This window comes from Alnus glutinosa, chromosome 12 (assembly GCF_958979055.1).
Source record: "Alnus glutinosa chromosome 12, dhAlnGlut1.1, whole genome shotgun sequence".
Lineage (NCBI taxonomy): Eukaryota > Viridiplantae > Streptophyta > Magnoliopsida > Fagales > Betulaceae > Alnus > Alnus glutinosa.
The window spans coordinates 20,214,398-20,357,929 of NC_084897.1; the positions used below are offsets into that span (position 1 = coordinate 20,214,398).

Genomic DNA, 143,532 nt, shown 5'->3' on the forward strand with positions numbered 1-143,532 from the left:
AACCCTTTAATTTTGTATTGAATTTGGGTCGAGTTCGTAGTTTACGTAAAAAAATTACCTTTCATTTTGTCGCCTGTCAACTTCGAGTCATGTCGAATTATATGTATAAGACTATATAGGTTAACCTTAATTCGACTCCTCAAGACTTCAGCCCTAATCTTTTAATTTCGTGTTGGGTTCGTGTCAAATTCGCAGGTTGTATAAAAAATTGACAGCCCTACTCTTAGGTTCATCTGGGCAAAAGTTGTTCTTCTAGCCCAATTGCCAACAATTTGGTGACTCTCTACACGAGTCAGAAAAGGAAAAAAAATTGCTCTCGTCTGGTTGGAGAACAAGAATCTCACCTCGCTTTGTCATTATTGATCCATGGCAAAACCAAACCACTTATAGCAGTCGATAGCCTCCTCAGGCTCAGTCAACCAACATGCTCCTTCAACCATCTTTTGCTTATTGTTATTAAAGGCCCATCTCTACTCACCGTTGCCGCCGCCTACAATCTCAAAAAAGAAAAAAACTTCTTTTCAAATTCAAGCTTTTAGAATATTTCACCTTGAGTTTGAGAAGGAATGTTAAAGTATATTTGGTTACCCTACATTTAAGGATTGGAGGAAGATTTGGTTAAATTAAATTACCCTAAATAAATGGCTTTGATTACATTATGTTTTCCTAAATATTATTCCCTGTCAAAACATGTTTTCATCTATAGGTCACAAACAATGTTATTTTTTATTTTATTATTTTCTTTTGTTCTTTCGATGTTATATTTCATAATGATATTTTTAAACTGCAGTTGTTATCTAAATCGCATTCTACCCATTCTTATTGAGTAAAATTTATTTTTTGTTAAATACAATAGCCTTTTAATTCTATAGAGATGCTTCTTTTACTAGGGACCGACTCTTATACCTTTTGTTAAATATGGAACTGTAGTCACTAAAATGAAATTACCCCTACAACCTTTGGAATGTTTGCTTTCATTTAATGTATTTTGGCCTTTTGATAAGCTCTTCACATATTCATACAAACTCCAACCTTTCAAGTTTTTTCTTTTTTTTTTTTTTTTTTTTTTTTTTTTTTTTTTTTTTATGCAAGTTACGTATTAATTAAATAATAACTTTCTTGGAAGCTCATAACCCAACCCATGAGACAATATTGCTTCATTTTTTTTTTAATTTTTTTTCTTTCCCAAAAGAAGAAGAAGGCCACTTAACTTATGACAAGGCCGAAGGAGGACTATATATATATATATATAGTGTCTTTTCATAAATGAATAGTATAACTATTGCATTTAAATATTCAAATTTACATATTTATTAGGGTGTTTTGATGTAATATATCATGACTAGGGGATCATCTCTTTCACTTGTCCAATTGAAACTAATATAGTTCTTACCAATACACATGTTTTGCTATAAACCAGAAGTTAACATAAAAAAATATTAGAATCTTGAAATTTTCGCAAAAAGATATTACTTACCCCAAAAGGCACTTCACTTGAAAGCAGTCATAGTTCCAAAAGTCACATTAACAACACTTATTTGAAGTAAATTAATTTAAGAATGAATCTAGCTATTTCGTACAAAATATAAGGGCTAAGCCTTAATAATCCTTGCTTTTATACATCAAACTAAAAATTTAGAAAGCGGAAGAAAATCCTTGGCTTGCAAATATATTAGAAAACTTTTGCCAGTGATGATAGAGTTGCTTATCCTTATTCTCCTAAGAGTGCAAGCTAATGGCCTTGCCCATATCTCTTTCCACCCCTCTTCGCCTCTCACTCTGCTTCCTCATGTTTCTAAACTTGATAAAGTTCAAACTAATGACCTTGCCACTACCACTTTTGGTCCCTCTCCTATGCCCATCATGTATCCTCACTTCTCTGAACATGATGCAGTTCAAGGAAAAAAACATACATGCATTGAAAATGCAATTAAAGTTTGTAAAGAACCATGGCCACTTCACCGCTTGTCTCGACATCACTTGAAAAATGTTATAGCTTGTAGTTTTTTTCTTCATGGATTATGTTGGAGGAAACAAAGTGGGGAAAGGACGATGGGTTTTAAGAATATAGGGTGCATAAGAACTTGCCTAGATCGTCATCTAATCGATTTGGAGACCTGTTTCAAACAATGTTACACAAGTCATTTCTAGAAGCACTCGAATGTCGCCTATACACAGAATCCCAAGTGTAAAGTCTGGTAAAGATTTCTTAACTACAATATTCTCTTTCTCTCTTTCCATCCATTTTTTGGTTGCCAAATTGATTGCCTCCAGTGCAAAGATGGAAGCCATGTTGCGGTTTGTTTCTTAGAATGATTATCAATCTTCAAATACCACAACAGAAGACCATTCAAATTTTATATATTTCTTTGACATCAATCGAAGGTTTATTATAGACTTCACCCTTTAAAAAATATATTTGAGACCTCCTCCTCTCCCTTTTCCTTTCTACTTTCTGCTCTTACCCTCTCCCTCCCATTCTGATTTTTTATTTTGTTTGTAGGTGTTATTTTTTCTCCGACCAGATCAGCAATTTTGGCCTCTCCGTTATGCATCCATCTATCTACCTCTATGATGTGACGTTCATCTCCTTCCTAGCCATTGCTTATGATTGCTGCTTGTATTTTTGCTTTGAATAAAAGTTTTATTCTCTTTAGATTTGCTCTTATGGGCGATCTATGAAATGAAAGTTAGTTAGGTGTGAGGGTATATCTCTCACGGCATGAATAGTTCGGTGTGAGGGGTTATCTCTAACGCCGGTTTAAATAAAATTTTCTAGGATATTTGGTTACCATTGTCTTAGATTTAGTCTGCTTGGGACAGATCTGCTCTTTAACTATTTTTGTACATGGATTAACGGAAGATAAAAGTCATAGATAACACTTTATTGTAAGAATTTTGTTTGTATCTATGACTATGTAACTTCAAATCATGTGGCTATGATTTTGCAGAGTTTAATGCTTTGTGATGTAAGAACTTTATGCTTGTGATCTTTGATCAACGAAATAATCAGATCTTTTGTTCAAAAAATATAAAATAGGTTTATTATGTATTATTTATTTTCATTCATTACAAAAGGTTGAACATTGTTTATTCTACATGAATCCTAAATCGTACTAAAGGTTGATTTCTATACATATTTTTTTAAAATTATAATATCAAAGTGGTTGGATATGTACTATAGTGAATTATAGCAATATAATTTTATCTTATTATGCATGATAGTAATTATAATCATAGAAGTCACTTCTTTGGTATTCTACTAATATTTTTATAGGGGAAAATATAAAAAAGCCTCATGAACTAACCACCGATTTTAGAATGGTCTCCTGAATTTTCAAGTGTACTAATGTGACCCATCAAATTACCAAAGTGTGCAAAAAAAAAAAAGCCACTTTCGTAGAAATATTCCTATAATACCCCTATTTTTTTTTTTTTTTTAAAAACTATCATTTTTTTTTTTAAAAAAAAAAAAACAAAAGAAGAAAAAGATAAATGCAAAATCAATCATTGCAATTGGCCAAAATTACAAATCGCTCATTGCGGAGTAAAAAATAATTCACAAGTCTTCAAGGTAGGCAAAAAATAACAATTTTTAGTCATTATAGTTAAATTCTGTAAAAATACTTAACGGATTCTGGTAGTGTTAACGTTAATACCAATAAAATGATGACATGTGTTATAAGAGTATTATAGGAATATTTTGACAAAAATGACTTTTTTGGCACACTTAGATATTTTGATGGGTTACATTGGTGCACTTAAAAATTTAGAAGGTTATTCTAAAATCGACTGTTAGTTCATGCAGCTTTTTTTATATTTTTTCCATTTTTATAACATAAGTATAACCTAATATCTACAATATCGTGAACTCTGTTCCCAAAAATTGTATTTGTTTTTGTTTACCCGACCTTTCTATAAAAGATGTGTTAGAGAATTCATTTTATCTCTACCTCTTCCATCAAATGCTAGTTCACCTCACCCTTAATCAATAAATAGATCATTTCCACTTAATTGTTTTTAGTTTCCCACTAGTTTTCTTTCACAAGATTTTTCTTGCTCCTTATTGACATCAACGCTGGTCCTTGGAGTATAACAATTTATGTGTTTGTCTTACATCCTAATTATGATTCAACTATTTGGCTTTTGATAATTTTACATACTAAAGTGAAAAAGTTTAGTTTTCTCGCCAAACTTAAATGAGAAGGAAAGCATGCAAGTCACATAAACCATATAGTCCAACATCCTCAAGCAGCTTTTGCATCAACATATCAGATTTTGAAATGACAAAAAGAAAGAAAAATAAAATAGATCTAACAGTTGATGTGGTAGGGTAAGATGATGATTACTTGATGGCTTTGTCTATTAAGTGGACATACCTAGTGGTAGCATAAGCATAATAAGCTTTTATCTTCTTCTTTCTTCTTCTTTTTCCTCGTAATTTGCGCATTAAATAAGGATGTTGTTGTAACGCCTTCAAAATTAGATAATTGTAGTAACTTAACTTTAAGAGTTACTGGCAATTCTTCCAAATCAATTAATTGGTAATTGACTGATGGAATTACCCATAAACTTATCAGATTAAAGGTATGCGGAAAGCGAAAATCATGGTATGGGATTATTAAGTTTAATCATCTATTCACGTATCATCAATTACAGACTTAGAGCTTGCAATATCATTCTAGAATAAGCCTAAAATCAATCAAATCTGCTACTGTGAGCTATTCGCTTGGCGTATTAATCCCAATGATTTTTTTGCTCTAAATACTGGCAATCTGTTAAATCGTAAACACCGAGGTATTTGATAGGAAAATAAAAATAACTACGTAAGTCTTCGACTTAATAAATAAATCGTTACAAAAACAGGATACGAAACAAGCCTTAAGTAACATTTAATTATTCTTGAACTATTTATTTGGGTTTTCACAAATGATGTGTGTTGCCTCGTTATTACGCCAAATATAAGGTAGTTTATTTTGAAGAATTGATGACATATAATTTCGATAACAAACATTAATATTTTAATAGAAGAAAACATGCTATAGATATATATAAATTAGGTCGTAACTGTTTTTCATATGGTCTACTGAGGATATTAACTCATTCCCAGCAGCGTTAGGCTGTCCCAAGGGACCTGTAATACAACATTGGTGCTCCGAATATTGTACAAATATTGTTATATACTAGTAGCCCGACTAATGGAACCTCGGGTGGCCCATACTACTAGCAAAGCCTTAACTGTGACCCCTATTCGTAAATGGGGCGTCGGTTTTCAAAAAAACTATTAGACCCAAGCTAGGCCCACCATAAAATCAAAGTAACCTCTGTAACGATATGGTCAAGCTCGTATAGTAAGCCCTGACCGTCCTACCGCATGTACTGGTGTACCATGTTATACGATATAATTTAATATTGTTCATTTATTGCTATCATAAAATAAGTAATGCTCGTTTGAAAGCTTTTATAAAATTAGTAGGCTCATAACATATTGTAATTTCATGACTTATCACATGTTAATATTAATTACAATTAATTTTACTAGATAATTGTAATTGCACTTTAGTTAATATTTTTGAATTAATCAATTAATCCCTTAGAAAATTATTATTTTGATATTTAATTCCTCCATAAAATATTCTATAAATGAATTAAAGTTAATTAAATTGTCACTTTAATTCACCACCTCTTATCATTTAGTATTCAATTTAATCACATATTATTCCCTTACATGTGAAATCTGGGGCACCGATATTTTTTAAGGCTTAGTATCCATATAGATCATTGGGATTGATGTTTTAAAGTCTTATCAAATGAAATGCCTAGTTCAATTATTGACTGCGAACATTATTTTTTTAGATTCCAAGGTTTATGGTCTAAAATTTTATGGGTAATAATCTCATTACTCTTACCATAAACCATATTCAATGCAATCTATGAACCATTTATGTGCACATGATAAATAATAATTATAAAGAAAAAGCATGTAAATAGGTTATATACCCAATGCCCACTAAATGTAACAGTCAACTAACAACTTTATTCAATTTCATTCAAAATCTCTTCAAACTAATTTTTGTTTAACACTATCCCTAACAATCTCCCACTTGCCTTCAATTCCTTTTAGGCATGCATACGACACCCATTCTAATTAAGTAGCACTTCAAAAGTCTACTATGGCAAGGTACTGGTGAAAAGGTTTATCAAGATTTTAGGCAATGGAATCTTTTGTCTACAATTTCATCTCCCAAACAAACATTTTCTCTAATAAGATGATATTTGCGTCTTGTCAAGTTGCAACATGCTCATAAACGACAATGGCGGAGTTAGCAATGGAATATTGCTATAAACTCCTACAACTAGTCCCCTAACCATCTAGAGTCAATGCTGATAATAGGCCATCAACGTCGGCTTTGTGTCGACGCTAATAAAATCATAGTCGAAGCTAATAACCATGTTAAAACATGTTTTCATCTAAAGGTCACAAACAATGTTATTTTTTTTTTTCTTCTTTCAATGTTATTTCATAATGATATTTTTAAACTACGGTTTTATCTAAATCGCATTCTACCCATTCTTATTGAGTTAAATTTATTTTTTGTTAAATACAATAGCCTTTTAATTCTATAAAGATGCTTCTTTTACTAGGGACTAACTCTGGTACCTTTTGTTAAAGATGGAACTGTAGTCACTGAAATGAAATTACCCCTACAGCCTTTGGAATGTTTTCTTTCATTTAATGTATTTTGGCCTTTTGATAGGCTCTTCACATATTCATACGAACACCAACCTTTCGAGTTTTGGTGGTTTTTTATGCAAGTTACATATTAATTAAATAATAACTTTCTTGGAAGCTCATAACCCAACCCATCGGACAATATTGCTTCTTATTCTTCTTCTTCTCCCCCCCCCCCCCTTTTTTTTTTTTCAAAAAAAGAAAAAAAGAAAAAAGAAAAAGAAGTAGACCACTTAACTTATGATCTATCTTAGCCTATCAAAAGTTATTATTTTTTTTTTTAAAACAACTTTCCATTTAGATAAACTTTCTACGAAGGAGGCAAGGCCGAAGGAAGACAATTATTCATTTCCATGAAAGTACGTGCTTTCCCGTAGTAACTTTCATCTATACATATATATTTATATATAATGTCTTTTCATAAATGAATAGTATAACTATTGCATTTAAATATTAAAATTTGCATATTTATTAGGGTGTTTTGATGTAATATATCATGATTAGGGGATCGGATCATCTCTTTAACTTGTCCAATTGAAACTAATATAGTTCTTACCAATACACATGTTTTGCTATAAACCAGAAGTTAACATAAAAAAATATTTTAAAAAGAGTCTTGAAATTTCTGCAAAACATATTACTTAACCCAAAAGGCATTTCACTTGAAAACGGTCCTAGTTTCAAAAGTCACAACTATTAACAACACTTATTTGAAGTAAATTAATTTAAGAATAAATCTATTTCATACAATATGTAAGGGTTAAACCTTAATCATCCTTTCTTTTATATATCAAACTAAAAATTTATAAAGTGAAAGAAAATCCATGGCTTGCAAATGTATTAGAAAACTTTTGCTAGCGATGATAGAGTTGCCTATCCTTTTTCTCTTAAAAGTGCAAGCTAATGACCTTACCCATATCTCTTTCCACTCCTCTTCACCTCTCACTTTGCTTCCTCTTGTTTCTAAACTTGATAAAGTTCAAACTAATAACCTTGCCACTACCACTTTTGGTCCCTCTCTGATGCCCATCCTATATCCTCCTCACTCCTCTGAACATGATGAAGTTCAAGGAAAAATACATACATGCATTGCAAATGCAATTAAAGTTTGTAAAGAAACATGGCCACTTTACAGCTTGTCTCACTTGAATAATGTTGTAGCTTGTAGTTTTTTTCTTCATGGAGTATGTTGGAGGAAACAAAGTGGGGGAAGAAAGATGGGTTTTTAGTATATAGGGTGCATAAGAACTTGCCTAGATCATCTAATCGATGTGGAGACTTGTTTCAAAAAATGTTACACAAGTTTTTTCTAGAAGCACTCAAATGTTGCCTATGCACAGAATCCTAACTGTAAAGTCTGGTAAAGATTTCTTAACTACACTCCTCTCTTTCTCTCTCTCTCTCTCCATGCATTTGTTGGTTGCCAAATTGATTGCCCCCAGTGCAAAGATGGAATCCATGTTGCAGTTTGTTTCTTAGAATGATTATCAATCTTCAAATACCACAAAGAAGACATTTCAAATTTTATATATTTCTTTGACATCAATAGAAGGTTTATCATGTATTATTTATTTTCATTCATTACAAAATGTTGAACATTGTTTCTTCTACATGAGATGTGTTAGAGAATTCATTTTATCTCTACCTCTTCTATCAGCTACTAGTATTTCATCTCACCCTTAATCATTAAAAGATCGTTTCACTTAATTGTTTTTGTTTCCCACTTGTTTTCTTTGACAGGATTTTTCTTGCTCTTTATCGACATCAACGCTGGTCCTTGAAGTATAACAATTTATGTGTTTGTCTTACATCCTAATTATGATTCAGCTATTTGGTTTTTGATAATTGACACTAAACCTCCTTCTCGTTACATACTAAAGTGAAAAAATTTAGTTTTCTCTCTAAACTTAAATGAGAAGGAAAACATGCAAGTCACATATCTTGTTCTACCAATTATATAATCCAACATCCTCAAGCAGCTTTTGCATCAATATATTGAATCTTTTTCTTAAACATACGCTACTAGTACTAGATAAAGAAAAATCAGATTTTGAAATGAAAAAAAGAAAAAAGAAATTAGATCTAAAAGTTGATGATTACTTGATGGCTTTTTCTCTAAAGTAGCCATACCTAGTGGTAGCATAAGCATAATAAGCTTTTATCTTCCTTTACTTTTTTTTTTTCCTTATTTTTTTTTTTCTTTTAACGGGGTGGGGCGGGTCCTTGGGGTTTTTAAAAACCCCAACCTACACGGATATATCATTTTTGGACTAGTACTCGCAAAAAATCAACTAAAAACTAGGTTTTTTGGGGCAGGTGGGCTAGTTTTTGCCCACCTCTACCTGTAATATAACACCGGTGCCACAGATATTGTAAGAATACCGTCATATACTAGTAGTCCGACCAAGTTCAACCTCGGGTGGCCTACACTACTAGCAAAGCCTTAACCGTAACCTTCATTTGTAAATGATGCATCGGTCACCAAAAAAATTATTGGATCCAAGGTCCATCATAACATCATAGTAACCTCTATGAACATAGGGTCCAGCTCGTATAGTAAGCCCTGGCCGTTTTACTGCATGTACTAGTGTACCATGTCATACGATGCAATTTAATATTGTTCATTTATTGCCATCATAAAATACAAAAATATTGTTGGAACAAGTGATTCATATTCTCTTGGGCATAGAGAGTAATACAAGAGTACCAGTAATATAGTCAGTTGGCGGAGAGTACCATGGCATTTTGGGGTTTTTCATATCTGTCTGTACATTAGGGTTTTGCTATAAATATGTTATGCGATAACCCTAAATCAGATTTTGAATATAATTGTATTCCTATGGACGTGATGAGGCATAATTTTGGTAACAATTATTGATATTTTAATGTAAAAAATTATATATATATATATATATAGGCGCGCCTGCACACACATTCATTTAATCATAACTATTTTCCATATGGTCTTTCCAAACCCTTATCCCTCTTTAGTAAGGTTGGCGCTGTCCTAAGTGACCTGTAGACAACACCAGTGCCCCATAGAGACATGTAACATTGTGGTGGTCCTGTTGGAGATCGTACTTTTTGTTTACAACAATTTGTCTATGAATAGGGGTTTTTAGAAATTTTGTTATTATTGTTTGAATTGAGAAAAAACTTATGAAAAGTACACATGTTTGAATAAGTCTCAGGCAGCTCTCCTACTAATTAGAGAGCAGGTGGGTCTTATATGAATGCTCTCACATTTTTTGTTCGTACAAAGAAATTGTTGGAGATCTAGATCCATTTGTCTATACTATGGTTTTATAAATCATAATCTTTTATTAATTATGCTTACTTATCTCCAGTAGATGAAGGTCCAAGTCCATTATTACGATACACTAATTTATGTCCATAAGTCCATCTAATCATATGTGCCCTGCGTTTTCTGATGCATGATTTTTATGTATTTTCAAGTTTTTGGACACTCAGATCTTTCTTGCAAATTCTATTCTGATGGGCTAAGCGCCAAAATCTTAAGCCCACAAGTTTGAGTAAAAATTTCATACAATCTATATATAAGATTGACATATGTTCTTTAAATATGTGAGAATCACATTTTTTTTTTTTTTATTAATGCTATTAAAAAACTTGTATTTTTTACATGCCAAGGGACACATGTCAATCTTATATGTGAGTTATATGAAATTTCTTACAAACTAGTTTGTAGAAAATTTTTGTCCTTATTGTTTTGTGTAAAACATGCCACTATGTTAGTGCCAGACGTTAGAATGGATGAAAACTGGTCATGTGCCTTGCATGTGACGAATTTGACCAAAATCTACCAAAAATAACTTAAATTTGACAATTGAAAAACCATATTTTTCCTTTATAATTATTAATAATAATAAATAAAAAAAACCTTACCTAAGAAAAAGAAACGGAAGAAAATGGGGGTGGTTCAGCCAATTTTGGACTTTTTTTTTTCTTTAATCTTTTTTCATGTTGTTCTTCTATTAGATTTTTGGTTTTTTTCACCCTTAAACAATTAATTTTTATTTTAGTTTTTTTTTTTGTTTTATTTGGTTTTGTTTTTGGTTTGGTTTTTTTTTTTTTTTTTTTTTTTTTTTTAATTTATTTACTTATAGAAAAAATGGGGTATTTTAAGATTTTTTTTTATCAAACAGGTCCAGGTACATGAATAGTAATTTAATGTATCTAAATGTCATACTTATTAGTTTGTGGGGTTAAATTGAAAATAGGTATTAGTTCAAGGGATTTAAATATATTTACCCTTTTTTATTTTATGTTTACACAATTATATCTACTTATTTACTTAATCCTACGTTCCTATGGAAACCCATGCATTCTTTAGATTTAACTTTTGCGAGACATTACAAGCATTGGAATGGTTCGACCACCCTTAAAATGACTAGAGGGGGGAGGGCGAACCACCCTAAAAATTTGGGGATGGTTCAACCACCCTCTCTCTCTCTCAATCACTCCAAAACTCCCTTGCCTTCGCAGCACCACTACCACAGCCAAATACCACCGATTGTACCCCACCTTCAAAGGCAAACCCAAAGGTCCTCTCGCTCCTTCTAAAGGCCATCATCTTGACCCTCCTAAGTCCTAACCTTTCTATTCTTCATCTTGCTTGACCACGCCTCTGTCGCCTGGCTCTCCCTCCTCCTCCACTTCTCCTTCTCCTACCATCGCCACATCCAGTCTTCTCTGTCCTCCACTGCCCTATTCTCCCCCTTCCCCCACTGTCCTCAATGCCCTCCCCCACTTTAGATTGAAGAAAAAGCCCCGGAAGAATGACTTAATTTCAATGTTTTAATAAGTTTAGGAGTCTAGTTACTATAAATATATGTTATGGATGACTATAGCCGCAGCTTTTTTATTGTTATTCATTGGTTTTTAATAAGAAACACACTAGAGTGATTTTATATCTATTTTACCTAAACTCCTTGACTTGTTCTTGATTTTGGGAAGAACATATAATATAGTATTGTTTTTGCTTGTCTCCAAGAGGTAGCTTAATTAGCTACATCTCATGAAGCGGAGGTCACTAATTCGAATCCCCCTCACCCTTTTGTGTGGAGTCATGGACATAAAAAAAAAAAAAAAAAAAAAAAAAAAAAAGTATTGTTTTTTGCTTGAACTTCCCCCCACGTTTTTTGATTTGTAAAGCTGCTGAACTTAAAGACCCAAGAGTTGAGAAGGTGGGCCAGGCCTAATAGATGAGGGCTTTCCTCCACTGGGCCATCATTGATGAAAAACAAATGATAAAAAATCAAAACTTCGAAGAATGAGGATTTTTCCTAGACATGAAAGATGCATATGGATCTTCTAAAGGGCTGGAGAGTTTAGATATATGTCAATTTGATCCAGTTGAGGCCCAATACAACTATATATTAAACCCAAATATATAAATAGGGAAAAGAGAAAAAATAGTACTACACTTGTCATTTAGTTTAATATATATGGATAATTGCATTGTTAGTCCATGTGGTTGGTCATAATTATTTTTCACTCCATTTGGTTCAAAAAGTTTATGGGAAGGTCCTCGTGGTAAATAATAATAACAAATCAATCCCTGAACACATTTTCTATCCAAAATTTAACAAATTCCATTAATCAGCCACGTCACATCCAATAGGAAGCCGACACGTGTCTATTACAATAAAAAAAAAAATAAATAAATAAATATATTATTTTTAAAAATAAAAAATAAAAAATAAAAAAATATAAAGAGGTGGCTGCCCGCGGCCACCCCCGGTGGCCTTGGGTGACCTCGCACCACCCCTTGCCACTTGTGGGGGTGGCTGCGGCCTCCCCCAGGAAGGCCACCCTCAGCCACCGGGGGTAGCCACGCGCCACCCCCGGCCACTAGGGTGGCCACACACCACCCCAGAGGTGGCTAAGGGTGGCACGCGGCCACCCCTTTGTTTTATTTTTTATTTTTTTAAAAAAATATTTATATTTTTACTAGATTTTATATTTTTTATTATAATGGACACGTGTCGGTTTTTTATTGGGTGTAAAGTTGCTGACTAACGGAATCTGTTAACTTAGTGGATAAAAAATTGGTCCAGGGAGTGATTCATAATTATTGTTTACCACGAGGACCTCCCATGAATTTTTTGAACCACAGGGAGTGAAAAATAATTATGACCAACCTCAAGGACTAACGGTGCAATTATCCCTAATATATATATATATATATATATAAGCATACATGCACATGGGGCATTCAAATAGTATACTAATTACATAATCAGTTTGGTGTTTGTGTTTAGTTTTGGAGTAGATGAAACGTTTTGATGGTCTACACCAATAATTGAATCTATGGTATTAGCAAAGCAACAAGCTCATATGATGAATATAGTTGAGATGCGGGTTTTGAAGGTACATAAATTTCTTATAAAAAAAATTATGTGTTATTTAACATGTGATGTGTCAATTTCTAAAGACCGTGAGTTTGTAGGAAATTTCTGTGCGTTTTGAAATAGACAAGGGCATTAGAAGAATAAAGGGAATGCTACAATGAACGTGTTACTTGAGGTCTTCAAAAAAATGTTTATGTCATGATTAAACCAAGTATTGGGCCCTACATATATAACATAGGGTAATGCTATTTAATATACTATTATATGATTATCATACAATTTGATAATGTGATAATAAAAATCAGTTCTTAGATCAGCACTTATAAAAAAAAAAAAAAACAAAACAAAAAATTTAAGAAGAGGACTTGTAGTGGCATACTGATCACATGGCTGAGAATGACATCTTGAAGATTGTTTTAGATTCACAGCTGGAAATTCTTTCAAAATCTGAAGTTTCTTGAGAACTTCCTAGCCTTGGACTTCGACAGATTTGCTCTAGACTTTGGAAATCCATTTAAAATGACTAACTATTAGACTAGGACCCTTAATTCAAACGGTCATATACCTTTGATGGCTTGCCTCCAGAGAAAAAATTGAGGGAAATCCTATTACGAAAAAATAAACGACGGAAATTGCTTTCAATGAAAAAATAACTGGAGTTCTCTCTCAATTATCTCATCTTTTAAGTGTAAACTATTTCTTGGGGCCAGCCATCCCAGTTGTGTGGGGGGGTCTTCGGGCCTCTGACTATCTGCTGGTGTTTAACCGCTCAATGCCTGGTGTGGCGTCGGACATTGAGCCGGAGATTAGTTATTGGGTCCTGGCAGGCAGTAAATGTGCTCGGAAGATTCGACTACCACCTTGGTGGGCCAGTTGTTCAATGAACGAGGTACATTGCAGCTATAGGACTTGAGGGATACCTCGTATCAAAAAAAAAAAAAAAAAAAATCATCTCATCTTTACCTTTTTTTTTTTTTTTTTTAACTGGAGGCATGCTAACCTCCGTCTGATATCGGAAACGTTGACCAGAATTCTTCATGTTCAATCTAGGAAAAAAATCAGGTAATTAGGGGAAAAAGTGGACCATATGTGTAATGCATTCTATACTTTTCCAAATTGGAATTAGCTGTGCAAAGTCTTGAAAAATATATCTTTCTTGTTAATATATATGGATTTGGCTTAGGCGCTATAAAAAAAATTTCAGCATAAGTGTTGTAATTTTTTCAATAGTTAAGCCTCGATAGATGTATCGGATGTGCTTGAATCTGCACAGGTTTCTATTACCCTAATATGTATTAATTATCATTTCATATATACTTGGTTTTGTCTTCATTACATTCTGGGATCTTTGTGGAATATTTAGGGCATTTTTCTCAAAGTTTGCACAGCACTGGGGTTAAATGACAGATTGGACACTAGGGTATATGTTAGTTATTTATAAAATATGATTATATGAAGAAGAATAAGGAGTCATGCATCATATTTCTTTGCTACATGCATGCACCAACCCCGAAAAGAAAAATATATAACCCTCTATATAATATAACCAAGAGATTATGAACAATGCATTTCAGAATTAAAATATGTTACACATTTAATGGAGGAATCTGCAGAGCTGGAAATTTGAGCACAGAATCCGCCTAGGACTTCTGAATTAGATGTGGTTGTTGATTTTCTTCTCATTATAATATATTATTTGTCTTCAATCACTTCTATTTTTTTAATTTTAATCCCATTGGCATCCATCTTTCAAGATTCCTTGAAAGCTTTAGAGTAGTTCCAGGCCTATCCCCCCTGAGATTTGTGATTAAATTAGGGGTGTGGAAATTTTATGGTTCTAATTGGGTCATATTTGGATCATTTTCACTAGGGTATATGTTCATGCTTAGGACATCAAATAATATGGATCAAAGAAAATGTCAACTGCCTGTGGTGTTTTGCAGGTTCAGTACCATGTTACTAGCTTCTTGACATCCCAAGTGGATATGGTGGACTGGAATCCCTTACAATTTGAGATCCCGTCCAATTCCCGTTTCCCTTTATAATTGGTCAGAGAAAATGAGGGGGCATGATACCTGCCCGGACAATGGCTCTTTGTCCGAGCAGGAGGCCCACTGCCATGCTTTCTGCTCGAGCAGGGAGCGCTCTCTCACAAGGGTATGCAATTCTCCTGCCTCCTCTTTCTTTGGACAGGAGATTGCAGAAAATCCCCATCCGAATTTGGTTCGCTCAAAAATCTTATACCTATAAAGTAGAAGACACATTCAAATAACATTGCAAATTTCATCCTAGACTGTAAAGAAAGAAAAGAATACATCTAAAAAGGTTCGTTAGAGGGACAGGGCCACAAACCAACAAGGAACAAAGTTAGGTGTTCTGCACTACTGTATGTATCTTGTCCTTCTTTGCTTGCAAATTTAGCTGCAGAGGAGGAGACATCCACCCGAATTTGATACAGTTGACCTTATAAAATACGTCTGTTCATTGAATCTTACAGGTAACACTTGGTTGTAAAATAATCACCTTACCAACGTGGGTTTTTGTCCTAATTTTCAATACCCAAATCCATTGCTATAACTATTGGTGCTCCTCCTTAAAATATGTTGACAAAGTTGTAGGGTTTCTATTGACAAATGGTCGGCGGTCGGTGGCTTTAATTAGTTTTAGTGTATATAGATTGTCCTCACTGGAAGGAAGAACCCCACTATTGTAAACATGACTTCCAAAGTCATTGATTGAATTAGCTCATGGCCTTGATGTAAGAGATACAAAATATTTAATCTTGAGCTGCTATACAAGCCAGGATATTAAGATAATAGCAGTTCAGCTTCCCGATGATACTGTAGTTTTTTTTAAGGCAACTGCAATGACCAATCTTACCCTACTGGTGGAAAAGAAAATATAATTATGAAGTTTTGCGGACTATAATATGTCGGTTTAAACTTTTGAGATAAATTGTTGTCTAACATGATATTAGAGTAAATGTTTTAAATTTGAATCTTGTCTTTGTTATTTACCTCTTATTTCACTTAAATATTTCACGTGTTGTGTTGTGAATAATATAGAGTAACCTCACGTTACTTGAGCTTTTGTGATAAGTGGTAATTTAACACTAGCACTAGTTTCCCTTAATTTTCCTTAAATTTTTAAGGAACCAAAAACTACTTTTTACTTTCTAATTCAAATACAATTCACAATAACTTCCCTTGTCATTTCTATATACTATTTAAATATTCTTTTAAATCAATGCTAAGAGAAAGAAAGAGGAAAGAGAAAGCATTTTTTTTTTAATAAAATAAACATAAGGGAAGCTAAAGTGCTTCCCTAAATATTGGGTAGCACTGTAGCTTTCCCTTAGTCTAAAGAAGGGAAGGAAAATGAAAATGAAATGAAGTTTACGGTATCTAATGCTAATGCTGGAGTAACCTCATGCGACTGAAATACCCTGTTTTGGAATATAATTATAGGGATCGAACAAGAAGTAATATCTGAAAGCATCAGCAGGAGAGTCGCTCTAGGTAGCGTTTTCAAATGCAGTCTTTTCCAAAGAAAATAGAGGCATATTTGCCTTGAATGGGGCAGCCTGAATGACAGAGCAGGTCTCCATTATTGTGCTGGACAATTCTGCACAAACTAATGGGATTTCTAGGTACCATACAAGGTTTATAATCATGAATACATCTGGAGGAATGTTTGACAAGGCTTGCGACCACAACCATAGGCCTTTTCAAGACTGTCCTTTGTTTTTGTAGACGTTGCAGAACAGTTATAGTAAGAATAAGCTTTGCTGTAGTATGGAGACAAAAGAAGAAGGATTTCTTCACATTCTTTATCATTGCTCTTAGAGTGAATATGAAACATGCTCTAGCTCTATAAAGTTCATAGAATCCTTCAGCAACTTAGACAGACTAATAGAAGAAAGAAATTAAAGAAATTTTTTACAAAATCGAAAACCCCATTATGGTCTCTTCCTCAGATAGCTTTACTTGATCTCACTACGTAGGAATTGAACCACCGGCAGCAATAAGTTGTCGCTCAAGCTACAAGCAAACAAGTAGAAAAATGAGGCTAGGAGATAAAGAAGCTGAAATAGCCATATAAGTTCTCTGCAAGATCTTCTCCTTACCTTGAACAGAGTTTCAAGCTTGGTTTTCACAAGAGAATACTCATGCTTTACTTGTTGCAGACATTTAAGACACCTATGCCAAGGCTCTTACTCTATTAGAACACAAATCATTCCCATAAAATTAAATTGCAGTTGACTCTAAGATACGTAGATATAAAACTTACCCTTCAGTATTCAGCTCCTCGCAGTAATTTCTGAAGCCAATGCAGAGTTTTTGAACCCTCTGTGCGCCAATACTGTCATGAAAGAACCCGGTTCCGAATGAAAATCTAGTTGAAGAGTTTCCTTTTTCCTATAGCAGGATTCTTTTGTTTCATTACAAACTGTGGCAAGGTGATACTGTTAATGAGTTTTCCTCCATGTGGGGCAAGAGTGTTGGAACTAACTAGTTCCTTTGTGCCTCATTGATAAACAGTAAGTGAATTATCGCCCAAATGGGCTTTAAACTCTCTTTTTCTGGGATTGTATTCCAGATCTGGATCAACTGATTTTAACTTATTCACCTAATTGGTGTTAGATTACATGATATGGTTCTATAATAGGATAATTACCTTTTAAGAGATTGGTTGTAATCAGATAATTAGTGTGGTAATCAAATCAGAAAAGTGGCTTCTAGCAGTACCAACAATGGGGCATATATATGCTTGGAGCAGGGTAAAGTATATAAACGGTGACAGGAAATAGTTGGAAGCATTGAAGCACCAACTATAGTGATACATGTGTTTCTTCTCATGCTAGACAAAAGTGGCTCTGAAAGTGGAAACAATATGTACCTAGTATGAAACAAGTCTAATCTATCACCCACCTATGCAAGAAAAAAAATACCAACTGCTTTGATCTTGTCTAAGGAGTTAACCAACTGAATAATTGGAAAATGACTTTCATCCAAACAAAAGGAGCCTTGAAGGGTGGGGAAAAAAAACTAAAAATAGGTAAAACCTAGAGTTACCTGGAGCTGCTACCCTTCAACTGGTGAACATGTGCATCCACCTTTTTAAAATCGACAGTTTGCTGTTCCCTAAATAAGATAGAAAATAATAATAAGAAGAAGAAGAAGAAGAAGAAGAACCCATCTACAATAACACAAAACTCTCAACGTAAAACCATACCCAGAAAGAATAAAAAGAAAAAAGAAAAAAATCAACAAGACACAAAAGAGAATTGTTGAAAGATGAAAAGCTTAGTTCTAGCTTAGTCCTTACAGGGCTTTTCCCAGTTCGTTGAGAAGCCTCTCAGAATCCTCAAAGAACAGAGACACAACTTCAACCACAAAATCCGGGTTGCTCTCATCTTGCAGCTGCTGAAGCTGGTTAAACTGCTCATCCAGAATTCCCTTTTCACATAGAAGAACTTATCATAAACAACAAGCCACAGGAGAGAGAGAGAGAGTGAGAGAGAGAGAGAGTAGAAGATAAGAGCATAACAAAGGCAGATAAAATTAATCTATTTTCCTGCTTCTCTGAAATGAGCATAGTTCATGTCGTACTGACCTCATCAAAGAGTGAGGCTGAATAGTCAACTAACTGCTTCTGCAACTGAACCACACCATCCATTGCAACTTCTCAAGTTCTTGCAATCACTTCCAGATCTTAAGGATTCATTTCGTCTTTCTTTCAACCTTTTTCCCCCTTGAAAAGAATAAAACTCTGGAAGAGATGTAATAAGTTTTACTCTCTGAGGAGAAAACGCTCAGATTCCTGCCTCTGGTGACGACTATATATGCATATATACAGCAAATAAAGTCGCACTCTTTTTTCTTTTTTTCTTTTTTCTTTTTTTTTTGTAAGTGCACTCTTTTCACTTGTGTTTCCGTTTTCTTTACTTCTCTCTCAAGTACTCCTTAACCTCTTTTCACTTTAATTACACATTATTCTCTTTTTTCAATTCGAAAATTTTATAAACCAATTTAAATGCATGTCAAGACATTTGTAGAATTTTTATATAAAATATGGAGAGCAAATCGGAAGCAAATAGATCGAAATCCGCTGAATTGCTCTAAAGGCTACATTGTGATCTTATTAATTTGAATTTATATTTACAATATAAAGATTCTATTTATAGGAAAATTGTGATAGGTGAGTGAATACAAATATAGTAATAAGATTTGATTACAATCAAACCTAAAAATAGAAAATATTTTAGTATCAATCTAATATGAAAAATATGTATTCTAACATCTACCTCAAACTCAATAAGGAAGCAAAGAAGAACAAGTGATTTTTTCTTTTTGCCCTTTTCTCTTTTTGGCTAAAGAGATCCTTATAATGAAGGTGGCTTGACATGGCCTGCCAGGGGTGGTCTCGGTCACTCCCCAAATGGCCAGTTTTGGGATGGAAAAATCACCCCTATGGACATTGAGGGTGGTTCGGCCACTGGCCACCCTCAAATGGCCAAATGGAGATGGTCGAAACCACCCTAAAGGTCTTTGGAGGTGGCCGGTCACCTTTATTTTGGCTAAAGGAGTGGCTTCCAACCTTATTTTATTTTCTTTAATATTCTTAATTTTTAAATAATATTAGTAAGCCTCTTGAACAGTTGCCACGTTCTTAAAGGTCAACTTGACGTGTCTCTCCATTAAATTCACGAACCGGAGTACAATGTCGGTATTTAGGCTCAAGACAAAGATCACACGTGTTATTATTTAACCGAGACGGCAATTTGATAATGATCCTTACCACGTCAGCTAAAAAAACAGTAAACCCTTTATTAATTTTATATATCCTCAAGGGACAAGATTTCAATGCTTAGAAGAAAATACCGAGCCTATTGCACACAAAAGGGCCAAACAAAACCCACATTTTCAACGTACCTAATTCTCAGTGTGGAATGGTATGGAAGTACTCGATCGAAGCCATGTCACATCGATCAATATATTTCTGAGATCAATCCTTTGACAGATTTTTCTCCTCTCAAAGATAATGAGTGGAAAAAACATACAGATGCCACACCTAAGCAACAAAGGGTGAAAATCCATAACGTCTTTTTCTGCAAAGATTAAGTTGGTAATGATCGATGTTGTTCAAAGATCATATCCAGTTAGTTTTGGTTTTTTTTACCAACTCCTTTTTTTAACCCTTATCCCTTCACAATTGATCACGCCAATGCTTCCTTCCAACAACCTTTCCAAGATTCTCTATAAAAATAGCTGCTGCTCTTTGTTTTTCTTCTTGTTGTTTAGGGTGCTGTTGACGTTTGATTGGATGATTGGCTTTAAGTCATGAACTCAAAAAAGAGACAACTACTGCGTGATATATATATATATCTGCCCCCACAACCTTACTACTCTTTCGATCATCAACCCATATCGGACCAAATATCCAATCTTCCTTTTTCCCCCGAATTATTACGTGATGTTGGAATCTTTCACCCCACCTACATTAGCGGGCATTTCCAATAATCATTAGCCTCGTTTTAGCTCCAAACAATACTATTAATTATTATTATTATTATTTTTTTTTTGTCACGGTTATCGTACAAAGGTCGTTTTTATGCGGCGGTTATTGTACAAAAGACGTTAATTTCCGTCGTTTTTTATTAAAGGTCGTTTTTAGTAAATGACGCCAATAGGCTCTCTTTTTTTTTTTTTAGTGGGTTAAAATTTTATTTTGTTATATTTAACGGTGTAAATGATGCCACGTTATTTAAAATCTTTTTGTAATTATCACTTGGAAACATACATCTTTTTACTTTTTTTTTTGTTCTTTTTTCCCAACCCACTTAGGAACTTTTGTCAATGTTTAACTTAGTGGGAACCAAAGACTTTGGATAAGCATAATCATGTTTGGGCCCAATGATAGAAAAGAAAAAAAAGAAGCTAATTAAATTTGGTTATTTTTGTACTAAATTCTACAAATATAATTGCTTAATGGTGAAATATATAATTGGCGGGCCCTAGCGTGAATATGAAGCCGTCTGTGTTGTAGCTTTCCTTTGAAATTAAAATGGTTTTTGTTAGTGAAAAGATGTAGACTTTCGGGAAACCTTAAAAAGGATGTTCGGCTTTCTTTCCTGAATTACTTTTGCTTGTAATTGGCCACGGTTTTTAGGGTTCCAATTATAGACGATAAGAGTGAAAAATTGTTGTGGCCCAGAACAGTCATTGTATTATTTGAGCTTGCCTGCCCAACTATACATATAGGGCTGCATGTACAGGCAGATATATATCATCTCAGATCTGGGAAGAAGACGAAGACGAAGATGACACGTCTTCGTCTCATCCGGCGCTTATATTAGAATATTAATTAAATAACTAAATTTGTTATTTTTTTTTTATCAGTTTAAATTTTTGAAATAAGTAATGATTTAACATGCTGTCAGAAAAGATCAATCGGATGTCATTTAACATAGTATCAAAGTCAAAGATTCAGAGTTTGAACCTTAATTATTTCTGTCAATTTACCTCTTATTTCAATTAAATTTTCACATATTGGGTCTCACTTATTATTAATGCTTGATTTTGCCTTCGACATTTTAGAGGGAAAGACCGGATGGAAATGACCTTCGTCAGAAAAGAGTCGGAGGTCATTTCAACAGTGGTGAAAAGCGAAAAAGCTCTTTTTTTCTTCCACCACCTCTTATGCCCACCCCTACCCAACTATTTACTTCCTGAACTGCAAACTTCAATGAATCCTAGTTGAGTTCTAATTAGATTGAAGTAACCAAAATTTGTTATAGTTTGATAATAACTTTCTTCAAAGATTCATGCACAGAAGGAGTGATTTGTTGAATGGATGTTTTTCATATTGGGATATAAGTGTTCTCAAAATGTTAACTCTCAACTTTCAAACAAACAATATAAAAAGCTTCGTGCCTAACTAGACAGGGTGAGCAGGCTGTCCATCCTTATCGAATCCTTTTTTGTCTGGGCCCTTAAGGAGTCCATTTTGATGTTGGTGGATGTTAACCCTCTGCTAATGCCCCCCCACCACCATGGCCAACCCTAAATTAAATGGTGTTGAAGCTACAAACCAAACCCCTAATCCACCATCAAATGTCAAAAAAAAAAAAAAAAATGAGATAGTACCAGACAGAATACAACCAGATCTGCATTTGATTGTAGATCAAAGAGTACCAGCAGCAATTCCTTCAATTTTATGTCCTTCCCTAAATGTAAAAAAAACTGCTAAAAAACTTTTGAATCAGATTCCCTTGTTGTTCCTTAAACTAAGGTCTAAGGAAATATCAAGAGAACCAAAATTTATAGATCTATGGAAGGAAAAGTGGTTCCCTTAATTAACATTATTTTAATATAAAATAATAAATAAAAAACTCTTTTTTCTCTAATTCCTCTAGCATTTATTTGAAATAATATTTAAATGATTTATCTTTTATCTTTCTGTACGTCCTCTAACATTTAATTTAAAGAATATTTAAATGGTATAGGAAAAAGATTAGGAAAGATATTGTGGAATACATTTAAATAGTGAAGGAACAAGTAGTTAATTTAGTTCACTAAATTGAGGAAAAGCTTAAGAGAAGCTACTACTAGTGCACTAATAAGGGATACAAATCAGTGAGAAAGCTTTCAGTCAAACTGGTGGTAGCAACAAGTGAGCAATGCTGCGAGCACATTGATTCCTGTTAATTTTAGTGGCAGTCTTGCTGTCAAAAGAGCTGAAGAGACTATGAGTATCTATCAGAATTCATGGAGGCAATTCTCCAATTGGTGGGTACATGTGCTTTTTGTAGACTAAGAATTATTAAAGCATTTCAAAATTAATATATATATATATATAATGTTTTAAAATGAAGGTATTAAAGAGCATTAAATGAAGATAGTCTACATGGAAAAAAGAAAGGAAGAAAGTGTAGTTACATAATATTTATAAGGTCCAACACTCTTTAAGCATTTAAAGTAATGTTTGGGTGTATGCACTTATGTGTATACTCCAGTACAGTGTGAAGTACCAGACGCACATGCGCGCACGTGTGGCAGTGGCCTGTACAGGGTGCTAATGGGGCACTTGAGGGCGTTCAGAGCGATCTAATCATGAACATTCAATTTTGGATGGTCATGATCATTGGATCTGGTGGTTTGATTTAGACTATAGAATGCTTCTTTGGTAGATCCAGTGGTTGGATTTACTGGACATCACTAAAGTAAACTGTAAAGTCAAATCACCTTTGATCTAACGGTTGAAATTAAATAATAACAATTTAATGATTATGATTAAATAATAATTGATAGTTATTTGATCTGATGGTGACAATTAAGTGTTTGTTGAAATAGCAGTTTGTGACTGTTATTTTAGTAGTTATGGACGGTTGGATTAGCAGTTAATAAATAACTGCTATTCAATACAATACAAAAATAATTGTTGTCCAGTTATTAAAAAAAGATAACAATTTTTCTTTACTCTTTAGTTCTTTTTTCTGATACCTTCTGTATTTAAATTTCAAGCCTCAATCTCTTGCTATAATAGAAAATCTGAGTATTTTGGTTTATTTTTTCGTTTGTGCAAAATGCAATATTTAAACAAACTGAGGATTATGGGTGTAACACTCCGGTCTCATATTACAAAGAAATAAATAACTCATATATATAGAGTGAGTGGTTTATAAAAATACTCATGGGTGCTAAGTCTCACATTACCTAGTCACTAGTTGAAATTGAGCTTTTATAAAGGATTCTACGGAAGCTTCAAATTGACTAGTCATTTTGGGGTGATAGCACATACAGATCTGGCTAGCGCTTTTTCCTAAATTGTTACATTGGACTCCGACCATTTTATTCTGAAGAAATATTTATTGTAACCTCAGTCCCTTTGCATACCTTTTTAGTAGGGACAAATAATTTCTTAAAAAAAGCCATACTATAACACCCTTCGGAGCATCTCATTTTTGTGCTTCCTTTTACCTTTAACTAACAAGAATGACCGATAAAGAATCTCCCAGTCCCCTCAAGGCGAAGGCGCCGACAGTGTAGGGCTAGTGCTGATTTTTACAGCTTCCTTTGCTGCGAGAGAGAGCCTCTACTCTACTACTTAGGTAGGGTCACCACTTAAGAACAACTTGGGCATTTGTTTTACAACTTTGTTGGAACCCATGCTACTATTCAACTGCATGCTTCGAGTAAGACATGCATCCCAAGGCGTACGTAGACGACAAAACCCTGCAGCTAGCCTCGCCGCCTTTATTGGATGCTGCAGCATGCCACTAGCTACCAACTTTCTATGTTCTACAGAGGGGGGCCGGCCGGCCGACATATCTGTAGATCAGCGCAGAGATTTTCAGAAAGAAAGAGAAATGCATGGATTGAGAGAGAAGAATCTGTGAGCCATTTGGGTAATTAAATTCAATCTCTCTGTACGTACGTTGATATAAAGGCCAGGGCACCCAGGTGGGGGCCATTGGCCAAATAATACTACTCCGTAGATTTCAGCCATTAATGTAGATGCCAACTGCCGAGGCATCGCAGAAGAATACAAAGGTCTGGGATATCGGGTATCCACAGCCATGAATGAACAGAGTCCCTCAACAAACTTTGCATGAATGTTCTTTGTCACTACCCACAACAATTGTACATCACAGCCTTCATGTTTTGACGGGTTTTTTATCGGTTCTTACCAAAATTTTGAATAACAAACTACCAAACAAACATGCTTGACCGTACCCCACCCATTTATTTTGTCGGTAGAGGATAAATTTCTCACTAGAAATCATATTTTTATGTCACAATTATTTGATGGAAGTGACAATCCCGACCACCAATCCTTAGATTCAAGACCAACAGAACTCAGATTTTTTTTTATTTTTTTGATGTGGAGGTTTAAACTTACGTAAATAAATAAAAATATAGATACAAAGAATAGTAAAGTAAAAAGCTAAATCATCTGGCCAGCTAGGGGGTGGTATAGAAAATAACATAATAATTTATAAGTAAAACAATTTAATTTCCAAATTAGAATTATCCTCTATTTTCCACATTTTGTTAAATACTACAGATTTCAAAATTGATTCTAATCCCTCTTGGAGTGCAATAAACTCATCAAACTACATCAACAAAGGCCTCCCATATATATATATATATATATATATATATATATATATATATATATATATATATATATATATCTTAGAGTACTCTTAGTGCATGGTTGTAATATATAAAACAAACATATAGATCTCATCAATCTCCATGTTAATCCATTAACAATAATTACACACAAGTACTTCTGCCTCGATCAGTACTCTTATGCATCCTGCACCACCAGAAAGTAGGCCGTGTAAAGCTGCACATGGCTGTGGAGAGACTGGAAGCTGCACGTGCATGGGCTATGGAGAGGCTAGCTGTTGCTCTCAATTCTCAAATGAATAATAAAATGGTCCCCGGCCCTCCACGGTAATTAAGCTATATATGCCCCATTTGATACAAGCTATACATTCACATACATAGAAGCGAATTTCGTGGGGAAACACTTTCGCCAAATCCTGAATCAAAAAACATTTCATAAAGAAAATAGAAGAGATTCACTCACGAGGTACGTACGTACGCACTATGCATCATTCTAACCAAATACTTTTCTTATACAATTTCTTTTAGCTCATTAGTCATTGCTTCTCCAACTAATATTGACTTCAACAATATTGGAGTACGTGACTAGCTCCCACTGAATCTCGACGGGAAACAATTTCGTTTTAAAAATTTTTGACTAAATTTAACAGCAAATCTTAACGGATTAGCTTTTATTAAAACGTTTGAAAACTTGAATACTATAATGTGAGACGTTTGAAAGTTCAATACTGTTTTTTCAAAACGGCCGATACTTCGATACGCTTTTACGAAGTTATCCCTATTTTATTTCATAAAATCCAACTTAGAAGAGCCCCAAATCACCCTTCTATTAAATAGCTATCAAACAACCCAAAAAAAAAAAAAAAAAAAAAAAAAAAAAAAAAAAAAAAAAATCTATTATACAAATCCTGCCCTTCTATTATACCATTAAAAATTCCGCATTCCCGAAATTTTCCTATATTATATTTGATATCACATCTTTTGTTTTTATTTCAAAGCTTCTGTTCTATATCACAGGAGTAATTTTAATGATGAAGAAGCTCAAGAGTCCTCCAAGCAATACACTGTTCCTGCACCACATAAATGAGAGAGAGTTCATCCAAACTAACAAGTTTGGATACAGTCGCTTTGAATAGGTCCGACAAGGAATGCATTTTGTACAGTAATATGCTCTCTTTCATTTTCCTTTATTTCTTTTTTTTTCTTTTTCTTTGAAGAATGAATAATGTTACACAGCATAGAAAGAACTCGTCCACACAAATCATTTGTACTATTGAATTTCAATTTACAACATGTACATGGGATTAGAAGAGATGAAACCAGGCATTTGCAACAGCAACACTTTAATGAGCCAAGATCATTTCATTTGTATCAATCAGTCAGTAGCTATTCAATTGTCGAAAGGAAATAACCTCCATTTTCTCCATTAGAATCTCATCCTCCATTAGGCTGAGCTATGGCCAGTCATTACACAACATTCTGAATGCATCCGTTCAGCACAAATTAGACACAGTAAGGCACAAATCAACCTGTAACAGAAATAATAACATTAATTGGGTAGGGTTCCACCTAATAAAACGTTAAAATGCATGCTATATATGGAGTTTCAGAACCCATTATTGCAGTGCAATTCACAAAGTCATAACCATGTTCACAGAAGCAACATATCTCCGTAAAGTTATAATCCATGTAATAGAAAAGGCAATAATTCAACAAAGGAATGAAACAGAAATGAAATAATATCCAAATAATTCAGATAAGATTTTGAAATAAGCAAGTATATCGTCACATGTATGTTAAAATGCACATAAAAAAACATATCATCTAACTCAAGAAAAATAATATAAAGCCTTGAAATGTTTTGTAAATCTTCCAACAAAAACACCACATTTCTAGACAATTTCGCTTGATCGTATTATGGCATATGGTCCAATACTATATTTAAAGGGGCCGTAAGTTAACCTTCCTGTCTGGTTATAAAATATCTCATAATCCTAATGCTGAGCCAAGGACGCTCCGCCTTATCTAATTATGGATGCCTTAGTAAAAGGCTCCATTTGAAAGTGCTACATGATCCAGATAAAATAATTCCAAATATAGCAGGGTCAAAAGCATATTTGGTCAAATAAATAAAAATTGTTTCAATGCATACCTTCCTCTGAGAAGGCAAATATTCCACCAAGCATGTCATCATTGTCACCATCTTCCTCAGATTTCTCCCTGTCACAGGGACTACTGCTGCTGTCCACATCAGTAACAACTTCAGTTGTATCACGGCAGTCACTCAAAGGCGATGCTTTATGATACCCCTCTTGAAAAAATTGCTCAAAGTCTAGAGAGTCATGTACTAATCCCTCATCAAGAATATTCATACTCAAATCAGAACGGTTGGAGCTTATGTTTGAAGCTTCACTGACCTCACCACTGTTTGATGACTGAACTTCATTTACAATAGTTCTATCAGCAGGAAATGAGTCACTTGTTAAAGTGGACAGACTATTAGTGATATTACTACCCCGAACAAGAGAAACCCCAGTTGTGGGTTGTTCGGCAGAATTTGAAATACTAGTTTTGTTAATAGAGCTTCTATTCAGCAGGGGTGATGAGAAAACCGATCTCCCTTGTTTCTCCATATTATTCTCATTCCGAGATTGGACAATGGATGGATATGATTCCCTGGATAATCCTGAGAAAAAAAGTGCCAGGAAATAAATAAACTAATTAGCAACTCATTTCCAAAGAATCAAAACTTATCACATTCAAAGCCTTATCTTACTACCATCTGAGTTTTCAACTGCACCATGTGATATCAACTTAGAGTGGCAAATATCAGCAACTACTGAGACCTTTTCTTTAGCTGCATGAGAATCAGAAGATGAACTTGAGCATCTTTCCCCAACAATGCTCCTGCACAAAACAATCAAGCAAGTAGGCTTGTGGTAAACATATGTAAGAAAAAATCATTTTGGTGATATTATTTTGATAGATAATCCAGGCATATAGGTGCCTCCACACCTCATACGTGTGAAAGTTGAGAAATTCAGCATATAATATGTGAAATGTGATGTTTTCCAGTTTAATGGGTCCTAAAGCAAGCCTGGAAAGCTGTGAAAAGCTCATCCCCAGAAGAAAGTAGGATACAGGTTGAAGCTTTACAGGGCATGACACTTCTGGACAACATGATTGGAGCGTTGCCTTGATTTTTCATGTTGTTCATAGGCAATATTCAGTTTTCAGAATGGAGCCATCTAAAACATGAAACCACTGGAATCATAACGCAAATTTCAAACTGCGTCAGTTCAGGAGATCTTAATATCTATTCTTTATAATGCAACACACATAAATCACTCAGAATCCAAAGGGAAACAAGATCAACCATGCCAAATTCTACTTAAATAAATTAGATGACCTGGTTCATTCCATGGAATGTCTGAAAACAACAAATTACCGGATGCCTTGTTGAAAATCTGGAGAAGATATATTGAACAAAGATATACTTTAAGCAGTGAGCAAGTTAGTAGCATCTGTTGGCTGAATTACCAACAGAATGCTCAGTAGAGCAGAGATTTTGGTATCCAAATATTATGGTTAGTTTTCCGGGATAAGAAATGAGCAGAAGTTATTTGGAGGTTCGCAAGCCCTCTCAAAGCAACTGGAAAGAAAGAGAAAGAGGGATCTTTGAAGTTGATCTGCTGAACTTTGTTTCTGGGCCTCAAAGTTGGTTGAGTTGAGAATTTGTTTGCAAAGCTTTGGGTGAGAGTTGATTAATTACTCTTCTTTCTTGTTTTCCTTGGAAGAGGCTATATTTGCCTAAGGGTGGTAGGCTCACTTTGATTAAAAGTTCTCTTTCTAACTGGCCCACTTATTTTTTATCCCTCTTCCCCATTCCTATTGGAGTTGCAAACCGTACTAAGAAACTTCAGCGAGATTCCTTGTGGGGTGGAATTGGAGAAAAGTTTAAATTCCATCTAATTAATTGGTCCAAGATTTGTACCCCAATTTCCTACGGTTTGGGGGTTCGAAACTTGCTCTTGTTTAACCGAGCTCTATTGGGAAAGTGGTTATGACGTTATGCCACTACATGCCAAATAAAGAGAAAACAAGAGACCACAACACTGTTAAAGGGAGAAATAATTGCAAAAATATTTCAACAAATCGAGATATTACCTTAAGGCAAAAACACTCTCCTCTCCAAACTCCCATCCCTGACCAGCCTTCCGGCTGAACCACCCTGGGAGGAGGGAAGCATTGTGCGTCCCCCCCTGCCCCCCCTCCCTTTCTTGCCTCTGATGAGGCCTTTATCTGGCTGAAGCTTGCTCTAGCACTAATCTGGATCCACTGTATTTTCTTTCTTTTCTTGTACATCAACAAAGCAATCACCGGCCATCTCCTTCATCCTTTGTGTTTATTGCGAATTGTAGCATGGTTTTTAAATCGAAAATTTAGAATCTAGATTTACGCACCTCCGCCAGTTTTCGCATGCCACGCACCTCTCCACCGTGACTGCCGTTGTCCTCTGCTTCCACCGACACCAGCCGCATCATATTCCAATACCCACTACCCGAAGCGTGGGTTGCACGCGCAAGAAAGTTTTTCTCTTTCACCGGCATGTGCAAGGCCATCTCTCCTCTCCGCCCTCCACCACCTCTGCTGTTGGTGGTTTTCGGTTGTGTGCGGCTCTCACGGGTGGGGAGAGGTCTCCAGAAGCCACGCGCCGACAATGGAGACTCCCATCCTCCTACCCCGTTATCTTTGTTGATTTTATTTTCCTCTATTGTATTTTTGGGCATTTCTATATTTTTGGTTTTTTTGTTGTATATATCCTCTTTGTATTCTCTGTAATGGTTACCCATGGTGTTTGGGTCATTTGGATTCCTTATATATGCCATTTACCACCTTCATTGGTGACCTCAGTTCTTGACATTCGTGCCAAGAATCAATAGGCCCACATCTTCGGAAACATTTCCTGTGTGCAGTTTTGTTCTTGTGTTTATTTTGGGTTGCCCAATCCTAGTTTAATGTAATTTCTTTTCAAGTATCTATAAAAAATAAAAATAAAAAAGAAAAAGAAAAGAGAGAGAGACCACAACACTCAAGCCACCGAACAAAGCAGGAGAAAATGACTAGTGTTTCTCATAATTCTCAACATAAAACACCAGCCTACTTCATCAAAATGGTGCCTGATAAAAGCGTCTACTGTCAATATTTTTTCCCAAGCTGCAGCCCACAGACCTTTCTAGAAACCTTAGCTTTCCAATTGTTCCTCCATCAGAAACCATCTATCGCCAAAGCTCAAAAAACATTATAGAAAAAGGGAACCTCAAATATTTCACTCCGCAACAATTCCAACACGTTCTATCTTTCCCACTTCCTGATGGTAAGCATTAGAATAACAAATCAAAAGGGGAAGCAATATACTCCAATTCCCAGTCCTGAAAGGTTCAAACAATAATAGGATTCCAAAAGCAAGTTGCCTCTCAACCCTACTACCCTACTACAATATTGAAGCATCCTTTTTCTAGTAGAGTTCAAGAAAGGCATCTTTTAAAGCTGAATCCCCACATCCTTATCTAGAAACAGACCCTTCGACCATTGCCTACAGCAAATTCAGCACACCCTGACCAAAAATACACCTACTCCTACTATGCTTCCACAAACCTCTTCCATGCAATTTTCGTACCTCCTTGGTTGTCTAGTGGCCCCAACTAGTCCTTAATTGATACCACTCCAAGTTAAACCTCCACAACCATTTTCCTAAAACTGTTTTATTGAAGTAATTCAACTTCCTAACAGACAAACCCCGAATTTTAACAAGGCTACACAACACATTCTAGTCCACAGGGTGAAATTTATCATCACAAACCCCACCCTTAAAAAGTCCCACTGCAGCTTCTCAGTTCTATTTGAACCATGGATAGGCAAGGTAAAAAGAGAAATAAAATATAATTCTAAAAAAAAAAAAGAGATATAAAATATTTCCAAAGACAGACACAATACTCTTCAAAAGAGTAAGTCTCCTATCCTTCAAAAGATACAATATCTTCCAACCAGCCAATCTTCTCTCCTCTCTCAATTATAGAATTCCAAACCACACGCGCCTTTTAAGTGGATACCAAGGGAGACAAGTGAACCTCCTGAAAGTTTACTCTACACTGCCTCAAAACGCAAGAGGATTCATCTAATAAAACTTAAACTGGTTAGAATCATCACACAATAGAATAGTATCATGAGCAAACAAGAAGTTAAGACATCTTAAACTCTTCCATATGCCTAGGGCTGTAATTGAGCCGAGTCGAGCAGAAATATTGAATATTCAAGCTCTGTTTATTTTATTTTATTTTTGAACATGAGCCAAACTTGGGCTTATCACCGAGCTCGATAATTTGTTTAAGCTTGGGAGCAAACTCAAGCTTGTTCACAAGCTACTTAGTTAACTTATTCATTCTTCATATAATGTAAATATCACAATTGTTTTTTTTTTTTAATTTTTGTAAATCCATACTAATTTGACGAATCATGCCGTAGGTGCCTACATGAGCTTCGGGTAACAACATATGAACTGGTACCATAGGCACTTTGACAGTGAAAGAGACAAAAGAAGCAATCCATAGAAAGATTTGGCACCGCTCACTAAATTCTGCAGTTAATGAAATTTGAAAATCAGTGGTTCCGGTTTGGAGAACATGAACCTAGCAATCGAATAATATGAATTGGAACTGGCATACTATAAAAATAAATAAAAAAATAAAAAAATAAAAATAAAAAATAAAAAATACTTTCATTTCTTGCCAAAATCACACTACCCAACAAATAATCTTGAACAGTTCTCAATTCACATGGTCATAAGCTTTCTCAATGTCCAGCTTGCAAATGACTCTAGAAAGTCTACTCTTTATTTTCTTATCCAGGCAACTGGAAGAAGTCAATACTTGGTCTACTAGTCCAGTATCCAAAATAATCACCATATTATTTCTCCACTATGAGCCTCCAGAAATTGTTTCATTCCAACAATAACTAAAATAACTGCCATTCTCCACCATGTTCTTCTTCCACTACGATTACATGGGCAAACATGCATCAAATTCAAGGGATTGTTTTTAAAGTTCTAGAATCTAGATGCATATAGGGCATGTTTAGATGTCCAAGAGTATTTGCTTCTTAACAAGAATATAACATGCACGTAGCTTTCCTGTAAAAGCCTTATGCATTCTAGCTAGAAATGCTTTAAACTACCAAATATTCTAATCTACTCATGCAAACCAAACAACAAAGGTTCTGTTATTAGTTATTAACTGGAAACAGACTTTCTATGATATAGTAATTGTCCAATGGGATACTTCACATAATAAACTAATGCTTTGGTTTTCAGTAACAATTCATCAAAAGGACCGATACCACATAAGACCAATAAAAACAATAGAGGCCAATACAACACTGATCAAGAGGATGCTATTTAAATGATATGAAAAGGGAATGTGAGTGAAAATTAATATCTGTTTCCTGCTAGAAAAGGAATTAAAAAATAAATTCTTCTATCAACAGCTAATTGTTCAGGTATTATTTTATACATATTTCTAGAAATTAATAACCACTTGAGCACAGATATGCAAAGATAATTACCTGTCATCCCAATCGGACTGAATCCTCAGGAAATGGTCAAAAACGGGCAATAAATCCCTCCGCTTAATTTCAATCTCATGAACAGGAACCTTCTCTAGTTCAATCTCTCCACCAGCATGATTTTCAATGAAACTCTCCTCGTTAGCTCCCAGAGGACTCATCGCATAGAAAGATATCTAAAATAATAATGAAAGGATCATAAAAAATACTTGCCAGCAGTGACGAGAGTGTCTCACAATTAAATCCATAACAAGTACCTTAGATTTTTGCCAGATTGGAATCCTCCCAGAGCTAATCTGCACCTCTGCATTGGAGAGATATAAGTGAGATCGCTCATTGGACTTTGCGAACTCCTTATTTCCAATATCATTATCCTCAAAATCCGAAGTATCCATGACTATCTCTGAAGTTCCTTGTCTGCCAGGAGTAATCCCAGAAATGAATTCCTCTCTTTCTGGCCAATCACTTCTTCGGCAAACATCCCACCATTGAACAGGTTCAACTTTTACTCGCAACTCCTCATCTTGTATCTGCAAAGAAGAACCTTGCCCAGTTCTCGAGGCAGCTTCACTTGGCTCTCCTCCTAGTGATGGGAGTAGTTTATATTGAATTGTGTGGCCACAAGGGGTGTAAACCAATAGGTGCTCCAAAGCATTGGCTTTGAAGTGAGTAGGTAGCAGATCATGAGGCACAGAACTATAAAAAACAGTAGCAACAGCACCAGATGGAATGGAGACCTTTCCTGCTGCAGAAGATGCAGCGTTACTAACTTGGTTGAGCCACCCAGAGTTACTATTTTTTATTCTGCTAACCACAGAGAGGGTAACTGGTGGTGGTGGTGGGGGAGAATAAGATTGCTGGTTTATCATGAAAGATGAAGTGGACCACCATGGTAGAGATATAGCTGGCAAAAGGGTAGGACCATCAACATCAGAGTTCTGTATTTGGAGAACAGTCTCACCACCAAAAGGGGAAAGAGCAAAAATATGGCAAGTGCCCCTGGAAGAAACAATGGCAATCCACTGACTATAGCAACTAAAACAAATGTCTTGTATCACCTGTATAATGAACACAATGGAAAAGAGAACAATCATGAATATATAAAACACAACAGTTTCAGGAGAAGGAGAGGGTATGAACATACAGCTGATGTCATGCCACGGTGGAGCTTGTAAAGGTGCACAAAAGAAGAACCCCAATCAAGGGGTTGACTGAATGATCCGTTTCGTGAGCAGGATGGCATAATCCGGAAAATGTTTATATTGTTCCCATGAATTGAGGCAGTAACTAGAAGTGTCCCACTTGGGTCAAAACACAAAGCAGAGATTGGACTAGTATGGGCCCTAAATTGTGATACAACAGCTCTGGAAAGAAAATCTTTAACAACAACCTGCGATAAATGTTTTACTACATAAGAATATATTCTCAGATTTTAATGGTTGCAGAAGAAGCAAAAAATAAAAAATCCGGCACATCCCTCTAATATTCAGTAATCTCCTAAAGAAATATATATTAATATTCCCACAAACTATTGAGCAAAATTAACTGTCTCAATCGAGCCCTTTTTCAGCTATGGGAAGCTGAACTTAAAAGACCTCATTGCAAAATGAATTATGTAAGACAAAATAAAAATAGTCTAATTTCCATTTTGAAAATGTTGTGCAGCAACTATGAGATTGTGGAAGATTGAATACTAGGGTTCTCAGAATATATAAAAAACTAACCATCCCAGCATTATCAGTTTCTGATGAATGTGATGCAATCCGACCAACTTTCCAGCTGGAGTTTGACGATACAGGAGAATTAGAACTATCAGGTATGAGCTCTTGATAATATTTGGAAAAAGTTTTGTACCCCATGTCGCCCAGATTGATTAATCCAGTAGCTAACTGCTTACTAGATTCCATGGCATATCGAGCCATTGCACTTCCACTGCCAGGTGATGTTGATGGACTGACGCCTGGCGGAGTAAGACTTTGTGGACTAAGGCGGCCTGTGTTTGACAGCAATGGATTGTTGGAGGCATAAGCTAACCACCTGGGGCCCACGGCCATTGGTCCATAGCCAATATTAACCCCAATCATTCCTTGGCCTCCCAATTCAGGGACAGGATAGGTGAGTACACTGAACTTATTCTCAAGAGTGAGAGCATCGAAGCAGTATATCTGCCAGAAAAATAAATATTCAAAGAAAAAATGAGAGACACTAGTAAAGTTTAAATTACTCCATTCATGAGCTTAAATAGAAATTACATAATTTCTGCATCTAAACAATATAGCTTTCCTCCGATAGCTGTCTTTACAAACAACCACTAATTCAGCAACCATCTATCTAATTCCCCAAGTTTGTTGGAGGTACTTAATGAATTATTCCACACGGAAATCTATTGGATGTTAATAATCATTCAATCTGTCAGATTTTGTCGAGGATAAAAGAAATCTACTTCCAATCACAAGCACACTATAAATAAGTTTAAATAGATACTTGAAATAAACCAATGCTTACTTGTGCTGCAAGGCCCACAGCCACTATTTGAGGACTGCATCTAACCATATACACAGTTGACCGGAATCTCAGAACATGAACATAATTGTGAGACCTTAGCGAGTAAAACCGAACAGCTGTAGGAGAGCTAACATTGCTTCCTGTTTGAGGTTCAGTAAAGCCATCTCTGACCAACCCATCTCTCGCACTTTGCATAGGTCCTGAGCTCTTCAATTCATCACACGCAACAACTAAGAGTAAAGGATGTGATGCTCTGAATCCTTCACGACCCTCAGACTTTGCAGGGAGAGGCTGCATCTGTAAAAACGTGACAGGATCATCACGCCTCGAAACAACTTCACTGACATTAGAGGCATCTTCAACGTCAAGGACTTGAAAGCCATTGGAGTAACCGAGTAAGAGAATACGTTTAAAGGCAGAGGGGCCAAGCTCTAATCTGTCAAAGCCAGCCCATAACACCTGTTTTGGAGGGAAAAAAAACAATTAAATCATGCTATTACAAACAATGCATTAGATGATAAAGAGTCTACATGCAAAAAGCAACATGAACCCATGAAAGAAAAATACAAGCAGAAAAGGGAGTCATTATTAACCTATGGAGACATTGAACAAATGGGAGATTAGCTCAATTAAATGACAAAGCCCATTCTGCCCTACCATCATTTTCATTCTGTAAGCATATCACCAGTTGCCAAAGAAGAGACACTAATTCTCTTCTCACTATTCTGTGACTTTCAAAATTTCCATTCTACACCCAAAGCTCACATCTACTTCACACTCTGAGAAATTAAAACCATGACCATCCCAGAATATAGACACACACACAGAGAAAAATAAAATGTCAGCCAGAAAATTTTAAGAGCCCTTCGTCTCTTTGGATATTGAATTTTAGATAGATACATAGATAGAGAGAACGCAATCTATCCATCTAAAAAAATATATCCACATCTCTACATTCGTCACTTTCCCTCACTTTTCTCAGCAGCCAAACACATAAACAAAATCAATTACTGAACCACAAAGCTTCTCAGTTTTCATTTTCCCTCTTTTCCTTTCCTCAGCTTTCTCCGATGCCAAACAGAACTTACACGTATTCCTAACCCCAATTCCAAACAAACTCTGAGAAATTCAAACCACAATAACCACTAAACTCAAGAACAGCAATTACAAAAATCCGATAAATTCAAAAGCGGACCTGGTCTTTGTAGTCCTGGTTATCGCCGGAGATAGAGGCGGCAACGGAGGCGCTGGCTGACCGGACACCGGACGAGGCGGTTTTGATGCAGGAGGATATGAATTTCAGAGAATTAGGGATAAAGCCATTGCCGTTGGCCTTGTTGGCGTGACTCTTCATCAGTCAAATACTCAAGTTTACCTCCCACCGAGGAGTCACCGGAATATCGGGAATGGGCCCCAACGACGAGAGTCGCCCGAGTGTGGAGGATCGAATATAGCATAAGAGTTGGAGAGAGAACGGTGGCGTTTTGGTAGTGGTGGTGGTGGTGGTGGTTGGGTTTGACCTTTACGGAGACGGTTGGTTTCCTTTTTATATGCGAAATCTCTCTCTCTCTCTCTCTCTTTTCCTCCTCTATCTCGCCGCTTCTCTCCGTGTCGCTGTCTTTTTCTTTTTCCCCTTTTAACTCCGTTTTTATTTTCTCTCTTTGAGTTCGGGTTGGGTTGGGTTGGGTCTGTGCTGGGTGTTAATTGCAGTGGAAGCGAAAACTTGTGAAAATGTCAGAGGGATCCTAGGAGGTTTCGTGAAATGTCTATGAGGTCCCTGGGGGGTTTCTTTTTTCCTCTTCTTTTCTTTTCTTTTCTTTCCTTTTATTTTATTTTATTTTATTTTTTTTCAAATCAACCATTAAATTTGTAAGACTCATACGAAAAAAGTGTTCATTAAAGTTAAGTAATAATTTACTAAATGTATTAATTTAGTTGATTATTATGGAAATGGTGTTTAGTTGTAGACTGCCTAAATAGCAACAATATCTTTGGATAATTTTCTTTTTTGGGCACGTCTCTTAAGAGGATTTCTCCTTTGGGTGAGCAATGTCTTTTTGTGGGGATGATGACCAACAACGGTGTGAGCAGGGGTTAATCTGTCTTTTCATCCAATACTTACTCCAAAGCGTATGATTTGGTTACGTCACGACAAGAGATGGGGAATATCAGTATCTTAAACGAGATGCCGAAGCACAAAAGAAATAAATTTTGATACACTTATCCCAAAAATTAAAATTAATTTAATTTAATTTAAAAAATAATAATAAAAAAAAAAATTCTGATTTTGGGCAAGCTCAAGCATTATTTGCCATCGCCACCTTCCAAACAAGATTGATTGAGAGAGATAAAGAGAGACTAATCCAAGATTATTTGATTGGAGGGGAATTTTTATATCCTATGGTTTTTTTTCCATCATATCAACGTAACACAATTTTTTAGATTGGAGCCACTAAGGTTGTCGACTCCATTTTGTTTTTTTCCTCTTTCTGCCTTCTAATCCGCAAGAAAAGTATAATGACTAAAAGTTGGCAATAGAGAATATACCACCTGCTTGTGGGACTTTGCACCCTTTTTTAACATGGTCTTATTACGGTTTTTTACATCAGAATTCATAGCAATTCGAGCCGGTAATGTGAGAAAGTCCAAAGATAAAACCCACTAGTTTAAATAAATTTTGGACTGTCCAATTACTTATTTGGATAAAAGGATCCCATGTGTGTTTTCTCACGTTACCTGCCCCACATTGTTAACAATTCAAGCAAGTGGGCACTAACAACAATTTCCTTGTACCCTCCCTATTACTTCCCTAAACATTAGGAATGCTACCGCACCACTTTAACTTCCATATACATTATTTTCACATAAAATATCTCTCTTCTCTCATCTTTTTGCCTTTCAATAGAAATTGTGTTCGGATTTTGTAAAATAATGTGAGGATAGGTAAAGAACTTGTATTTTATAAAGAAATAATATTTTAATTGTATAGAGAAAGATAAGAGAAGTTATTATGAAGTGTATTTGGATAGAGTAATTTTGTTCCCTAAATTTAGAAAAAATCAAAAAGAATCTGCTGCTAATGCTCTAATTACAGTAAATCCTTATTCGGTCTGTTTTCTATTACCATCCATCACAACATTGTTGCACCCCAGTTACACTTGGATAATGGGCCAGCAAGAGTTTTAGCAAAACACTCAATAGTAGACTTGAAAAGCATGTCTCCATATACAATCTGCACTAGTTAAAAATTTATATTCCATGCAGATTTAACGTTCCTCCTGCAAGTTTCAGCAGACAACCTTACATATATACAGCTTAGAGGAAAAACTAAGTAGGGGGTGCTTTGGAGTCCATTGGAAATAAAGCCATTCTATACTGTTCTACATGGAATTTGAAGCAAGCACGTCTGGGTGTTCAAGTTTTTATTATATTTGAAAAGCAATCAACACAAATTTATGGATATGACTGTCCTTGAGGTTGTCGACAAAAGACATATAGGCCAAAGTTTGTAAGGAAATTTGATGATCACTGATTTGTTTTTGTTTTCAATTCAACTTTTAGTAATGGCTTAAGTCTAAAAGATGAACTAGTGCTTTCAAATGCAATGGAAAACAATATTTATGAATTCATTTCCACTGGACTTCCAAACATTGAAACACCCCCTCTGAGCTGCAAAATCTATAGGAACAGATTTTGTTTTCTCCCTATTCCTTTTAAAAGATCTATACGAACTATTATACCTACTATATACTTAAATATCCTATCTGGTGCTTTCAAGAACTCAAAGCAACCTCCTCGTGCCGTTTGAGATCGCCCAGATACTTAGTTGAGTTGTATTCTTGTGCATCCAAGAGCTCTTCCGAGTATGTTCTTTGGAAAGACCTTCTTTGACATTTTACTTCACAATCCGAGACATATTTATCACCTCTTAGCAGTATCACAACCTGCATTAAACAGAAGAATATTGATCAATATGCTATTTAATAACTGATTTGAGTAACTTTTTTTTTTCCTTTTTGAATTATGGCATCTCCATTGTAGGTAGATCTAGGAGGCCAAAGTTCAAAGAACCAAGGACAAATGACCTCCCTAACTGGACTCACCAATACAACATAGGAGTTTTTTTTTTTGATAAGTAACTCACCAATACAACATAGGAGTTACCAGAGAGAGAGAATGTGAACTCCTTAACATATTTGTTTTCCTTCCCTGTTATATTTCTTTTAAAGGAAAGAATAACCTTAAATATATTCAAGGTCAACGAGGGTACATAAACCAAACCAAGATACTGATTGAATACCATTGAGGCTTTTCTTGTTTTCGGGGCTGAACATAAGCAAGTATAGTACTCCTAAAGGTCTAGTTCTCTCCTCACGGTTAGATTTTAGTGTTGGCAAATTTAGTGTAACTAGGTTTAAGGTTGAGTCGGGATCGAAATGCACTTGAAGTTAATAAAAGCTCGGTTGATCCCTCGGTCTCTGCTCGATCAACTCAGCAAATGCAGCATGTCCCATACAAAACCCCAAGAGGGTCGGTAGATCCGATCATAGGATAGGGAAAATTGCAATTTAGCCTCGAAACCCTAATGACTCGATCGATCGAGACCAGCTGCTGGCAATTTTAATTTAGACCGACTTTGACCTAAAACCATGTTTTTTACACTCAATATAAACATTTCATACCGCGACTTCCATAAAGTCAGAGAGACAGTTTCTCAATTCTCAGTTGTTTTGAAGAGATTTAATATGGCTCTTGAGCTTCAATATATCAAAATCTTTTCCTATTTTATTCTCCTCATACAAACCACAAAAAGCCTACCACCACTAGAGTTCCGGTTTGAAGCAAACGAGGTTCATTCTTAAAGGTGATCCATGTAGAAAAAGGTCAAAGGTTCTAGAGCCACTGCGGTAGGAGGTAATCGGGTCATTTGCTGGGGTTACAAGATTGGGTCTTCAGAGTTGCAAAGGTTTATAAGTAAAATAATCTATAACATAAGTCTTCTATAGTGGATGCCTTTAGGGTTGGCTGTCCCCTGAAGTAGTTTTACTTTTGAAGAGTTTTTCAAAAGGTTTCCTATTCGTTACCAAAATCTTTTTATTTATTTTTTTACTACTTTCTTGGATTTTGGTTTTGATCACTATGGAAATTGGTTTGGTAATTGAGTATTTTACAACTTGCGGTCTAAATCATTAATTTTCACTCTCTTTTGGATGTCATACACAAAATACTTCGTGTGGTTCATTACAATGCTTCTATTTTCAACTAGAGAAATGTATCAACTTTTTGCTTTAGTGATTTCATGTGGTGGTTTTACCCTCTCTATATTAACATTTCATACCACAACTTCCATAAACTCAGAGAGACAGTTTCTCAATTCTCAGTTGTTTTGGAGAGATTTAATATGGCTTTTGAGCTTCAACAAATTAAAATCTTTTCCTATTTTATTCTCCTCATACAAACCATAAAAAGCCTACAGCCACTAGAGTTCCGGTTTGAAGCAAACGAGGTTCATTCGTAAAGGTGATCCATGTAGAAGAAGGTCAAAGGTTCTAGAGCCACTATGGTAGGAGGTGATCGGGTCATTTGCTGGGGTTATAAGATTGGGTCTTTAGAGTTGCAAAGGTTTGTAAGTAGAATAATCTGAAACATAAGTCTTCTATAGTGGATCCCTTTAGGGTTAGCTGTCCCTTGAAGTAGTTTAACTTTTGAAGAGTTTTTCAAAAGATTTCCTATCCGTTACCAAAATCTTGGTATTTATTTTTTTTAGTACTTTCTTGGATTTTGGTTTTAATCACTATGAAAATTGGTTTGGTAATTGAGTGTTTTACAACTTGGGGTCTAAATCATTAATTTTCACTCTCTTTTGGATGTCACACACAAAATACTTCCTGTGGTTCATATGTTTTGTATTGGTGAAGCTTTTTGGACTTTGTAGATTGCCTTTCATTCAGCTTGTTCTCCAATTTGGCCATACAATGTTCCTATTTTCAGCTTTAGTGATTTCATGTGGTGGTGAGCCCTTGAATGCTGTGTCTCACCACCAAAAGTTATCTCATCGTCCCAGATGTGGGAAAGAAAGAAATTTTCATGTGAAATATTGGTTTGCATTTGCAGTGTGTCACAATAGAAGAAGGGGTCACACCTGTCATTTCTCTTGGAAAATTGAAACCGTTCTATTAGTGAAATTCTCAAACTTCTCATGCACTGAGATGGTAATTACCAAACTCAAATGAATCACGGGACTAGGAAGTCTATGAGAAACTGTTTTAAATTCAGTACTTGCCTGATTCATTCGAGGGCGAAGGATAGGAGACTGCTCAATGCACATAGAGGCAGTTAAAACCACACGATCCATTTCTTCTGTATCGTAATTATCACCGAGTGAAGGATCAACAAGCTCCTTAATATCGTTTTTATCAAGCAAAGGCTTTGCCTACAACAGGGAAGAAAATTGGAAAAGTAGCTGCACGCCTGAAATATAGGGACAATAGGCAATGATTTGACCAAATAATGATAAAAAAAGAAGCTTACCCAAATCACAAGGCTTTGCTGCAAATCATCCAAAGCTCGACGCCCAGTTATGAGCTCCAAGAGTAGAACCCCAAAAGAGTAAACATCAGTTTTTTCATCTACTGTGCCATGCATGAAATATTCGGGAGCAAAATATCTGCACTTACAAAATAAGAACATTACAACAGGAGACATATAATAACTCCAAAACCAAAGTTTAGGCTTACAGACCCAAATGTGCCTTCAAATTTTGATACACTGTGGTGAGTCCAGTGTTTGGGTAGCCACTTTGCAAGCCCAAAATCACAAATCTGGATTGAAATGTGCTAACTTATGAGACTGCTTGATGTCATAGGAGGGAGGTAATATAAAACAAGTACAGTAAATTTATGTACAAGGAAAATTTAAATGTATGTCAATTTCAACAACTATATTGCCATCATTATGGTTCCTCAGTCTGCATAAAAATAAATAAATAAAAAAGAAGCACAAAAAGGAAAAATTGAGAGACCAAGGTCGAAGTAACAACTATCTGAACGAAAGTAAAGTTCATGGGGTGCAGGGGAAGAACATGTCTGGTATGATGTCCTTGTTTCAGGGATCCTCAAATCTAACTAACTGATCAAACTAACAAATGATTTTTATTATTTTGGGTTTGGAAAAAAGTAGTTAATACATTCAACATGTCCACCTGCCTAACTTCAAGCCAGCAACAGATATATTGCCTGTCTACGGATGTTCCATACCAAGCTACAACGCCTTTCATATAGTCAGATTCTGGAGCAAAAGGATACAACAGCTAAGGTAATTCTTAAACTCTCTTCTCCAAAAACGCAGCACCAAACTTGATGTTGTTTTCATGAAATAAAACTATTCCTTCCTACAGAGGCAATTCCTAGTATGGCTTTAGGTCTCAAACTCTCCCACCGACCAAATGGGATCTGGATTTGACCTTTCTACTCCCACAGCCAGGCACTTCACAGGTCAACTTAGTTCACAAACACAACATAAAACAGGGAACGTTAATATTGAGAGATGGTGAGCGACCATGTGACCTGCTTTTAATGAAATGCTACGCATAGCCTTTCATATCTGCCTTTCTTTGGATTAATGACTTCATCCACCTTCAGGATTTATACAGAATATAGTCCTTAAGATTATCAGCTTCCTGTATCTAGGAAATCATATTCTTAGTTTCCCATATCCAGGAAATTGTTTATGCTAAGAATCAACACATTTCTACATGTTTCTGGCACATTGTTTTAAAAAAGGTGTAATTGCAGCAATAGATCATCAATAAATATGGTAACTTAGGAAGCATACTTCAAATGAATTTTCGTCATCAAGAATTCTGAGTGCAATAAAAATTTGAAATATTGTAGTAAGAGTGTTACTGAAAGAAGATAATATGCACAAGGATCACAAGCGACGGAAAGTGCCAACAGCAACATGTTTTATACTTCCATGTTTTGAATAGAACAAAGCCATATCTATAGACATGATCACTCGATTCTTTGCTATTGTTTTAAATTGGTGGGCCTTAAGTATCACACGTCAAGGTATATACGGCAACAATTTTTATATTGAGATTTAGGAAATTGGTTCTACAAAAAAACTATACAAAACAGATATTTTGGCAATATTTAAAGTTCTAATATTTGATTGTGGTTTCTCGTGTTTAAAGATACCTGAGGCTCAAAATCCGCTGTAAGCAGAATATTATCAGCCTTTATATCTCTATGGATGATTCGCCTCTGGCAACTGTCATGAAGATAGAGCAGACCGTCTGATGTTCCCAGAGCAATTTTATACCTTTTGCTCCAAGCTAGTTTATTATCCTTTGAACCTAGAAAATTTAATTAGAGAAAACCCATGAGACCATAAACCAGAGGCCGATTTTAACTCAAGAATAGAAGTATGCAAAATATGAACAGACCATGAAGAAGAGATCCTAAACTCCCAAGTGGAGATAATTGAAAAATGAGGTGCATTCCTCCCTCAATCCCGCAGCCAATTAACTTAGCAGTATTAGGATGGTCTACATGGGCTATAATGCCAAGCTCAGATAGAAAGCCTGATGTTCTCTCATCAGCTGTTCCTTTTGTCAGCCGCTTCACTGCTATCAGCTGCCCATCTTGCAAACGACCCTTGTAAACTTCAGCATAACCACCCTTTCCAATTATATTATCTTCAAGAAACAGGACCATAAATCAACATCATAAAACCGTCTTAATGAACAAGAAAGTAACATTTTCCAACAAAGCATTCATATCTTGCAATTAAGGCTCAAGTACATTCTACTATAAAATTGAAAGAAGTAAGCCAACATTTTTTAATTGTATTACAAACCAGGATTAAAATTGTCGGTTGCAGTTTGGAGGTCAGCGAGGCTGAAGTTCACCAATGAAGACTTGAAGTTTGATAAATTACTAAGTTCCGGGTCTTCTCTAGTGCTGCCTTTTCCTTTTGATACACCAAGAGGAGGGAAAGAGGCTAAGCGCTTAAATGATCTTTTCCTCCATAAGTTGAAGAACTTGCTCCAGCTTGAATTTGAACGAGTGTCCATTTCATTAGAGATATTTTTGGAAGAACCTGCATCAGATTCAAATCCTCTAATGCAGGCTTCTAAAACTCCTCTAGGAGATGACACATCATCTTTCTCCTTTTCCACATCAAAACATCTCAGGTCTACACAAAAAGAAAAACAAGTACGAGGAAAGTAGATACATAGTTACAAACACATACAAACTACGCATTATCGTGAAACAAATGACAAGAGAAAGAATGACCTTGCGCAGAAGCAGAGGAAGAAAGCAGAGCATCTTGTCTTCTATGTTTCACTTTAAAAGCGCCATCTATGGGGATCTTCTTTGCTTTGCTGCCAGCATCATCATCAATCTCCCTGAATAAAATATATTTCCAATTGTGAGCAACTATTCAAGAATCAGTAAAAATTTAAATAAACTAGAAGGATTAAATAAACTAGAGAGATTTCAAAATATGTGTCACTATTTAGGAAATAAAAAATTTAAAGGAAATCATCTGTTTCATACAGAAAAGAGAAAAACAACAAGGACCAGAATCAGGCCAAGAAAGTATATTGCTAATTCTGCATAAAACTGATGGCCCTAGAGAAGAAAAGTTCAAAACCATCTCCTAAAATGGTCAAGACCAAAGTTTTAAGTAAATAAGATTTTAAAGAAGGAACCAAAGAAAAACAAAAATTAGCAGAGATTCATCTGAGACAGCACTCAAGCTTAAACTCGAAACCAAGAAAATATATATATATATATATATATATATATATATATATATATATATATATATATATATATATAAACACAGAAAGAGCAAAGAAACTATTAGACACACGGTTTAGTTCTGTATGTTTTCGCATTTACGTACCAAAAAAATGAGGGACACATAAGTGAAATCTCAATAATGTTAGAAAAAATGGTTAATCATAAACAAAAATCACAGCATGAAGGAGTACAAAACCTCTATATTTATTCCAATAGTAGAAATATATAATTTCCTCCAAAACCCATAAGCAAATTGTTCAAGAATATTTAGATTAAGAACAAATTCCATTGACAACCTCTCCTTTTGCAGTAAAGTGCAAGACAAGCCCCGTCAGCTAAATTTGAAGCAATATAAGAAAAGGTTGAATAACAAATAAGAAAAACAGAACAAGAAGAAGAATGCATAATAAAGAAAATCTCAAATCTTCTGTTATAGCAAAACATTTATAAAAAGAAGGACAATCTAAACTTATTAACACAAGGAAGCATAAAAGCACATATAGCTAATTATCAGAGAACCCATATGTCAAAATCTTCAAATATACTCTGTAGTCAAACAAATATAAATAATCTAAAGAATCCAGAACCGAAAAGTACATCATAAAAAAGATCAGTCATAAACAGAAAGTTTAAAGGTGTACATTTTTATCAGAGTACACGATAAGGAGATTATGCAGATGTTGAAGAGGAAACCTCTAAATCCTCATGGCATCACTTGTCTTTATATAAATCCCCGAACCCTATAAGCTCGAAATAAAAAATGATAATAATAACAAAAAAAAAAAAAAATTAAATGAATGGAGAAGAAAAATTAGATTTTTACAACAAATCACACAAAATATAACATCACAGCCACTATATTTGCACCATTATTCATCAAATGTACAAAATCCACAAGACCCACAAGCTCACACCCAAAACACATAAAAAAGAAATCGCAAAACATAGTTTCGAAATTTCTGAGTATCCTTCATTATATAGCACAAATAAAAACACACTAAACCCATAAGCTCAAACTAAGAAAACTGAAATAAATAAATAAATAAATCTGAAAATCTACAAAAAAAAAAGGGGTCAGATAGACAAAGCAAACAAACCAACAAAACAATCATAACAACATATAAAAGCTCAACCATTGCACATACATACAAAATCCACAAAACCCAGAAGCTCAAACTCAGTAACCAACAGAAAAGAGTTGAATATAAAGAAGATATAAGACATACCCTACTGAGAGAACATGAAGGAGAACACACGCATACCATGGGGAAGAAGCTTTATCCTCTCTACCATTCGCCATGGACACACTCACACAGGAGAGAAAGCCACCCAGAAATAATAATGTAAATGCAGAGAAAGAGACCAAAGTAGCGGTTATTATATACCAATCATCAATGTGCTTCAATAAAGCCCTGTCTGTTCCTGCTCATGTTGTTTTATTCGGTTATTTATTTATTTATTCATTTACTTGTTTTTTTAACTCTCTCTTCCGTGGCTACAAATTCGGAATCTAAATATGGAAATTTATCATAATGTTTAATAGTCTCTCTGAAAGCCCCCTGTACGGCTTTTTCTCTTCTCTCTCTTACATTGATCCGTTGGGGTCGCTGTTCAGCTCTACTGGGATGCTGACATGTGGTGTAAGCTCTACAGCGACTTGTCCTCTCGAACCTTAAACACTCCCAACAGAAAGTGAGACAGACAGACAGAGAAAGTTTCAACTTTCATATACAGAGAGAGAGAGAGGGAGAGAGAGGGAGAGCGTTATTTTAGTTAAATTATAAAACACGAAAGTGTTTTGTGAAAATTTCATTTTGGGCCCCGATCTTTTAGTTAAATTAATTAGTGCACTAACTCATAGCGAACTTCTCACTTTGGGGATTTCTTTTTTATTCTGGTTTTTTCCCTTATTTTATAACATTTTTCTTTTCTTGTTTCATTATTCCTTTCCCTGAAAAAGGCTTATAAATTATTAATTTTTTCTTTTCTGAAGAATATAGAATTATGTAGTTAGTTATCAACTCTTTTTCTTATTTTCAAAAAAAATAAAAAAAACTCTTTTTCTTGAAGGTGTCAACTGGTTCCCCTATTACTAGAGGCTTAGAAAAGCCTCTTTTTTTTCTTTTTCTTTTTTTGAAAAAATATTGTTTAATTAGTTATTTTTTCTTTAAAATAGGTATATGTGGAAACATAAATTGCAACCATAAAACACGACACGGTGGGAAAGACTAGGGCATATTTGAGTAACACATTTGTTTTTATTATATTTGTTTTGTTAAATTTGAATTTTATTCAAGTTTTATCCTTTTTTTTAAAAAAAAAAAATTGTCTCAGGTTTTCTAAATCATCCAAACATAATTTCAAAAAATATATTTTCTTGGCATTCGCAATTTTAAATATAGTAAAAAATAATAAAATATAATACAAAAAAAAAATCACACGTGACATTTTTTCATTTTTGGTGGTTTTGGAGCTAGACTAGAGAAAAAAAAAAAATTATTTAAATGTATTTAAATGAAAATAAAAATAAAAATTGCATGGTTTATGATTTTATACAAAATTAAATCATTATAATTTACCTTATCAAGCCATAAATAAAATAAATACATAAAATTTTGTATACGTTAACTCAGTGTAGGTGTCTTCAATTTATGAGTTTAATCTGTTCAATATTGTAACTACTTTCGATCTAGGCCTTTTATAATTATTGCTAAATTCCATTAACTTGTGTTTATTTACCCCTATCCTAACGAAAAAAAATTGCACTTTTTACTGAACTATTAATAGTTTTCTTTTTTTTTGGGACATTCAAAATAAATATCCATTTTCTAAAAAAAAAAAAAAAAAAAAAAAAAGCACTCATCGATCTATTGATTTTTCTATACCATGTTTGCTTCTTCCTCTTTTATGACTTCATTAAATGTTGGGCCGACCTCTTTTATAAAGTACTAAACGTTGTAGGTAGATTGATAATAAATTAATTCATTTTCAGTAACGTACACTCATGTCCTTTAAAACCAAAATATTTTATTTAGGATATTTATTTTTAATTATTTTAAAAAAAAATCATGACCTTGTTTGGTAAGGGAGTGTGAGTTGGGGATAGTAATAAGAAGTGAAATAATGTTATATATTATCTTTTTGTCCTTATTTTGTCCCTTCAAAATTGATGTGACTCTTAAAATTACCATTGAATCAAAATTCAATAATAATCTCCTAATAACATATGATCTCATCAATCATTGTCTTTGCATGCTTTATGATATTCATTAGTTAACGTTATTACACTTGTAGATTTATATATATTTTATTCGTCTATTTGGTAATGAATTTTTATAGTCAAATGGTATTTTCATTATAATAGAATTACTTCACGCTTTGGTATTAGTCTATTTTAAGACTTGATTTTTTAAATTTTAAATTTTTTGTTTTTTATCGAGTCACCATCATTTTCCAATCTATAAGGCCTTCATTCCCATTTTCAGTCAAACTCATTACATAAATCATATGAAATTATAATCATGAATGTAGAATTAAAAAATCACAAAAAGAAAAAGAAGCAGTGAAAACTTAACTCTTTCGACACTTTTACAATAATATTCTTAAACTTTAAAAAGTGTCAATTTAATATATCTATCTTTTTATTTTTTTTCAATCTTATCAAAATTTTCAAAATATCTTTTTTTATTATTATTATTATTTGGCAAATTTCACTAAATTCTTATTAACGCTTAAATCTCAATAATTTTTATTTTTTCTAAAAAAATGAATGAATATTTTGAAAATTATGACACCAAAAATTCAAACAGATTAGTGAAATAAAAAAAAATTAAAATATGAATACATTAGATTGACACGTTTTTAAAGTTTATGAGTATGATTACAAAAGTGTTAAAAAAGAAAAAAAAGAAAAAAAGAAAAAAAAAAGAGTAGTTGAGGGCATATACTTGTATATAGAGAAAAGTACAAGGGTCTATTGCTTAAAAAGTAAAAACCAGCTGCCTGAAAGGCATGCACCCACGCAACACGAGAGACGATAGAGAAAGAGAGAGCGTGGAAGAATGTTGGTTTGTCCTCAACCCACGGGCCAGCGGTGGAATCAAGGAACTCTGACCCATTTATCTATAATATCCGGCTCCGTGACTTCGCCGGAGTTTTATCCACCGACGTGCCTTCCCTCGTTATCATAGCTTCCTTCATAATTAATCATCGACCCATTAATTATTATATATATATATATATGTATTGCAAATTGAGATTAAGGAAGTGATAAGTGATTAATTTGTTTGTGTGCGTGCTCGGGGCTCTAAGCCCGCACACCGCATGCACGCGCGGGCACCAACATATATAAATAAATAATTAAAACACACGCTTAATAATATTTAATTAACAGCGAAAAAGATATGAAATAAATTTATCATGTGCGTTTGGTATGTATTGTACAATCAGAGGCAAATATGGACCCGGATATGCCGGTTGCTGCTCTTACATGTTCAGTCGTTCACTCTTCTACAACCCATGCCTGCCTTTATACACAAACAAGCCATTGGCCACATCTCACGCCCACGTTTACCAAAGTTGATTAAATAAGGCAGCATAAATAGCTTGGATATTTGGGTTTACATGCTATTTGAAAATGATATATAAAAGATGGATATCAAGATGATGTGAAGTTTATTTATTTATACTCGTAGCATTTATTTTTATTAATTATTTTAATCATCTTCAATAAATAAGTTTCACACCATCTTAAAAGAAGGGCTTCTTGGGATGAGACATGTCCATACTGTGCATGTTCAGAAAAAATAAAAGTCCATGTACTGTGTTAATTGATTTATTTGAGCATTTTTAACAAAATTTGATTTTCTTTTTCTATATCGTATATAATTTAATAAAAAAAAATGTGTCTTATTTGTCATCCCTTTTGGGTGTGGTTCATTTTGGGTACCACGCAACACAAAGTGTTTTTGCCACATTACTTGCTGTTTTCTATTTCTAAGTTTCCTTGGTTAAAGAACTCAAAATCTTTACAATTATACAAACAGGAAGAACTATTTTCAGTTCAAATTGTAGTAATTCAAACTCTTGAAGAGTTCAACACTACTCCGTATCCGTTTGATTTTACGGTTTAAAAACATATGATTTGAAAAAAATAATGATTTTAAAATACAATTAATGAAAACTTAATTTTCAAAAACACTTAAGTGTGGTAAATCGAGGTTTGACATTTAAAATTATGTATCTTTAAAAACATCTCCCTCACCTACCAATTGAAAACGTGGATTTTTCAAACGAGACTTTTTTACAATTTTATTTAAAAATATATATTTGACACACAAAATTGCAAAATCAAATGGACCTTAAATGTAATAGAAGTTCGGGCTTATTATCTCAACTTAGGCCCAATTGGATCTTTAGCTATAGCTAGGCACTTCTGCATTTGAACCTTTTGTTCATTCGACACATCAGCATCTTAGCCCATTATCTAAACTTAGGCCCAATTAGATCTTTCGATAGGGAAGGTTTTTTTAACCCAAGCAACTCTTTGGTTGAATCTTTTGCACCTGCTATTGGAAAGAGCAATGGCAACACTGGTTTAAAAAGTCCTAAAATAATGCTTTTTAATTGTAATGTGACAAAAAAATAAAATGTAATTTTTGAATGTTTTGTAAGTATTTTATGTATTCAATTGCTTGTTATTTTTATTTTTTATTTTTTGAATCATAAAAAGAATTAACAAATGAGCTCTTAGCCTCTTAGGGTTCTACATTGGTCTCTGGCCATTACAAAGCTTGCAAGCAATACCAAAATGTGAACCAAAAAAATATATATTTTTTTTCTTTTTATTATAGCAAAAAGGATAGTTATTAACTAGAGGTTGAAACTATGTATCTTATTGTTGGAACAAAGGGACCTAGAGCGGCTCACAATGCCATAATTCACTCCCTAGACAGTTTGAAACTATGTATCTTATTGTTTGGCTTCCCGATGGCTCCAACAAAGAAATATTGGGCAAGTTGTTCAAAGTAGAGTTTGACTGCAAAAAATGAAAAATGCTATTGTGTACGCTTATATCTCTCTCCTATCCCACCCGGCTTAACGTGAAAAAAAAAAGAAAAAAAGAAAAAAAGTTAATAAAAATCAAAACTACTCAACCTCTCTCTCTCTCTCTCTCTCTGCTACGGAGTGCAAAAGTAAAAAGATTTAAGAACTTTTTCTTTCTCTTGCCTTCTCACCAGACTCTCTAGCTCCCTTCTCACCGGGAGAGACTTTCTCTTTTTTTTGGCAAGATGAATAAAGAGAGACGAGAGTCTCTTTTAAATTTTATTATTATTATTATTTTACTTTTGCTGCCTGTTGATACAGTTTCTGGTATGACCTTAACAGCACGCCCTTTGAATGCTCTTCGCGTCTCTTAATTGCTACAAAACAAACAAAGTCAATAAAATACGTTGGGAGTTGGCCGGTATTCCTCCATCTAATGCTTAAGTTGGTGTTTATGTATAAGTATGCTCTAGTGCGATAATTCAGTCTTGTTTTCATATACGAGGTTTCAGCCTATTTATAGGCTGAATGATAAATACCCTCGCTGTATTAGGGTTTCGTCTTCTTTCTCTCCCTTGACCTAGGAGCGCCGTCAGAATCAAACTTTGACTCAGAATCCTCTGTCTTTCAAATCGAGGTTCTTTCTTTAACAGTCTAAAAAACGAGATTCGCGGCAACAAATCAGAATTAGTGTCAGTCTCGAATTTTAGGGACAGGGTGCGATTCTAAAAACATTCAGGATTGTGTATAACGAATCTCCAGTCCGTTGCACTGGTCCCGTGACAATATCTCTTCGGGGCTCCGGTATATTCATTCTTGTGAGTTCATATCTGGTGGGCCACGGGCCCATATTTACTAGTGAGTTAATGTGGGCTCAAAAACTTAAAATTCTCGAAATGGCCGGCCGAATGGATTCTTCCTAACATTGTTTAAATTCATTGTTGGTTTTTTTTTTTTTTTTTTTTTTTTTAACAAATAAAATAATATAAGAGAACAAATGTTGGCAGGTTCGTTTTTGTCAACAAATAAAATAAGAGAAAAACTGCTGTGCACGTGAGACGGGTGGGATAGGAAAGGGATAGAACTTAAAAGTGTACAGCATAGCATATCTAAAAAGAAAAAATATACTTGTAGCTTCACGCTTAGCTCAACCTTGCCCCAAATAGTCTGAATAGGAGTAATGATTTACTGTCTCATCATATATATATATATATATATAAAAGTCGAGTTCTTCCTTAGTATGGCATAGAATAGTGACACGTGGCATGAACCCATATTTTTTAGTGACTAAACCGGTCCTTTAAATACTGAACCGGTCTTTTAAATAAAATTGAACCGGTCTATTTAATCTCTCTCTCTATTAATGGTGCAAGTAGCCTTTCTCTCTCTCAATTAATGATATAAGTATGACACTTCGGTATTTTTATATTTTTGGTTGAAATCTAAATATGTTTCCATTTTATTTGTGAAATTTGTGGTTGAACAATTCTTCATTTGAATATTTATGAGATTTTTTTTTGTTCATTTGCTTTTTCGAATGTTCAGAATTATATAGGATTGAAATATAATAGGTATCACATCGACATTAAAAAAATTCCTGCTAATTTTCTATTTTATATTTTGATAATTAAAATCGTGGTTTTCTTCTTGCTATTTTTCTTCTTCATACTTATTTTCATTATAAACTACACCTATGGGAACAAATATTTTAACATGTTTTAATTTATATATGAATTAAACTAAAAATAAGGGTCTTATGTATTAATTCATTTAAATGTTTTATGGGATATTTGTTTTTCTTTTATGTGATTTTTACGATTTTCATTTATTTTTTGTACGCGTTATTCTGCTTTTAAAAATCAAAAAAGGCAAAATTTTATTTGATTATTGTGTACAAAAGGAATATAAATGCTTTTAAAACACTAAAGAGTTAATTAAAGCATTAAATTTGAAATGTTTTTTTTTTTAATGCTCAAAATTATATGGATTTTATTTTTATTGAAACATATCATATATATATATATATAAAAGTCGAGTTCCAACTTAGAGTTGGCATAGAATTGGGACACGTGGTATGAATCCATACTTTTTAAAGTGAAATAAACGGTATGTTTAATATTCCTAATCAAATCTCTTCCATTAAATAGAAAATGAATAGAAACATTTAATTTTGTTGTCATTAAATTCTCACTAATTTCTACCTCTCTCTCTTCCTTTAAGTAAAATCTTTTACTCCAACACCACTTCCCCTCCCACTAAATATCCGTTACAAACTAAACCTCAAAGAGTCAAACGTCAGCTTTTTTTTCTTTAGGAAATGTCAAAAGTCACTCTAATATCTCTCGCTTTCTCAAATAAATATATGGAGAAGTAATGGTTTGTGGCTATGCAAAACTGCAATGTTGTTTACATTATCGGAGAGTGGTGCTCAAAGCAAAGAGAACAAAGTTTTTGCTATAAATGCTCAAATCAAAAAAGGTAAAATTTTATTTGATTATTGTGCACAAAAGGAATATAAATGATTTTAAAACACTAAATTGTTAATTAAACATTAAATTTATTTTTTTTTAATGCTCAAAATTATATAGATTTTATTTTTATTGAAACATATCATATATATATATATATATAAAAGCTGAGTTCCAACTTAGAGTTGGCATAGAATTAGGACACGTGGTATGAATCCATACTTTTTAAACATTGAACCGGTCATTTGAGTAAAAAACTGGTAATTTAAGTAAAACTAAACCGGTATGTGTATTTCAAGTAAAATAAACGGTGCATTTAATATGACTAATTAACTCTCTTATATTGAATAAAAAATGAATGGAAACGTCAAATTTTTTTTGTCATTAAATTCTCACTAATTTCTACCTCTTTCTATTCCTTTAAGTAAATCTAGAAAAAAAAAAAAAAGAAAAAAAAAGAAAAAAAAAAAAGGTAAAATTGAATTGCTAACATATCATATATATATATATATATGACAACTCTAAGTTAGAACTCAGCTTTTATATATATATATAAAAGCCGAGTTCTAACTTAGAGTTGTCATAGAATTAGGACACGTGATATGAATCCATACTTTTTAAACATTGAACCGGTCATTTGAGTAAAAAACTGGTAATTTAAGTAAAACTAAGCCGGTCTGTGTATTTCAAGTAAAATAAACAGTGCATTTAATATGACTAATTAACTCTCTTATATTGAATAAAATATGAATAGAAACGTCAAATTTTTGTTGTCATTAAATTCTCACTAATTTCTACCTCTTTCTATTCCTTTAAGTAAACCTAGAAAAAAAAAAAAAAGAAGTTAAATTGAATTGCTCCATGTATTTCAAGTGAAATAAACGGTGCATTTAATATTCCTAATCAAATCTCTTCCATTGAATATAAAATGAATTGAAACATTTAATTTTGTTGTCATTAAATTCTCACTAATTTCTACCTCTCTCTCTTCCTATAAGTAAAATCTTTTACTCCAACACCGCTTCCCCTCCCACTAAATATCCGTTACAAACTAAACCTCAAAGAGTCAAACGTCAGTTTTTTTTTTGGTTTAGGAAATGTCAAAAGTCACTCTAATATCTCTCGCTTTCTCAAATAAATATATGGAGAAGTAATGGTTTGTGGCTATGCAAAACTACAATGTTGTTTACATTACCGGAGAGTGGTGCTCAAAGCAAAGAGAGCAAAGTTTTTGCTATTGTTGGAACATTTTTGTTTGTAATACTGCTATAACTTCTTTTTTTTTTTAGTTTGCCTTTCAAGTTTGTTAGGGCTGTGTTCAATAGAATTGTAAATAATATGTTTGTATTTATTTTATGTGTTTCTGTTTTTTTGATTTGATTTTCTATCCTTATTTTTGCATTGATAATTTATATTATTTTTTTTATTTTTGTTGAAGAAGTAGTTTCTTTTACGCTATATATAAGAATGATGGTCGAATTAAAAAATATTTATCTGACCGTAGTTTCTTCCTATACCTATAAATTTCTTTGGAACTGGAAAAAGTATATAAAAAAATAGTTATTTTCTATTATATTAGTGGTTATCATTTTACATTTTTTTTTTTTACTTTATTTTCTATGATTTTGTTTTTTCTTTACATTTTTTTTTTGTCCCTATTTCCTAATTTATATTATTTTTTTGTTCAAATTGCTTTCTTTCTTTTTTTTTTCTTTTTTCTTTTCTAAATTTTACATTGAATTCAAGAAAACTATGGAGAGGGAGAGTTTACATTAATTGTTGTTTTAAGTACGAGGTATGACGATTTTTTAATTTAAATTGTTCATTGAATATTTTTTTTCTTTGTATAATGCACATTGTTAATGTGCGTAATTGATAGACAATATTGATTTTTAAGGTTTCATATGAACCGGAAAAGCATATGGGAAAGAAAACTCTACTTTATTCTATTAGTATTTTTCTTTTCTTTTCTTTTTGTCTATATTTTCTATGGTTCTCTTATTTCATTTCCTCTCCTTTTTCTTTTTTTTTTTTCCTTTTTTTAAAATGTAATTAATATATTATTTTTCATTCAAATTGTTTATTTTATCTTTTGTAAATTTTACACTAAATTCAAGAAAAAGATGGTGAGAAAGAGTTTCCTATGGTTGTTTTTTGTACGAGGTATGATGATTTTTTTAACGTATTATGTTTATTGAGTAGTTTTTTATTACTTTGTGTAATACAAAAAAGATAACACTATTATATGGACATAAATTTCCTACAAACCGGTTTGTAGGAAATTTTTTACAATCCACATATAAGATTGACATGTGTCCTTTGGCATGTGAGAAGCACATGTTATTTAAATAGTACATGCTTTTTTAATAGCATTAATAAAATAACATGTGCTTCTCACATGTTTAAAGGATACATGTATTTTTTAAATGTGAGTTATAAAAAATTTCCTACAAACCAGTTTATAAGAAATTTTTGTCCCTATTATATTATATTAGTATTTTTCAGTTTTCATTTTTTATTTATATTTTCTATGCTTCTCTTCTTCCAATTTTTTATTTATTATTATTATAAAATTAAATTATAAGGAAGAATATGCACGGGTTATGAGCTAGTATATATATAAAAGCCGAGTTTTTCCTTACAATGACATAGAATAGTGACATGTGGCATGAACCCATACTTTTTAGTGACTGAGCCGGTCATTTAAATACTGAACCGGTCTTTTAAATAAAATTGAACCGGTCTATTTAATCTCTCTCTCTCTCTCTCTCTCTATTAATGATACAAATAGTCTCTCTCTCAATTAATGATATAAGTATGACCTTTTGGTATTTTTATATTTTTGGTTGAAATCTAAATATAACCGGTCTATTTAATCTCTATTTCTCTCTATTAATGATACAAGTAGCATCTCTCTCTCAATTAATGATATAAGTATGACTCTTTGGTATTTTTATATTTTTGGTTGAAATCTAAATATGTTTCCATTTTGTTTGTGAATGTTTATGAGATTTTTTTTTTGTTCATTTGTTTTTTCGAATGTTCAGAATTATATAGGATTGAAATATAATAGGTATCACACCAACATTAAAAAAAATTCCTACTAATTTTCTATTTTATATTTTGATAATCAAAATCGTGGTTTTCTTCTTGCTATTTTTCTTCTTCATACTTATTTTCATTCTAAACTACACCTATGAGAACAAATATTTTAACATATTTTAATTTATATGAATTAAACTAAAAATAAGGATCTTATGTATTAATTCATTTAAATGTTTTATATACCATATCATATATGTATATAAAAGCCGAGTTCCAACTTAGAGTTGGCCTAGAATTAGGACACGTGACATGAATCCATACTTTTTAACTATTGAACCGGCCATTTGAGTAAAAAAATGGTAATTTAAGTAAAACTAAACCGATCTGTGTATTTCAAGTAAAATAAATTGTGCATTTAATATCACTAATTAACTATCTTATATTGAATAAAAAATGAATAGAAACATCAATTTTTTTTTGTCATTAAATCCTCACTAATTTCTACCTATTTCTCTTCCTTTAAGTAAAATCTTTTACTCTAACACCGCTTCCCCTCCCACTAAATGTCTGTTACAAACTAAATCTCAAAGAGTCAAATGTCAGTTTTTTTTTTTTCCTTTGGGAAATGTCAAAAGTCACTCTAATATCTCTCACTTTCTCAAATAAATATATGGAGAAGTAATGGTTTGTGGCTATGCAAAACTGCAATGTTGTTTACATTACCGGATTGTAATGCTCAAAGCAAAGAGAGCGAAGTTTTTGCTATTGTTGGAACCTTTTTGTTTGTAATATTGCTATAGCTTTTTTTTTTTTTTTTTTTTTTTTTTTAATTTGCCTTTCAAGTTTGTCAAGATTGTGTTCAATTGAATTGTAAATAATATGTTTGTATTTATTTTATGTGCTTCTGTTTTTTTGATTTGATTTTCTATCCTTATTTTTGCATTGATAATTTATATTTTTTATTTTTTTATTTTTGTTGTTTTGAGTACGCGGTATGATGATTTTTTAATTTACGTTGTTCACTGATTTTTTTTTCCTGTATAATGCACATTGTTAACGTGCTTAATTGATAGACAATATTGATTTTCAAGGTTTCATATGAACCAGAAAAGTATATGGAAAAGAAAACTCTGATTTATTCTTTATTTTCTATGTAATTAATATATTATTTTTCATTCAAATTGCTTATTTTATCTTTTGTAAATTTTACACTAAATTCAAGAAAATGATGGTGAGAAAGAGTTTCCTATGGTTTTTTTTGTACGGGGTATGATGATTTTTTAGCGTATTATGTTTATTGAGTATTTTTTTATTACTTTGTGTAATACAAAAAAGATAATACTATTATATGGACAGAAATTTCCTACAAACCGGTTTGTAGGAAATTTCTTACAATCCACATATAAGATTGACATGTGTCATTTAGCATATGAGAATCATATGTTATTTAAATAGCATGTACGAACATAGCATTAATAAAAAAATATGTGCTTCTCACATGTTTAAAGGATACGTGTCTTTTTTAATTGTGAGTCGTAGAAAATTTCCTATAAACCAGCTTATAAGAAATTTTTGTCCCTATTATATTATATTAGTGTTTTTCAATTTTCAATTTTTATCTATATTTTCTATGCTTCTCTTCTTCCATTTTTTATTATTATTATTATTATGAAGCTAAATTATAAGGAAGAATCCCGCGCATAGCACTGGTTACAAGCTAGTTTTTATATAATTTTTCACTATCTTATTTACGTGGTAAGATAATTTCTACTTTATTATATTTTTAAAATTTATAAAGTAGTAAGAAATCACCTTATCACATAAATAAAATGATAAAAAATTATATAAAAACGTAGCAACGAATCATTACTCGTAGTCTGAAATAGAGAAGCTCAAGAAGTCAAGAAAGTCAAGCAGCCTTTGCGTGTGGTAGACGTGAACTACTTAACGAGGCCAAAAAATTCATAGCCCTCGATTGACTTTGAACCATTTGATTCAAAGATGATGTCGGAGACTTGAATGAACATCCATTTGATTTCTCAATCTGACTTGCAGGAAATCAAAGTGCTGTCAGTCTTCGGAGAAGATTTCAAATTTACTTTTAGAAACTCTTAAGAAAATTGATAGGACGCGTGTTCAGAGATCATCAAAGATATAAACAAACATTGGTGTGTATGGTGCTTTCCTACCTCAAGTGGAAAACGTATCGATTCCATTCGTCATTTTCATTCTAGTTCACTCACAACCCACCTATCTATCTAGTTGTCTCTTAGCAAAAATGCCGATCGTATTTTGGGGGGTTTTGGCAGGTTGTTTAATCGGCTTATTTGGGTCAGTTCTGGTGGTCTGTGTTTGTTGGAGAAGGCACCGGAAATGGAGGAAGAGGGGGGGAAATTTTGATCCAGCTGAGATTGGTTTGGTTTCAGGGAGGGAAATGATGAGTGGAAGTAATTATGTGACTGAGTTCACATTTGAGGAAATCAAAACGGCTACAAATAATTTTCATAGGGAGAATATTATTGGAAGGGGAGGATATGGGAATGTTTTCAAGGGAATATTGTCAGATGGGTCTGAAGTTGCAGTGAAGAGGTTGAAGAACTGTTCTCCTGCTGGGGATGAGATATTTGCACACGAAGTGGAGGTTATTGCCAGGATTATGCATGTGAATATTGTTACTTTAAGAGGCTTTTGTAATGCAACACTGCCTTTGGAAGGCCACCAAAGGATAATTGTTTGTGATTTTATCCCTAATGGAAGCCTTGATGATCATCTTTTCGGGTCAGGGAATAGGAAGCTTTCTTGGCCGATTCGTCAAAAGATTGCCCAAGGAATGGCTCGTGGGTTGGTTTACTTGCATAATGGTGCCCAACCTAGTATTATCCACAGAGATGTCAAAGCTAGTAATATACTTTTGGATGAAACATTTGAGCCCAAACTGGCTGATTTTGGCCTCGCAAAGTTCACTCCTGATGGGGGGTCACATTTGAGCACTCGGGCGGTTGGGACTGTTGGTTATGTTGCCCCCGAGTATGCTTTGTACGGGCAACTGTCTGAGAGAACTGATGTCTTCAGTTTTGGGGTTGTGCTTCTTGAGCTTTTGAGTGGGAAGAAAGCTGTGATTTCAGTTGACAACGACAAACCTTTGCTTTTGACAGATTGGGCTTGGTCATTAGTGAGGGAAGGTAGAGCAAGGGAAGTTATTGATGAAGGCATGCCTGAGTTGGGCCTACCTGAAGTAATGGAGAAATATGTTCTTGTTGGGGTTCTTTCTTCTCATCCACTATCATATTGTAGGCCAACAATGGCTCAAATTGTGAATTTACTGGAACTTGATCTTCCACTTCCCTCGATTCCGGATCGCCCTCTTTCGCTTCTAGCAGAGATTGGTGATATAGAGCAATCAGCAAGCTGTAGTGGTGGCTCGACTTTCATGTCCAGCGGCTCAACTTCCATGTCCAGCCCTGCATGTCACTAGCCATTTAGCTGTAGGAGCGATCATCCCATTCTAAATCATAGGGACAATGAGGGAAGTTCTCAGTAGCACATTAAAAGCAGATGATTTAACACATTAATTTGGTGTCCTCTGCCCTTTCCATATAACATATTTGCAGTTCCCAATTCCCATGGTATGAATGACATCAACATAGGAAAATAGGTGGAGTCTTTTTGAGTTGGTAGAGGAATATAATTTACTGGGAAGGGGAACTTTTGGATTGCAGAGAAACAACAGTAGCATAGTAGCCTTTGTTAGAAAGAATATATTTCTTATTAATATAAGAAATATATTATATTGATATTTTATAGTATTTCTCTTGAATATATTTCCTATATTGAAAGGAAATATATTATACGGTACTTCCATTTTATAAAAGTGATTGTAATTAGGTTTGATGGTAATCAAATCAATCAAAATTGATTACCATTCTTACTTATCTCAATTCTTCTATAAATAAGAGTATTTTGTATTGTAAATCAATCAAGGAATAAAAACATAATGTAACATTTTGAGCTTTATCTTGTAGATGTAGGTCATAGACCGAATCACGTAAAAATTTCTTACGTTCTTATTTTATTATTTTTGCTATTGTCCTTTAATCTTTTCTTTCAGCCTTGTTAGCATTTTTCAACACAAGCCTTCTTGTTTTCCAGAGGCTGCAACTGCAAGTCTGCAATTCTGGCAATTGACAATTTCAGCAACATTCAGTTAGAGTAATTTAAGCAAAAAGATTTCTCAAAAAAAAAAAAAAAAAAAAAAAAATTTAAGCAAAAAGATGAAATCTTTAGTGTATTAACGTTTAACGATGTACTGAAGTTTGATAAATTACTTTTTAATTATCTGTTGGAATAATTAACTTAATGTTAGAGATATTCATTTTCTTTGATGCTCTTAAATTTGTTTGCCCTGGTATAAGGATTCCCTGAAGTATCCTTGTTTCATTATTAAAAGACAGGGTATCAGAGTTCTAGCCACAGCTAAGTTCATAATTAGAGAAATTTGAAGCACAGAAATAAAGAGAAATGCTTATTTGGGTATATTGATCAAAACAATTATAAGTTAATATACAAAAGGATATGATTAATTAAAATTTTTTTTTTTTGGGAAGATGATTAATTTAAATTTGTCAGACAACTAGTAATTTCTACCTACATTTATATAATCCCAGTATAGTATTTAAATAGTATTAAATTTTTTTTATTAAAGCATTTTGTATGATATTGTTGACCTAGCCATCAATTTCCATTTATGTTCTCATTCTGAATTAATTATAATTAATAAGAGAATTTAAAATTAGTCCCGGCCCGAGTTCCGAGTTTTACTGAGGTTGAATCCACTTTTATTCTTTCTCTTTTCGAACTTGTTCAACCTGTCTGACATTCTAACTTGTAAACATGCAAAACATAGAAATTTAGAAAAGAAAATATATATTCTCTTACTTATTGGGGGGCATCACTAGATGTAAACAGGTGATAGTTTCTGTTATGTATCAGAAAACAGGCTTGTTCCTTGGCTATTGTGTTATGATATGGATGTCCATCTCTTTGCACCAGATTAGTTTGAGTTCATATTATCACTTTAGTTTGAGTCTTCTATGTTAATTTGTTAGTTGAGTCCTTGTTAAGTTGTTATTGTTAATTTGGTCACGTAGGAGTCTATCACTATGGTTTATGTTATCGTGTTAGTTGATAGTCGATTAGTAGGAGTCATTTGATAATTAGTTTGAGTGGATGCTTATCCCCACTTAGTTGAGTCCCAGTAGGAATTGTACCGGACTGTGGTTCAATCCTATAATGCTATGTTATCTGTTTAAAGAGAAGAAAGTCATGAATAAAAGGGATAAAAAATAATTAATCCAAACTTTGTGTTTGAAAAGGTCTAGGTTCCTTCAGAATTTAAGGTCTAGGTTCATCAGAACCTAACAATCTATCAAAATAGGTAGGAAGAATAATCTAAATCCAGCTTCTTTTCCTGTTGCAAGGTGAGTTACAAGATCTGTTACGTATTCACGTAACATATTGCATCTAAATTTGGCGATTTCTTTGGGTTTATCTCATTTCATTTTGAAAGGTGACTCTTTAACTGTTGCCCTTGCTCTTCAACTGCTGGACATCACTCAAGCCTGGAGGATTGCCTCCACCTTCTCCGAGATCTTCCCCGCTATTCCGGATTCCTCTTGATGGGAAGCTAGAAATGTCAACCGAAGTGCAAGTCTCTTAGTTTATATGAGATCATATTTATGCTTCTACTTCCTTTTCTGTGTCTGAATTTAGAGTCACGTAATTGAAATTGAGTTGGTCTTAAAGCTTTAATTTGACAAAGGGTGAACCAAATTGACGTTCAAACAGGGCGACTTGCCTCTTGACATTCTGCAGATTTCAATTGTATGAAAGAGTCAAACTTTCGAGAAGAATGATATTCAAGAGCGAGTTTAACAGCAATTGCAAACAGTTTTAGAAGAAAATCTTCCCACGTATACTCGGTCCATGTAAGAACTATATAATAATATGCAAAGTCTAAAAATTATGTGTCAAATTTTCAACTACTTAAGTCTTGTCAATGCAGATTCGATTCACGTATTCTTGACTTCTTCCGTTTGTCTATAGTGTTTTGGCAGATCTATTTGCTCCTTTCCAGGTGTTCCATCATTCTCTCTGCCAAGTGTAGACTAATGTATATGTGGTCTCTCATTTACTACAAAGAGTACAGGGGAAAACCGACAACAATGGTGTCCCTCTTTCTTTTTTGCATATTCTTCTTTTTCCTCTGAGTAGATTAAAGAAGTTGCTAATGCTTATCCATTATAGCTTGAAAATGCCCTGTGGAGGTTGTTCAGCAGACCTTGAACAAGTCCTCCTTAAGCTTGAACATACATAAGCTCAGAAAGAAACTAATAAAATATTCAATCTGATTCTCACTCGTCTTTGGGAATGGTAAAAATAGATAAAGAAAAAACATTTTAAATGGAACAGTGAAAGTGGATAGTTAAAATGTTAAGCTAAATGTGAGTTTTATGTTATTGTTTTTCACATTTGGTGAGTGAATGTGAACATTGTCACAGTTCATCAAATGTTTCTCAAACTTGACGAGTCGAATGCAGCTCATTTTGGTCACATTTTAACATTTGGGTTAGTTTGGCTGGCCGGATAAGAGTGTTCAACTTGCTTTAAAAATTTGCTACTGCAAAAGTGAATCTACAGGATGATGAAAGATATATATCAAGGCTATTATTGTACTGTCTGTCTACATTCTGAGAGGCCAAGTTTGTTTCTAATTAATAATCTCTAAATCTGTTTATAATAATAAGGTTAGTGTTTTGCCTGCCTAGGATCTGGGAGACCAAGTTGCTTTCTTATGGATATTCCCTAAATTTGTTTATTAGGTGAATTATGTGACTTCAAGTTGAAAGTTTCCTTCTTTCTTTTTTTTTGTAATATCAGTGTATCTGAACAAACCAAGCGGGCTACATATTATACGAAATAAAAGATTCTTTCATGTTTAAAAATCATTTGAAGACTCCTTCAAACCTTCAATTGGCGCCCATATAAAGACATTGAGGAGGTTTAAGGTTTCCTCAATCCCGAGAAACCTTAGCTTTGAGAATGAGAATAGAGATGTCCTCCTTTTTATTATCTACTTGCTTTGCCTTATCAGTGCTAGGCTTAGCATATTCTGGCTTTAGTTTTTCAGTTGCCGATAGCCGGAAAATTTTGCACGGAGACCCTTCTGAATCCTTTTGTCCTCTGAACTTCCGTTCTCTTGGGGAACTGTTGACTGAAGGTGCTCCTGTGCCTGTATTTCTTGACATGCCAAGACAGTGCCAATACCTTCATGAGGGGATCCGTCTAGTTCGGTCTGAGTATCTTCGAACAGACGGGCATTTTCTTCCTCCTTCCACCGCTTCCAAGGCATGTTGGGAATCATACCGGAGCTTAGTTGGTCGGCATTTTCGTGGTTTTGATATCCAAACTACTTGTGGGTATCATCCAGAATGGATTTCTATGGGGTGTAAGAATATTACATCTCAGGCGGAGTTTGAGAGCCTAATTCCTGAATCCAAAATGCAGGAAATTAAGCGTTACTGTAACCAGTCTCTTGACAATAGCTCTGCTTGTGAGATGTGTAGAAAAAGTTTGTCGGGTGTTGCTGAATCATACTTGCGTGGTCCTGATATTGGAAATGTCTCAGATTGTACGGGATATCCTTTTATGTATGGAGCTGCTCTGGTTAATGGGTTTGGAAATACAGCAACTGCAAAGTGTTTGTTCTCGCTTGAATTTTCATTGCGGGCTTCTAACACTGAGCGGCGTATGATTGTGCTTTCTGGTGCTTTGACAGGTTGTCTTGTTGGGTTCTCTGGGGCCTGTTTTGCAGTTTTGTTTCTTCGGATGAAACGAAAACACTGTAAGGGAGAGAAGACGAAGGCGAGTTTTGCTAAGGATCAGACCGGTTTGATTCTTACCCACTTGGTGAAATTCCAATATGAAGACATTAAGAAGGCTACCATGAACTTTTCTAGGGAGAATCTTATTGGGAAGGGAGGATATGGGAATGTTTATAAGGGTATATTGCCGGATGGATCCCACTCCCAAGTTGCTTTCAAAAGATTCAAGAACTGCTCTGCCTCTGCTGCAGGGGATGCAACTTTTTCACATGAGGTAGAGGTTATTGCAAGCGTTAGGCATGTTAATCTTGTTGCTTTAAAAGGCTACTGTACCACAACGGTTCCTCGGGAGGGTAACCAGAGAATAATTGTATGCGATTTCATCCCTAACGGAAGCCTCTATGACCATCTTTTTGGATCAGAAACGAAGAAGCTTAGCTGGCCAGTTCGTCAGAAGATCGCCCTTGGAACAGCCCGCGGATTGGCTTATTTACATTATGGAGCACAGCCGGCTATCATCCACAGGGATGTCAAGGCCAGCAACATACTTTTGGACGAGACGTTTGAGCCAAAGTTGGCAGATTTTGGGCTTGCAAGGTTTAATTATGCAGAGGGAATGACACATTTGAGCACCAGGGTGGCTGGGACTCTTGGCTATGTTGCGCCAGAGTATGCTCTGTATGGGATTTTAACAGAGAGGAGTGATGTTTACAGCTTTGGGGTTGTGCTGCTTGAGCTTCTGAGTGGGAAAAAAGCAATTGAAACAGAAGAGGGAAAGGCTTCCCGTTTGACAGATTGGGCTTGGTCTCTGATGCAGAAAGGGAGAGCATTGGATGTCATTGAAGAAGGGATGCCTGAGTTGGGGTCAAACCAAGTTATGGAACATTATATTTTTGTTGCAGTTCTTTGTTCTCATCCAATACTACATGCTAGGCCGACAATGGACCAGGTTGTGAAGATGTTGGAGATCCACTCCTACATTAATTGGAGCAATGGAGTGTAGGTAGTATGGGATAAGGTCACTGTCAATCTTGGCCGACTAAATGGTCGGACAAGCCAAAATTTATTTGAACAGGTGCGTTCGAGCTCTCTCACAATGTGAAATTGCTGAAAACTCTAATCCGAGCATCAATTAATGCTTGGGTTTTTTGTGCTCAAGGAATATTTGAAAGCACAACGATTGGCTTCGGTAATAGGTTGTTGTTGTTGTTTTTTTTTTTTTTTTTTTCGAAAATTAATAGGTTGTTGTTTGTTCAATGCATAGGGAACGTTATAATGGAATGCTTGTGACTCTCATTTACTGATAGATCTTTATAATAAACGCCAAATCATATAATTAAATATCAATAGTTATATATATATATATATTATTTGTATTTGACTTAATTTGTATTCTAGATTGGTCATGTCTCAATTATAATTGTTTAAATGTTTGGATATTATGTGATAGACAGATACCCCAACCCATGCCGTCCCTATACATATTCACCAATACCATAACTTTTTATGAGCTATGGTAGATTAATTTGACAATTAACGAAAATTTCTTATATGAAAAGTTATTTTACGGCCTTAACGTTTGCGACTGATAATGCAACACCTATTACAAGTAATTGTGTAATATTGTTATTTTTTTACGAGACTGCTTGTTTCGACGTAAAATGTTTGCGACGCAAAAGTTTTGGGTGCTGTGATGACCACCGGGTTCTTAGTGTTATTGCATGATAGCTTACGATGGCACATGCCAAAACCAAAACCTAATTTGTTCGAAGTTATATGAAATTGCTAATATATGAAAGAAAATGTAATTTAGTGGTTTCTCTGATGATTCATTAAAATTGTGAAATGTTGATAAGTTGATTTGCTAATTATTGTATAAACGAGGTTAAATAAAAAATAAAAATAAAAAAATTAAAGAAAATTACATATAACTCTCTTAAACTATTACCTCATTCTCAGTGTCCTCTCCAAACTGTCAATTGTGTCGATCTCCCCTAAACTAACAAAACAATGTCAATATCCCCCTCAAGGTCAACAAAAAGACAAAAATGAACTTAAAAAAATTCCAATAGGACAAAATTATGCTTATAAATTAAAAAAAAAATTCCAAACAAAAAAAAAATTAATTAATTTTTTTAAAAAAAAACGATTTCTTTTTAAATAAAATTAAAATAAAATGATTGCCTTGGTTTTTCTTTTTCTTTCGTTTTTCTCTTTTTTTTGTGATTTTTTTTTAAAAAAAAAAAAAAATCAGTTTTTAGAAGAAAAAAATAAAAAACAAAAATTAATTGTCTTGGTTTTTTATTTTATTTTGTTATTTTATTTAGTTATTTTTTAAGATTTTTTTTTTTTAAAAAAATTTATAAATGGTATTTTTGCTGTTGAGGGACATTGACATTGTTTTGGTAGTTTATTGAGAGATTGACAAAATTGGTAACTTGGGATGACATTGACAATATGATAGTAGTTTGAGGAGAGTATGTGTATTTTTTCTAAAAACAAAATGCATATATATATATATATATATATATATATATATATATATATATATATATATATATATAAAAAGAAAAATTAGAATAATGTAAAAAAAAACTCTCTTGGGACTAGGAAAGATAAAGTTCACTAACTTGGCTGTATTAGAGCATCTCCAATAGTCGCTTCAAAATAAAAGTTTTGGTAAAATTTGCTACATCAAACTTTCACATATGAAAGTTTGCTATAGCAACTTGTAGGATTTTTTTTATATTCTCTCTCCCTCCCTCTCCTTCTTTGATTCGCTCGTCTTCCTCAACAACAACAACAAACCCAAAAACTGAAAACTCTTACTTGATTAAGAGACACAATACATGCACCTCTTGTAAATCACTTTTCTAAATCAACCAGGATTCACATGATTCAAAAAGATGTGCAAAAATCATTTCTCCCTTCATTAAATCTGAAATTCACACCCCAAAGTCGACACCCATACGAAAATCGTACCCAAAATATATATCCATCCAAGAATCACACCCAAAATAGATACCCATCTGAAAATCATACCCAAAATTGATACCCATCAAACCAAATCGTCCCTCAACGCCTCTCTTTCTCCAATCTCCAGCTCTTCAACACCAACACTCGGCAAAGTCAATAAGAACTCTGCAATTTCTGGTTCTATGGTGGTGACTGTGAGCAAGGGTGAGCGAGGGGAAAGGGGAGTTGGGCTGGAAAATAAATCAGGGGAGGTGGGGTGTGTGCTTGGTGAGGGAGAGTGCGAGAGAGAAGTGGAAAAAAAAAAAAAAAAGAAGAAGAAGAAAGATTAAAAAACAATATTTAAATAAAGTAGAGAGTGAAATAGATAGTCCTGTAGAGTTTGCAGTGAAAAACTAGTAGTTAAAATAGAAAAAATGGTATTTTGAGTAGCTAAACTAGCCATCATTGATGCAAATGCTCTTATACTCTACACAACTTTCAAAAGATTCAAGAATTGATGACGCAGGATGAAAGAAAAACAATAGAAAAAAAAAAATAATTCTTACGTTAGTTTAGAATTTCACCAAAATAATGAAGATGATAAGTTAAATTAGAGTCTCACTGGCATTGGCAGAGTTTCACCACTAAAAGACAAGGAAAAATCACATCTCAACACATCTATTTTTCATTCATCATATTTTGAATCATAGTCTATATCCATAGGAATACAAAAGAACACTTAAATAGATAGAAACCCTAACTTTAAATTGACCGACTTTTGAGCCAAGCCTATTATTAAATTGCTAAATGCATTAACTATTAAAATATTAAACCTAAATAATCAATAAAACTTAAATAAATCTAAAGACTAAATTATTTTTTTTTTTCATCCTGCATCAACTGCCTTGCTTCTGTTGCAGCATCAGTACATCAAAGTGACGGTGCACTCGAGATTCCACTGGAGAAGACAAAAGCCACCCCCTCCTGTCGCCTGTCAGCTTGGGGTTGCACTTTCTTTACCAGTAAAGAAAGGGACATGTATGTTATGCAAGCTGGAGTAGAAATCCAGGACAGACACGAAGGGACATGTCAAAACCTATTTATTAGTACTTATAAAAATGAAAAAAAAAAAAAAAAAAAAAAAAAAAAAACTTGGCAGCCACCTTCAGACGTCACAACCCACCCACTTAAATATTTAACTTCACCAGTACTAAAAGTCTCATCCAATTCCTCATAGAAGTATCCCTGCATCTCGTACACACAGTACTAAGAGTCTCATTCTCTCTCTCTCTATCTCGTACAAGCACCCCTCAACCATTTTTCAACTTACTTTCGTTTGCATCCGTCAGTCTAGCTCATCAAATTCTTGCTCATCCCATGTATACAGCTTATATCGATCCCTCCCCCCACCCCAGCTCGCGCGCGCTCACAGTCACAGTCACAGACACACCCACGCTCGCAAGAAACTGATCGGTTTAATTAGGAGGAAGCATGGAAGAAGAAGGAGCAACAACAAGAACACTACTTCTGGAACCAAAGCTCGAGAATAGTGACGATCACGGTGGGGTTGTGGTGCTAACAACAAGTGATCATGAATCCTCTTCAACGATCTCATTTATTCTTGTCCTTAGCACCCTAGTTGCCACTTGCGGATCTTATACTTTTGGAAATGGTGTAAGCATACCATCATTACTGTCTTTTAGATTTAATTAGTTTAAGGTTTTATAGTTCTGTTGTTAAATGTGTCGTACAAAAAACGCAAGGGGTGGTCCGGAAACCTCCTTTGGCCATGTACGGGGGACTGAACCACCCCAAAGTCGGGCGGCCGGAACACTCCTAATAGTGATAGGATGGTTTAGCCGCCCTCATTTGGCACTGCTAATATATTTAATTTTTTATTCTTTTTATTGCAAGTGATTGTTTTAGCCGGTGGCAGGTGGGGTATTCGTCACCAGCTGAGTCCGGAATAGAGGATGAGCTTGGGCTTACCACTGCGGAGGTTAAATTTAATTAAACATATTGTTATTCTATTAGGTATTAATTAGGTACATATTCACCAATACCATAACTTTTTATGAACTATGGTAGATTAATTTGACAATTAACGAAAATTTCTTATATGAAAAGTTATTTTACGGCCTTAATGTTTGCGACTGATAATGCAACACCTATTACAACTAATTCTGTAATATTGTTATTTTTTCATAAGACTTTGTTTCAACGTAAAATGTTTGCGACGCAAAAGTTTTGGGTGCTGTGATGACCACCGGGTTCTTAGTGTTATTGCATGGTAGCTTACGATGGCACATGCCAAAACCAAAACCTAATTTGTTCGAAGTAATATGAAATTGCTAATATAAGAAAGAAAATGTAATTTAGTGGTTTATCTGATGATTCATTAAAATTGTGAAATGTTGATAAGTTGATTTGCTAATTATTGTATAAACGAGGTTAAATAAAAAAATAATAAAAAAAAAATTAAAGAAAATTACATATAACTCTCTTAAACTATTACCTCATTCTCAATGTTCTCTCCAAACTCACAATTGTGTCAATCTCCCTTTAACTAACGAAACAATGTCAATATCCCCTCAAGGTCAACAAAAAGACAAAAATGAATTTTAAAAAAATTCCAATAGGACAAAATTATGCTTATAAATTAAAAAAAAAAAAAAAATTTAAAACAAATTTTTTTAAAAAAAAAACGATTTTTTTTTTTTTTAAAAAAAAAAAAAAAATGATTGCCTTGGTTTTTCTTTTTCTTTCGTTTTTATTTTTATTTTTGTGATTTTTTTTTTAAAAAAATCAGTTTTTAGAAGAAAAAAATAAAAAAAAAAAATTAATTGTCTTGGTTTTTTATTTTATTTAGTTATTTTTTAAGATTTTTTTTTTTATAAGTATTTTGTTATAATTTTAAGATTTTTTTTTTTAAAATTTTATAAATGGTATTTTTGTCGTTGGGGGACATTGACATTGTTTTGGTAGTTTATTGAGAGATTGACAAAATTGGCAGCTTGGGAGGACATTGACAATATGATAGTAGTTTGATGAGAGTATGTGTAATTTTCCTAAAATCAAACCGCATATTGCATATATATATATATATATTTTTAAAAAAGAAAAATTAGAATAATGTAAAAAAAAAAACTCTCTCTTGGGACTAGGAAAGATAAAGTTCACTAACTTGGTTGTATTAGAGCATCTCCAATAGTCGCTTCAAAATAAAAGTTTTGGTAAAATTTGCTACATCAAACTTTCAAATATGAAAGTTTGCTATAGCAACTTGTAGGATTTTTTTTTTTTATTCTCTCTCCCTCCCTCTCCTTCTTTGATTCGCTCGTCTTCCTCAACAACAACAAACCCAAAAACTGAAAACTCTTACTCGATTAAGAGTCACAATACATGCACTTCTTGTAAATCACTTTTCTAAATCAACCATTGAATTTGTAGGATTCATGACGATTCAGAAAGATGTGCAATAATCATTTCTCCCTTCATTAAATCCAAAATTCACACCCCAAAGTCGACACCCATACGAAAATCGTACCCAAAATATATATTCATCCAAGAATCACACCCAAAATAGATACCCATCTGAAAATCATACCCAAAATTGATACCCATCAAACCAAATCGTCCCTCAACGCCTCTCTTTCTCCGATCTCCAGCTCTTCAACACCAACACTCGGCAAAATCAATTCTTCTCTGCAATTTCTGGTTCCATGGTGGTGACTGTGAGCAAGGGTGAGCGAGGGGAAAGGGGAGTTGGGCTGGAAAATAAATCAGGGGAGGGGGGGGTGTGTGCGTAGTGAGGGAGAGTGTGAAAAAAAAGAAAAAAAAGAAAAAAAAGAAAAAAAAAAAGATTAAAAAGCAATATTTAAATAAAGTACATAGTGAAATAGATAGTCTCGTGGAGTTAGCAGTGAAAAGCTAGTAGTTAAAAAAAAAAAAAAAAAAAAATGGTATTTTGAGTAGCTAAACTAGACGTCACTGAAGAAGATGCTTTTATACTCTACAAGTTGCTTTCAAAAGATTCAAGAACTGATGACGCAGGATGAAAGAAAAACAATAGAAAATAAAAATAATTCTTACGTTAGTTCAGAGAATCTCACCAAAATAATAAAGATGGTAAGTTAAACTAGAGTTTCATTGGCATTGACAGAGTTTCACCGCTAAAAGAAAAGAGAAATCACATCTCAACAAATCTATTTTTCATTCATCATATTTTGAATCATAGTATGTATTCATAGGAGTACAAAAGAACACTTAAGTAGACTCTAAGAAGCCCTAACCTTAAATTGATCGACTTTTGAGCCAAGCCTATTATTAAATTGCTAAATACACTAACTATTAAAATATTAAACCTAAATAATCAATAAAACTTAAATAAATCTAAGGACTAAATATTATTTTCTTATCCTGCATCAACTGCCCTGCTTCTGCTGCAGCATCAGTACATCAAAGTAACCGTGCTCTTGAGAGTCCATTGGAGCAGACAATGGGCTTGTTTGACAAACCATTCCCAACTCTCCCTCTTTTTCTTTTCACTTCTCCCAAAAAAATCAAATCAAGAACATTCTAACTTTTTTACACTTTTTATATTACATCAATAATATTTTATTACTATTCAAATAAAAAAATCCACTACAAAACAAAACTTTTTCACTTTTCTATAAAACATTCTCAAATTTTATATCACATCAATCACTTCTCACTATACAACATACAAATATTCCACAACACAATTATTTACTAACCAGGCCCACTGTCATCACATCAAGGTGATCACGGTGTTCTCGAGAATCTACTGGAGCAGACAACGTCAGCACGTCAAGGCCACGATGCTCTCGGATTGGTTTTTGAAAAGTCTTTATCCACGATTCACGCTAGCATGTCATGGTGACGACTTCTCAACTCCAACGAAAAAGACAACCTTAATTTCTAGGGTTAAATACCTTTAAGGTCCTTGAGTTTTGACAACTTTATTTTTTAGTCCCTGAGTTTCAATTCGCATCACAAATGATACATCAATTTTGGGAAATGACCAAATTAGTACCCCGGTTAACTTCTCCGTCCAAAAATTAACGGTCCGCCACGTGTCAACCTCAGAAGTTGACACGTGGCACTATATAAAAAATAAAAAATAAAAAATAAAAAATCTTTAAAAATTAATTAAAAAATTTAAAAAAAAATTGAAAAAACTAAAAAAAAAAAGGGGGTGGCTCAGCCACCCCCTTGGCCACCAAGGGGGTGGCCGGCCACCCCCATTTTGGCCAGGGAGGTGGCCGGCCGGTTTGGGGTGGCCGAACCACCCCCATGTGGTGGTTCGGCCACCCCCTGGACCGAAAAAAAAAAAAAAAAAATTGGGTTTAGGGTTTTGCCCTTGGGGGTGGCCGAACCACCCCCGTGGCCCCCTTTTTTTTTTTTAGTTTTTTCAATTTTTTTTAAATTTTTTAATTAATTTTTAAAGATTTTTTATTTTTTATTTTTTTATATAGCGCCACGTGTCAACTTTTGAGGTTGACACGTGGCGGACCGTTAATTTTTGGACAGAAAAGTTAACCGAGGTACTAATTTGGTCATTTCCTAAAATTGATGTATCATCTATGATGCGAATTGAAACTCAGAGACTAAAAAATAAAATTATCAAAATTCAAGGACTAAAAAGATATTTAACCCTAATTTCTATACCAAAAGTTTTACAATCCAAATTTTAATCATAAGGCCAATTTTTAATACCTAAAAAGCGATTCGGCCACCCCCTCCTGTCGCCTGTCAGGTTGTCAGCTCGGGGTTGCCGAAACACTTTCTTTACCATATATGTTATGCAAGCTGGAGTAGAAATCCAAGACAGACACGAAGGAACATGTCAAAACCTATTTATTAGTACTTATAAAAATGAAAAAAAAAAAAAAAAAAACTTGGCAGCCACCTTCAGACGTCACAACCCACCTACTTAAATATTTAACTTCACCAGTACTAAAAGTCTCATCGAATTCCTCATAGAAGTTCCCTGCATCTCGTACACTCGATCAGTACTAAAAGTCTCATTCTCTCTCTCTCTCGTACACGCACTCCTCAACCATTTTTCAACTTACTTTCGTTTGCATCCGTCAGTCTAGCTCATCAAATTCTTGCTCATCCCATGTATACAGATAATAATATCGATCCCTCCCCCCACCCCAGCTCGCGCGCGCTCACAGTCAAAGACACACCCACGCTCGCAAGAAACTGATCAATTTATTTAGGAGGAAGCATGGAAGAAGGAGCAACAACAAGAACACTACTTCTGGAACCAAAGCTCGAGAATAGTGACGATCACGGTGGGGTTGTGGTGCTAACAACAAGTGATCATGAATCCTCTTCAACGATCTCATTTATTCTTGTCCTTAGCACCTTAGTCGCCACTTGCGGATCTTATACTTTTGGAAATGGGGTAAGTATCATCATTACTGTCTTTTAGATTTAGTTTAAGGTTTTGTAGTTCTGTTGTTAAATGTGTCGTACAAAAAACGCAATGGGTGGTCCGGAAACCTCCTTTGGCCATGTACGGGGTACTGAACCACCCCAAAGTCGGGCGGCCGGAACACTCCTAATAGTCATGGGATGGTTTAGCCGCCCTCATTTGGCACTGCTAATATATTTAATTTTTTATTCTTTTGATTGCAAGTGATTGTTTTGGTGGCAGGTGGGGTATTCGTCACCAGCTGAGTCCGGAATAGAGGATGAGCTTGGGCTTACCACAGCGGAGGTTAAATTTAATTAAACATATTGTTATTCTATTAGGTATTAATTAGGTACATATTTAGTGTCATCTGAGATTATAATTAAGGTGAGGCCTGAGGGCGGGTTAATTAGGCCTAGGTTTGAAGACCAAAGGGAAGGTGACTACTGATTTATTTATTTATATTTTTTGGGACAAAAGAATTAAATTAGGAGCAAGCAACTAGCCGTATGTTAAGACGTGGACTTTCGCTACGACTCAAATAATTATATATATATTCTACTGCCTAAATACTTCTTTATAAACGTTTTTCAAAATATAACACTTTTTAGAGAAAAAAAATTCACAATTTTTTTATTTTTTATAGAAATATATATTTTGAGAAAAAAAAAAAAAGGGTGCTTAATTTGTTCTTGAGAGGGTTGAGCTAACTTGTTACTTTAAAAATATTTAAAAAATAAAAAATTAGAGAGAGGTGGCCGCACAAGCATTTCTATCAAGATTAATGTCATAATAGCAGTTTCGCCTTTTTTTCAAATTCTAGTCTTTTTTTTTTTTTTAATTAATTAAAAACAATTTTCTTAAATGTTGACTCCACTAAAAATACTTCTCACTTTTATATATTTATCACATTAAAAGTTAAAACACTTAAAAAATAACACTTTTCAAAATCATTATCAAACATATTCTTAATTCTGTTAAGGCTATGTAGTAGGTTTAACGTGAAAAAGACTTTTCCTATGTTTCGATTTTTGGTATGACCGAAAATTTTGGTTAAAATGAAACATTTTTCAGTTGACTAAATAAACCTCCTTTAAGTTACGGAAAATGCATTCCATTTTTTATTTTTGTAAATCATTTTTCGAGTTTGAATTTCTCTTTTTTGCACGTATTCTCTCTTGCAGTTCATTGTTTGCGTTTGCCGCCGTCGCCATTGCAGTTGCTGATTTTCCCTCTATATGAGCCAAACGATGAAAAATGTTTTATATAAATAAGGTGGTAATTTGGGGGTAAGTACATTTTTCTAGAAATATTTGTTCCCTCCACTTATGCCTTCCAGTTTCTCTATCATCTCTCCCCTCTCTGCCTCTTTCCACCCTCTCTCTTTTCTCTCTCCCTCTCCCCTCCATACCATGGTTCATCCTCCACTGCCATGACGTTAGTTGCATTGCACGGCCATGGAAGTTGAGCCACGACAACCAGCATGGCTGTTGCTCAAGCTTTATGGCCATGGAGGTTGTTGTGGCTCAATCTCTATGGCCATAAAGGTCCAACCTCCATGACGTCAAGTCACAACCATGAAGGATAGGGGTAGAGAGATGAGAGGGAAAGTTAAAGTGGGGAGAGGAAAGAGAGAAATTAGAATGCATAAGTTAAAAGAAAATACTTTTTATTTTAAAAATGAACAAAAATATTAACTCAAGTCTTGTATTGTAACACAGCTCTTAGTATTAAAAATTAAAATTGGGATCTTAAAATCCAAAATGACCCAAAACACTTAAGAGGGTGTTTTTTTTTTTTAAATTTTTTTTTTTTTTTTATGCAGTGTATTTGATTTGTCCCCCTCCTTATATATATGCTCACACACACACAAAATTATCTGAAATTACAGATTGTGGGGAAGTGTTTGTTGATTGGTACAATATATTGAAGGGTTAATCAAAGTGGTGTAGGTACACAATATTGTGTTCTTTTTTTTTGGGTGAATTATATTTTGTGCTGTCTTTCATGTTATATTCCATTTTTCCTCATTCCTATTTTCACACGTTGTGCAGTATTCAATTTTTGGTTCAATATTAACACTTGGAGCAATGTTAGGAGCAATGTTTAGTGGGAAGATTGCGGATTTCATTGGCAGGAGAAGTGTAAGTCTTCTAGTTACCCTCTAAATAATTCGTTGCATGGCCTAAAATTTCGATTTCAGCCTACCAACCTTTTCAGTTAATTAGTATTAGTTAATCTTGTAAAGCAGGCAATGGGAGTTTCAGAAATACTCTGCATCCTGGGGTGGCTTGCAATATTATTTTCAAAGGTCTTCCTATTCTTCTTATTCTTCTCATTCTTCTATTTCTTTTCCTACCTTTTATTTACTTAAAGGTTTTCTTTGATTAGCTTATATTTGTCTCATATCTTAGACTATATTATTTCATGCAATTTGATTCGCAACAAGGATTAGTAGGCAAGTAGATTGTCAGCAAGAAACTTTAGAAGAAAGCTTTAGAAAGAGATAGTTATACTAACTTTCTTGTTTCTGTTGGTGTTTCATGTTCAAGTTCTATTTATATTAATAGAGAAGATGCCCCATGAAGCATATTTGCTGAAATTTGGATACAATTTTTATTAGCTGAAATTTCCAAATGCAGTATATGATCGTATAAAGACCGATATAAAAAGAGACTGAAATGAAAGACAAAAAATGAAAGGTCTGAATTGGTCCAGCAACTATATTGGAGAATAAACTAGAAACTGAAGTGAATGATTTCATAACATTAAATGTGTATTCTTGTTGGCAGGATGCTTGGTGGCTTGACCTTGGAAGATTTTTAGTTGGATGTGGGATTGGGGTTCTTTCCTATGTGGTAATTGCAATTACAAGGTTTAGACTTCAAATATGATCACTTATTCTTGTGATTGATAATGATCTTTATAATATATTCTTGTACAGGTTCCTGTTTATATTGCAGAAATTTCGCCTAAGAATGTTAGAGGAGCATTTGTATCACTTTCTCAGGTAGATGTTCTGATCATAGGTTTGAATTAAATGTCAGCTCCATCCTTTATGTGCCTATGTATTGTCCATATGCAGCTGATGATAGGTTTTGGCCAAGCGCTCACATTTCTCATTGGTTCTCTTGTCAATTGGCGCACCTTGGCTCTAATAGGTCATCTATTTATTCAGCTTGTATTGTTGCTGATACAGTCAAAAGATAGCTCCTTAAAATTGGCTTCTATGTGATATCATTCTCAGGAATTATCCCATGTCTACTACATCTGCTTGGCCTATTTCTTATTCCTGAGTCTCCTAGATGGCTGGTAAGTCCAATTCAAGCTTCTGCTTGAAGTCGTCTTTTAGGACGGATTGTACATGGTGCATTAATAGAATGGGAGAAAATTAGGGTTGTTTTTCTTTTACATGTTACATAAATATGAAGCCTATAACAAATAAAAATCAAATTTAGCATTGTAGCAATAGTATTATTACTATGCTCTGAGTTTGATTGCTTGCAGGTCAAGCATGGTCGCATAAAAGACTTTGAATCTGTGCTGCAATTCCTCAGAGGAGAAAATGCTGATATTTCTCAAGAAGCAGCTGACATCAAAGTAATTCTTAATTTATCAAACTTAATGGAGTTACTATTATTGAACTATTATTGTTAAATTACCACTTATCCCAAAAGTTTAATTATTATTATTGTTATGAAATTAGCTTTCCTTGTCTTACAGGAATATACAGAAAATGTTCGATTGATATCTGAAGACGGAATTCTATGCCTATTCCAGCGGAAATATGTTCATCCAATAAAAGTAAGCACTCTAAATTAGCCTTTTTGTTCAATATCTTGCGTCTTTGTGTGATGTCTAGACATTTTGAAACTGTCATAGGTTGGAGTCGGGCTTATGGTATTCCAACAATTTGGGGGACTTAATGGGTTTACATTTTATACAAGTGCGATATTTGAGTCGGCTGGTAAGTTATGAGACTGTAGTAATTACTCATACCTAATTGAAAGAAGCTTATCATAGAGGAAGGAAGACACTAATAATAGCTGTTGTATGACAGGATTTTCAAGTAGCCTTGGGACCATGGCAGCGGCAGTAGTTCAGGTTCACTGTGATTCTTCATATATCTGGTATAACTTGTTCCTTCTCTAAGATCAAGTAGTCATTTATATGCAGATTCCAATGACAGTAGTGGGAGTACTCCTCGTAGATAGGTGTGGAAGACGGCCACTCCTAATGGTCAGAACCAAGCAATTTTATGTTTATATTTGTAGTTTATTGACAATCCCATACTGAAGTCTGCCAATGATTGCAGATATCCGTGGCCGGAACATGCTTAGGTTGTTTCCTCACTGGATTTTCATTCTTCTTGCAGGTTATTTTTGAAGCAAAATTTATAAAACTACATACTTTGCTTAATTATATTCTTTTGAAGTATCACACTCTCACTAGATTTTCATTCTTCTTGCAGGATCTTCATGGTGGGAAGGAGCTCATTATGATTTTGGTCCTTATTGGTGTATTGGTAATGAATGCTAACCAAACGAGGACAACTTTTCCTCTATTTTCTCCAAAAAAAAAAAAAAAAAAAAATCTGAAATTGGAATTTATGCATTTTTTTCTTTCTATTTCATTGAGCATGTTGTACAATTGCAATTTAAAAAAATCAAAGAAACAGAGGCCAAAATGCAAGCAAGCAGGTCGCTCCCCCTTAAGTAGCATTGCTGGTTGATCTCCTGAACTGCCAGCCTTATGTGCAGTTCACAACATATGATTAACACCAAAGATCCATTTTTCTTCCTTCTTCCTAAGCCCTATTTGATTCAAACACACACACACGCCTGTCTCCTGGCATAAGGAAACAAGTAGAAATGGTTGATTTTCCTCACCCCTGCCTTCCACATAGAACACTTTCTTCATGCAATAATATGATTCTGCAATCAGGTTTTCTTGGGATCTTTTCAGCTAGGCATGGCAGGAATACCATGGGTTATTATGTCAGAGGTACGTTGTAAGCTTCATTTTTGCACCAAACTACTAAAAATTTAAGCGAGAGTGACATAACAGCAAGGCATTAGCTTGGAAATGAATAATGGGGGGTTTTTTTTTTCAGATATTTCCAACAAACATAATGGTTTCCGCTGGAAGCCTTGTGACTTTTGCCAGCTGGTTTGGTTCTTGGATTGTTTCTGCCACTTTCAACTTTTCATTCGAGTGGAGCTCAGCAGGTAATTAGTTCTACTCCTCCCTCTCTTTGTTGGATTTTCACTGTTCTTTTTGTAATGAATGTTCTTGGTACACCATTTCAGGGACATTCTTCATATTCTCAGGCATATGTGGTGTGGGAATTTTGTTTATTGCTAAGCTGGTGCCAGAGACCAAGGGGCGTGCACTAGAAGAAATCCAAACTCATACTCTGCAATAGGGAAAAAAAAAAAAAAAAAGGTTATAAAATGGCATCATGAAATTCGTGTATCTAATCTTCATTATCACCGGATAGTGTTAGAGGAGTTATGTACAAATATATAAAGTGTGAGAGGAGCGGGTTACTTGTTTGACCAATTTCTTACTATTTGTAATTATTTCAGTACTGTTATAGTTTGTTTTGTAGGATCATTCACTTCTTCTTTTTAAATCAGGAGTGGGAAGGATCCTCGCGTAATATATTGAAATATGTTGAACTGCACTGCAATGATCCATATTTTTTTTTTTTTGTTTTTGTTGAAATTAGATATGGTGCGGACAGAACTAAAGAATTATTTAGCAAATATCAGCACTTGTGTAGATTCAAGACTCAACTAACACAACTAACATAACAGCCAACTACATTCTACCGTTCAACTAATCAAGTGACTAACTAACTATCCAACTATTCCACTTATTACAATTCAGCCCATCCGGCTACTAAGGACCTGTTACAGAACCACTTGGAAGATTTAAACCAAACTCTTTCTGAGAAGGCCAGGCTCCACACGTTGCGACAAGGAGTCAAAATCTTCCATTACTATTTATGTGGTTGGGCTGTTTGTTTGTGAGAACAATTCTGGGAGCAATTCTTATGCGATGGGTAATGGAACAAGGTGTGAAAGCTAGGATTTTTATCTTCACTTACCATTTAATTGTCATATCTTTTGTGATGTCTCTCCCTAATGTTCAAAACCTCTCAATTTAGTATATCAAACTTTCTTTTCTTTTCTTTTTACAATGTCCCCCCTTCGATTAAATGGGCCTTGATACACATACAACCTCCACCCAACTATTGCACAACCCCAAGGCACAATGGGGTGGGATCCATTGGAGGATTGTAATTTTAACATTTTCCCTATTAAATTAGACGTCAAAATAGTAAAATAACCTTTATATCCCATTGGTCACATTTTTTATTTTTATTTTTTTAATTTTTTATTTGTAAGTAAGGGTAAAGTTGAAATTTTATAAAATTTACAAGAATATAAAGGTCATTTTACCCTTATGTCATTTGATTTAACCTCAAACCTTAGCAAACGAGGGATATTACAAAAAGTTAAAAGTTCGATACATTAAATTAAGAAGTTTTGAACTTTAAGAAGGACATTACAAAATTGGGTAACAATCAAAGGGGTTAAGTTAGTTTACTTCTTCTTTTTTAATTTTTTTTTATTTGTTTGGTAGCTTTTGGTAACCTTAGTCATCACACACCCGCAGCATATTTGAAGTAAACAACGTTGGCTTTGAAATGGATAGGATCCTATTTCAACTCGGGCAACTCGTATAACAGATATCGTAATTAAACACATGTCATGAACAATGTGAAAATAAAAGGATACACCGACGTGGCTCTTAAAATTATTATAATATCAAAATTCAATATTAATAATTCATTCTAAATCTAATAGTGACTTTAAAAGCCACGTAAAAAATGTGAGAGTGAGGGTATGCATCATTATTCATCAATTAATATAGTACCTACTAAGATATCTTATCATTATTTTTTAACTAAACTTGCTATTTAAAGGAGGTTGAGTTTATATCGTGTTTTTGGAATGGATATAAAATTTTGGATGAACTAGATCCTCATTAATTACCCCCATTCATATTCAATAAGTTAATGCAATATGGTTTTTCGTAATTAATTAAGATATATTACCATTTCTGATCAAAAGGTGTAGCTATATAAACATAAGTTGCACAGCCCAATTAAGTTATCACAGAGCAAAATTAAAGAGTGCAACCATTATATTTGCTTTCTCACCAACCCAAGAAATATGGAGAATTCTTCACTAAAGTTGGCTTTCTTTGTAGTATTCTTGCTTATTGGCTCAGGTAACAATCTTTTGTCCTTCTCTAAGTGCATTGTCTTATTGTGCAAATTGCAATAGTATGGAGGATAATATGCTTTTCTTTTTAACATATGTACTCTAATTTTTTCAATGGCCCCGATTTAATTTCAAGTATTTTATGAGAAAGAGGGTGAAATTAAATCTGGACTGTTAAAAAAACTACAGGACATAAGCCAAATCTGATTTGACACACACCAAAAGCACAAAGACCAATTTTGTATTTAACCCTAGTATTTAAACAATTAAATCCTTTATTTCCTATTAATTTATGTTTTTGACAACAAATATCAATTTATAATTATATCAAAACAAACCGTCTTGATTTTAGACTTTTAAAGTGATAATTTATCATTAATTTTGCTAAGAAAGCTACTTCTTGTACGAAATTCCTATATACCAGTTTCTGTAAGTGACATGTGATTTTTAAACTTTTTTTTAAAAAAAAAAAAAAAAAAAAAACGTGAGAATTATATGCTATTAAAAAAACATGTATTTTTCATATACTATGCACACATGTCACTTTTAGAGGCTATTTTTTCAAGAAATTTTTTACAAATTAACTTGTAATAAAATTTATGTCTCAGTCCAGGATATGTATGCTATTGTATTATTTAGTTTCCATTTATGGCATCTATTCTTATATAGAAATTTATCGATACATAAGTGTGAGCGGTTAAATTCCACGGTGGATATTAATTAATATGAGTTGTATTTCACTTTATTTATAAATATGGTGTAGAGTTGGAATTGGGAGCAGAAGCAAGGAATATAAAAGACCTGTTTTGCAAGACTCCTCAAGACTGCCTTAAAATGTTCCCTATTTACCATAGCTGTCGATGTGAACATCGCCAGTGTTATTGCGCCAGAAGCCCCCAAGACTTCATTGCTAAAGGCCTTGTGAAACTCGGTGGAGCATAATTCAATGTCATCACCTTAAATAACTGTGCAACTTTATGATTAAATAAAATTAGCTCATAACCACCGTTTTGTGCGAGACTCCTCATCATAATTTAGTTTTTGAATTTAAATATTTTTTTATCGTACTTTTTATTATAGGTTAAAAAATGTTTGTAAAAAAAAAAAAATTATCACACATCTTTTAATAAAAAGACAATAAAAATTAATAAGACCCTTAATTTTATTTTAACCCAAAAAAAAATAAAATTTTTTAAAATATTTGTTCGCATGTGTGTAGTTTATAATAAAAAGAAGTATATAAAAAAAATTAAAAAAAAAAAAAAAAAAAAACCTGAACTAAATCTAAAAGACAGTGATGGTGTACTTACGCCATTTCCAAAAGTATAAGATCCGCATGTGGCGACTAAGGTGCCAAGGACAAGAATAAATGTGGTCGGTGAAGAGGATTCACTTCCTGTTACGACCACAACCCCGCCGTGATCCCTGTTGGCGAGCTTTGGTTCCAGAAGTAGTGTTCTTACTGTTGCTCCTTCTTCCTCCATGCTTCCTCCTAAACTCTCTGTTTCTTGCGTGCGTCTGTGTCTGTGGATCCGGAATGTGGATGAACAATAATTTAGCCTTTAAATTTGTAAATAATAATAATAATAATTTAGGTTTCTTTTTACTTTGGTTCCTAAAAAACAATACAAATCGGCCCCCCAAATCAAATTATTAATTAATTTCATCTCTGCTCCTCTTACTGTCTTTTTAATTTAGTTCAGGTTTTATATGTGGTTGACAACTCATCCCTCGTTTCCCACGTGCCCCGGGGTTTTTCGAGGTACGAAAGTATGTCCCTCAAATTGGATGCCAATAAGATTTTTCTTTACTCAATCAGAAAATGCCCCCACAAAAAAGCATTTCACATTAAATCTGTCCCAAAAAAAAAAATTAAAAAAATAATGTTAAAGCTTTTAACAAAAATAAAAGGAAAAATTATAGTTTAACACCTTAAACTGTCAGTAATTTTGTAAGTAGCTTAACAATCTATCAACCTTTTAGACTCTGGCCTCCTAAAATACCTAAACGTTTCAAAAATGTCAATTTTATCAAAATATGCCTATAATATCCCTGCCACGTGTCATTTTTTAATTAAAAAAAGTTAGAAGCTAAAAGAAAATTAAAAATTAAAACTAAAAAAAAAACTAATTTTTTTTTTTATTTAAAAAAAATATGGGTGTTTGCCCTTGGCCCTTCAGGCCACCCCCCCTCCTTCAGTGGTAGCCACCCCCAACAAAAAAAATAAGGGGTAATTACATTTTTCTCTATGAACTACCGGCCTATGTTATTTTGCCTCCACAAACTACCACATCTACCAAAAAAGAGCATCAAACTACCATTTTTACATATTTTGCCCACTTCCGTCAGTCTAATTCATGCAAAGACTTAAATGCCTTAACTCAATTTCAAAAATTACATAAATATCCTCATTTTAAACCAAAAAAAAAAAAAAAAAAAAAAAAAAAAAAAAAAAAAAAAACTGAAGGAAAAGGGGGTGGCACAAGCCACCCCGCCCTAAGGGGTGGCCGCGCGGCCACCCCAAAGGCCTTGGGTGGCCCGCGAGCGAGGTGGCTCGCGGCCACCCCTTAGGCCGGGGTGGGCCGCGAGCCACCCGGCCACCCCTTAGGCCAAGGTGGGCCGCGAGCCACCCGGCCACCTCAACAGCCACCCCTTTTCCTTCAGTCTTTTTTTTTTTTTTAATATATTAATTTTAATATTTTTTATTAATTACTGTAGGGGCATTTTGGTCTTTAAATCAAACTTAACGGTAAAAAATGGCATATTCCATCCAAGTTAACAGGATTCCCTGACGGAAGGGGGTAAAGCAGTAAAGATGGTAGTTTGATGCTCTTTTTTGGTCGATGTGATAGTTCGTGGGGGCAAAATGACATAGGCTGGTAGTTCATAGGGGGAAAAGGTAATTACCCAAATATATATATATATATATATATATATATATATTTTATTATTTTTAGTTTGTATTTTTTATTTTTTATTATTTTTTTTTATTGAAAAATGACACATAACAGGATTATTATAAACATATTTTGACCAAATAGGTATTTTTGAAACGTTTTGGTAGTTTGAGGGGCCAGAGTCTAAGCGTTGATAGTTCATGGGACTACTTCCAAAATGACTGACAGTTTGAGAGACTAAATTGTAATTTTTCCAAAATAAAATGAGAAGAGGCATATGTTTGAGAATTTTTTTTTTTTTTTAAAAAAAATAAATAAAAAAGGAGAAAACTTACAATCTAGTATGACTGCAAAACACCACTTTTATAGCCTTCAACAAAACACTAAGCCTAAACCATATATATATATATATATATATATATATATATATATATATATATATATATATATATATATATATATATATCAAAAAAAAAAAGAAAAAAAAGAAAAAAACCATTTTCTCCTATTTGTTCTAATCACGCCCTATCCATCGTAAATTTACCCACCATCTCTTCCGCCGAATGCCGCTATCGAAATTTGCCATCGGCATTGTCCAACACCACCATCTTTCGGGTTGCAATTTTTCGCCAATTTGTCTGTTGGTTTGTTCCTTAAAGTAAGGTGAGATGTAATTTTCACTAGAAATGTGAAATATTGGAATGAAAGATTGAATGTATAGGAATTGAGAAAAATAATTATAAATGTCATTTCATCGAGCAGGTTGCAGGCATATATAGGAAAGAATGTTATACAAGGAAAAGAAAAGAGTACAGCTGCAGAAGATCAAAATAGCAAAATAACTGAAAGGAATCTATGCAACAGACTAACAAAATAAGCTTCTACAATCTTCTAGCAATAGCATCTTTATGGACGCAGGAGTTGCCATGTAAGCAATCAAGAAGAATGCCATCTGTACAAAAGAATCCAGCTGTCCAGCTGAGGTGTTGAAGGCATATTCATAGTACTCCCCCTTAAGATGAATATATGTTAACTAGATTCATCTTGGAAAACAAGTATTCAAAAGGAACTCGGCCAAGAGCCTTAGTAAAAATATCAGCAAGTTGATGCTGAGTATTAATGTGCATGGTTCAAAGTAAGCCTTGTTGGATTTTATCACAAACGAGGTGGCAATCAATATCAATGTGCTTAGTCTTCTCATGAAAGATAGGATTAGCTGCAATGCAGAGAGCAGCCTTGCTGTTACAAAATAAAAGAATTGGGTGAGAGTGATCAATATGAAAATCACGAAGAAGAGAGAATAACCAAGTGAGTTCACAAGAACAAGCAGCCATGGACCAATATTCTGCTTCGATCGAAGAACGAGAAACAATGTGCTGTTTCTTGGATTTCTAGGAAACAAGAGTGTCTCCAATAAAGCCAGTAATAGATCATCTAAAATCAGAACAAGCAGCCCAATCACTACCACAGAAGGCTTTAACCTTAAAGTCTGAAGAAGCAGGGTAAAAAAGACCTTGTCCTGGAAAACCCTTAAGATATTGTTGAATGCGAGAAGCAGCAGCCATGTGTGGTTGCTGAGGGCTGTGCATGAACTGATTGAGAACTTGAACAGAAAATGAGATGTCAGGCCAAGTGAGGGTTAAGTAAATTAACCAGCCGATCAACCGGCGGTATGAAGTAGGGTCAGGAAGAAGATCACCATCATCTTGAGAGAGTTTGAGATTTGATTCCATAGGAAAAGAAGCGGGCTTAGCAGCAAGAAGACCACTGTCCTGAATAATGTTAAGGCAATATTTGCGTTGGCTGACAGAGATGCGTTTAGTAGTACGGGCAAGCTCCAAACCAAGAAAATATTCGATTGTCCCTAAGTCTTTGAGCCGAAATTGAGAATTGAGAAATGCAGTGAGATAAGAGATAGCATCCAAGTCATTGCTAGTGATGGCAATATCATCAACGTAGACAAGGAGAGCAACAAATGAATTGACCTAAAGTCTTGTGAAGATGGGAGTAATTGGATTTTGATTGAGCGAAGCCATGAGTGATCAAGGTAGAAGAAAACTGAGAAAACCATTGGCGAGAGCCCTGTTTTAATCTATACAAGGATTTTTTAAGTTTATAGACTTTGGACTCCCCTTGAGAAGAAAAACCAGGTGATAACTTCATGTAAACCTCCTCATCCAAAGTACCCTGGAGGAAGGCATTGTTGACATCTAGTTGATGGAGATGCTAACCTTTTGCAGCAGCAGGAGCTAGGAACAATCTGACAGTGGTGAGCTTGGCCAAGAGAGAAAAAGTTTCAAGGTAGTCAATACCTTCACTTTGAGTGTATCCCTTAGCCACCAAACGAGCCTTATATCTTTTGATTTGACCATCGGATTTGAACTTGACCTTGTAAACCCATTTGCAGCTGATGGGGGTCTTATGAGAATGAAGATCAACCAAGGTCCAAGTGTGATTTTCCTCTAGAGCAGTGATTTCAGTCTGCATAGCCTCTCTCCAATATGGATATTTGATGGCTTGATGAAAGAATTGAGGCTCAAAAACAAACGAAACAGACAAGCTAAAACGACTATGAGCATGAGAAAGCTTTTTATAAGAGAGATAGGAAGAGAGAGGGTATGGTATACCTGAGGAAGGCGCAGAATGAAATTGTCAATACAACAAACTAACAAAATAAACTTCTACAATCTTCTAGCAAAAGCATCTTTATGGATGCAGGAGTTGCCATGTAAGCAATCAAGAAGAATGCCATATGTACAAAAGAATCCAGCTGTCCAGCTGAGGTGTTGAAGGCATATTCGTAATAAAAAATCCAAACTTTCACACCTTGTCCCAACCATTACCCATCGCATAAGAATTGCTCCCAGAATTGTTCTCACAAACAAACAGCCCAACCACATAAATAGTAATGGAAGATTTTGACTCCTTGTTGTCGCAACGTGTGGAGCCTTCTCAGAAAGAGTTTGGATTAAATCTTCCAAGTGGTTCATTACAATATATGCGTATATACATGAAGAGAAACCATAATCAAGGGAAAGGAATATGCTTTGGTTTGGCAGATCTTGGTGCACAAAATCGAACCAATCGCACAAACTGTGAAACAAATTGGATTGGAAAAACCGACAATTCTTCGGCAAAATCGAAAACCATTCTTGCAGAGAGTGGTACAGAATCGACGGACACGGGAATCAAATTGGCAGTGTGAATGAGAAAAGTGATGGCCATAATTTATGTGGAAACCTCGTCGAAGTGGGGATGAGAAAAGTGATCGATGGATTGGTTTGGCTGAAGGATATGGTGTTTTCATCCCTAAAGTAGGATTGCTGGTTGATCTTCTGAACTGCCAACCTTTTGTGCAGTTCACAACATATGATTAATTAACACCAAAGATCCATTTTCTTCCTTCTTCCTAAGACTTGTTTGATTCAAACACCTATCCTAAATACATGCTATTCCTCAACACCTAAAAGCAGAAAAACCACAAACACTCCTGGCATAAGGAAACAAGTAGAAATGGTTGATTTTTAATTTCCTCACCCCTGCCTTCCACATAGAATACTTGCTTCATGCCTTTCTTTTCCAGTTTGTATTAATCATATGATTATGCATGCAATCAGGTTTTCTTGGGTTCTTTTCAGCTAGGCATGGCAGGAATACCATGGATTATTATGTCAAGAGGTACGTTGTAGGCTTCATTTTTGCAGCAAACTATTAAAATTTTAAGCGAGAATGACATAACAAGAAGGTGTTATAGCTTGAAAATGAATAATGGGGGGGGGGGGGGGGGGGGGGGTGGGTTTCAGATATTTCCTATAAACATAATGGTTTCCGCTTGTAGCCTTGTGACTTTTGTCAGCTCGATTGGTTGTTGGATCGATTATTGCTTTCACTTTCAACTTTTCATTTGAATGGAGCTCAGCAGGTAATTAGTCCTCCCTCTCTCTTTTTGGGTTTTCTTTGTTCTTTTTGTAATGATTGTTCTTGGTACACCATTTCAGGGATATTCACTGCGTTTTTAGCTCCATTAGTGATTAGTTTTTAATGGTTTTCTTGTTATTTTTTCTTCTATTTAGGCATTAATTCTCTTGTATACTCCCAGTTTTAGTCTTGCGTCCCTCTACACTTTTTGAAATGAATTACATTACTTTAAAAAATTAAAAAATAAAATAAAATTAGATAGGAAACATAATGCAGATCTAATCTGGCATTGTGATTTATCGAACTGTAGTGATGAACATGATTATCAACCCAATAATCCCAATGAAAATTGAACATCTTTTGAAGAAGAAAATTTCCATGAAAAGTGTATTATGAACTTGTGTTATTTAATCATAAAGTTGCACAGTTATTTAAGGTGATGACATTGAATTATGCTCCACTGAGTTTCACAAGGCCTTTAGCAATGAAGTCTTGGGGGCTTCCGGTGCAGTAACACTGGCGATGTTCACATCGACAGCTGTTGCAAAGAGGGCAAATATTAATGCAGTCTTGAGGAGTCTTGCAAAACGGGCCTTGTATGTTCCTTGCTTCTGCTCCCAGCTCCAACTCTGCACCATATTTATAAATAAAGTGAAATACAACTCATATTAATTAATATCCAACGTGGAATTTAACCGCTCACACTTATGCACACCGATAAATCTCTATATAAGAATTGATGCCACAAATGGAAACTAAATAATCTCTATCTCTTGGATTAGGACATAAATTTTATTACAAGCCTCTGAAATTGACATGTGTCCTCAAAATATGAGAAACACATTTTTTTTATAAGTTAAAGGACATCTGTTGTTTTTAGAGAAGCAGCTTTTTTAGCAAAATTAACGATAAATTATCACTTTAAAAGTCTAAAATCAAGACGGTTTGTTTTGATATAATTATAAATTAATACTTGTTGTCGAAAACATAAATTAATAGGAAATAAAGGATTTAATTGCTTAAATACTAGGGTTAAATACAAAATTGGTCTTTGTGCTTTTGGTGTGTATCAAATCAGATTTGGCTTATACTTTAGGAGAGGAAAAAAAGAAAAGCAAATCATCCTCCATCCTACTATTGCAAAATAAGACATTGGAATTAGAGAAAGACAAAAGAGTGTTACCTGAGCCAACAAGCAAGAATACTACAAAGAAAGCCAACTTTAGTGAAGAATTCTCCATATTTCTTGGGTTGGTGAGAAAGCAAATAGAATGGTTGCACTCTTTAATTTTGCTCTGTGATAACTTGGGCTGTCCAACTTATGTTTATATAGCTACACCTTTTGATCAGAAATGGTAATATATCTTAATTAATTACGAAAAACCATATTGCATTAACTTATTGAATTTGAATGGGGTAATTCTTGGGATCCAATTTATAGGAAATTTATATTCATTCCAAAAACAAGATATAAAGTCAACCTCCTCTAAATAGCAATTTAGTAAAAAAATAAATAAAAATTGATCAGATATCTTTGTAGGTACTGTATTAATTGATGAATAATATTGATGCATGCTTTCACTCCCACATTTTTTTACGTGACTTTTAAAATCATTATTAGATTTAGGATTAATCATTATTTAATTTTAATCTAATAGTAATTTTAAGAGCCATGTCAGTGTATCTTTTTATTTCCACATCGTTCATAACGTGTGTTTAATCACGATAGGATAGAAATTTCTTACGAATCGGTTTATAGGAAATTTCATACAACCAACATATAAAAGCGTACACGTGTCATTTAAACTGTGAGAAGCACATGTTTTTTTATTAATGCTATAAAAAAAAAAAACATGTAAGAAGCACATGCTATTAAAACAACATGTGATTCTCACATGCTAATGAACATATGCCAATCTTATATGTGGGTGATATGAAATTTCTTATAAATCAATTTGTAAAAAATTTATGTCCATTACGATATCTGCTATAGGAGTTGCCTGAGTTAGAATAGAATCTTCTCCATTTCAAGCTAACGTCCTTTACTTCAAATATGCTAAGGGTGTTTGGTGTGATGACTAAGGTTACCAAAAGCTACCAAACAAATGAAAAAAAAATAAAATAAAATAAAAAGAAGGGGGAAGTTCCACTTAACCTTTTTGAATTGTCACCCAGTTTTGTAATGTCCCTCATAAAATTCAAAACCTCTTAATTTAGTGTATCAAACTTTTAATTTTTTGCAATACCCTCCATCCGCTAGGGTTTGGTTAAATTTGACGAAAAATTGGTAAAATGACATTTATATCCCTGAAAATTTCATAAAAATTCAAATTTATCCTTACTTACAATAATTTATTTATTTATTTTTTAAAAAAAAAAGAAAAAGAAAAAGAAAAAGTGACCCACAGGGTATAAAAAGTCCTTTTACTCTTCTGCCTTTTAATTTAACAAAAAAATATTAATAGATGGGAGACAATACAAAAATTTAAAAAATTTAATATACTAAATTGAGAGGATTTAAAACTTGTGAAGAGACGCATTAAAAGAGGGGTAAGTGAAGTTTTAAAAAAACATAAAAAAAACATAAAATAAAAATAAATAAACAGGTCTCCAAAAGCTACCACAGTCACCTCGTTGTCTAACCAAATATTAGTCACGTTTTTCAACAACCCACATAATACACTGGCTCGTATCCCCAACAGGCAGTCAACCTTACAAAGATGAAAAGGACAATATGATTAGTTCAATAATGATTATTGTTCACTCCTAGAGAATTGGAAGAATAGTCGAGCAACTCATTAAAAATGTGATATTATGAATATGTTCCGTAATGATTTTAGTTTAAATTTTGAGATAAAAAAAAAAAAAATTAGTTCTTTTTGTTAATGTGTTTTAAATGATTAACATGTGAAAAATTATTGAAAATGTGCCGTATTAACCAATATAATATGGGTGTTTAATTGTAATACATACGTGTGAATAATAACATTATTATAGGAAGGTAACTAGCATATAAAGGAAAAAAATAACACAGGAACCGTACCAAGCGGATCAAGTTGTGCTATTAGACCAACAATAATACTAAATTTTGTACTCTTATTTTATTAGACTAATGTGTCCGTGTTTATTCGTTTTTGAATCCATACTTATTACCCAAAAAAAAAAAAAAATCTAAGAAGTCAAAAACAACATCAATTATAAAAAATAAAAAAAAAACCCCGATAACATCAATCCAACCAAGTAAAAGAAGGAAAGAAAAATAATGTTAGAAATTATTTTTTTATCTTTTTAAAATTGACGTAACTTTTAAAATTATCGTTGAATATAGAAGAAATTAATATTAGGAGTGTGTTTAACATTGTGATTTTATAGACAAAAAAATGTGATTTTAAATTAAATTACAAAAAATAATAGTTTGACATTACTTTTTAAAAAAATTTTAATTTAAAAATATAAAAAATTTAATTTTTTAAATTGCTAACAAATAAGAAAACACTCAATTTTAAAAATTAATTATAATTTTAAAGATGAAACTACGATTATATCGAACTTATATGACTGCAATTTTAAACTCTAATTGCAATTTTAAAGACCAACCCCCAGGCGCCACCAACTCGCTCTCTCTCTCTCTCTCTCTCTCTCTGTGTGTGTGTATATAGCGAAAGCGACACCATTACCAACTCTCTCTCTCTCTCTCAACGAAGAAAAGGAAAGAAAATGGAGAGAGAGAGGCCGGAAGATGGACTTTTAACAGCAGAGGCTAATGTGATTTGCGAGGAGGACGTGGTGCCAAGTGATTGGAAAGCCACACCCGTTGTTGTAGTGAGCTCCATAGTCGCCCTCTGCGGCTCACTTTCCATTGGGTGTTCTGTAAGTAGCACTAAATTCTCCAAACTCGCTTGGTCGATCTTGTTAATTGTTATATTTTCTTCCAAAACGGAAGAAAGAAAGAGGAATAGCAGCAACTTCGTCTCAACATTTGCAGTGTTACTGGTTTGCAGTCTGGATTTTCATCGCCCGCTGAATCTGGAATTATCCAAGACTTGGGCCTCTCTCTTGCTGCTGTAAGTACTAATAATAAGCATTTCCTTCACACACACATATATAAATATATGGAACCAGGGGCGGAGCTATCCAGCGCCAAGGCATGAGGTTTTTCAGAAAAAAAAAAAAGAAAATTAAAATTTTATCCTTAAATTTTTTTTTTTTTTTTTAAGTTTTGGCCCTCCAATTTTTATTTTATTTTTTATTTTTTCAATTTGACCCCAAATCCTAAATTCTAGCTCCATTCTGTGTAAGAGAGAGAGAGTGCTAAATTTGTTTGTGGAAGTTTCATAATGCAAACCGTTGGAGACATCTTCATAGAAGCAGGCCCACTAATAATAGCAGAAGTCCAATAATGAGAGGGCCCAACTAAACCAACAGCCCTTGTGGAGTTAAGGAATTTACATAAAAGGGCATCAGGATCCTCTCCGGTTCCTCTCAACCGGAGAGGATCCTGGTCCCATCATAAAAGGAGGTTACAAAAAGTTGTATATTTGGCAAAAAAAAAAAAAAAAAAAAAAAAAAAAAAAAAAAAAACTTGAAAAGTATCCCTTCGACTTTTTTACTCTAAAAATGGTTAAAAATGAACTTTTTATAAAAAAATCTCCTTTTGACTTTAAAAGCTTTATTTTCAACGCAATTTTAAACAGGCTTTTAAAACCATCATAATTATAGCTTACCCTAAAAACCTAAGGGCATGTTTTGGCTCTCTGAATAGATCTAGAAATGGAATAATTGTTTTATAATTTGGTTGCACCACCATTACTAGGAATAACTATTCTAATGGAAAAGCTGTTCTCCTAAAATGAGGACTGACGCTTCATCTAAAAAAGGCAAAGAATAACATTTCTTTCACAAATGGATTAACCCTAAAAATGTTTTCTCTAAAAACTATTCTTTTAGTTTTGGGCACCATAAAGTCATCATGTGGGTATGCCAAACGGCCACTCCAACAGAAGCACTAGGGATGGTCACACAACTCCCAATAGCTCAGGGGTGATCGGCCACCTATAGGGGATGATTATTTTTTTTTTTTTGGGTGCCCATAAAAAAATAAAAAAGAATAATTTTTTGGAATTTTATTTAGAACTAGGGTATTTTAGGAAATTTGATTGAAATATGATTTAATTCAATTAACCCTTTTTTTTTTTTTTTTTTTTTTTTTTTTTTTTTTTTCCATTTATGTGTTGTCACTAAAGAATGAATAGGAATTGTCATTCAATTCCAACTTCTCGTATTCTTAGTCATACCCATTTCTATTACTATGCGATTATCATTCCAATGTACCAAACAAACCCTAAAAAAACTTTAGATTTAGCTATTTATATCATATCCTTACACTGAGAGCAAAAATAAAAAATCAATGTCCATAGTATAGTGAAGGAGTAATTTCTTATACGAAATGCAAAAGGAAAGATGTTGTATGCGTTATATGAACAATGAAAAGCAATACCTACAAGTGCTCTTGAACCATTTGTGATCATTAATGATCACATTTGTTGAATTGGACAGCTAAGTTTACTTTAGTGAAATGTAGCACTTATTTGTTAATTTAGAACTGGTTATCTTGATTTTGCTAATCAACTTGTCTTAATTATTTCACATAAATCTGTGTCTTATTTACTTGCTTGACTTTTCCCCAACCTCACTGTGCAGTATTCAGTTTTCGGTTCAATTATGACAGTAGGAGGAATAGCAGGAGCACTTGTTAATGGAAAGATAGCAGATGTCATCGGTCGGAGAGGTGTAAGATTCTTTGGCCACCTTTTTTAACTTCCCCAAATTGTAGCGAATTGTTTTTTGATTAAATTCATCATTTTCTATCAATTTTAACTTTTGATATAACTTGCAATTTAACATGGTATCAAAATAAAAAGGTTTTGGTAAACAGGTTCATGTGCATTAGTTTCCGGTATTTCTTTTTAAGGACTTAATATTTTTTTGTTAAAATATTAAGTGAATGATTAAATTTATTATTTCTTATCGATTTAAGCTTTTGAGATTATTGGTGATTTAACATGGTATTAAAGTAAAGTTTCGAGTTCAAACCTTGAGTACTCTAAAGTTTACAACAATTTCAATTACGTATTTCACGTGTTGGGTCTCACTTGTTAAAACAAAGTTTACTCTTTTTTATCGGCCGATGATTTAACACTTTTCTATGATATTGTAATGCAGACATTGTGGTTATCTGAGTTATTCACAATTGCAGGGTGGCTTGCCATAGCATTTGCAAAGGTTTTTCCTCTTCTCCTTTTTTTCCTCCCCCTCAATAATGTTGCAGTCCTTTGATTTATGGAAGCAACTTCAAATAAGATTATGTCTATTTGGCTGAGTTAAATGGTCATTTTTTCCACTAACTTCTACTAAAAAAACAGTCTACATATGGAATGGGAATCATTTTGGTAACTTCAATAATAACCTTATCAAAATGGTTATTGTTTCTTGGATGTTCTGGAAAGGCGAAACCATTGAAAGATTGTTGAACATATATCATTCTGGAGCAACTCAGTCAGATATCTCTTGTCACATTTCCATTTCATTTGCATGTAAGGTTTAGATTAATAGCAGATCATTTGAATTCTTCCTGTAGAATGCTTGGTGGCTGGACCTTGGAAGACTGTCTCTGGGATTTAGCAATGGGCTTATTGCCTACGTGGTAATTATAATAAGATCTTTGATTCCTAATTAATAATTTAGCTATCTGTGAAACACTTGATAGTAATAGTAATCCAATTCTTGTCACCAAGACAGGTTCCTATATATGTTGCAGAAATTACCCCAGAGAACCTTCGGGGAGGATTTACATCTGCTAATCAGGTAGAGTAACTTATTATGGTGTTTGGACTGAATAGCTAACTCTTTGTTTACTGGACTATATTTTCATCAAGCGTGCAGTTGATGATTACTTGCGGCATTTCACTGATGTACTTCATTGGAAGTGTCACTGCTTGGCGCATCTTGGCTTTAATTGGTAATTCGTTTCAAAATTTCCATTACTTTAATTATTTGAGAAAATTATTAATTAGTTCTATGAGGTTTAGGTTTGTATCAAAGTGATCCTTTTGTCTAATTTCTATACAAATTTCATCTATTTTTCCTGACCGAGTCTTACAATTCTATCCCAAATAAAAAATTAAAAACAAAAAAGTAAAATTAAAAAAGAAAAAAGAGGGAGCAACCTTCATTTGTTAGGGGAGGTTGCCCTTCATATAGGGGTGGTGAACCGCCCCTCATCTGGTGAGGTGTGACTGCCCCTCACATAGGGGTGGGTCGCATGTGAGGGGCGGCCACCTCTTTTCTTTTTCTTTTTGAATTGTACTTTTGTTTTTTTTTTTTGTTTTTTTAATCTTTTAACTTAGGGGTTAAAATTATGATTTTACAAGGACTTCGTCAGAAAAATAGATGAAATCATCAATATGATACAGAAGGCTTACATAAGATGCTTTAGGATAATTTTTTTACTCCAAGAATGGATTTGAAACAATCCCAAACCTTAGGGATGAGTTTAGTACCTTTCCCTACTTATTTTATATGAAGAAAATTTCTATGAGTCAATTCAATTTGTGTTGATTTGTAACTTTCAGGCATCATTCCATGCCTCATAGAACTTATAGGCTTATTCTTGATTCCAGAATCTCCTAGATGGCTGGTGAGTCCAACTCAAAGGTTCTAGTGAAAGTGTTATGTTTATGATGCATCTAAAGTGTAAAAGAGAAAGATTATTATTATTTCATTTAATGGCTTTAAGAAAAAAGGATGCTTTTGAGGATAACATCTTAAAACTTGCCTCTGTTTATTGTAAGAATATGCATGGATAAGGGTATGGTTGTTAATGTATTTTTGTGGGGTATTTTTTATTTTTTCTTTGAAAAAAATATTTTGATGTGAAAACAGTTTTTGAGTGTTTTATGTTTTGAGTTGTTTGGTAATGCTTTGTTTTGAAAACAGAAAACAAAAAATAGAATAAGAAAATTTTAACAAACAAAGCCTTACTTTTCGCCTTTATCTTAAAGCATACACAGCAAAGGAAAAGTGAGGATCCATTAGAATGTTCAAATGATGATACAATTACCTGTAGGCTAAAATTGGTAAGCAGAAAGAGTTTGAAACAGCTCTACAACGCCTCAGAGGAAGGAATGCTGATATTTCTCAAGAAGTTGCTGACATCAAGGTAAATTTTGCAACCTCAAGAAGAATAATCTTTGGTTTCTTATGTTTGAGTATTCATTAGGAAAAGAATAAGAAATGAGATGTGATCCTGTTTTGCAGGATTATACGGAAACTTTGGAGCTGCATTCAAAAACCAGATTTCTAGATTTGTTTCAAAGGAGATATGCTCATTCACTTACTGTGAGCCTTACCAGAAATGAAAAAAAAAAAAAAAGATTTTGGACTTAACTTTTCCTTTCAAAACATGTCTAATGTTTCTACTGTATCACATACAAGGTTGCAGTCGGATTGATGTTACTGGTTCAGTTCGGAGGGAACAATGCCATTGTTACTTATGCTGGCTCTATATTCAAAGAAGCTGGTAAATTAAGGGCTTTTAGAACTGATTTCCATAGTTAATGATCATATAGAAGACATGAAAAAGGATGATATGGATCACTGGTTTATGACAGATTTTTCTAGTAGTGTTGGGACAATATCAATCGCTATTATCCAGGTAATTGATGCATATAACTGCAGAATGAATCAAGGCTTTTGGTTAATGCATTTTTACCCAAGTGTAAATTTTCAATTGCAGATTCCAGCTACTGCTGCTAGTGTACTCTTAATAGATAGATCAGGAAGACGACTGCTTCTAATGGTGAGGATGGAAAAGGATACATTTTTAAGGTAATAATTTATTTCATTGATTAAATGATAGTGAAATTTGCCATTTCTTGTAGGTATCTGCTGCTGGAATGTGCTTGAGTTGCCTTCTTGTAGGCTTGTCATTCTGGTTTCAGGTTTCACCCGAATCCAAATATCATTCTTTACTTTTGTTGGTAAAAGATCATCGTTTGAGAAAGATAAGTTTGTTGTGAGCAGGACCTCCACCTGTGGAAGGAGCTCACTCCCATTTTGGTGTTTATTGGCATAATGGTATATACAATTATTCCCTTTCTTCACAAGGAAACCCAGTGCTTATTTTATTTTCACTTTCTTGTGCTTCTTTGACTTTGCCTGTGGCTGCAATCACCGGTTATGTTGGCACGTCATTCAAAAAATTTAAATGATGTAATATCATTTATACCGTTAGATACAACAACATTAAATCATGACCATGAAATTTGACGATTACTGATTAAAACCAATGCTCAGGGGTATGTTGTTTCTTACTCAATAGGCATGGCAGGAATACCGTGGGTGTTATTGTCAGAGGTACATAACTTACTTGTTTTTAAGTAATAGTAAGAATCTTTCCATTAGTAATTTTAACAACAGTTTGACAGAAGAAGAAGGTTTTTAGCTCTAGATTGAAGGGTCAGGTTTCGTTACAGATATTTCCCATGAATATAAAGGGCTCAGCTGGAAGCCTGGTGTCTTTAACAAACTGGACCTGTTCTTGGATGGTAACATACGCTTTCAACTTTATGATGGAATGGAGCTCAGCAGGTAACTGAACTCCTCCCGCTCACTATATGTTAAATCATCACTTATTAAAAACGATTAAGGAAAATATAAATTTAATCATCTAGTTTATATTTTAACGCTCTTTCTGACACTCTTTGTTCCCCGTTCTCTTTTTGCTTTTTTTCTTTTCTACTTTTGGCTACGCTACTTCAGGAACATTTTTCATATTCTCGGGCATATGTTGTTCAGCTGTTCTATTTGTTGCAAAGCTTGTACCAGAAACAAAGGGCCGAGTGCTTGAAGAAATACATGCATCGATTACCCATTTCGTCCAATAAAATGAACTTCCCATTCTATTAAGGGACCGTCTATCATAATCATATGTACTAATTAATGCTACATTTTAGAAGGTGTTTATTTTTTTTTTTTTTGGGGGGGGGGGGGGAGGTGTTGATGGAGAAAGGTAGAATGCCTGTTCTCTGTAGTTTTATTCAGTCTGTTGACACCTAGGTTTATAATGATTAATGGTTTATAATTATATCTCATGTGGTATTCAATTATTTGAATGATCTACTTTCATCCAATTTCTAATAAAATTATTATTAATGGAAATTAGTAACATGCATGTGATGCATTTGTCCCTCACATGCATATATTCACATGATTCACATCTTCTACCGGATCCAATTATTTTTATATGACTAATGTTCTGTAATAAGTTTGAGTTTAGAACAACTAAATATCTCAAGCATGTTATTAGAAAAATTAAACTTCTTTTTGTGATTACAAATTCATTGGCCCGAAAAAGCGCAACAATTATTCATTTATTCTTTTATGAGAAACAACCGGGAACGAGAAATGTCAAAGCGGGTCTTTTCCACTCTTGATGCGAACAGAAAAAAGAAAAGAAAGAGACGTGATCGAGAATGTTTCCGTAACAATAATAAAAAACGGCCCATTTGAAAACATGTGCATGCGTCCGGAGATTGGCTTCTCCTATGGACCATGGTAAAAGATTAGTCTTAAAGTCTTCAATCTTTATCGCACGTTGATCATTAAGAATATTAATTAACAAGTCATTAGAAAAGAGAAACGATAAGCATGCGATGTGATTGCCTTAATTTAAAATGCATAACTATTGGCCGCCCATCTGAAAGTCTCCCACTAATTCAAATGTTTGGTCTCAACAAACTATCCCCAACACTATTTCTCGGTTGTCTGTCTCACTCTGTTTCTGTGACAATATAAGTTCTTGATGACCTCTCTCGTCTTGTTCTTCATGCTTTCCAACTTTCCATGAAAAATGGTGAGCGAAAGCATGGAGGAAGAACTATTGCCAAGGTCTACAATTGTGCTCGAAGCCAATCCCCTTAGATATGTGGGAGACACGGGCTCAGCCACGTCTGTCCTTGTACTCAGCACCATGGTCGCCCTCTGCGGTTCACTGTGCTCAGGCTGCGCTGTAAGTGCCATTACCAACAACCATTTCTCTTATATGCTAAGGGTGCGGTTGTGATTGTAATTTCGTAAACAATAATTACAATTTTAAATTAAGCCACAAAACATAAATCATTTAGAAACTACATTTTTAAAAATTGAGATTTGAAAATACAAAAAATTTATTTTTTCAAATCGCAAATAAGATAATGTTTTTTTTAAAACGTAAAATTTTAAAGGCTAATTTGTCATTTTAAAAGCTAAACTGCGAATTTTGTAAACGCTTAATTGCGTTTTTAAAATTCACTTTTTGAAATCACACATTTTAAAATTGTTATTTTAAATCGCGCTTTTTGAAATCGCAAACTAAAACCGAACCTAAACTCTAGTCTCTCTCTCTCTTTTTCTTTTTTTTTTTTTGGTGAAAAATTTATAATTATATTGGACCGTCAAGTTTGGCTCCATGGCTAGGACATTTAGGCTACCGCTTAAGCCCTTCAGGACAAGGATTCTCTTCGGTTCAAATGAACTAGAGGGGCTCGAGTTAGTTTTATTTGAAAGGCAAGATTTTGATTTTGAATATAACCCTTAAATTGTTTTATTAAATGAAATTCCATTTCTCTTTTGGTTTTGTCTTAAAATTTAAAAAAAATTAAGAGTTAGAGAGATCAGGCAAATAAGATAAATATATTTTTCAAACAAAAGAAAAATATTCTTCGGTGATCTTGTTCTTGTATAGCAGCTAGTTTTGTAGTGCTCTTGTTTTTGTTGTATATTCTTCGTGTACGAGGAATTTCCTTATTCTTCAATAAAATTATTGTTATTCATCATTTTTTTTTTCAATTTTTATATTGAATACAAAAATGTATTATATTAATCTTTTAGAATTAAAAAGGCATTATTTTAGCTTTTTGCCTTAAGCCACAATTTTTATTAAGCCAGCCCTGGTTATGAGAGGAGGTGACCATGGGCCGGGACTGTGTAGGTTGCTCAGCCCATCATTGGTGAGCATCGTTCTATACAATACGCCCATTGGGCAGATTCTGTTTAACAAAAAAAAAAAACCCAAAAAAACAAAACAAAACAAAAATAAAAACAGAAAGAAAATAAATATAAATAAATAAAAAAGAAGAAGAAGAACTGAAGAAAGGTTAAGCACATGAACAGTTTGCTTTATACGGTTATACTCGCTGCAGTGTACAGTGTACTGTATCTACTAATCATAGGTTCCTATTTATAGAAACAAAAATGTCTGTTCTATGGAGCATTAGTTGTGGGGTTGGCTAATTAACTTGGTCTGAATATATGTATTATGGTTGGTTTGAAGACAGGATATACATCATCTGCTGAATCCGGAATCATGGAAGATTTGGGCCTGTCTGTGGCTGCTGTAAGTACTAAATCATCACTGTGATTTTTTATTTTTCTTTTATTATATATATATATATATATATTCACACATATAATCATGTGCTTATTAGTGTTTCTAAGTACGTTGATAAATTTACACATCATATGAGCAATGAAAGAATAAGAATTTTAGACTAATCTGTATAGTTTTGCCACATGCACAAATGCAGATTTATATGGAGTTTTCTTTGGATTTTACACCTTTGAGGAATTGCCCATATCACCAAACGTTTTCTTTTTGCTGAACTTCAGTGGGAATGAAATGTGGCATTTAGCTGATTAAAGTAGAACTCATTTTGTTGCCAATCAATCTTCTACTTTTTTCTGCCTTTTGCAGTATTCATTTTTTGGTTCTGCTCTGACTATTGGAGGAGTTATAGGTGGATTATTAAATGGGAAGATAACAGATGTTATTGGTCGGAGAGGTGTAAGTTTCTTTAGTCATTTTTTTTTTTGTTTCTCAGGGCTTACTGTAAATTAAAACTTTTTTTTTTCTTTCTTTTTCTTGTTGATATTGTAATGCAGGCGATGTGGTTCTCTGAAATATTCAGCCTTGCAGGTTGGCTTGCTGTAGCATTTGCAAAGGTTTTTTTTTTTAACCTTCCCCTAAATAATGCTGCATTTTATGTTCAATTAATGTTCCCAATTTATCTTGTCTTCACATTTCCTCTTTCAAGCCAGATTGAAAATAATGATGTTGAAGAAGCAACTTTTCATAGAATGAGTTCCAATCCCCAACCAAGTTTTACAAATAATATCTCCTTACTTTAATTAATTTCTAATCTCAACTTTTTTCAATTACCATTCCCTAAAATAGGACACTGGAAATCATAGTTGTTAGAATATATGGAAATCATAGTTGTTAGGAAACTGGATATCATAGTTTTTAGATTTGTTTTCTTCTTTCTCTTTGGATTAGGGGTATCCTGTATACATCTCGTGTACTTTGGGTTGCGCCCCTCTGCGTTTTTGTGAAATATACATTACTTATATAAAAAGAAGAAGAATATATTATATTTTCCATATATTCTAACAATAGTGTTAATATTTATTGTAATTAGTCTTTGAAGTTTCTTCCTTTTTTGTTATTTTATTATATGTTGATGAAGGGGCAGATAAGAATTTTTTTTTTTCAAAATCAGTATGAACCAAGTAAAGGAAATTACTCCACCGACATTGCTCTCTTCTGGGTTTCAGTTACTAATAGAGTTTAATGCTTGATGTAGAATGCTTGGTGGTTGGATCTCGGAAGAATCTCCCTTGGTATTGGCGTTGGCGTTATTTGCTATGTGGTAATTCATCAGTTTTACATTTTATAGTTGATTTGCCTATTTAAAAAACAAAAAATAATGATTAATTTCTGATAGCCAAACAGGTCCCTGTATACATTGCAGAAATAACACCTAGGAATCTTAGGGGACAATTTACATCAGCTTATCAGGTATAACTAAATCATTATAGCTCTAAAGTGAATAGCCAACTCATTGTTCACAAACCTATGTTTCATCAAGTATGCAGCTGTTGGTCTGTTGCGGCATGTCACTTATGTATTTCATTGGAAATATCATTACCTGGCGCAACTTGGCTTTAATTGGTACCTTGTTTGTTGGTCCTTCTCTGTGTAAATTTAATCTGAAGATAAATTAATCCTAAAATGATATAGTTCTATCCACATTGATTTTATTTTCAGGTGCTATTCCATGTTTAGTACAACTTGTGGGATTATTTTTTGTTCCAGAGTCTCCAAGATGGTTGGTGAGTCCAAATATTTTGTTGAAATTATTTATATGGAATTTTGGTTGTATGATGAAAAAGAATGCGATGAATTCTTTAATATGTTTTTCACGACCTTTTCAAGTATGCATTCACTTGAAAACGTGAGCATCCATTAGGATGTTGAAATGATGAGTACAAGTGGTCTGCAGGCAAAAATTGGTAAAGAAGCAGAACTTGAAGCTGCTCTACAGCGTCTTAGGGGGAAGAATGCTGATATCTCACAAGAAGCAGCTGATATCAGGGTAATCTTCTATTAACTTAACTAGAGGAAAGATTTCTTAGTGGTTACTGGTTATCTTTTATTAACTTTTTTGGCACAGCCATGAGAAAATGAGATATGCTCCTTCCTTCTTGCAGGATTTTACAGAAACCATTCAAAAGCATTCAGAAACTAGAATTCTGGACTTGTTCCAACAGAGATATGTTCATTCCCTCATTGTAAGCCTCCTCACTGTGATACTTTTACTTTTCATAGCTTGTTCACTCTTTATATATATTTTACTTAAATTGGTTTAGGTTGGACTTGGGTTGATGATACTGCAACAATTGGGAGGGTGCAATGCAATTGCTTTTTATGCAGGCTCCATATTTTTAGACGCTGGTAAATTTAATGGCTTCAAGAATTGTTTCATGTAACTACTGAAAAATGAAGAAATGATGATTACTAGCTCTGGTTTATGTTAGGTTTTTCAAGTAGCATTGGGACTATATCAATGGCCATCATCCAGGTACTTGGCTCACTGTTTCTGTGACTGTGAGGGGGATGCATGATTCTGCTTGGTACATCTCCCAATCATGAAAACATTATTTTGCAGATTCCGTCTGCTGCTGTGGGTGTTATGTTGGCAGATAGATCAGGCAGACGACCACTTCTTTTGGTGAGGATGGCAAAGAGTCAGCTTTAAGTCCTTGGTTTAGTTCATCAATAAGTTGATAGCAGTAAACTCTACCGATTCATGCAGGTCTCTGCTGCTGGAATGTGCTTGAGTTGCTTCCTTGTAGGCTTGTCATTCTGCTTTCAGGTTTCTATCAGAACCAAATTCAGAGCTACTCTATCTGTGGTTATGTTCTCCGCATATGTGAATGATTATATTTTAAAAGCTTTTGTTATGAGCAGGACATCTACCAGTTGAAAGAGCTCACTCCTGTGTTGGTGCTAATTGGGATATTGGTAAGAACACTCACAACAGCTTCTCTAAGTTTCAATCCAAATTTAAAGAACCAAACTACTTTTTACTTTAATATTCAAATACACTCCACTATAATTTTCTTATTTTTCCATATACCCTTTAAATATTCTGTCTTTACTTTTTATTTATTTTGTCTTTATTATTGAATTATTCATCAAATCTAAATTAAATAAACCATCTCTCTCTCTCTCTCTCTCTCTCTCTCTTCCCTCTAGTGCACCATATCTCTCTCTGGGCATTTCTTGATTGCATGTTAAGTTACTCCTCTCTCTCATTTCTTACAATCTGCCACGCCATAATTCACCCTGGTTTGGTCTTGAATTGATGACTCCAATTCTACCGATGGGGTGAGCTACAGTGCCACCTAATATATAGGAAAACATTATAGCTAGATGGTAGTTTAGAGAATGTATAGGGAAGCTGCTGAAGAGGAATTTTAGGGGGTTTTATCTAAATTTAGGAAAGCAAAGAGAGTTTAGGGAAAATGTTGGGAGTGCTCTAATATAATATAGTAGACAGACAATTTTTCCTCTTCTTCTCAAGGACCAAAAAAAAAAAAAAGAAAGAAAGAAAAAGAAATAGAAGAGATTTCTAAATTGAATTTCCAAATATTCTCTCATTTAATGCTTCATTGACCAATTAGAATGTCGGTGTTTTCGGGGTGTGTGAAGGCTTCTTGTACTTGAAGTTCTGAGCTTAGTTTGACAAGAGCTCACTCCAACGATGGTGCTAATTGGCACATTGATAATAAAAACTACCAAAAGAGAGATTTCTATATTGAGTTTTTTCACATTATATTTGATTTATGCCTCGACTAAAATTAGAATGTGGGACATTCAAAGCACTTAAGGTTTTCTAAGTTCTGAGCTAATTTGGACAGAATTGGCTTTCTAATTGCTCCACATTCTCTAATCTTTAGGACACAGAGACTACATGTCACCTATTTCTTCAATTACTAAGTTGGCAAATTGTATATTTTTTTACATTTCTTTTGGTGATGACCTAGAGAAAGCGCTAGCTACATCTATGTTATCACTCAAAATGGACTAGTTAATTTGGACTTTCCTAGAATCACTTATAAAGTCTAGTCTCACCTAATAATAAATTATTATGGGACTTAAAATCCATGAGTGCATTTATAATCCACCCATTCTCTATGGGCTATTCATCTTTCCAATATGAGATTGTGATATTACAATCTCTGATTCTTCCCTTCTTAAATTCCTGAAGTCCTCGTGAGAGCTATGTCATGCAGTGCTCCAGTACCATATGATGTTACAACCTAGCTTTGATACCATTTGTAATGATCGAGGAAAAGAACTAGCCACATCTGCATTATCACTCTAAAATGATTTGTCAATTTAGAGTTTTCCGAAATCACTTATAAAGTCCAGTCTCACCTAGTAAAGAATCAATGTAGAACTTAGCACACATGAGTGTTTTTATAATCTACTCGCTCATGTGAATTATTCATCTTTCCAATATGGGATTGGGTGTTACACTTTTCCTTTTGAATTCTTAAAGGTAAGAAGTGGGTTTTTACTGTTTTTCTTTTTACTCCAATGCTGGACTAAGATTTACATAGTCATAGATCCAATTGAGATGCATGTGATTGACAGTTAAATAATCCACGCAGGGGTTCAGTGTGGCTTACACATTAGGTATGGCAGGATTACCATGGGTTATAATGTCAGAGGTATGTAACTTATTGAACTCTGATTCCTTTGACAAATTTCTTTTTCTTTTTCTTTTAAGGGCTAGTTCTGTTACTAAGAATTTCATATCTCATGAGTTATTAATTCTTGAGAGTTAAAAAAAAAAACTTTAATTGTCTAAAAAAATCTTACACATACTTATTTAGCAGCTGCAGAATTATTGATTTTGCACAAGCAGGTTTGTACCTTTAATACATGGATGGCTTTCTATTTCAGATATTCCCTATAAACGTGAAGGGTACAAGTGGAAGCCTTTTGACTTTTGTAAACTGGTCTTGCTCTTGGATTGTCTCATACACTTTCAATTTTATGATGGAATGGAGTACAGCAGGTGACTCTTTCTGCACTCTGAATTTTGGTAAACTGTTTGTTGCTTGAATTTTGGTAAAACTGTTTGCTTGTAAAATTACACGAATGTTTTGGCTTATGCTACATCAGGAACGTTTTTCATATTCTCCGGCATTTCTGGTTTCACTGTTCTATTCGTCGCAAAACTTGTACCGGAGACCAAGGGGCGAGCTCTGGAAGAAATACAAGCAACAATGGCACATTTTCTGTAATAAGAAGTGTTTCTTTCCAATAGATGTGGAGGAAAGAAAATGATGTTCAAGACACAGGGAGGAAAGGGGTTATTGTTTGCGGTGGCGTATGGCGGAGGGAGGGACAGAGGGCGGTAGCGTATGGCGGAGAAGTGGCTTTCGATGGTCTTGAACAATGAATATGGATTAAGGATTTTGACTATAGGTTGAAAATAAGTGAGAAAAATATGATGTTTTTCAGTTTATAATGTTTTGTGTTCCACGTTGATGTGTCATTTTTTTATTGGACGGCATAAAGGACATGGTATGTATAAAGTCTTATAGAAGTTATTTTCTTTATAATTAGCAACCACATTACAGTTATCAAAACTAACGAAAGTAGTAAAAAGATCAAACACAGTAATTTTGATGGTGAAGTGGAAGCTTTTTAAAGAACTCTTTAAAAGTAAAATTATTGCGGCCAGCCAAATCCAGAAAACTAATTTACTTAAAGAAGATTAATAATTCAACCAGTTTTATACTCACAAAATTTTTACAATAAAAACTTGACTTGTACCCAAACAAACGATCCATTTGAAATGCATGAAGTGTTCATCTCATCTTACTGCTACACCACCCCACTATTAGAGATTATTCCATTAATTGCTAAAGGAGAAAAGAGAAAGGTAGAAATTTGTAATAAAATATAAATTGTTAAGGAAAATAGTGGAAGTAGAGAGACGAGAGTTTGGGATAGATCATAGTTTGGCATTAGAAGTGTGTCCACCATTAGGAAGTGCCCTTTTGGGCTACATTTTTCTAAGAAAAAATTATTTATAAGAAAAATTAGGTAGATGACAATAAATAAATAAATAAAGTAATCAGATCTCTATAATTTAATTAGACTTTTGGTTTTGATACTATGTTAAATCACCACTTATCCTAAAAGTTTAAGTTGATAGGAAGAGATTAATTTAATAATTTAATCAATACTTTAACATTATCCCTTATGCGTGGGTTCAAATTCTCTTTTAATATGTGATGCCCAACACGTGAAATATGTAATTGAAACAGGAGGTAAATGAAAAAGACAGGATTCGAACTCAGGACTCTGCTATGATATTATGTTAAATTACCACTTATTCTATAAGCTTAAACTTTTAGAATAAGGGTTCGTTTGGGTTTGCGATTTCAAAAAGTGCGATTTAAAATAACGATTTCAAAATATGCGATTTGAAAAAAATGATTTTTAAAAACACAGTTGAGAGTTTGGCAAAATCGCATTAGCCTTTAAAATTCTACATTTTCAAAAAAGCATCATCTTATTTGTGATTTGAAAAAGCATATTTTCTGCGTTTTCAAATCGCAATTTTAAAAAACGCAGTTTCCAAATGATCTAGAGTCTGTTTGGGTTTGCGATTTCAAAAAGTGCGATTTAAAATCCCGATTTTAAAATGTGCTTTTTGAAAAAAGTAATTTTTAAAAATGCAGTTAAGCGTTTGGCAAAATCGCAGTTTAACATTTAAAATCGCAAATTAGCCTTTAAAATTCTGCGTTTTCAAAAAAGCACCATCTCACATGCGATTTGAAAAAGCAGATTTTCTGCGTTTTTAAATCGCAATTTTTAACAACTCAGTTTCCAAACGATTTATGTTCTGCGATTTGGTTTAAAATCGCATTTATTGTCTACGAAATCGCAATTTCAAACGCACCCTAAGTGGTAATTTAACACACACAACTATGATAAATATTTTAATAAGAAAAGTCTTTCATTTCTTGCAAGAAAGATGCATGGTTTATGTTAGGTTTTTCAAGTAGCATTGGGACTATATCATTGGCTATCATCCAGGTACTTGGCTCACTGTATCTGTGACTGTGAGGGGATGCATGATTCTGCTTGGTACATCTCCCAATCACGAAAACATTATTTTGCAGATTCCATCGGCTGCTGTGGGTGTTATGTTGGCAGATAGATCAGGCAGACGACCACTTCTTTTGGTGAGGATGGCAAAGAGTCAGCTTTAAGTCCTTGGTGTAGTTCATCAATATGTTGATAGCAGTAAACTGTACCGATTCTTGCAGGTCTCTGCTGCTGGAATGTGCTTGAGTTGCTTCCTTGTAGGCTTGTCATTCTGCTTTCAGGTTTCTATCAGAATCAAATTCAGAGCCACTCTGTCTGTGGTTATATTCTCCGCATATGTCATATGTGAATGATTATATTTTAACAGCTTTTGTTATGGGCAGGACGTCTACTTGTTGAAAGATCTCACTCCCGTGTTGGTGCTAATTGGGATCGATCCTGGTAATACAATATAGTAGAAAGACCATTTTTCCTCTTATTATCAAGGGAAAAAAGAAAAGAAAAAAAGAAGTAGAGATTTCTAAATTGAATTTCCAAATTCTGTCTCATTTAATGCTTCAATGACCAATTAGAATGTCGTGGTATCTGGGGTCTTTGAAGGGTTTTAGTACTTGAAGTTCTGGGCTTAGTTTGGCAGGAGCTCACTCCAACGATGGTGCTATTTGGCACATTGATAATAAAACTACCAACAGAAAGATTTCTATATTGAGTTTTCTCAAATTATATCGGACTCAACTAAAATTAGAATGTGGGACATTCAAATCACTTAGGTTACGTTTGGTATGCGGAATGACTATTTCATTAGAAAAAATGAATAGCTTTTATTAGGAATAGAAGAATATGAAATAGAATAATCTTGGTGTTAGATCTAGAGTATATGGTAAGGATCTAACACTTGGAAGTGTCATTAATTTTCTCATGGCCTAATTTCATTTTACATTCTTCTATTTCCAATAAAAACTATTTATTTTCTTAATGAAATAGTCATTCCGCATACTAAACACAACCTTAATGTATTCTAAGTTTAGAGACAATTTGGATGGAATTAGCTTTCGAATTGTTCCACATTCTATAATATTTAGGACTCAAAGCCTACGTGTCACCTATTTCTTCAATTACTAACATGGCAATGTGTACTTTCTTATGTTTCTTTTTTGTAACAATTCAGGAAAGTGTTAGTTATATCTGCACTATCACTGTAAAATGACTTTCTACCTTTAATTGATTGATGGCTTTCTATTTCAGATATTCCCTATAAACGTGAAGGGTACAGGTGGAAGCCTTTTGACTTTAGTGAAGTGGTCTTGCTCTTGGATTATCTCATACACTTTCAATTTTATGATGGAGTGGAGCACAGCAGGTGACTGTTTCTTCTACACTTTGAATTTTGGTAAACTGTTTGTTTGTAAAATTACGTGAATGGTTTTGGCTTATGCTACATCAGGAACGTTTTTCATATTCTCCGGCGTTTCTGGTTTCGCTGTTCTATTCGTCGCAAAACTTGTACAGGAGACCAAGGGGCGAGCTCTGGAAGAAATACAAGCATCAATGGCACATTTTCTGCAGTAAAAATGATGCTACGTACAGAGATTGGGAGGAAAGGGGTTACTGTTTGCGGTGGCGTATGGCGGAGAAGTGGCTTTCGATGGTCTTGAACAATGAATATGGATTAAGGATTTTGACTATAGGTTGAAAATAAGAGAGAAAAATAATATGATGTTTTCTGGTTTAATAATGTTTTGTGTTTCACGTTGTTGTGTCATTTTCTTATTGGATGATATGAAGGACATGGTTTGTATAAAGTCCATACGGAAGTTATTCTCTTTATAAATAGCAACCACACAACAATTACCAAAATTAACCAAAGTAGTAAAAAGATTAAACACAATAATTTTAGTGATCAAGTGAAAACTTTTTAAAGAACTCTCTAAAAGTAAAAACGTACCATTACGGACCGGCCAGCCAAATTCAAGAAACTAGTCTACTTTAGAAGAATAATAATAAAATCAGTTTTCTACTCACAAAACTTTTACAATAAAAACTTGACTTTTACCCAAACAAACTATCCATTTGTTTTTTACAGTAGTAGCTCGAGAGCTCTGACCACAACCGAACTGATGAAATGCATGAAGAATTATTCCATTAATTGCTAAAGGAGAAAAGAGAAATGTAGAAATTTGTAATAAAATATAAATTGCGAGGGAAAATAGTGACAGTTGAGACACAAGAGATTTTGGGATGGCCATTGGCCCATTAGCAAGTGCCCTTTTGGGCTACATTTTTTTCTTAAAGAAACTATTTATAAGAAAATTTAGGTAGATGACAAAATACAAAAATAAAAAAAAAAAAAAAAATCAAATCTCTAGAATTTAATTACACTCACACGACTATGATAAATATTTTAATAAATGAGATTGTACATTATTTAAAAGAAAGTTTGAACCTACACATAAAAATAGATATTAAAATATTAATCAAATGACAATATTAATAAATGGTTTGTTTGGTTTGAATATTCAATATTCTAATTGGGTTTTATTCAAAAATGTAGGAACCCGCATCCAACAAGAATAAAAACCCGAATTTAAATATTTTAATTTTTAAATTTCCTTATTCAAATGCCGATTATTTCAATCATTATTAACATTAAATTTCATAACGCCAATCATTATACACAACTTTTCATACAATTCAATCATTCCCTACTATTAAAAAACATTTTTTTTTTCCAATTTCAAAAATTTAACACAAATCATTATACACAACTTTTCATATAATCCAATCATTTCTAATCACTTTTTACCATTAAAAAACATTTTTTTTCTAATTTAAAAAATTCAACACCCAAACATAAATTCAAAAAGAATCTAAATTCTATTCAACATCTAAATACATTTTCATTGCCTCAAAATTCAAAATATTATTCTTATTCAAAAAATTCAACATCCAAACCAACTAAAGCTTTCAAAATAAATAATATTTAAAAAATTTAAATTTTTTATAATATTAATGGTGTGTTTGGCAAATAAATTTTGGAAACAAAATATGATTTTGATTATACTTTTTTCCAAAATAAATCATATTCTATTCAACTTTTTCAAAAACAAATTATATTTTATTCAATTTTTTTCAAAAACAAATATTATTTTATTCAATTTTTTCTAAACAAATCATATTTTATTTAACTTTTTTTTCTAAAAAATCAAACCTTAAAATTCACAAACAAAATAAAAATTCAATTCTAACTTCAAAAATTCAACTCCTACTCACACCATTAAATTTTTGATGCTGTTTGACAACCTATTTTAAATTTCCAATTCCCTTTTCACTTCTCTAAAAAAAAATTAAATAAAAAACATTCTAATTTTTTTACACTTTTTTATATTATATCAATAGTTTTTTATTATTATTCAAATAAAAAAATTCACTACAAAACAAATTTTTTTCACTTTTTCATAAAATATTCACAAATTTTATATCACATCAATAATTTCTTACTAATATTCAAATAAATATTTAATTTCACAATTATTTACTAAACAACTTGGGAAAATTGCACCGTTGGTCCCTGTGGTATTTCATAATTATTTTTTACTCCCTGTGGTTTAAAAAATTACTGGGAGATCCTTGTGGTATGCAATAATTACAAATCGATCCCTGGCGTCAAATTCTGTTAAATTTTTTAACAGATTCCGTCAAATGCCACGTCAGCGACACGTGCCCATCTTAATAAAAAAATATAAATTTATTAAAAAATAAATAAAAATACTTATTATTTTTTTTTAAAAAAAAAAAAAAAAAAAAAAAACTGAACGGGTGGCTTGGCCACCCATGGGGGTGGCCCAAAGGCCACCCCTGGAAGATCCGCGGGTGGCGCGCAGCCACCCCGGAGTTGTCTGTGGCCGGCCCAGTTGCCTGGGGTGGCCATCGGGCCACCCCTGGATCTTCCAGGGGTGGCCGCGCGCCACCCCGGAGTTGTCTGGGGGTGGCGCGCGGCCACCCCCAGTTGCCTAGGGTGGCCATCATCCAGGGGTGGCCGCTCGCCACCCCCGGCCACCCCCAAATGGGTGGCCAAGCCACCCGTTCAGTTTTTTTTTTTTTTTTTTAAAAAAATAAGTATTTTTATTTATTTTTTAATAAATTTATATTTTTTTATTAAGATGGACACGTGTCGCCATAAGATGGCGACATGTGTCGCTGACGTGACATTTGACAGAATCTGTTAAAAAATTTAACAGAATTTGACGCCAGAGATCGATTTGTAATTATTGTATACCACGAGGACTTCCCAGTAATTTTTTAAACCATAGGGAGTAAAAAATAATTATGACATACCACAGGAACCAACGGTGCAATTTTCTCAAACAACTTCTGTATCATTCCGATGACGACAATAATGAGGACAAAAACATAAGACTGCATCACAAAAGTGGGTCCACTCTTGTCTTGTCTTTGCCCTCATTATAACTTCATTAGCACAGGAGACTCTCCCTCTCAATTCATTCCAGTGCTTTGCCATCCGAGAAGATCGATCAGGCAACATGGGCAGAGAAAGCATAGAAGAAGGAGAACTCTCAAGTCCTCTTGTTCCCGAAGAAAACCATGAAGTATACGCCGGTGTTAGTGGCGGTGGCGGTGGCGGTGGCGGTGAGCAGAGTGGATCCTCCTCCGCCACACCTGCGGTTGTCCTTACTACTTTGGTTGCTGTCTCCGGTTCCTACGTTTTTGGCTCAGCTGTAAGTGCTCTTACTTACTTTCAGATGGTTTCTTTTGCAAATTCACCGATTCTTTGTACGGAGATGAACAAGAAAATAACCTACACGTGCTGTGCTCATCAGCATATTCCACGTGGTCCACGTACGTGTGACCAGCCGGAGCAGGAGCATAGTCCAAAATTCATGCATTTTCTAGGAAATGTAGAGTTATCATAGATAGATGTTGATGTGTTTATGAATCTCAGATAATTGTATGAATGGTAGTTCAGACACTGCATTAATGTGGCTCAAATCATTACAATTAATGTGTAAAAAGAATAATAAATTTCTGAACCTTATGATGGACCGTCATATATAAAGGAAAAATATTTCTAAAACAATTATAATTAATATACTGCTACATAATGCATGGCTCAATTCTAAGAACACTCACAAACAAAGAAAATTTCGCGAAATTGTAAAAATTAGGAAGTAACGAAATTATTCTTCACATCACTCTTTAATGGATTAACAAGATCAGTGGGGCTAGGATTGATGATCAAATTGAAATTTTCAAACCCAAAAAAGTTAATATACTGTGATGCGTTTGGGCTCGGTTGTCAATTTCCTTATTCAACAAATTTTCCTTCACCAAGATCTTTTTTTTTTTTTTAGTGGATCAATCTTCCCCTCATTATTGATCTCTTCATGAATTTCTTGCAAAAAAAATTTACTTCATTGTCTGCAGTTAACATGATGGTTGTTGTCAGCTTGGTCATCTGCTTTCATATTAGGCTAGTCAAGGCCTTGATATCATCATATGCATTGTGATAGACCCTAAAAAATCCTTGAATCCACAAAGAAAATTATAGAATCTACCAGAAAATCGAGAAAGTCTCAAAGAAATTTTTATTGATGAATATTGAACTCTGATTTTTGTAGTCCAATTCAAAGGCTCCATAATAACTATTGTACAAGGAAAAAGATTACTAAACAATTCTAATTATCATGCTACCAAACCATGTAAAGGCTATTTTATCTGAAATATTCATAAACAAGGAATTATTACATTACTCTAGAAAAGTACAAAAATTAAAAATAAAAATCTTCGAATGACAAACATGAGGTCCTATGTCAGCATTGGTTTAATAGAAAATGGAAAATGCTTGGGATACTAGAACTTTTATTACAATTTTCTTACAAACTCAAGTGACAAACAATATTTTATGGAAATGAGTGCCACATGGTAGCCCATATTTTAGTGGTTGGTGTGGCAAATGTCACATGGACTGCCACATCATTTTGTAAAAATGGTAAGTGCCACGTGACAATCAACATTTTAGTTGCTGACAAGATAAGTGCTACACGGATTACCAGATTAGTTTGTAAAAGACTTGTAGTAGCTCTAACAACACTCGTACAAAATGTTTGTAAGGATTATATAGTTCAAACATATGCAAGCTTAATGTTAGCCAATAACTTGATGAAGAAATTTGAGGGAAAGAGTTTTGTTTGACCGACATGCAAAGCTTGTTCGACCAAGTCTTCGAGATGTTGCTCAATACAAATTCCCAAGAGCTTCGGTCGATAATTCGGTTGAAGTTCGTTTGATCGAGGAGATGAGGTCTGCTAGTACTAATTCCCGAGAGTTTCGATTGATATCTCAGTCGAATTTCGTTCGATCGAGAATGCGATGTTTTGTCTTATTCAACCGAACTTAATGTTCGTTCGACCGAGATCGCGACCGGGTAGTTTTGTAATTTGCTTTTCAAGTTTGCCAACCTACTTCTATTTAAGCCTAATAAGGACAGCTTGGCCGTCAGACTTAAGTATTATTATCTATTTGTCAATAAGAAACACTCAAGGGAGAGTTTTCTTCAATTTTCATACAAATTCCTTGATTTTTCTTGGTTTTGTGGAAGAGTTATGAGTTGTGTCTGTGTAGATTCAGCTTTCTACTATGCCACGTTAGTATCATAGCCCATGTTTTTTTCCTACCATGGCACACAGAGAGCACGTAGAGGAGGAAGACATGCAAATATTTGTGACGTGTATGAATGTGATGAGACAACACATGATGAACAACTGACAGCAAGTTTGCAATAATTGGAAGAACAAGTTGATCAGGTTAGTGATCAGTTTGAATGGTTTGGGGACCAAATTGGTACGCTAACTGAGCAATTTGCCGCGATGGGTGGTGCTAACGGGTGTCTCCGTCAACCAAATTCGCATTTTCGGAGGAGGATGACAAGTTTAGCGTTGAGGATATCCCATAAATCCGATTGCGGAGCATAAAGAGAATAGCAGTAGCTCGAGAGCTCTGACCACAACTGATGAAATGCATGAAGTATTCCTCTCATCACTCATGTTACTACTACGCCACCCCACTGCTGACACTCACTGATGTAAAAAATTAGAGATTATTCCATTAATTGTTAAAGAAGAAAAGAGAAATGTAGAAATTTGTAATAAAATATAAATTGTGATGGAAAATAGTTGAAGCAGAGAGACAAGAGATTTTGGGGTAGTTTGGCTTCAGAAGCGTATATCCAGGGCTACATTTTTCTCTTATTGGCTTAAGTATTCTTACAATACAAATAAACCTATTTATAAGGAAAAAAATATTTATAAGAAAAATTAGGTTGAGCGGTTTGAGGATCAAATTGGTACACTAATTGAGCAATTTGCCGCCATGGGTGGTGCTAATGGGCGCCGCTATCAACCAAAGTCACATTTTGCGGAGGATGACGAGTTTAGCGTTGAGGATAGCCCATAAAATCGTTTGCAAAGTAAAGCAAGGAAAGAGCGTCCCTTGGTGCCAAACAATGCTAGCAGATGGAAGGTGGGGTTCAAAATTGAGACACCAGAGTTTCAAGGTTGCTTGCAACTGGAAGAATTCCGAGATCGGGTAGCCATTGTGGAGGAAATCTTGGATTTCAAGGAGGTCCCTAGAGATAGGAGAGTTCCTTTGGTGACAACCAAATTGAGAGGGAAAGCCGTTGTGTGGTGTCAATGCGGCAAGGGAAGACCAAGATCAATAGTTGGGAGAAATCATTGAAGCACAAGAGAGTCGCGTTCTTACCCCACAATTATGTGGAACATTGTACCAGCAACTTTAGAATCTCCTACAAGGACCATTGTATATGGACGATTACATAGCAGAATTCTACAAATTGGTGGCACGTGTTGACCTTGCAGAGTCAGATGATCAATTCGTTTCAAGATACATTGGAGGTATGAGACAACAATTTTAGGATGCTTTGAATTTCTTTGACCCTATTAATGTATCTGAAACCCATCAAAGGGCCTTGCGCTTGGAGAAAACATTGTCTAGAAGGCCACTGGGAATAGTAGGAAGGAGTATTGGAGGTAGTAATCGCCCAAATCCGACACCCCATGCACATAATGACGTTCCACCACCTACACATAACAAATGGCAGGCGAATGCATAGGCTAATAAGGAGGCTTCAACTAGTGCCCCACCACTTCGTTTCAAATGTGGTGAGCCGGGACTTAGTATGGTGAATTGTAGAAAAGGTGACCATTATGGTAAGGGGTTGTTTCATTGAATCTGGGGAGTCAACGGATAATGTATTGGTTGATGTTGAACAATGGCCAAAATATGACGTTGAAGCAGATGTTGAGGAAGAACTTGTCCAAGGTGATGAGGGTCCTTTCCTGGTTGTGAAGAGAGCATGTTTTATACCCCCCCCGTAAGTCAGAGGGAGATGATTGGTGCTATAACATCTTCCAGTCCACCTGTACTATTGGGGGTAAGGTGTGTCAGCTTGTGATTGATTCGGAAAGTTGTGAAAACGTAGTGTCAGAAGAGGCCATGCAGAAATTGGGGTTGGAGACGGAGAAACACCCTAGTCCCTACTGTTTGAAGTGACTCAAGAAAGGAAACAATGTAACAAATTTTAAAAAATTTCCTAATGTCATTTTCTATTGGAACAAAATATAGGGATAAGGTATGGTTTGATGTAGTGGCTATGGATGCTTGTCATCTACTGTTGGGTAAACTGTGGCAGTATGATGGAGCAGCTATACATGATGGGAAAAACAATACTTCAGTATTGTTACCAGTTTTTCAATAAGAAAACACTCTAGGGAGAGTTTTCTTCAATTTTCCTACAAATTCCTTAATTTTTCTCAGTTTTGTGGAAGAGTTGTGAGTTGTGTGCTTGTGGATTTAGCTTTCCACTATGCCACGCTGCATTACAACTACTTACTTTCTCTACATTTCCTTGATGTGGGACTCAACTCACAATGTGCGCTCACAACAAAATGCATCTAAACTATAAGCATATAGATTTTTCAATGGACTGTAGGCAAAGTTTTATGCTAAATGAGAGTAAGACCACACTGGGTATCTCTATGTGCGATGCCTAGTGGTTTGATATGCTGACTATTGAAGAAAATGGTGTATATAACTGATTTTTTTGCAGATAGGATATTCATCACCTGCTCAGTCTGGAATCATGGAGGAGCTCGGCCTTACTGTGGCAGAGGTGGGTGTAATACTTTAAGGTTCTATTACTCTTGTAAAATGTATTGTTAGAGCATTTTCAAGCATTTGAATTATCTTTTTTTAGAAATAACAGTTTCTGCTATGAAAATGACATTTTGCTTACTTTTTAACTGGTTGTATCGATTGATATGTATCCTTGATATTTTGTGAAAATTGTTGTATTTATGCTCCTATTCTCCATAAATATTACCTTAAGCACAGGACTTAAGGTAATTTTAGAGTGGCCTATCTTCATGGAGAAGTCACTATTTGAGGTCCCTCATATGAAATGTTGTATAACATTTCTTTATGCAAAATCCATTTGTTGAATCCTTTGTCTATATCCTTTTGCTTGCCTTACGCATTTCTGCGTCTGATGTTCTTGACATTATTTGTTCATAATGCAGTACTCACTTTTCGGTTCAATATTGACAATTGGAGCAATGATAGGTGCAATAGTGAGCGGCAAAATAGCAGATTACATTGGTAGAAGAGGTGTAAGTATTTCTATCACGGTGGAATTATATCTAGTTGTTTTGTTAAGTGTCAAACTCCAAAATGATCACCAACTTTTCAATTTTTCGGTTGTTTTGCAAGGCAGACTATGGGCTTCTCAGAGATATTCTGCCTGGCAGGCTGGCTTACCATAGTATTCTCTAAGGTTTTGAATCCTGTCCCCTCCTCTCTCCTCTCTTCATTTGGTTGTCTCCAATTCATGAAGCTATGGTCACCAAGCAGAATGATTAATGCTGAGACAGGTGCCCTTATGTAAACAAATGTAGTTAGTTTCTCGTGTATGTTAAAACTTACATGCCTGAAATTCCACAAAATTTTACTTGGAAAAGATGTTTATATTATAGGTTCTACTTGCTCTTAGAGAAAACGGAATATTAGATGATCATAAGTCCTCAGAAACAACCACACTACCAAATTGTTTTGGGAATCAATTTGTACCAAGTAAATACATTCTCTCAGGATAAGTTCATAATGTTAATATTTGGTGTTTGTTGAAAGGTCCCTTGGTGTCTTGACATTGGGAGACTGCTGGTAGGTTTTGGGATGGGGCTTCTTTCTTATGTGGTAAGTCATTGAGTTGCAATTCTAATGGATTATCTTTAATGTGCTCAAGAAATTTAATTGCATTCCTGTTTGCAATCAGGTACCTATATATATAGCAGAAATAACACCTAAGAATCTTCGAGGAGGCTTTACAACTGTTCATCAGGTAGAGCAAAAGTCTCAAAAATATGGAAATCAATGTAAACTCAGCACTCATTCACCTACTATCTGCTGGTTCAACAGTTGATGATATGTTTTGGTGTATCGTTCACATATCTAATTGGAGCTTTTGTGAACTGGCGGGTTTTAGCTCTGATTGGTAATTTTCTCTGCTCTTGTCTTGTATTCTTTTCATTCGAAGGTTATTTCATAATTAGGGTGCACTATTTTTCTTTATTTCAGGAACTATTCCATGTCTAGTACAACTTTTTGGTCTAGTTTTCATTCCAGAGTCTCCAAGATGGCTGGTGAGTTGTACAAAATTTTAGTAAACATAATTCTCGTGATGTGCTCTCCAGATATGTCTTTGAATATTGGAAAAATAAAAGCGTTTGAGTGTTATTCATTGCTTCTGATATTATGTTTTTACTCAAGTGCATGTTATTAAAGAAACATATCTAAATGGTATAAAGTGGCAAAGTCAACCATTGATGACATCCTCAATTGATGATTCCATTTATTTGCAGGCAAAGATTGGTAGAGAAAAAGAGTGTGAAGCTGCTTTACAGCGCCTTAGGGGGGAGAATGCTGATATCTCCCAGGAAGCTGCTGAGATCAGAGTAACTTCTTCACTTCATACGTCAATGAGAGAATAACTCTTTGTTTCCAATTTAACTATCATAATTATAAACTTCAGCCTAGGTTTTAATTTTTCCAACAATTTTGCTTAGAAACAAGTATTGACATGGTTCTCAAATCGTCGTATAGGAGTATACAGAAACCCTTCAACGGCTTTCAGAAGCTAGTTTTCTTGACTTATTTCAATGGAAATATGCTCATTCACTCATTGTAAGCTTTCTAAAGTAATTCCTGTGGCATTTTTTATTTTTTTTTAACTTTTTATTTTTTAGACTTGTTTGATCCTTTTATAGCTGACATAAAAACGGCTTAGGTTGGAGTTGGCCTGATGGTACTACAACAGTTTGGAGGGGTCAATGGCATCGCATTTTATGCAAGTGCTATATTCATATCAGCTGGTAGGAAAAGGATCTTTTTTAATGGTACCTATATTTGACCGAAATCAGAAGAAAATTGAAGTTGATTATAGGAATATGTGGTCTATGCAGGGTTTTCTGGTAGTATTGGGACTCTTGCAATGGTTGCTGTTCAGGTTCTTGACTCTCTTAGTGTAATTCCAGCATATGGTTATGCTTAATGTTTTTTAAGATGATGTTGATAGTCTTCTACAGATTCCAATGACGGCATTGGGCGTACTTTTGACGGATAAATCTGGCCGACGGCCGCTTTTACTGGTAAGAAGGTTGATAAGTATAATTTTTTATGCAGTTGAATGAAAACCAATTCTGAAGTATACTAATCTTCACAGGTTTCTGCGGCCGGAACATGCTTAGGTTGCTTTCTTGTAGGGTTGTCCTTCTTCTTCCAGGTTTTCTATAACAAAATGTCTCTTGAATTCTTTTTCATTAGTTGAATAAAGCGCTATTTGCAAGAATAATGCTTCAATTGTGTAGGACCTTCAAAAATGGACGGAGATCACTCCATTTTTAGCACTTGTTGGTGTCCTGGTAATGCACTCATCCCAACCAAAGTTCTTGGTTTTTGATAACATATACTAAATAAAAAAAACAGAGTGGAAATTTTTTGTTTTGCTTGTCTCCAACTTCGGTCATTTTTTATCTTCCTATTTCTTCAAGTGTGGAAGTCCCTATGATTTTTAATGCTCCAAATGAATCCTTGTTTAGTCCAATTACCAGTGGCATTTTATGAAATAATTTTCTCTTTTGAAGTGTGAATGTTGCCCTCAAAGGAACCAGTACTTCCAAAAATGCTATAAAGTTAATAAATTCTTGCATAAATCTGTGCTTTTTTTTTTTTTTTTTTTAAATGATTTTGGTCATCCATCACCCTTCCCCACCTACTTATTCATACTGCAATTGGCTCACATTTGCGTACTGTCTTTAAAGGTCATCTTTAACATCACATACCAGTTGCTATCAACTATTGTTTTGAGCCAAATTCTTGGAGATTTGAAGATTGATTAAGCTGAATTCTGTATCAATCTGTTTGGTTCTGCAATCAGGTGTACACAGGATCTTTCTCATTAGGCATGGGAGGAATTCCATGGGTTATAATGTCAGAGGTGGGTTAACCTTATTGCACCTGAAAATTCATCCTTTATGATCAAATAGTTGAAATTAAGGCCTATAGTTGACTGAAACAGAGTGATTTCTTTCTCAGATATTTCCCATAAATATGAAGGGCTCGGCCGGTAGCCTTGTGACATTGGTTAGCTGGTTAGGTTCTTGGATTATCTCATATGCTTTTAACTTCCTAATGGATTGGAGCTCAGCAGGTAATGCTTGTCTACAGAGTTGTTTTTTTGGGTACGAACTACAATATCATCACTTTTAAATTTTATTTTTGTTTATTTATTTATTATTATTATTTGTTTTTTGTGTGTGTGTCAGGAACATTCTTCATATTCTCAAGCATATGTGGCTTGACCGTCCTGTTCGTAGCAAAGTTGGTGCCAGAGACCAAGGGACGAACACTAGAAGAAATTCAAGCTTCGATGAATCCAATTTCAGCAAAAAGATGAATTTTGCATGCGTACGACAATCACAAATCCGTGTGCTTGGATAAATCAAATGATAGGAATATGAGGTACTGTTTCTATCGGTCGAAAATCAGAAAAATAAAAATAAAAATAAAAGGATAAATCGATCGCTTTGAACGGATTGGACTTATGATTGATCACTTTAAGGAGATCGGCCTTCAAATGTGGCGTATAGCAATTGAGTATTTTCCTTTATAAATTGCCTAGGAAATTGCTTTCAGATATTCCTTTTAGTATGCTATGTTATGATTTTAGGAAGTGCCTTAGGGCACCAATGAAAAACCATTCTGACTATTTAAATTTTGAATTATATCATGACAATTTTAATATTATTTTCTCATGTCACGCATTGTAGTAGGTTTATAAGTGTTTTGAGTTTACTGACAACTAACTTTGACAACGTTGAAGCTTTAAGGTTATAGAAATATATATAAAATAAAAAATAATATGAAAGAGAAAGAAAAGAGATAGCGGAAGCGGAAAGAGATGTGTGGGCTACATTTTAACCGAATTGTATTAAGTATATTGAACTGTAAGCATCTACAGTAATAAAAGTTATTTTAGCTTCTCAAAAAACATTTCTTCTATTTCAGCTACATTTTTCTCAATACAATAAATATTATTTTTTTCACTTTTCACCTTTCTCTCTCCCTTTCTTTAAATATTATTATATTAGTCCAAGTTGCTACAGTAGACTTTCATATACTGTAGCAAATTGGATGGGAAGCTTTGATTTTAAAAGCTTTGTTGTAGGGTAAATTACCTAATAATAGCTAAATATGGCTATTATAACCAACTTAAAAGCTCTTCTGGAGCCTGGATACGCCTAATGCTCTCAATTTATAGAGAGATAGATTAGGAGTAATGAACTAGCAAACGAAAAGTAGACCTAAACTAATTAAGGAAGAGATTGAATAAACCCTAAAAAAAAAATAGAAAGATTTGATTACAATCAAACCTAAATGAGAAATATTCTGATAAAAAAAATAAATCAAAGGTAATATAAAATATAAACAACGTAATATGAAAAATATATTCTAACAAAGATTATCAAACCTCCATGCCTTCACAGGCCGCCAGGGACGTTGCAACAAAACTGGCCTCCTAAGTCCTGATGTATGGTGGTAGAGAAAGTCGAGACGTACATGGAACTCTTAGGCTTAATTTGGGTCGATATACCCAATTTGTGGATCAAATAATTACATAAATCTATGTGAAATTCCAGATTTAGAGAGACGTGAATAGGTTTTTTCACAAATTATAATTGGTTCTCACTAATCAATTCAAATAGCACAAGTTTAATGTGCCAATCACAGATAATTTATTCGACTAGTCACCGCTAGACGAAAATATTTTTTTTGATATATTATGCCTTACGTTAATTGTTTAATTTCAAATTCTCATGCATCTTCCTAGAGAAATTAAACCTTCACAATAATGGTGGAAATGAAATATAAAAAGCGGAATAAAGAGATAAATTGAGACGAGATTTTACGGGTGGTTCGGTATTAGTTAGACTCCTACATCAACCATTAGGGAAGAGCCCAAATTAATGATTACATCTTGCTATTATTTCTTGATGATGAATTAAAATACAAAATATAGTCTCTATATATATATAGAGAGACAAAATATTTGAATACATTAATCAAATCGGATGATATATTCTAACGTCATTACACCAAACTAAGGAGGGCCGGCCATCCATGATGATGTAAACTCTTATGTAATGCATGAACATTTGTGTTTCGTAAGGCATACAAATTAAGCCAAAGTAGGAGTCCCTGACGCTATCCCTCTGAAAAAGAGGTTGTCCTTGAGCTGAAACCACATGATTGACATGTACGTTCATGATGCTTAGGCACATGCATTCCATCCAATCTCCACCTCCTAATTTCCTATAAAGGATGAACCAACCCAAAGCTAGCTAATCCATAATTCTCCCCGCATGGCTGATCAACCATCTCCTGCACAACCGCCAAACCACGGCGGCTCAGACCATCCTATCCACAAGACCCTAGCCAGTGTAGGCAATCTTGCTAACCTCCTACCCACTGGCTCTGTCCTCGCGTTCCAAGCACTCACGCCTTTGTTCTCCAACAACGGCTCCTGCCAACTTTCCAACAAGTGCCTCACCGCATGCACCATTGCATGCTGCGCCATCTTTTGTCTGTTATCCTCATTTACCGATAGCTTCACCGACAAGGATGGAAAGCTTTACTATGGCATCGCCACGTTCAATGGTCTCTACATCTTCAACTACAATTATGGTGAGGATATTAAAGATGTAGAGAAGTTCAAACTCAGTTTCGTTGATTTTGTTCATGCCTTTGTCTCACCGTTGGTGTTCATGGTTTTTGCTTTAAGCAACTCCAATGTGCAAAGTTGTTTCTTCCCTGAAGCAGGAGCCAATGAGAATGCACTGATGATGAATTTGCCTTTAGGAGCCGGGTTATTGTCGAGCTTTCTGTTCACACTTTTTCCAACTAGACGCAGAGGCATAGGTTATACAACCTAGTTTTTTACACTATCATCAATATATATATGATATGTGAAAATAATTGGAAAGAATTAATTGTGATTTTTACTTTTACCATGTAAAAAGCATATATATATATATATACATATACAAGATGTGTGAGAGATATGTTTCCATAATTCTAGAAAAGCATATCACACTACATAAGAAAAGAGAATTATTCATTATTAACTTGTCTTTAATGGCAAGATTGAATCTTCCATGTGTGCATGATTCCCTTTTCTTTGGTGATGAGATGATCACTGTGTTTTCTTTGTGGTGAATTGACTTGTGCTGGCATTTTGACTGTTGCCTGACACTCGCCCTTAAGCGAATGGATAGAGCATGATAAATCGAGAAGAGGAAAGAGTCTTAGTGAAAATGTCAGTCGCTTGATCTCTCAGTACAAATATATTGAGCTAATAAGTCCTTGTTTATCCTTTTTTCTCATAGAACACTAACAGCAAATACTCAACGATTTTTTTTTTAAAACAAAATTTAAGGAATCAAACTACTTTTTACTTCTTTATCCAAATATACTCCACAATAGATTCTCTTAATCTTTTCTTATATCATTAAATTTTTTTATTTTTTTTACATTTTTTTTTTCTTTTCTCACGATCTCTCTCACTCTCATCTCCCTTCTTCCATCTTCTCTCACTTGTCACTGTCTTCGTCTCCTTCATTCCCACCGACCACTATTTCTCTCTTTCATTTCCTCTTTAACACCAACCTCTGCCTTTGGTCCAAGCTTCAAAAATGGGGATTCATGCTTGAACTTAGGGAACAAAGAGAAAAATATAATGTTCTTTATACTTCTTGAGATTTCTGAAGCTTTTGGTCATGGTTTTGGGTTGAATTTGCTACCTACTTTTCAAACTTCAGTCTGACGAGGTGCTTTTCCACCACCAGGAATCAAAAACTCTAAATTTGGGGATCTAATTTGGAGGATCTCTACGATCTCTGTTTGCGGGTGTTGATGTTATTTGGTTCATCATTTTCCTTTTTTCTTTTCTCAACTCTCCTTCTCGAATCTGTACGTGTGCATGTGGATGTTATTGGTTTTTTTATGCTGATTTTATTTGGGCTGAGTTTTTGGGGTGTTTGTGACTAGCTTGATCTTTTCTTCTTCTTCTTTTCGATCGGTCCTCTGTCATCGACTGAGAATGGGAGAAGACGTGAGATGAGAGAGAGAGAGTACATTATTTAGGATTAGGATTGTAATAAACCATTGGGTAGCTACACTGTTACCCAATGGTTTAGGAAAGGTTTAGGGTGTCGGTTGATTTTTTGTAATTTTTTTTGACATTTTTCTTATATTTAATTAAGGAAGGAAACATGTTTTAGGGTATCTACTGTTAGTAGTGCTCTTACAATGTGATAATCAATCTCAATATGGTTATTGAGGGCATGGAATATGGTTATTGCGGGAATGGAATATTGGATTGGAAGTCAATGCCAAATTGACCACCAATATTGTCAGCTATCACACCACAAAAACTCTCATGTCGGGTATGCAAGTTTAAACTTTGCAATGTTACCCATATCATTAGAGTTTGTGATTAAATCAAAAGGTAAATGGGTGAAATGTCTCTTATACTTTTGTAAAAGTTTTAAAATTACAAATTACCTTGATTAAATAATTAAATCTAGGAAGCCAAAAGGTATTCCTAAGTTAAATATGAAGTCAGAAGGTTGTCCTATGTTAACCGTGGAAGCCAGAATGATTAATTGTTTAAGGCTCAAAGCTTTTAATTTTCGTGAATGGGATAATTTACGCAAACCAATTAAGTTTTTAGATAAATTAATATACTTATTGGACATAAATTTACTACAAAGTGATTTGTAGGAAATTAATACAAATCAGCCTCTAAAAGCGATATATATATATATGTGTCATTCAAGCTGTTAAAAAAGCATGCATGTGAGAAGTAAATGTAATTAAACAAATATGCGTTTTCTCACATGTAAGGAGGACATCACATGTCACTATTAGAAGATGGTTTATAAAAAATTTATGTCCATACTTATATATAAAAAAAGAATCACTTACAGGAAAAAAAAGAAAAAGAAAAAAAAAGTTATTCATCAAAGCCAATTTTCGCACTAATTGGAATTGTATGCCTCGATCACTTCATTGGCAGGCTTAATTATGACAATATTCTGAAATTCCAAGTAACATGAGCGAATTAAAGAGGGTAATTTAAATGATGATGGCCAAATTAAACCTAGCTAGCTAACTACTTTTTCGCTTAGAGAATATGATTCCAATGCACAACCAGGGTTCTGAAATCCCAATATTACTGAGACATATGTTCTCAATGTCTTTGTTTACCACTGTACGTATTCATAATACAATTAAACTTTATTATATATATGTAACTTCTGTACGTTAATGTTTACCTTTTTCTGTTCTTTTTATTTTTTTACTAGGTAAGATTTGCACCTAAAATTTTACCACATAATGCTATACTTTGAAGGCTATGGTTAAATCCCTTTTAAGGCACATGTGGTTTTTTAATGCCAAATCAAGTAGATTTTTTCGGTTTTAAAACTTATTGCAGATGATACATGTATACATTCTATAAACGCATATAGTACTTCCGTATAATATTTTAACGATGTGCCATGCCGTTAAAATTTAACTAATATTATTAAGACATATGGGACACGTGGCAGTTGTTAATAAGTTTGGCATGACATGCCGTTAAAATATTAGACGAAACATGGACTAAAATACTATCTACATTAATTATTAGATGTATACATGTATTATTTGTCATAATTTTTAAAATTGAGAGGTATACTTTATTTCTCTCAAGATTTATGATATTGTAATTATGAAACTTGTTGTTCCGATGTTTTGATTCCAATTATTGCTGGTGATTTTATAATATGAATGAATTTGTTAAAAATAAAATAAAATAAAATAAATTAAACCACGTGTACGCGAGAGGTATTTAAGTACCCTACTTTTAAAACATAACTAATCAATCAAAAGACATCGGAGAAGAAACAAGAATATTTAACCCACACCAAAAACAAAAAAGCTATATTATATTCCATCTTAATGGGCATCTTGATGTTGCATCACTTTGTCATGACATAACCATATGAAAAATGGACCAAACTTATTGCTTTACTCGATTCTCATGGCAATGCAATATTTAGGCCATTGAAGCTGTACCTCTCAAAAGATCCCATGTCACATGCAGTTTCTACATCTACATGATTAATTAATTAACCACAATCCATCCAAACTCTCCCCAAGAAAATAAAAAAAATAAACAAATAAAAAATGCATCTTCGATCACTCTCTCTCGACTCTCGACCTCTTAAATCTTGCCTATATATATAAATAAAACCTTGCTCTCGGATGCATATATATATATGAATATATACCAACACAAAACTCAAACCCTCTCTCTCTCTCTAGATCTCCATGCATGACTGATTCAAATTCTGTTCAACCTAATCCTTCTATACCTCCTCTCCAAAACCACCAGCAGGACGCTATATAAACGTCAAGCTAAGCCGCCACGGCCGAATCATCTCTGGAACAAAGAGTACTGGAAGCGTTGGAACAATGTCTAATCCAATCAATCCAAAGCCCAAGCCATCCCAAGAACCAACCTTCAACTCTGCCTGAATCATTGCCATTAATACCACAAATCCGTGGCTCATCAAGAAAAACAAACGTGGCACACAAGGCAGCCAACCTGGCAAACCTTTTACCCACCGGCACCGTTCTCGTGTTCCAAGCGCTGATACCATGTCTTACCGGAAACGGAAAATGCCAGATCTTCAACAAATACCTCGCTGGATTCGTCATTGCGTTTTGTGCTGCCTCGTGTTTCCTCTCTGCCTTCACCGACAGCTTTGAATATGAGGAAAAGCTATATTATGGTTTTGCCACGCGCAAAGGGCTTTGCGTGTTAAACTACGAAGATCGTACAGGCGAAGAGGAAAAGATCAAGAAGGAGTTGGAGAAGTATAAAATCGAAAAACAAGACTTTTTTCATGCATTTGGCTCCCTCTTTTTGTTCTTGATTTTTGCTATTACCGGTACGAACGTGCTAGTTTGTTTCTTTCCCGAAGCAGCCAGTGAAAATGAGTATTCGATAGTCACGTATTTGCCACTAGTTGCCGGAGTTTTATCGAGCTACTTGTTCGCGCGTTACCCGACTGAACGTAAAGGGTTTGGGTACGCAGGCAGTACTGGACGCCGCCCATAATTAATGGGCGGCGTTTATTACTTGCTGATCAAGCTAGGTTGACATGAATGACTCAGAAATATAATTAATATGGTGTTTCCCGTGGAGCCGGCCTGAAATTTTTATATTTTTGAGGGAGTACTTGAGATGAAGTGTAATAATAAAATAATTTTTTTTTTATTTTATTTACTTTGTATATCTTGTCCTATACTATAGGCAAAATACATGATAAATATAATTCAAAATAGAACAAAAGAAAGAATAAGTACAAAGAAACATTAGTACTGAAAATGTTGTTAATTTTGAGTTTGTCGTTCCAACTCCAAAACTCAAGAACAAGATCGAAGAAGATGAACTCTATGCAATGAGTCAATCGGCCAATAAAAACAAACAAGAAAAACAAGTTTGTAAAACCAAAAGAAAAAAAAAATACACTCTTTGCCTTGCCCTGAATCTACCGCTGCCTTTTCATTTACACCACCAAACTACTAAAAGTGACATGCATTTAGATACGCCAAACTACCATTGCTTGTCAAAATTAAGAGCCAGTCTGTCAGTGACGGCCGTTCAAATAGCATGTGGCCACTTTTTTGTCTTTCTACTTAAATATCTAATTTTTTTCATTTAAAAAAAGAAAAGAAAACCTAAAAGATGGTCCGACCACCCAAAATGTAAAAGGGGAGGTGGCCAAACCACCCCAAAGATTCGCCCCCCTCCCTAAATGCATGCCTTTGTTTTAATTGTTCATTTTTTTAAAAAAATAAAAATAAAAATAAGTTGAAGTTTTTTTAATAATTATAATCGATGGAATTTCAAAAGTAAAAATTGGCTATTATAGGATACAAATAGAAAAGCCACTTGCGGTGCACATGACCACTTTTCCATCTATTTTAACGTTTAACGCTAACATAGTGGCCTTTTTGACAAGAAATGATAGTTTGACGTGTTCAAATGCCACTTTTGAAGTTTGGTGACGTAAATGAAAAAGTTGTGGTAGGCTAAGTGTATTTTCTCTTTCTCTTTCTTTTTTCTTTTTCCTTTTTTTTTTTTTTTTTTTCTAAAAGGGGATAATTATATTTTTCTCCTATGCAATACCACTCATTTATAATTTTCCTCTACGAACTGACATTGTCACACTCAACTGCATTAAATTACCATTTTCTTACAAAAACCCAGCATCATTTAATAAATCTGTTATTGATCAGCTAGAATGGTAATAACCACGACATAGCAAGATGGACTCATCTGATGCATCGTAGGTAGGGTTGTATTTCAGCCGAGTCAAACCAAGTATTGAATGTTCAAACTTGGCTCATTTAATTTTATTTTGAATACGAGTCGAGTTCGAACTTATCACAATTAACTTATTCATTTCTAATATAAAGTAAATATCATGATTGTTTGTCTTTTCATAAATTCATACTAATCATTAGTTAATTAAATATTGTTAAAATTTTATCATTGGAGTTAATTAAATAAATTAGCTTAAATCTTAAATAATCTAAACTCGAGTTTATATGCATGTATAAAAATTCATTATGCACACACACACGCACATATATCAATACATACTCACAACAGTAATAATTTAAGTTATATCAATCATAATAGGAAGATAATTCACTTTTACTTAAGATATTTTTATTACAAAATTCAAATAATACTAAAAATATTTCTAAAAATGAAGTTATACGAGTTTATAGAAGCTTATCTGAGTCAAGCCGAGTTTATACGAGTATATCTCGTTTAATATTAGAACATTGTATTCATAATACAATTAAACTTTATTATAACTTCTGTTGTTTATCTTTTCTTTTCTTTTTATTCTTTTACTTGGTAAGATTTGCACCAAAAATTTCACCACATAATGCTATACTTTGAAGGGTTAAGTCCCTTTTAAGGTACATGTGGATTTTTAAAGCGAAATCAAGTAGATTTTTCGGTTTTAAAACTTATTGCAGATATGGTATTAATTGGTATATGTATACATCCTATAAACGCGTATGGGATCAGGCTTGTGTGCTGTAGTTAAAAACTATAGCACACATGCTGTAAAAATTAGCAACGGTCCAGATGAAATTAAATTATTTAACGGTTTAGATCTAACAAAAGGAAATTTGTTTTTTCTGAAGCCTCACCAATGCAAACGGCTCGGTCTTCCTTCGCCGGAGACCATAATCTCCGGCTAAAATCTGGCCAGCGGGGAGGGGTTACATGCAAAACAAAAATTACGACTGTCAGACCACTTTCTTTCTATTCGCTTTCCCCCACACTCTTCATCTTCTTCTCATTTTCTTGCCATTAGTTTTTCATATTATGAATGATTTTTTTCTTCAGGGTTCAGAAAAGACAGCCATGGGGATGGGGTTCTTTGTTTTGGACCCATCAGATTCTTTAAGCTCCATCAAGGGTGTTGGAATTTCTAGTCCCAATAAATGCCAAATAAACAAGGGTCCAAAACACACAGGAGTTCCATGCTAATGAGTTTTTTTTTTTTTTCTCCAAACGATTGTCACACAAGATTGGGTTAAAAACGATTCTTTAAGCTCCATCACACAAGATTGGGCATCGCCATCGTAGATCTGGGCTTGTCGTTGTCCAAATCTATGCATCCTGCGATCTTGGCCGTGCCAAGACGCGCCACCTCCCATCCCCGGCTTGACGGCAGACGTAAAACGGCATATTCCAGCAGGGAAGAGGGACTTTTTTTTGGTGGTCTGGTTTTTTAGGTCTCTCTTCTTTTTCTTTTTTCTTTTTTTCCTGTTCCGTGCTAGATCCCTTGAGAGCTGCGTTGAGAACAATGTGAAGAAGAAGACAAGATTTGCACTTGTCACTCAAAAGACTTCCCCTGTTCTTCTTCTTCTTCGGAGACTCCCCTTGTTCTTGTTTGATCTGGGCACCAGATCCTCCGCCAACGACGCATCGAGCGAGTCGATCGAGATCTCGATCAGTTCCGGCTTAGGCTTTAGCTTGGTGATGGGCGCGGAGTCGGGGAGGGGTTCGCCGGAAAGTTCTTTGGCTGGAGAGGCCTCCGGCCAGATTTTAGTTGAAGATTCTGGTCTCCGGCGAGGGAAGACCGAGCCGTTTGCATTGGTGAGGCCTTAGAAAAAACAAATTTTCTTTTATTAGATCTAAACCGTTAAATAATTTTACTTCATCTGAGCCGTTGCTTATTTTTACAGCATGTGTGCTGTAGTTAAAACTACAACACACAAGCCGGATCCAACGCGTATGATACTTCCGTCCAATATTATAATGGCATGTCACGTCAAATCAATCAACAACTATCATGTGTTCCATATATCTACGTACCTCATTAATACTGTTTTAATAATTTTATAATTCTTTTCAAATTTTTTTATTTTTAAATAATATTAATAAGACATATGAGACACGTGAGAGTTGATGAAATGTTTGGCATGAAATGCCATTAAAATATTAGACAAAACATGGACTAAAGTACTATTTGCATAATGCATTTATATGTATTATTTGCGATAATTTTTAAAATTGAGAGGTCTACTTGATTTTAAGTTAAACCACTTGTACGCGAGAGTTATTTAACCCTACTTTTAAAACATAAACTAATCGGTCAAAAGAAGGAAGAGGAGAAGAAGATTTAACCCCCACACAAGAAAAAGAAAAAAGAAAAAAGAAATGCTATATTTTATAATTCCATCTTAATGGGCATCTTGATGTTGCGCGCATCACTAGCTTTGTCTTGACAGAACCAGGTGAAAAAAGGAGGAAACTTATTGCTTTTCTTGATTCTCATGGCAATGCAATTAGGCCGCCATTGAAGCAGTACTGGCTGTCGACGCTGTACCTCTCAAAAAAGGTCCCATGTCACAGTTTCTATCATCTACATGATTAATTAACTAACTAACCACAATCCATCTAAACTCGATCTCCCCAGGAAAATAAAAATAAATAAATAAATAAAAAATGAATCTTCACTCTCTCCAGGCTCTCGACCTCTTAAATCTTGCCCATATAAACCTTGCTCTCGGATGCATATATATATATGAATATATACCAACACAAAACTCAAACCCTCTCTCTCTCTCTCTCTCCATGGCTGATTCAAATTTTGTTCAACCAAATCCATCTATACCTCCCCTTCAAAACCAGCAGGACGCTAACCGTCAAGCCTCCACGGCCGAATCATTTCTGGAAGTGGTGGTCCAATATCCAAACACATCTTTGCCACAATCAAACCCATCAATGGTACCATCACCGAACCCTGTCTCAGTTCAGCCCCCGCCTGGACCAGAATATACAGTGGTTCTAACAAAACCACATATACCATTCCAATACATTAATGCCTCGGACCAGAACTTCACTCGCGATCTAATTTGGCCACCACCATTAATGGCGCCACCACCGCCACCAAACCACGACTCCTACTACATTTGGGCACAACCCAACCCACCAACAATGGCGCCGCCGTCACCAAACCACGACTCCAACTGCCTCCCGCAACCAATCTTTCCCATGGCTGGCTCAAACCACGACCTGAAAGAAACCCAACAAAGCCCGTCAGAGGCACAACCAACCCAACTAAAATCTGCGCGATCACCATCGCCATCACCAATCCAAAGCCCAAGCCATCCCAAGAACCAACCTTCAACTCTGCCTGAATCATTGCCAATACCACAAATCCGTGGCTCAAGAAAAACAAACGTGGCACACAAGGCAGCCAACCTGGCAAACCTTTTACCCACCGGCACCGTTCTCGTGTTTCAAGCGCTGATACCATCTCTTACCGCAAACGGAAAATGCCATATCTTCAACAAGTACCTCGTTGGATTCGTAATTGCATTTTGTGCTGCCACGTGTTTCCTCTCTTCCTTCACCGACAGCTTCGAATATGAGGAAAAGCTATATTATGGTTTTGCCACGCGCAAAGGGCTTTGCGTGTTAAACTACGAAGATCGTACAGGCGAAGAGGAAAAGATCAAGAAGGAGTTGGGGAAGTATAAAATCGAACCCAGAGACTTTGTTCATGCATTTGGCTCCCTCTTTGTGTTCTTGATTTTTGCTATTAGCAGTCCGGACGTGCTAGCTTGTTTCTTTCCCGAAGCAGACAGTGATAATGAGTATTCGATAGTCATATATTTGCCACTAGTGGCCGGAGTTTTATCGAGCTTCTTGTTCTCAGTTTGCCCGACTGAACGTAAAGGGTTTGGGTACGCAGGCGGTACGGGACGCCGCCCATAACTAATGGTTTAGTTTACTTGTTGATCAAGGTTTACATGCATGACTGATAAATAAAATTAGGGTAAATTACAATTCACTCTTCGAGGTTGTCGGTCATTTTTAATTTGGTTATTAAAGTTTAAAAATTTACAATTCATCTCCCAAAGTTTAAAAAAATTTCAATTCAAGCATTCGGTTTGGTTTGACGGTCACATGACCTTTTTTTAGGCAAATTCAAAAAAAATTTGAAACTTAGGGAGGTTGTATTGCAAATTTTTAAACTTTGATATCCAAATTGAAAATGGCCAACAACATCAAGGGCGTGAATTGTATTTAACCCTAAAATTAATATGGTGTTTCCCGTGGAGCCTGAAATTTATTTTTGAGGGAGTTGAAATGAAGTGTAATAATAAAATAATTTTTATTTTATTTTCTTTCTATATCTTGGTCTACTATATATATAGGCCGGCAAAATACATGATAAATATAATTCAAAATAGAACAAAAGAAAGAACTAATTAAGTAGATCGAAAAAACAAACATTAGTGAAAATGTTGTTAATTTTGATTTAATTTGTTTCAACTCCAAAACTCAAGAACAAGAAGAAGATGAACTGTATGCAATGAGTCAATCAGCCTTTAAAAACAAACAAGAAAAACAAGTTTGTAAAAAAAAAAAAAAAAAAAAACCACTTTTCCCTTAATCTACCACTACTTTTTCATTTACACCACTAAACTATTAAAAGTGGCATGCATTTAGGTTCGCTAAACTACCATTGCTTCTCAAAAAAAGCCAGTCTGTCAGTGTCAACCGTTAAAATAGCACCACCCCATAAATGCCTATGTTTTGTTCAATTTTTTTTTTTTTAAAAAAATAATAATAATAATTAAGTTTAAGTTTAAGTTTTTTTAATAATTATAATGGATGGAATTTCAAAAGTAAAAATCGGCTATTATGGGATAAAGACAAAAAAGCCACTTGCGGTGCACATGACCACTTTTTCGTCCATTTTAACTTTCAACGCTAACGGAGCGGCCTTGTTGACATGAGATGGTAGTTTGATGTGTTCAAATGCCACTTTTGAAGTTTAATTTGATGATGTAAATAAAAAAGTTGTGGTAAGCTAAGTGTATTTTCTCTTTCTTTCTTTCTCTCTTCTTTTTTTTTTTTTTTTTCCTAAAATAAGATAATTACATTTTTCCCTCATGAACTACTACTCATTTATAATTTTCCTCCATGAACTAACACTATCACACTCAGCTGCATTTAACTACCATTTTCTTACAAAAACTCAACATCATTTAATAGACCTATTGTTGATCAGCTGGAATGGGTAATAACCAAGGTGTAGCAAGATTGACTCATATGATGCATCGTAGGTAGGGTTGTATTCTAGTCGAGTGGAAACAAGCAGCATTGAATGTTCAAGCTTCGCTCATTTAATTTCATTTCGAACACAAGTCAAGCTTGAGCTTATCGTGCACAATTAACTTATTCATTTATAATATAAAGTAAATATCATGATTGTTTGCCTTTTCGTAAATTCATAGTAATCATTAGTTAATTAATTATTGTTAAAATTTTATCATTGGAGTTAATTAAATAAATTAACTTAAATCTTAAATAATCTAATCTTGAGTTTATATGCATGTATAAAAATTCATTATGCACTTACATAGACATGCACACTCACACACACACATATATCTATACATACTCACAACAGCAATAATTCAAGTTCTATATATCATATTAGGAAAAGAGTTCCCTTTCACTTAAGATATTCTTATTACAAAATTAAAATAATACTAAAAATATTTGTAAAAATAAAGTTATACGAGTTTATAAAAGCTTATCTGAGTCAAGCCAATTAAGTTTATACGAATATGTCTCGTTTAATATTAGAACATATTATTGTGTTTACGAATGACTCATTTATTATTCGAACTTAGACCGAATTGAGTTTAACCAAGCCGAATTCACGAGTAGCTGGGCTCATCTTACACCCCTAATCATGAGTCTTAATCACTCAATTCTTTCTCTTGATCTACATGCATGCACCTCGGCAACGAGTGAAGCAACCAAAATCAACACGCTACATGAAGATTTTCTAATTTCAATATTTACTGCGTCAAACGAGTAATAATCCCGAGAGCTCTTGGTTGGTCATGTCCGAACAAGCATAAGGGAAAAGCATCTGCTAATTGGAGTCTCAGTTGCACCCTCATCTAAACGAGTAATAATCCCAAGACGACGTCTTGTTGGGAGGCCAGTCACACCTCATTTGAAAGAGAGTATTAATAGAAGCTTCATCGTGATACTCATCCAAATGAGGTTTTATTAGGGTTATGATTCTATTTCTTATATAATCAAACTGAATAGTACTCCGACTAATAAGGCCGCAATTTATGTAATATTTTCTTCAGTTTTCAATAAAGAAATACTCTATGGCTGGTTGAGTTTTCTCTTATTTTTTTCTCAATTAATTTTATTGTTGATTTTTTTTTTAAAAAAAAAATTGTTAATCTTGTATATATATTGTTTGATTTTGCGATCCACAAAATCCACACGACATCAATTATTCTTTTTATATCAATAGATCTGCTTCTCATAGTGCATAATGTCAGTGTTAAGAATACTTTTGAGCCATTTATGGTGCACTTTTTAGTTGGACATGGCATAATAATTAGAATTGAAGGGGAAAAGACTAGAGGATCATAATCAGATTGGAGCGCATAATATGTTTACAGAAGAAAGTAATAAAAACGTATTCATATTCTTAGCACGCACCAATAAAACAAAAAAGAAAAAAAAAAGAATAAGAATAATATCCAGATCTTTTTATTAAATTAACCAGAATCGTTTAAATGGTTCATATAATATTTAAAAAGAGTTGTGTTTAATTACTGTTGATTGTTATTTTCCACTGGTTCATAAAAAGAGGAAAGTACTGTAATTGTGATTTTTCAGATGCTTTAATTTGCATGTTATGTGTAACAGTACGTACCATCCCCCCCCCCTCCCGGGGGGGATGTTCCTTACTAGTTAATTGTTTATAAGAAATTATAAATTAAAATTAAATATGTCATGTAGATCAAGTATATATACGTCAATTTGTGAATTTTGTATTGGGAATAATATGGCTTGAGATTGATTAGGAAAAGACGTATGAGTGGATAAAATTTAATTGACAATAACCTTAAAAGAGTTTTTTTTTTTTTTTTTTTTTCAATGCGGAAAGGGAGAAAAGGGGAGTTACCTTATTAAGAGTATTCAAATAAGCTTTAGGGCATCTATGTGCAAATAATTTGGGTTAGTACTTAATTGGTTAAGCCTACAATGAAGGAGTTAATTAGCAAATTTTATAGAATTACAGGAAAAACCTAAACGATATGATCATACCACCCCCAAACCGGCTAGAGGGGGTGGCCGAACCATCCTATGGCCTTGGAGGTGTTTCGGCCAACCCTCATTTGGCCAAGGGGTAGCTTGGTCACCCGCTCTTCCATCCTTTTTATATTTGTTGAAAAGTATGCTCTAAACACTAATTGTTTTGCATTATATATTTTATAATAGAATAAAGTTGTTTATTTACTGATTTACTTAATGAACATTGGGCATATATTATTGTTGAGTAATGTTATACACACTCCCACTTCTTCACACCCATCATTTCTCCACACCATTAGGTAGCTTTTAAACCCAACATTGGTTTTAATATGGATCTCTATTGGATTTTAATCCAATGGTAAGTTTAAAAGTCAACTAAGAGTGTGGAGAAAGATGAGTGTGTGTAGCATTACTCATTATTGTTAACATGTTTACTATTGATTGCTTATTGTTTAAACATATACATGTAAGGCTAGGTCTTCAAATTACACTAAATATGACTTAGGTGTGAGGAATGAGATTATCACACTGACATAGAAGATCAAAGACATAAATTCTTTCTCAACACTGTCTAAAGAATGATGTACACTCAAGAGTCAAGACCTTTAATGTGGTCAAAGTTTTCGGTACGTTTGATGATCACATGTAATATTGTGGGAACTCTATCTTTAAAAAGGAATCTAGATCCTTTGATTAAATAAAAGAGATAAGGAATTTTCTTTTGAAATAAATTTAATAGGAATGATTGTTCGTTCTTTATTTCATGCTTGAGTATGTTGGTAAGAATTACTAAAACCTTTTCTATATGTAGTGAGATGAGATTTCACAAGGTACAAAGAATGATCAAGTGATTAAATTGGGTATACAAGAATAAGAGGTACTAGAGAAATAATTAAATGACCGTTTTAATAAACTTTAATTTGACTACGGAATATTTCATGGAGGGGATTTAAATATACATAAGTATTGTTTAAGGGATTAATTAATTAACTCAAAAATATAAATTAGAGTGTAATTATAATTGTTTAGTAGACTCAATTATAATTAATAGTAACTTATGACAAGTCATGAAATGACATGTTTCATAAGCTTATTGAAGCTAGCTATATTTTTCTTTTAGGTTTCTCTTCAATATGATGTAATTTAACTATAGTGTAAGAGCTTTTACTATTTTATTTGGGCTTGTTTTATTTTATAAAACATGATTTTTTTTTTTTTAAAAAAAAAAATTAATGGAAATGAATGGAAGAGGGAAAAATATCATTTCCCTACACCAAAAAAATATATAAAAAAAACAAAAACAAAAACAAAAACAAAAAACAAGACAAACAAAATGTGTGAGAATTAAGCAGCCGGCTTGGCCGTGACCTACCTGGATCAGCGCAGCCCATATATGTGTCTGATATTCCAGATTCCCCAAGGCCTAAGTCTGACCCTCGTTCACTCAAAGCCTTTTCCGATGGATTAAAAGAAAGAAAAAAGTACCTACAAAAAAGAAAAAAGAAAAAAGTGTCATTCCTTTTGAAAGGTGGAACCACTTGAATTCAACACGTGGTTGTTTCCTGCGAGGATAAGATGTGTGTGGTGGTCAAACAAAGCAAGTATGCAATATCAAGGGCTCCCAATCATTGATACTGTTTGGCGATGTGGACTGTTCAACACCAGCCTTGACTGTTGAGCACACTTTCCTGGAAAATTCATGTGGGCTGGAATGCTGGATTTTGTCAATACTGAATAGAATAATTATAAAGATCGAGCTTTGTCCACTTCGTGTAAGACAATATCAAGAGTTTAAAATCATGCCACACAAAAAGAAAAAAAGTTTTGGAGCCTTTTAGATGTTGGTGGACCATAACCCAATAACATGATGCCCACTCATTGCCATGGATTTGTTCGGGTTTTCAATTTGTAAGCAATTTACAAACCAATTATCTAAACCTATCAATTAAAGAGATGAAATCTTTTATCGTGTATTGGCCTTGTCAAGGTTGTCGATCTCCTGGCCTCATCAATCTCCTTCAAACATCCAAACCAATTGTACACGTTTTATAAGATGTAACCCTCGTAAGTGTCGGTGGCGGGCTAGCTACTTAGCTAATAAAAAAAATGAATAGGGATCTACAGTAATTAGTTGTTTAAATTGTTAGTGATTTGGACAATTAGTGTGAGAGAGTTCGTATGAGACTCAGCTGTCTAAATAAATTTTAGACTGTTTGGTCACCTATTTTAGTGTGTGTGGAAATTTCAGTAAACGCCGACCCTGCTTTGCAAGAAGAGCTGTATTAAAACTAATCAAATCTCTATACCCCAGCCTTCCTTCCAATTTCTTCTTTCCCATCCCCTTCCAAGACATCCAAGGAATTTTTGATAGATTGTCCTTGTGTCCCGACCAAAACCGACCCATCATCGCATTTATCTCCTTGCATAATGTCTTTGGAAGCCTAAAAACACTCATTGTATATGTGAGAATTGCTTGAATGACTGATTTGAGAAGAACTTCCTTCCCGGCATGGGAAAGGAATTTCTCCTTCCATCCATTTATCCGATTCCAAATCCTACCCTTTATGCCATTGAAAGTAGAAATCCTGGATCTTCCAATTAGAGCTGGTAAGCCAAAATACTTCTCATAGTTTGCTGTTAAGTTGAGACCTGTACCATTTAGGATTAAATCCTATCATCCATCCGGGTATTGTGGCTGAAAAATAGAGATGTTTTTGCACGATTTAGTTGCTGCCCTGAAGCTGCCTCATACTGCCCAAGAAGCCGATGTATATGGTCCCATTCTCTTAAATTTGCCCGACAAAATAAGAGACTATCATCGGCGAAGAGAAGATGGTTGATCCGAATACCTCCTCTAGAAATGGGAATGCCCGTAATAGAGCCTTCACATGCTGAATGTTGTATCATTGTTGACATAGCCTCCGCACATAAAATAAAGAAATAAGGCGATAGAGGGTCACCTTGACGTATACCTCGAGTTGGGATAAGTTGACCAAAAGGCTGTCCATTAACAAGAATAGCATAGGATACCGTACGGACACAAGACATCAAAAGGTTGACCCACCGATTACCAAATCCAAGCTTCCTCATCATCTCTTCCAAAAAGTCCCATTCAAGCCTATCATAGGCCTTGCTCATATCCAATTTCATGGCCATGAAACCCTCCCTTCCCTTTAACCGCGTATCCATAGTATGTAATGTTTCAAAAGCCACCAAAATATTGTCCGTAATGAGCCTTCCCGGAATGAATGCACTTTGTTCCTGTGAGATGATATGGGGCAACACATGTTTCAACCGATTGGCAATGGCTTTTGAAATTATTTTATAAAGCACATTGCAAAGACTAATTGGCCGAAACTCAGTCACACTTGTAGGATTAGTCACCTTAGGAATTAAGCATATGTTAGTGGCATTCAACCCAGCCTCTATAGACCCTCCATTCAACACTGATAAAGCTGCCCGAATCACCGCCTTGCCCACAACAACCCAATATTTTTGATAGAAACCTGCAGAATACCCATCCGGACCCGGGGACTTCAGAGAATGCATTTGGAAAAGGGCCACCCGAACCTCCTCCTCCGTAAAAGGTTGAAGACCCCTTTTGTTCATAGTTGGAGTAACCCGGCCATTCACAAATTGTAAACAATTGGAAATGCCAGTAGGATTATTAGTGGCAAACAAATCACTATAATACAAAGGAACAACTTACTTAAATCTTCCTTCTTTCTCCAAACCCAGCCTGCCCCATCTATGATACTTCGAATAGTGTTTGTCTTCCGACGGTGATTCGCCCAAGAATGAAAAAAATTGAGTGTTCCGGTCCCCATTTTGATACCAATTCTTTTTTGAGCGTTGTTTCCAATGCAAGTCCTCCCTTAATAAAATCTCATCAATTTCTGCCTTAATCCGTTTAATGTCCACAGCAATACCCGGTCTCGAAACAGATTGAAGATCAAGGAGCTGTTTTTTCTTTCTCTTTAAATTCTCTTCTGATTGGCCAAATTTCTTTTTACTCCACCATGAGAGCGTATGTTGGCACAAAGATAATTTAGTCTAAACTGCCTGAATATCTGATTCTCCAACACTATTTCCTCCCGAAGCCGATTGGACTATACTACTATACTCCACATCCTTAGTCCAAGCTTCTTCAAATTTAAACCCCCTCCAATATTGCTGCCTTTCCTCTTGAAATTCAGAATATTGGATCAAAATAGGATTGTGATCCGAACGTGATGCAGCCAAGACAATCACGGTTACAAAGGGGAAAATGAGACTCCATTCCCGGTTTGCCATAGCTCAATCCAAACGCTCTTGGATAAAATCCTCTCGTCCATTGTTCCAAGTAAAACATAGACCAATGAAACTCAAATCTCCCAAACCACATACCTCCAAACATTGTCTAAAATTATCCATTTGAGCTTCACGTTGAAGTGTAGCCCCCTCCTTCTCTTGTTGCTCCAAAATTTCATTGAAATCCTCTGCACATAACCAAGGCAGAGGCTGAAACCGGCTTAAATGTTTGAGCAAAGCCCATGATTCCATTCTTTTAGCACTGTCTGGTTGTCCATAGAATCCGGTGAATCGCCATTGTTCGTTCCCATCCAAATCTTTCACCATGGCATTTATGTGAAACTTGGAGTAATTGAAAATATCAAGAGCATTTTTATTCAACCACAAAAGAGCTAAACCCCCACTTCGACCCACAAGATTAACAAATATTGGCTATAATAGTAAAAGCTAACGTGAAGGTGCAGCATAAACACACGTGGAGGAGGCGCCTTGGAGAGCATTGTTTTACCTAGAGCTGCACATGAATTTTTTTTTTTTACACGTTTCTTTCTGTTAGTTTTATTGGCTATATTCTGTTAACAAAATCATTGCCATATTAGTATACTGCTGAAACAAGGACGCCGTAATTATTAAGAGTCTTACAAAATTTCAGAACATATTTTCTTAACTATGGAAAGGCCTTAAAATGACAAGTATTAGTGTTACAAGCATCCAGAAGGCAATTTTCGGAGTTTAGGAAGATTCTGTGAAGTTTACAACTCAGCAAATTTGGTTCCCCAGTTGACCATCTGGACGGCCCAGATAAACGTCTAGACGCCCATTAATGTTCGAAAAGATTCTGAACAACTCAATAGACACAATTGGTAAAGACAGCATGCAACAGTCCGGACGCTAAGACAACAAAGTCTGAATGCGGAGGCTGAAATTTAATGAAGAAGCGCGTGAAGCGCGTAATAGAAGTCGGTTGCTGCTTGTTGTCCAGACACCCACTGTCTAGGTCTGGACGCCGCCCAGAGAATTCTGAATCACAATTGTATTAGGTCTTCTAAAGCTTATAAATAGAGGTATCTAGGCTTGTATTATTTACAGAATTCGGTACTGAATTCCATTATGCTTAGAGAGGGTGTTTATATGGAGCCCTAAACTAAAGGAGGTCATTGAAGACCCCTTCAGGTAGGAGACCTGGTTGGGAGGCATTCACGTATAGGTACGTGTCAGAGTTAAAGGTACGACTACTGCATCAGGTTATGTGAGTATTACTACCTTGTAAGTAACTTTGTCTTTTGAATAGTGGATTTCCTGGGTTTGGCTACCCCGGAGTGATTTTTCTCTTTACTGAGTTTCTACTTCGTTAACAAAATATGTCTTTTTTTAATTACACATTTAGATATTTTGTTGCACAAATTGATCACACACACACACTTAAATTATGAATCTATTTATTTTCACTTTCCATAACTGGCAGACAAAAGACACAGGTCTTCTTTAGGAAGGTTTGGCAGCACCGAACAGAAGACACGTTTTCCTTAATAAGGATTAGCAGCCGAAAACCCTAGGGGCTTGTAGTTATATATATATGCTTTTTTTTTTTTTTTTCTCTTGTACATAAAAGGTGTGGAACGTGTACATGTAGAAGCGCTTATATATGTGCGTGTGTGTGTGTATCACTTATTTTTCAGCTATCAGAGAAATAATTTTAGGATCTTGAGGACAAGTACCATTTTAAAGGGAAATGAGTGTTACGGGTCTACATCCTATGGCAAAAGAAGTCTTGTAGTAGCAGGACTCTCTTAATTTAGAATAATAATGTATAATTTCATTAGGAATTTAAGATTAGAATAACTTACAGATAAGAAATTATCTTTATTAATAACATTACAATTAGGATTTAAATGTTATAGATAATATGTTATCATTATTAATAACATTATAAGTAGTTTATTCTAGTTAGACTTTTACTTCTACTATGTATTGTAAGTGTCTATTTAAAGACACCATAAGTTCTTTAATATAATGAAGCAAATATCTAAAATTGATTTAAGAGGTATTAAAGTTGCTCACCCTACCCTTATTCCATCCGTGGTTAAGAAATTAAGCTCATAAGACAAGTCGACTCAATGATTACTTTTCAAACATGCTTTGTAATAACTTCACCTCTTTGTTTAGTAGATTGCAGAAACTCGCAGTAAAACTCTAGTGTTTTCTTTTGTAAAGATGAGCTACGGCTGAAATCTGAAGCATGTGGTTAAAAAATTAAAAACACGGCGTCTACTATACTGTTCCACTGCTTAAAGCTTTTACAAAAAAATTCAAACTTGCCCGCCGGCCAAAACCTTGCCGATAAATAGATTGAATCTGCATCATTATTTTCACTAAAAATTTATATCCTTGCGTGCAGAAAATCTACGAGAGTTAAAAGAAATAAATATTTAGAATATTAATAAGCTTTTGAGCTACTTAAAGTGAGAGTACTATGTATAATTCTTTTATTCTTAGCTTATGTCAATTCTAGTTATTATAATTTAAATTATGTAGATATAATGCCTAAATTGCTTGAAAATTTGTGATTGAATATCTCAGAGAATGATATTATATTCAATCATCCTTTTAAATATTACTAATGCGTCGTTGTGTTACCTAAATATTATTAAATATTTTATAATAACGCCGTTGTAATGTCTAAATAATGTTATAAATTTTAGATAAATATTATACTAGTGTCATAATAATGCTCGTGTAAAAATACATACATGGTAAAGTTACATATAGGCGTTATGATGCCTAAATGACATTATGACATTTTAAATATATGTCGTTATGCTGTCCGTTTTTAGACAGTATAAGGAAAATAATTAATGGTCTAGATATTAGCTTTTTAAAATTAATATTAGACTAATATACTGTCGCACGTGGGCGCAGTAAATTGCAGTGAGTTGCAATGATACTATTTTTACTGAACTATTTAAAGCTTTTGAGGTATGATTATTAAAATTACTTGAGCGTAAGTATTTTATGAATAACATGATTATATGTTTTCAATTATTTTTATACGTGTTGAAATTATTTGCGAAATGAAAGAGGATGATTATAAGAACAAAAGAATGATTTTAAGAGAGATATGTTATTGCATATTGTTGATTAATGAGAATAATAGACAATAAATCTAGGAAGCCAGAAGGTATATTCATAAATTAAATATGAAGCCAGAAGGTTGTC

At 34.3% G+C, this 143,532-nt stretch overlaps 9 protein-coding genes and 3 long non-coding RNA genes across 20 annotated transcripts; 9 read left to right on the top strand and 3 right to left on the bottom strand.

The window, feature by feature from the left end:
• The first annotated feature begins 1,293 nt into the window (after window positions 1–1,293).
• LOC133852152 (uncharacterized) lies at window positions 1,294–2,976 on the top strand. The gene is made up of 2 exons (XR_009895900.1): window positions 1,294–2,198; window positions 2,504–2,976. It is a non-coding gene; the product is annotated as an uncharacterized LOC133852152 (long non-coding RNA).
• A 4,560-nt stretch (window positions 2,977–7,536) lies between these two features.
• LOC133852447 (uncharacterized) lies at window positions 7,537–16,027 on the top strand. Its single transcript, XR_009895948.1, has 2 exons — window positions 7,537–8,093; window positions 14,978–16,027. It is a non-coding gene; the product is annotated as an uncharacterized LOC133852447 (long non-coding RNA).
• Window positions 16,028–16,902: 875 nt separating this feature from the next.
• On the bottom strand, window positions 16,903–18,936 carry LOC133852446 (histidine-containing phosphotransfer protein 1-like). The gene is made up of 6 exons (XM_062289206.1): window positions 18,724–18,936; window positions 18,436–18,566; window positions 18,183–18,251; window positions 17,398–17,469; window positions 17,234–17,306; window positions 16,903–17,147 (listed from the first exon to the last, which is right to left on the bottom strand). The coding sequence occupies exons 1-6, from the start codon at window positions 18,784–18,786 to the stop codon at window positions 17,103–17,105; spliced, it is 453 nt and encodes a 150-aa protein (XP_062145190.1). The 5' UTR covers window positions 18,787–18,936; the 3' UTR covers window positions 16,903–17,102.
• A 7,559-nt stretch (window positions 18,937–26,495) lies between these two features.
• On the bottom strand, window positions 26,496–37,054 carry LOC133852789 (autophagy-related protein 18h). Of its 2 annotated transcripts, none has more exons than XM_062289548.1 (9): window positions 36,568–37,054; window positions 35,373–35,831; window positions 34,592–35,032; window positions 34,012–34,257; window positions 33,125–33,925; window positions 32,868–33,043; window positions 28,024–28,154; window positions 27,400–27,933; window positions 26,496–26,776 (listed from the first exon to the last, which is right to left on the bottom strand). In XM_062289548.1, the coding sequence occupies exons 1-9, from the start codon at window positions 36,724–36,726 to the stop codon at window positions 26,772–26,774; spliced, it is 2,952 nt and encodes a 983-aa protein (XP_062145532.1). In that variant the 5' UTR covers window positions 36,727–37,054; the 3' UTR covers window positions 26,496–26,771. The 2 variants fall into 2 exon arrangements, with proteins under 2 accessions (XP_062145532.1, XP_062145533.1); XM_062289549.1 differs by having other exon boundaries at window positions 28,027–28,154; window positions 36,568–37,051.
• A 1,823-nt stretch (window positions 37,055–38,877) lies between these two features.
• LOC133852790 (receptor-like cytosolic serine/threonine-protein kinase RBK2) lies at window positions 38,878–46,858 on the bottom strand. 4 transcript variants are annotated; one of them, XM_062289552.1, is made up of 10 exons: window positions 46,411–46,857; window positions 45,826–45,924; window positions 44,672–44,784; window positions 44,232–44,570; window positions 43,819–44,070; window positions 43,571–43,728; window positions 42,114–42,193; window positions 41,904–42,039; window positions 41,656–41,805; window positions 38,878–39,316 (listed from the first exon to the last, which is right to left on the bottom strand). In XM_062289552.1, coding segments are annotated over exons 2-10 (1,401 nt in total). In that variant the 5' UTR covers window positions 45,828–45,924; window positions 46,411–46,857; the 3' UTR covers window positions 38,878–39,145. The 4 variants fall into 4 exon arrangements, with proteins under 4 accessions (XP_062145536.1, XP_062145537.1, XP_062145535.1 ...); XM_062289553.1 differs by having other exon boundaries at window positions 46,447–46,464; XM_062289551.1 differs by lacking the exon at window positions 45,826–45,924 and having other exon boundaries at window positions 46,447–46,858.
• Window positions 46,859–58,757: 11,899 nt separating this feature from the next.
• On the top strand, window positions 58,758–60,732 carry LOC133852057 (probable LRR receptor-like serine/threonine-protein kinase RKF3). Its single transcript, XM_062288728.1, has one exon. It carries the CDS (start codon window positions 59,021–59,023, stop codon window positions 60,215–60,217), a length of 1,197 nt encoding a protein of 398 aa, XP_062144712.1. The 5' UTR covers window positions 58,758–59,020; the 3' UTR covers window positions 60,218–60,732.
• A 3,101-nt stretch (window positions 60,733–63,833) lies between these two features.
• On the top strand, window positions 63,834–65,775 carry LOC133852300 (probable LRR receptor-like serine/threonine-protein kinase RKF3). The gene has a single exon (XM_062289033.1). It carries the CDS (start codon window positions 63,841–63,843, stop codon window positions 65,623–65,625), a length of 1,785 nt encoding a protein of 594 aa, XP_062145017.1. The 5' UTR covers window positions 63,834–63,840; the 3' UTR covers window positions 65,626–65,775.
• A 3,042-nt stretch (window positions 65,776–68,817) lies between these two features.
• Window positions 68,818–79,708, top strand: LOC133851571 (sugar transporter ERD6-like 5). Of its 4 annotated transcripts, XM_062288040.1 has the most exons (20): window positions 73,945–74,013; window positions 74,266–74,328; window positions 75,207–75,311; window positions 75,914–75,974; window positions 76,077–76,166; window positions 76,274–76,333; window positions 76,815–76,880; window positions 76,967–77,032; window positions 77,108–77,183; window positions 77,270–77,334; window positions 77,530–77,622; window positions 77,746–77,826; window positions 77,905–77,989; window positions 78,083–78,126; window positions 78,199–78,261; window positions 78,338–78,397; window positions 78,494–78,547; window positions 78,967–79,026; window positions 79,136–79,250; window positions 79,332–79,708. In XM_062288040.1, the coding sequence occupies exons 5-20, from the start codon at window positions 76,113–76,115 to the stop codon at window positions 79,445–79,447; spliced, it is 1,158 nt and encodes a 385-aa protein (XP_062144024.1). In that variant the 5' UTR covers window positions 73,945–74,013; window positions 74,266–74,328; window positions 75,207–75,311; window positions 75,914–75,974; window positions 76,077–76,112; the 3' UTR covers window positions 79,448–79,708. The 4 variants fall into 4 exon arrangements, with proteins under 4 accessions (XP_062144021.1, XP_062144022.1, XP_062144024.1 ...); XM_062288039.1 differs by lacking the exon at window positions 75,914–75,974; XM_062288037.1 differs by lacking the exons at window positions 73,945–74,013; window positions 74,266–74,328; window positions 75,207–75,311; window positions 75,914–75,974 and adding exons at window positions 68,818–69,251; window positions 69,514–69,576.
• Window positions 79,709–91,818: 12,110 nt separating this feature from the next.
• On the top strand, window positions 91,819–98,163 carry LOC133851572 (sugar transporter ERD6-like 5). 2 transcript variants are annotated; one of them, XM_062288041.1, is made up of 18 exons: window positions 91,819–92,002; window positions 92,134–92,196; window positions 93,833–93,922; window positions 94,355–94,414; window positions 94,770–94,835; window positions 94,931–94,996; window positions 95,075–95,150; window positions 95,764–95,828; window positions 96,258–96,350; window positions 96,449–96,529; window positions 96,626–96,710; window positions 96,802–96,845; window positions 96,927–96,989; window positions 97,072–97,131; window positions 97,214–97,267; window positions 97,487–97,546; window positions 97,666–97,780; window positions 97,952–98,163. In XM_062288041.1, exons 1-18 carry the CDS (start codon window positions 91,850–91,852, stop codon window positions 98,074–98,076), a joined length of 1,419 nt encoding a protein of 472 aa, XP_062144025.1. In that variant the 5' UTR covers window positions 91,819–91,849; the 3' UTR covers window positions 98,077–98,163. The 2 variants fall into 2 exon arrangements, with proteins under 2 accessions (XP_062144025.1, XP_062144027.1); XM_062288043.1 differs by lacking the exon at window positions 91,819–92,002 and having other exon boundaries at window positions 93,833–93,920.
• An 815-nt stretch (window positions 98,164–98,978) lies between these two features.
• LOC133851573 (sugar transporter ERD6-like 5) lies at window positions 98,979–106,150 on the top strand. Its single transcript, XM_062288044.1, has 18 exons — window positions 98,979–99,200; window positions 100,503–100,565; window positions 100,923–101,012; window positions 101,111–101,170; window positions 101,812–101,877; window positions 101,961–102,026; window positions 102,104–102,179; window positions 102,276–102,340; window positions 102,511–102,603; window positions 102,719–102,799; window positions 102,878–102,962; window positions 103,046–103,089; window positions 103,177–103,239; window positions 103,324–103,383; window positions 103,479–103,532; window positions 105,188–105,247; window positions 105,483–105,597; window positions 105,705–106,150. Exons 1-18 carry the CDS (start codon window positions 99,042–99,044, stop codon window positions 105,824–105,826), a joined length of 1,422 nt encoding a protein of 473 aa, XP_062144028.1. The 5' UTR covers window positions 98,979–99,041; the 3' UTR covers window positions 105,827–106,150.
• Window positions 106,151–108,889: 2,739 nt separating this feature from the next.
• Window positions 108,890–109,447, top strand: LOC133851574 (uncharacterized). Its single transcript, XR_009895815.1, has 2 exons — window positions 108,890–109,005; window positions 109,090–109,447. It is a non-coding gene; the product is annotated as an uncharacterized LOC133851574 (long non-coding RNA).
• A 2,669-nt stretch (window positions 109,448–112,116) lies between these two features.
• On the top strand, window positions 112,117–121,062 carry LOC133851570 (sugar transporter ERD6-like 5). The gene is made up of 18 exons (XM_062288036.1): window positions 112,117–112,381; window positions 116,788–116,850; window positions 117,257–117,346; window positions 117,451–117,510; window positions 117,864–117,929; window positions 118,009–118,074; window positions 118,152–118,227; window positions 118,311–118,375; window positions 118,595–118,687; window positions 118,836–118,916; window positions 119,020–119,104; window positions 119,195–119,238; window positions 119,318–119,380; window positions 119,455–119,514; window positions 119,600–119,653; window positions 120,169–120,228; window positions 120,327–120,441; window positions 120,557–121,062. Exons 1-18 carry the CDS (start codon window positions 112,187–112,189, stop codon window positions 120,685–120,687), a joined length of 1,467 nt encoding a protein of 488 aa, XP_062144020.1. The 5' UTR covers window positions 112,117–112,186; the 3' UTR covers window positions 120,688–121,062.
• Window positions 121,063–143,532: the final 22,470 nt, after the last annotated feature.

Bases quoted from the DNA above. Each gene is read 5' to 3' on its own strand.
- LOC133852446 (XM_062289206.1), bottom strand. From the start codon at position 18,786: ATGGATGGTGTGGTTCAGTTGCAGAAGCAGTTAGTTGACTATTCAGCC. The intron at 18,252-18,435 runs GTAAGGACTAAG...TATCTTATTTAG, and splicing joins AACGAACTGGGAAAAGCCCT to GGAACAGCAAACTGTCGATT. The intron at 17,307-17,397 runs GTAAGTTTTATA...GCCTTGGCATAG, and splicing joins GAGGAGCTGAATACTGAAGG to GTGTCTTAAATGTCTGCAAC.
- LOC133852789 (XM_062289548.1), bottom strand. From the start codon at position 36,726: ATGAAGAGTCACGCCAACAAGGCCAACGGCAATGGCTTTATCCCTAAT. The intron at 33,926-34,011 runs GTATGTTCATAC...TTCATTATACAG, and splicing joins ACCGTGGCATGACATCAGCT to GTGATACAAGACATTTGTTT. The intron at 33,044-33,124 runs GTACTTGTTATG...TTATTATTTTAG, and splicing joins CAATCTGGCAAAAATCTAAG to ATATCTTTCTATGCGATGAG.
- LOC133852790 (XM_062289550.1), bottom strand. From the start codon at position 46,484: ATGGCGAATGGTAGAGAGGATAAAGCTTCTTCCCCATGGTATGCGTGT. The intron at 44,071-44,231 runs GTTTGTAATACA...TGTTTCTTGAAG, and splicing joins AACCGACAATTTTAATCCTG to ATAATATAATTGGAAAGGGT. The intron at 42,040-42,113 runs GTCTGTAAGCCT...TTGTAAGTGCAG, and splicing joins AAATTTGAAGGCACATTTGG to ATATTTTGCTCCCGAATATT.
- LOC133852057 (XM_062288728.1), top strand. From the start codon at position 59,021: ATGCCGATCGTATTTTGGGGGGTTTTGGCAGGTTGTTTAATCGGCTTA.
- LOC133852300 (XM_062289033.1), top strand. From the start codon at position 63,841: ATGAGAATAGAGATGTCCTCCTTTTTATTATCTACTTGCTTTGCCTTA.
- LOC133851571 (XM_062288037.1), top strand. From the start codon at position 69,069: ATGGAAGAAGAAGGAGCAACAACAAGAACACTACTTCTGGAACCAAAG. The intron at 78,127-78,198 runs GTTCACTGTGAT...ATTTATATGCAG, and splicing joins TGGCAGCGGCAGTAGTTCAG to ATTCCAATGACAGTAGTGGG. The intron at 78,398-78,493 runs GTTATTTTTGAA...TTCTTCTTGCAG, and splicing joins GATTTTCATTCTTCTTGCAG to GATCTTCATGGTGGGAAGGA.
- LOC133851572 (XM_062288041.1), top strand. From the start codon at position 91,850: ATGGAGAGAGAGAGGCCGGAAGATGGACTTTTAACAGCAGAGGCTAAT. The intron at 92,197-93,832 runs GTAAGTACTAAT...CTCACTGTGCAG, and splicing joins TGGGCCTCTCTCTTGCTGCT to TATTCAGTTTTCGGTTCAAT. The intron at 96,530-96,625 runs GTGAGCCTTACC...ATCACATACAAG, and splicing joins GATATGCTCATTCACTTACT to GTTGCAGTCGGATTGATGTT.
- LOC133851573 (XM_062288044.1), top strand. From the start codon at position 99,042: ATGGTGAGCGAAAGCATGGAGGAAGAACTATTGCCAAGGTCTACAATT. The intron at 102,027-102,103 runs GTATAACTAAAT...TCAAGTATGCAG, and splicing joins AATTTACATCAGCTTATCAG to CTGTTGGTCTGTTGCGGCAT. The intron at 103,090-103,176 runs GTACTTGGCTCA...ATTATTTTGCAG, and splicing joins TATCAATGGCCATCATCCAG to ATTCCGTCTGCTGCTGTGGG.
- LOC133851570 (XM_062288036.1), top strand. From the start codon at position 112,187: ATGGGCAGAGAAAGCATAGAAGAAGGAGAACTCTCAAGTCCTCTTGTT. The intron at 116,851-117,256 runs GTGGGTGTAATA...TTCATAATGCAG, and splicing joins TCGGCCTTACTGTGGCAGAG to TACTCACTTTTCGGTTCAAT. The intron at 117,347-117,450 runs GTAAGTATTTCT...TTTGCAAGGCAG, and splicing joins ATTACATTGGTAGAAGAGGT to ACTATGGGCTTCTCAGAGAT.